The 144,179-nt window shown below is 39.0% G+C and overlaps 2 protein-coding genes, 4 long non-coding RNA genes and 1 pseudogene across 7 annotated transcripts; 5 read left to right on the top strand and 2 right to left on the bottom strand.

Moving 5' to 3' along the window:
* Nucleotides 1-9,631: 9,631 nt before the first annotated feature.
* LOC149115800 (uncharacterized) lies at nt 9,632-12,354 on the bottom strand. Its single transcript, XM_089283853.1, has 3 exons — nt 12,164-12,354; nt 11,547-11,662; nt 9,632-9,908 (listed from the first exon to the last, which is right to left on the bottom strand). Exons 1-3 carry the CDS (start codon nt 12,288-12,290, stop codon nt 9,705-9,707), a joined length of 447 nt encoding a protein of 148 aa, XP_089139979.1. The 5' UTR covers nt 12,291-12,354; the 3' UTR covers nt 9,632-9,704.
* A 28,423-nt stretch (nt 12,355-40,777) lies between these two features.
* LOC149115799 (uncharacterized) lies at nt 40,778-45,791 on the top strand. Its single transcript, XR_016206136.1, has 2 exons — nt 40,778-41,337; nt 41,937-45,791. It is a non-coding gene; the product is annotated as an uncharacterized LOC149115799 (long non-coding RNA).
* Nucleotides 45,792-47,141: 1,350 nt separating this feature from the next.
* LOC149115798 (uncharacterized) lies at nt 47,142-51,576 on the top strand (annotated as a pseudogene). Its single transcript, XR_016206135.1, has 2 exons — nt 47,142-49,725; nt 51,444-51,576. The product of XR_016206135.1 is annotated as an uncharacterized LOC149115798 (transcript).
* Nucleotides 49,649-52,775, top strand: LOC149115797 (uncharacterized). The gene is made up of 2 exons (XM_089285209.1): nt 49,649-49,725; nt 51,444-52,775. Exons 1-2 carry the CDS (start codon nt 49,702-49,704, stop codon nt 52,620-52,622), a joined length of 1,203 nt encoding a protein of 400 aa, XP_089141335.1. The 5' UTR covers nt 49,649-49,701; the 3' UTR covers nt 52,623-52,775.
* Nucleotides 52,776-94,427: 41,652 nt separating this feature from the next.
* LOC149115796 (uncharacterized) lies at nt 94,428-97,035 on the bottom strand. The gene is made up of 2 exons (XR_016206134.1): nt 96,827-97,035; nt 94,428-94,915 (listed from the first exon to the last, which is right to left on the bottom strand). It is a non-coding gene; the product is annotated as an uncharacterized LOC149115796 (long non-coding RNA).
* Nucleotides 97,036-99,351: 2,316 nt separating this feature from the next.
* Nucleotides 99,352-110,819, top strand: LOC149115795 (uncharacterized). The gene is made up of 2 exons (XR_016205815.1): nt 99,352-99,604; nt 110,600-110,819. It is a non-coding gene; the product is annotated as an uncharacterized LOC149115795 (long non-coding RNA).
* Nucleotides 110,820-113,135: 2,316 nt separating this feature from the next.
* Nucleotides 113,136-113,970, top strand: LOC149115794 (uncharacterized). Its single transcript, XR_016205814.1, has 2 exons — nt 113,136-113,263; nt 113,325-113,970. It is a non-coding gene; the product is annotated as an uncharacterized LOC149115794 (long non-coding RNA).
* Nucleotides 113,971-144,179: the final 30,209 nt, after the last annotated feature.

The raw sequence follows: 144,179 nt of genomic DNA, 5'->3' as shown, positions 1-144,179 counted from the left end.
ATTGAGTAAGCTTGATAATCACTTAGCTAGGGTGTTGTGTTGAAGTGCCTATGAAGTAAAAAATAATTGCTACTTATTTGAAAGGCTTTTCAAAGTAAAGAAGATTGGCCTTTCCCTTTTTGGAATATCTTTTTTCATTCTAGAGATATTTACGTTTTTGTATTATGTAAATGAGGAAAGTGATGACGTCATAGGTGGTTCCATTTGAACAGTAAAACACTGAATCAAGAATATCTCTAGAAATATTGGAGCTGTGTTCTTCAAACTTGGCACCACAAATGTGCATCACAAAAGAAACAGAATGACACCTTCTGTGTTGTTGCCATGGGAACACTTTTGGCTCCAGTCTCTTTCTGTGAAAAACCAAATATGCCAATTTGCAACCCTTCGAAAAGGGACAGAGGGTCTTGCTCGGAACACACATGATTCCCATATTGTCTTAACTCTCCCCATTAGATTGTTGGGAGTGGATGATCCTTGTTTAAGATAAAATCTGGTAATGTTAGTTTTAATTAAAACAGGACCAGCGGCATAACTGTTGTCATGGTGACGGCACGACGGGTGTCATTTTGTTTCTTTTGTGATTTACATTTCTGGTGCCAAGTTTAAAGAACACTGCTTTAATATTTCTAGAGATATTCTTGATTGAGTGTTGAACTGTTTTAGTGGAACCACCTATGACGTCATCACTTATAACACAAAAACGTGAATATCTCTAAAATGAAAAAAAGATATTCCAAAAAGGAAAACGCCATTCTTCTGTACTTTGAAACGCCTGTCAAATCAGCAGCAACTATTTTTTACTTCATAGGCAATTTAACCTTCTGGTGTTAAACTTGGGTTATGCCTCAGAGAGGAGAGGTCAGAAAACTGCACGTTTAAGCGATGAAACGCTAATTCTTTCTATGCCATGTACGGAATATTGACAAATTAAATTTTGCCCTTTTATTTCATGTTCATCGTTTGTGACTCGTTATTTGTGTTTATGGAAGTTTCTGAATTCAGTAAGAGTTATTCAGTATTTTGGGGTAGACTGTCATTAATAGTTTTTTTTTTTTTTAATAGACAGTGACATGCAAGGGAGATTGTTGGTAAAAGAGACTATTTTGCAATTGCTGCTGGTTTTAAAGTTCTTTTCGTTTCCAATTTTTCGCATGGAATTATCAAGTGACTCGAAGAATAATTAGCATGTTTTTAATTCATAGTTACTGAGAGTGCGCAGAGTAATAGTAGGGAATCACAGTTAAGGGGCCACTTCATGATTCGAGCATCTTACCTGTATGTTCGAAGATGACTGAATCTATTTTTTTCCTCGATCTTTGACATCGTTCTTCCTATCTGGTTCATAGTAACATATTTGGATTTTTAACTTTGTTAGACTTTCAAATTTTTCTAAGATTTCACTGAAAAATTAAAGGCTATTCAGCTCCCTTTACGCCATGCTCGTTGCTTAAATGGTACAAATTTAAGAAGAAGGTGATATAGCAATTTGCAATAGAGTGTCGTTAAGCCAAAACCAAAGTGATCACTTTAGCCAACCAGAAAGGACACAGAAAATCTGATGAACAAATCCTTGAAGCAAATACACGTAGCTGACGTGAAGCACGGGAAAACCTGTGCGTGGGGTTTCACGAGTGGCTTTACTTCTGATTGGATTAAAAAGTATCGTGTAGTGTACTAATGCAAAACTGTAACAAATACTGATATCGTTCGACATTCAAGTTAAAACTTCCTTAACTAACGCAAGCTCAAGAAATTAACTCCCTTGATGCCAATTCTTAAAACATCGCGGAACACCAGAGAACGTGTCATTTGAGGAAGCTCTACATAAATGACTTGGCGTGGATAGGGAATGCTATTACTATCTTTACTTACTAGAAAATTGCGTGCCGAATTCATTTACTCCAGTCACCTTCTCACTCCAGTTATGTCTTCCTCGCCAATGACCGCGAACGTTCAGTTTCATAGCTAGGTGTTCCTTAGTAGCCCGCAAATGTCTGAATCCTTAAATTTCATTCCGGCTTGCGTTGGTGATCCACTTTCTTCGTATTTCGTTTATTTTCGCCTAATATGGAAGATCTATCACCTTCCGGATACGTGTTTCACATGGAAAAGAGCTCTCGAAAAAGATCTCTATCACATTTTTGACTTATCGTAAAGATAAAAACGCAGTAGCTCTACCTATGAAAGAGAAAGATAATTTTTGGAACTTCAAATCTTCCAATCACATAGAATAACGATGGCAAGGACACCTTAACGTTATTAGAATTTACAATATTTCGGAGAGAAAGCTACATCAGGCTTAGCTGGTTTTCGTTCAGGTCCTCTATTTTGGTGGAATTGGAATTTGGAGCTAGGTGTTGGTTTTTGTGGCGGGAGGAAAACCGGAGACCCGCGGAAAAACCCTCGGAGCAGGGCGAGAACCAACAACAAACTCAACCCACATATGGCCCCGGGCAGGAATCGATCCCTAGACGCATTGGTGGGAGCAAGTGCTCTCGCCACTGCGGCATCCCTGCTCCAAAACGCATGCGATGTTAGCCAATACGTCTTTCACATGTCGCATTCCGTCATAAATTTTAGCATATTCTGAAAATTACATAAAGTAGGTAGTATCGTTATTTTTTTGCAGGGTCTATTGGTTTTGCGATTGAGTGAAGCCTGATAACGGATGTTTTGAACATAATCCTTTTAGGTCTTTGTTTTGGTTTGGACAACGATATCCTCCTACAAAACATACCACTCTATCCCTCAGTGGTTAGTTATTTATCCGTTAAATACCATATGGCATCGTTTGATAAGCCAGGGCCAGTATTTTTTTTAAGGATTAAAGGCAGCTACTTTAAGGCATGCTTTGTGGTCTTCCAATATTTGGATCCCTTTTGAGCAAAAAAAATAGATTATCTCTTTGGAATAAGATAGTGGGTTCTCTACGTAGACATAAATTACAATACTGAATTTGCTCCACGATGCGTTTCCTCGAAGCTTTTAGAAAGCGATCGCCAAAACTGATCTAAAGAATTCAGTAGTTTGAATCAACAAGTCATGACAAAAGTAAAACAATCTCTTTAAAAAAGCAGTTAAGGTAAATCACACGTTTGTTGTAGCCATTACGACTTTGATTCTTTCATTCCACGAGCGTTCCAAATGCACTAGCACAGTTTTGGCCAAAACAGTATTAAAATTATGAGATTAGAATTAGGACTAAGTTCCTTTGCTTTACAACTCTAGGATACCGACCATGATAAATTAAGATATTACGTCAATTGTTCAATGAAGAAGTATATCTAGCGGTTTTTTCGCGGTAAAAAATGCGAAAAAGTCTGTCTTTGTGAACTATTTTTGATCTGACATCACCACCTCGTGAATGCGCAACTCGTTATAACAGATATTCCATAGTTGCTGTTATTTATCGATTTTAGTAATAGCACTAGATCAGCACTTTACGTTATGAACGGTGAACGAGTGTCTCTTGGGCTTAAGGTTACTTCCCACCTTCAGAGGCCAAAAAAATCGTTTTTTCTTTTATTTGACAAAATTTAAGTTCGTCATTTTATTTAGTGTTTCCAACAGAAAAACATTAAAAATCTCAAAAAGCGGCCGAGTTATTTAGAAAAAGCGTATATTCAAATAAAGTTAATAAACTAGGAAGGTGTCACAATCTTGTCAACGGGCGAGAACCCTGGGGAAATTTTCGCGGCAAACGCTCATCGCTCGTATTTCACGACATTTGCATATTTTTCTTTACATCACGCACTTGACAGAAATTCTCCCGTGGAAGCTCTTTACGCTAACTCCCATGGAAAAATCAAAAGCAGAAAAAAGTCCTTGGGTAAAGAAAACGAAACAAACCGGCGTAAAGAAGACAGAAAAAGCTCCATATTGTCAAGGAAGGAAAAAAAACCTTGCCGAAAGCGACAAAGGCTCTTGGTTTGGCCAAACACCTTCGGCAATCTCGGCATCTGCTGAAGATCCGGAGCGTTCGAATATCCTTGGATCAAGTAGCTTAAAAATCAAAGTCAACGTCAGTGCAGGCTGCGAACAAGATTCTTCGTCGGAATCTGGCGGAAGTGATGAAGAAAATGAAACCTACCCAAGGGAACTAATTTTAGCAGTAAGAGTATTTCTCAAGCTGTCCGTCGATTCCTTAACGTCTTGTTTTTCAGCGGTACATTTTCCGCCTTTAACTTTTTTGGCGCAGGTTTTGCCTTTGCCTTTGCCTTTGGCGTCTTTGCCCATATTACGTTGCCATCCTGAATTGAACTCCACTGTTGCAATGCGATGCTTTTCCCGGGAAATCTTGAGCTATTGTCATATACACTAGGAGGTCCTGTTGTCCCATTGGTTTGCAGTTTTATCAGGCGTGATAATCTCCGGACGTGGCGCGAGTTGTTTACGAACCTTAACAAGCTAAAATCTCGCATTTGATTTTTGGAGGAATACATCCACTTTGAGCGAATTTACAGGGTATGCAGATTTGACGGATTTTCCTGAAATTTCGCCAGAACATTCCAGAGATAATGACAAACCAAAGTGTGTCGGGAAATTTTGATATTTAACACATTTTTCCCGTGGCGTCCATTTACGCAACACGTCTCGCATATTTTTAGCTACTCCAACTTTAGAAGTGGATATCTAGACAACCAATCAGAATATCGAAAAAGCCCGACACACTTTTCTTGATTGATGCCTTGTGAATAAGACTCTACAGCCATTTTGCTCGTATTGAGGAATCCGATAACCGATAAATTCAATAGAAGAAGCCTGGGTCGTTTCACGCCTTACCGCCTCCTGACACTTCCTAAAAGAAAACATTGCTGAAATTGTATTTTTTTCGTAAAGTACATTTATTAAGCTTTCTTATGGTATATAGTTTGTTGAGGTTGTATTGAAACTGGCGCGCGTGCGATTTTTTTCCCGAAGGGCACCCGCGAAGGTGGGAAGTAACCTTAATGTACCGGCTTTGATTCATCAGGTCAACTTCAGAAGACTCTATCCAATTACGGAAACTTAAGCGGAACAAGCTCCCACTCAGAAAAAATAATAAGTAAATTAATAAAGAAAACAACTTTACTTCAGTGCTATATGTATTTATTTGTACAGAATGAGACAAGCTAATTGGAAACACTAATCTAAACTAAAGGAGAGAAAAGAAAGGAAATCTAAATGAGAGAAGTAAAGAAAAGCTGACACTAACTATATCAGTAAGACTGCCATTTAACAATAAATACCGTAGTGGATTTCCGTAGGTATCAGTTCTCACTGTGCTCACGAACCTTTCTAAAGTCTGACGTCCAGAAATGAGTTGAAGGAAGTGTTGAAGGAAAACGAGCTCGCGAATCAATGGAAGAGAAGAGTTCTGGAAATCAGCTCGCTGCCTCATTTTACCACTTATGCCAATCTGATTTTAACAAATTGTTGTACCTTTGGGTTAGGGTGTCATGATGCTTGTTTGGTTTGCGAGGGCGCATACGAATGAGGAGCTTAAGTTGACATGGCAAGAGTAGAATGTGACGCCTGTACTAAAGGTTACGTGACAGCGGTACATTTAAATCCCCGTGAACACGTAAAGTAAACAAGGCAGGAGTTGCCTGATGGCGGAAACTCCTTCACCCTTGAAAGCTTCCGTTTCAATTTGAGAGTTCAGTTAAGCAGCTTTGTCGTCTAGACTTTTCATGTTACGCAGTGCAATCGTGTTTACTAACTGACTGCAAATTAAACCACAGTCTACACAAACAAGTGAGGGGTAACCTAAGATCGGGCGTTCTTTTCCTTTCTCTTTTTTTGGCGCCAAAAAAGGAACAGCTGATCGCAGGTTAAGTGAAGAGCGCCGGATTTCTTAAGGTCTAAATCATTACAGATGTTGAAATAATGAATATTATCAGGAAGAAAGAAGAAGAAGAAGAAAAAAAATTGCGGTTACGTTGGACAATCGTTTGGAAACAAACAAAAATGTATAAATTTGATTGTGATCGATCAATAATCAACAAAACAAATGCTATTGTTTTTTAATGAATAAATAAATACAACACTGTAATGAAGTTGAGTTTGCGAAGAACACATCCTCAAGCCGTTTGATTTCAACATTTGCTCTCGAACAACTCCCCGAAGGTTATAATAAAGATGCTATCAGAGATGAAGGCGCTTCTTGGAAAACAACGTCGCCTTATTTGGTTAAAACGCATGCCGTAGTTTAGGATAACTTGGCAGCCAAAATACCCTTTATCGGGAGTATCACAGAAAAGAGATCTCAGATTAATTGATTAAGTAAAGCACCTTGTTTGGTTTAAAATCACTCTTTTAGCATAACGTTCTAATGTTGCTGCATTGCAGCGGAAATCCAGATTTCAGGCGTTTTGAAAATAAGCGGAAACTGAAGCGGAAACTGCTCTTAGTACACGAAACGAGATTTTTTCAACCTGAATAGACCTTTACTTCTACAGTCACGGATGCGTATCTCAATACGAGTAATGATAGAAATGTATAAAAAATGAAATCAGCTGTGTTGTGTGTTAGTTGTAGTTTTCAAATCATGCAACAAAATGCTTTGACCGCCAAAAGAACACCCACCATCCATGTCGAAGTACATGTAAATGAATAATATTCACTTTATTTTAGTGTCGGAGTGCTTAGCACTGGTTCACTAATTGGTGACCGAGCAAAGAAACATTCTAAATTGAACCGAAACTTGTTAAAAATACCAGCTAGTTACGGCTGACTATTTACCAAGCGTGGAGCAGTTGAATTTGGGAGCACCAATCCCCGGGCCGCTCCTGATTACAATTCCAGTACCTTAACCAGAAGTCCACGCCGCCTACACGAGCACTTACTATATACTGATTGTTCTCGAAGCAACTCAATATATTCCTGTTATAGCGTCAACGTTCTTTAACGTTTGCGCTTTCTTTGAAACGTAACAGTTCCTTTTCTTTTCACTTTTTCTGTCGTAGCGATTCGTATTCGGTATTCAATTCGATTCAATCGAGTAGAGCTTTCATAGTTTTTCACATTTCCTTGTGGAGCGCCAAGCCATGAGCGTATGAATGGCGCTATTTAAATAAACGTTAATAAGTTATAATTATTATATCTAAGAATCGAGATATTGTTCGAGTCAGTATATTGTATGAGGACGAAAGGGAATTAACAACTGAAGAGAAATATTACAACAAACAAATTTATCTTCTGATTCAAATCTATCCATTTATTGTGACAACTGAAGTGAAACATGTAACAAAGAATTCAAAGGTCAAGACTGAGTTACGATCTCGGCTAACCCGCGAAAAATTAATATACATGCGTATCTCAATCTCAGCGATAGATCACTTTAATTACTTTGGAAAAGGTTTCACTCTTTCTAATATAGATTAGTAGAATTCTACTGGCGTTTTAATACGAATGGCGTTCTCTTATTGAATACGTTATTCACAGCCTATTTCTGTTCTGTTGAGTAACGTAGCAATGAGCGCTTAATCCACCATAGGAAAAAAGATGGGGGCGGTACATTTTATCACGATGCCTTGCGAGCCTAGCACAGCCTATAAGGCACAAAGAAAGCCAAATTTTTACAATATTTGTTCCTGTACTAAGAACAGTGAGAAGCCCAGGTTTGAAGGTTTTATAACGTTTCTGTACGTTTTTTTAAAACGTTGTTAAGGTTTTCGTGCTCTAAGAACTATGGGTAAATGTACTAGTCGCCATCTTTTTTCCTACGGAGGATTGTTAACAAACTGGCGACCGCTTCTTTGCGTTTTCGAAGTGTCTGTGAAGAGTTTTTGGATAAAGTTTTGAACGACTGCTACAGTTATACTAAAACAAATAGATTTTTCGCTCTTGATTTCTATGCGTGAACGCGATAGAAATCCCGTGCTCATAATTTTTAAATAGCCTTAGACAGGAATTGATCTTTCTGAAATTTGTATAATAACAAAAAAAAAAAACAAAAACAAAAACAAAAAAACAAAACAAAACAAAACAAAAAAAAACAAAAAAAACAAAAATAATAATAATAATAATAATAATAATAATAATAATTAAAAGTTCTGTTGTTACGGGGGTGGGATTAGGTCTTAATGCCCCTTCCAACCCTGAAATGAATCAGTGGCAAGCGATTACATGAGATTTCAACCACGGTCTTTCTAGTTCAGTAATTTTGAAAATCAAACAATATCGTGGGTAATCGGGCGCAACCGCAAGCAACGATCCGTAATCTGTGTCAATTAAGGGTTGTATTTGTTTCAGTCGTGATTACAAAGCAGTTTCTAAACGTGGGCCATGTGCAGGCCTTTGTTTTTCTTCTTTTCTCGTGAAACAAGACTGAGACATGGTTATGTTAAATCGTGCTGTCGAAACTGCGTTCTTTGATTGCCAATTGTAACAGCTCAATAATGTGTCAATATATATCCACTCTATATTAATTGTTTATATTTGCGTCAAAACGCAACTTCCGGCGTTTTGCGTCACTGAAACAAAGCGATTTTAGGGTGAATACTAGGGATCGCTAGTTACCGTATTTACTTTTCCGTCAACCGAAGGCTCTGGCCTGTTCTTAAAAAACTACCGGATTAACTTGTTCACTTATCCTAATCAGCTTCGCCGAAAATCCATATCGCGTTGTCAACTTCTGGCTAAACTACCCACAAGTAACTGCGATAGAACACGTGCCGGACCGTGGCCTTCTTTATTGCGTGGGTTGAAGAATTGTCAAAATTAGTCCACTTATTTGATTAAAAATCAGAACTGAGGAACGAAGCTGTTGTCAAGCGTCAATTTGGCATGTGCTTGAGAATTTGACACCGTCGTAAGTTGTCCATGCTGCAGCCGCTGGAAAGAGTAAGCTACTCCTAGGAGAGAGCCAAAGCATTGGCAAAGCACTGTATGCTCCCCCGTGGGTGATAAAGGATAACCATGAAGATGTAAGTAAATGTAAAATATCGATCCCCATTTGGACTTACGTGACAGAATGCCCAACATCCCATAGTTGAAAGTAACCGGATTTATGTCTCCTAGATTGGTTACTCTTGCCTCACTTAGCAAAATGCTGTTTAATAAGATTATACAAACAATTTTCTCAGTTTTTATCTCGTTTCTTTAGAAAGGCGAATCTGGTTGGCTCTCCTGCTCATAGAAAAGTCGGACACGTTGTCTTACCGTCAATGGTGCACGTGCTGCTTATGAAATGCAAAATCGTTCTTCAATTCTGCCGTTAATAAAATATTGAAAATTGTAGGTTTTGAACTGCAGTCATTTGCAGTGCGTACTAAACCTTTTGCCTAATTGCCCTGACTTTCAACTCGGCTCTACCTCATCGACTTGGTTCGATTCTTCTACTAATGATTTTCTTTTAAGTCTCCAGATAAGACAATAATTCAATTAATTACATGACTAGAATACCAGTCAAACGCAAGAAAATATACGCAAAAATGTTCCGGGACGCTGTTTTGTACAACCACATTTATAATGAAGAATAAAGTCTCCAAAACTGGTCGGCGTCAAGTGGTGTGTTAATCAGAAGGAGTGGTTTAAAAAGGTTTAATAATGCAAATGGAAAGTCAGTAAGACAGTATCACCTAACTTTACATATGAATCATAACCATTTTATCACGTAGGGAGAATTCCACAAAAAATACAAATCTTAATCATAACTGCTGGTTTTTATTTTGTTTAAATGATTGCAAATACAAGAAAAAGAACTACCGTGTTGGTGTTCATCGTTTTTCAAAGTAACAACGCCTATCGCGACCGTTCTCTTTAGTTAAACTGATGAAATATAAGGTCGCATCATCACAGCCTTTCTTTACTCCTAGACACATAATGCTATTATCAATGCTGTATTTGTATACACGGTATTTTCCAATTTTTTCCTCCTCAAACTGGAACTCATTGCTAATGGTATCGTTACATCTTTGCTTCTGAAAATACAAAAGAGAACAAAACAGACACAAATCTAACAAATCTAATCTTCTAAATCAGGCCAAACCTTACAGTAAGTAGCGCTTTTAACCCAGGGTTCCGTAGGAAAGCCTGAGTCTAAAAATGCAAACCGTTCGTCGTCGTCGTCGTCGTCGTCGTCGTCGTACTTGGTCGCCCAATGGGGGGACATAGTCCCAGGCGTTCCTAGCGTAGTGCGAGGAAACTGGAGATGAGAATGTGACAGCTCTCGCTCTTCGTGAGAATGCTGTGATTTGTGACAAAAGGTTGGGGAAGACTCGAAGAAGATGTCGATCGTTTTCGGAACGGATTGGCCCACGAATTATATTGCTTGACATTTCCAAACAGAGATCGAGCATTCTCAGCAGGTTAGAATGGACATTTCGAACTTGCGGAAAGAATTTCTGACTGCCGGGTATATATAGCTTATTTATTTTCTTGAAAATCCGTGCCTGTAATTCACGCAAAGTTCATCGGACAACTTGCAAACTCAAATCATTGAATAACATGATCGCGTGGTGTTTATGACCAAAGATCAAAATATTCATATACTCTCGCGAGGTTTCAAATAATAACGATGATCTTCGCGGAAATTGATTATCTATGAATGTTTGACCACCGGGTAGCTAGTATTTTGAACAACCTTGCCCGTGAGTGAAGATTTTTGTAGTATGGCCGGGAGAATTCGTCCACTACTAAAACAAAACGTTATTTAGAGTTGCTTGGCATTTCTGACAAAACATTTTTTTCATTGAATTGTGGACAAAATGTCAAAAATCGAGATTTTATAGTATGTCCAAGCTCGAAAATTTCCTCAACTACAAAAATAATACCTGAAATCGCTTGGCATTTCTAAACAAAGTTCTGCTATTCTAAGTAATAAGTTATTTCGTGAAAATTCTATAATAATTTCAGACTGCCGGGTATCTAGTACTAGTTTTCTGAAAACCCCTCCCGGCTGCCGGGTGTCTAGACACAATGTAAAGTTTTTGTGTTGTTGCATATGCTTACTTGCGGTACGAAGCCTGAGCAAACGCTCTTAGAGCGTCTGGTATTATTAGTATTCTTTTTGTTTCAGTTTGTCACGTCTTTACTGACATGAACATACAACTCGATAAATCTCATGCAGTCACAAAGTGCCAACTCAGTCCTATAGGTACCCAAATTCTTGTCAGTTCAGCCTCGCGGGGAACCATTTTGGACAAACCATCCCGTATAATATAAAGATTTAGGCCAGCCTGAAAGCGTAGCTCCTGGGCCGGGTTGTTGAGAGCCCGGTTAAGCTAACCCAGGAAAAGGTAGAATTTTGATTTGAGTTTTGTAACTTTGCGGTGAGGTTTTCTGTATATTGTTTGGCCTTCTATTTTGAGTTTTAATAATCATCATATACCATTCTGGCCAATCACATAGGACTCAGACAATCCAGAGAACCAATCATAAATCCCGGGAAACGTAATCGAGTGAATCACAATTCCTTTTGATTTTACTACTGATTCTATGACAAAGTAGCGCGAGTATTTGAAGGCACTCGCTCAGCGTAGTAATTTCCCTAGTTTTGTGACACTCATTTGAAAACCACTTTAAACTGATTAGCTGAAACTAGTTTTTGTCACGCTCACCGCTATGAAAGTAACATTGTTGCTGTTGACGGCCGCCTTTAGTGCGTAAGTGTATTTATGACCACGAAACTCAATGCACTTCTTTCCTGTAGCACTGATAGTCTTGATCCTAAATTCTTATAAAAAATAATAAAAAATACATTATTAGCGAAAAGCTGACACAAATTTAATCTTGAAAGCTGACAAAATTTCTGTTGTATGCAAATATAATAAACGGAAATGGTTCTGAATTCCCTGTTAAATATTTCTGCCGTGAACTTATCTGCCCAAGGTCCTTGTCTGGTGATTTTAATAGAATATATTACCGACGCCCCCCTCAGTCCCTCTCTCATGATCAGTCCCTCCCTCTTCCTTCCTTCTCCAAAAGCAGAGATCGGATCGTTACTTTTTTTAAAGCAGGTAAATTTTAATTAATCTTGCTGTCGCGTATAACTCAAAGCAATCTCAAATCAGCGAAAACTAAATCTAATGATCCTTGCATCCATCCCAATTCGTTCAGTCTGGACTTAATTCAACTTGCTGTAATTTTCCTCTGCTATGTGACTATCTGATCAATCAGCGTTCGGCAATTTCGTAGCCTGTGTTAACGCGGACGGTAGCATTATAGCAACACTTACTTGCTTTACTTTCTAGTGTCGACGTCCCATCTAACTTTGCCTCACACTGTCCGTTGGTACATTTATTAGTGTGAATCTTAAGGAGATTTCCTCCGCTGCAAGTCATTCGTCTGTAAAATGATTGCATAGAGCGTGGTCTGTTTAGTTTCAACGTTGATCCGACTTCTACATGGGCCAACAAGAATACTACCACGGTCTACGGATATAAAAATACACCCCATATATTAACATGTACAGTAACCAAGGTAACCAATCAACTGATGCCAGTTTTGCTAGTTGATTTTGCATACAGTACACGTACAGTGGAAACAATGTCTGGATAAAATTGATTACTTTTCTTCAAGTAAGAGGTTGCAAATAAAATTAATTAGCATCAAAGTTAATTTTTTCACAATCTAGTAAATTAAGAAACAAAACTTTAATACCTCCTGGAAGAGCCTCAGAAAGCATTGTTATATATATTTAGTTTTGATGTGCTTGACAAGGACATTTGTAGTGCAAGGAAAATACTGTCGTAAGATTAGGAAGGCTAAAGCACATCCTTTTTTTAAAACGAGACAGCTATTGCAGACAGGGATGAAAAACAATGCTGGCAAAATCAGACGATACTTTCGTCGACTTCATACATAAAAAGAATCCCTAATCAAAGTATCAAAAGTTGCAACTAATGACTTAGTCACTGACGCTTATTTTACTTACTAGAAAGATGTGTTAAATCCATGTTGCCCTCTTTGTAATCAGCTTGTTCTTTTAGATCGAAGTTACGATGGTCTTAACGCTTAGAGCGTCTATTTATACGGTTAGGTTTTAATGTATGTACGATTTATTTTAACCGCTCTTGCACATGTAATTGATTAAAAATGAAAAGAATATCATCCTGCATGTAGCTGAAATAAAATAGATTACTAATGAAAAAAGTATCAGTCCTTGTTAAAGCCAAAGCGACGCGACGAAGAACTGACCCACCAGCCCCCGTATACATAGGTACGTAGGCGAAAATAATTAAGGGTCTAAAGAGTCCCTGTCCATAAAAATGGAAAATAACTCGGCAAGGGTCAAAAATTCGATTTCGCTCATATTTTCATGGTAGATAGGCTAGGGCATGACAAAAACTACTGGATAGTTTTTTTGGAAAAAATATCCTTTTATTTCAAAGAAATATGCAAATTACCTAATTCCGTTAAAATCGTCATTTAACGCACCATTTTATTACAGAAGTTTGAGAGCCTCATATGCAAAACCACATCATTCTTCCGTCTTTAAAACACTCAAATATTTTTGTGCAATGTTTAAATGTGTACTGGGTTGATTTTAGGGAATGTTGCGTTGTCTTTTTGGGTGTAAAATAATTAAATTTCGAAGACATGTATTTCATTCACTTAAAAGTACTTCGTGAATATAATTAATTTTCACTATGTGCGAAACCTTCAAATGGATCAAGCTTCTGGTGGTTGAATCGCAGAAGGATGGTCTACAGATTCCTGTAAAAATTTCTTTGGGCAAATTATTGTGAGCGACGCGAGAGCTTTTCAAAGTATGTCAAAAATGCAAATATTTGACCATCCGTCGTCAAATTTCAATTTACGGGTTAGACGTATATTTTAGCATGCGCCGCATGATTTGACCTATGTTAAATTGAAATAGACACAGAGCTGATAATTTCGAAATGTTCTAACCTCATTTCCTGTAAAAGGCAGGTGCAAAACGGATTTGACGTGTTTCTCTCACCATTCGTCGCACATAAAGCAGAAGTTTGCTTTTGTTTACATAACGTCCGATGTACATCGCCAACTGTCGACTTATTTAACGGTCGAATACCATGAATCTGTGACCTTCTTTCGACACATATGATCACCACTGCATCTAAGTCTGAAACGGCTGAGTCATTTGTAGATAGTTGCTTGCTTTGCACTACACCAAAATATTACGTTTGATCATCATGGTTTGATGGCTTGAATCCTTGCTTGCAGCGGTTCCTTGTTCGTCACGCAATGCTGTCATCCCATTTTAGGGGGTAGGGGTAGGACAATTTCTATCCTAATACGTAAGGCTCCGTAAGGCTTGGAATCACTGGGAGCACACAATCGTGTTGAGTAGGAAGAGATTGAATTAAGAAATGAAAAGAATGAATAGTTTACCATTGCCCCTGTTGTTATCTTTTACTCGACCACCGCTACCTACATGCCCTGCGTAATACTGTAACGCTAAACTCATACCTAGGTCTTTTCGCGCTATGCAATTATTTTTGGTTTACATGTAATACAGTGGGCTACCCTCGGGGAAATGGGTGGTGACCGCTTAATGGGGGTAGCCGCTGAAATAGAGGTTGGTGTACCTTGAATATTTAATTTTTCACTGTCGGGCTATAAATTTCTTGGTGAACATTCAAGACAATCATGATAGACGTGTGTTTGAATTATCACTCGTCATGCACCTTCAATTTCAGACTCTTATCTGCCATCGCCCTTTCCAAAACAAAGTTCTTAAATTTTGGGTGGCCGCTTAAAAGGGGTAAAGACAATAATGAAACCCTTATCGGAATGACCAAATGGTGGCCGCGGAGGTAACCGGTCAATAGGTGTTTTATTTATAATATTTTACTGACGATAATTTTGGACTGTATTGACAACAACATACCAATGCCTCGCCACTAAGCAAACAAAATACGCCAAATAAAATGGCATGGCCAGGGCTATTTACTCATGTAATTACTAATTAAATTTAGTCTGTGTTTCTCACGAATTAGACACGTTGTGATTTCGTATTTTTATTTCAGCTAGTTCTTACTTCATTGATCTATAATTTGCTTATGGCGATTTTCTTAAAATTCTAGTGAGTACAGGCACTAGCTTTATCAGCTGTTGTCTGAAACGTCAGAACGTACAACAAACGTGATGTGGACCGACGCCACGTACACCGTAGAACGCGATTATATAAATATACACATATTATTATATATATGAACAAACAGATGAACAATGATTAAATTGTTTCAGTTATCCCGAGAGTACTCTATACAAAACAGATCAAAATGTGCAGCATATGCCGTGACAGCATTGCGTGACGAACAAATAACGGCTGTAAGATCGTGCTGCGCCGACACGCTTATCAGCAATGGTCAACAATCGATCAAACGCAATATTTTGGCGAAGCGTAAAGCAAGCAGCTATCTACAAATGACTCAGCCGTTTTAGACTTAGATGCAGTGATGTTCATAAGCGCAGAAAGATGGTCACAGATTCATAGTATTCGACCAATAATAGGTTGACAGTAGGCGATGTACATCGGACGTTAACCTTGTGTAAACAAAAGCGAACTTCTGCTTTATGTGCGACGAATGGTGAGAGATCGACTAGAAACACGTCAAATCGGCTTTGGACCTGCCTTTTACAACAAATAAGGTTAGAACATTTCGAAATTATCAGCTCTGTGTCTATTTCAACTTATTATAGGTCAAGTCGTGTGGCACATGCTAAAATATACGTCTAACCCGTAAATTGAAATTTGACGACGGATGGTCAAATATTTGCATTTTTGACGTACTTTGAAAAGCTCTCGCGTCGCTCACAATAATTTGCCCAAAGAAATTTTTACAGGAATCTGTAGACGATCCTTCTGCAATTCAACCACCAGAAGCTTGATCCATTTGAAGGTTTCGCACATAGTGAAAATTAATTATATTCAAGAAGTACTTTTAAGTGAATGAAATACATGTCTTCGAAATTTAATTATTTTACACCCAAAAAGACAACGCAACATTCCCTAAAATCAACCCAGTACACATTTAAACATTGCACAAAAATATTTGAGTGTTTTAAAGACGAAAGAATGATGTGGTTTTGCATGCGAGGCTCTCAAACTTGCTTAATGAAATGGTGCGTCAAATGACGATTTTAACGGAATTTGGTAATTTGCATATTTCTTTGAAATTAAAGGATATTTTGCCAAAAAAACTATCCAGTAGTTTTTGTCATGCCCTAGCCTATCTACCATAGGAATATGAGCGAAATCGAATTTTCGACCCTTGCCGCGAAATTAAGAATTTTTCTGGTTTTTACAGGCAGGCACTCTTAAGAGTGCCTGCTCGTAAAAATCAGACAAATTCTTAATTTCGCGGCAAGGGTCGAAAATTCGATTTCGCTCATATTCCTATGGTAGATAGGCTAGGGCATGACAAAAACTACTGGATAGTTTTTTGGTAAAATATCCTTTTATTTCAAAGAAATATGCAAATTACCTAATTCCGTTAAAATCGTCATTTGACGCATCATTTTATTAAACAAGTTTGAGAGCCTCGCATGCAAAACCACATTATTCTTCCGTCTTTAAAACACTGAAATATTTTTGTGCAATGTTTAATTGTGTACTGGGTCGATTTTAGGGAATGTTGCGGTTTTTGTTGGGTGCAAAATAATTAAATTTCGAAGACATGTATTTCATTCACTTAAAAGTACTTCATTAAAAATAATTGATTTTCACCATGTGCGAAACCTTCAAACGGATTAAGCTTCTGGTGGTTGAATCGCAGAAGGATGGTCTACAGATTCCTGTAAAAATTTATTTGGGCAAATGATCGTGAGCGACGCGAGAGCTTTTCAAAGTACGTTAAAAATGCGGATATTTGACCATCCGTCGTCAAATTTCAATTTACGGTTAGACATATATTTTAGCACGCGCCACATGTCTTGAGCTATATTAAGTTGAAATAGACACAGAGCTGATAATTTCGAAATGTTCTAACCTTATTTGCTGTAAAAGGTAGGTCCAAAAGCCGATTTGACGTGTTTCTGTCACCATTCGTCGCACATAAAGCAGAAGTTTGCTTTTGTTTACATAACGTCCGATGTACATCGCCAACTGTCAGCTTATTTAATGGTCGAATACCATTAATCTATGACCCTCTTTCGACACATATGATCACCACTGCATCTAAGTCAAGAACGGCTAAGTGATTTGTAGATAGTTGCTTGCTTTGCACTACACCAAAATATTACGTTTGATCATCGTTTGATCTGAGAACCGGGTGTATCTATTGCTGTTTGAATCCTTGCTTCCAGCGGTTCCTTGTTTGTTGGTCACGCAATGCTGTCATCCCATTTTAGGGGGTAGGGGTAGGACAATTTCTATCCTAATACGTAAGGCTCCGTAAGGCTTGGAACCACAGGGGAGCACACAATCTTGTTTAGTAGGAAGAGATTAAATTAAGCAATGAAAAGAATGAATAGTTAACCATTACCCGTACACGCCCTGCGTAAATACTGTAACGCTAAACTCGTACCTAGGTCTTTTCGCGCTTTGGAATTATTTTTGGTTTCCATATAATACAGTGGGCTACTCTCGGGGAAATTGGAGGTGGCCGCTTAATGGAGGTTGGCCGCTTAATAGAGGTTGGTGTACCTTGAATATTTTTTCACCATCGGGTTATAAATTTCTTAGTGAACATGGAGTCGAGTCAGTTCAAGACAATCATTATAGGCGTTATCCTCGGAGATCAGGGGCAGTTATTGGAAGCGGGGAAAAGTCTAAACGTGTGAGAAAAAAGTTCGGGCGAAGACCCGTTTAGACTTTTTCTCCACCCCTAATAACTTCCCCTGGGTCTCCGAGAATGACGTCTACCATGATTGTCTTGAATTGACTCCATGCCTGTAAAAAAATTTAGCTAAATTTATAACCCGATAGTGAAAAAATATTCAAGGTACACCAACCTCTATTAAGCGGCCAACCTCTATTAAGCGGCCACCTCCAATCTCCCCCCGAGAGTAGCCCACTGTATTATATGTAAACCAAAAATAATTCCAAAGCGCGAAAAGACCTAGGTACGAGTTTAGCGTTACAGTATTTACGCAGGGCGTGTACGGGTAATGGTTAACTATTCATTCTTTTCATTGCTTAATTTAATCTCTTCCTACTAAACAAGATTGTGTGCTCCCCTGTGGTTCCAAGCCTTACGGAGCCTTACGTATTAGGATAGAAATTGTCCTACCCCTACCCCCTAAAATGGGATGACAGCATTGCGTGACCAACAAACAAGGAACCGCTGGAAGCAAGGATTCAAACAGCAATAGATACACCCGGTTCTCAGATCAAACGATGATCAAACGTAATATTTTGGTGTAGTGCAAAGCAAGCAACTATCTACAAATCACTTAGCCGTTCTTGACTTAGATGCAGTGGTGATCATATGTGTCGAAAGAGGGTCATAGATTAATGGTATTCGACCATTAAATAAGCTGACAGTTGGCGATGTACATCGGACGTTGTGTAAACAAAAGCAAACCTCTGCTTTATGTGCGACGAATGGTGACAGAAACACGTCAAATCGGCTTTTGGACCTACCTTTTACAGCAAATAAGGTTAGAACATTTCGAAATTATCAGCTCTGTGTCTATTTCAACTTAATATAGCTCAAGACATGTGGCGCGTGCTAAAATATATGTCTAACCGTAAATTGAAATTTGACGACGGATGGTCAAATATCCGCATTTTTAACGTACTTTGAAAAGCTCTCGCGTCGCTCACGATCATTTGCCCAAATAAATTTTTACAGGAATCTGTAGACCATCCTTCTGCGATTCAACCACCAGAAGCTTAATCCGTTTGAAGGTTTCGCACATGGTGAAAATCAATTATTTTTAATGAAGTACTTTTAAGTGAATGAAATACATGTCTTCGAAATTTAATTATTTTGCACCCAACAAAAACCGCAACATTCCCTAAAATCGACCCAGTACACAATTAAACATTGCACAAAAATATTTCAGTGTTTTAAAGACGGAAGAATAATGTGGTTTTGCATGCGAGGCTCTCAAACTTGTTTAATAAAATGATGCGTCAAATGACGATTTTAACGGAATTAGGTAATTTGCATATTTCTTTGAAATTAAAGGATATTTTGCCAAAAAAACTATCCAGTAGTTTTTGTCATGCCCTAGCCTATCTACCATAGGAATATGAGCGAAATCGAATTTTCGACCCTTGCCGAGTTATTTTCCATATTTATGGACAGGGACTCTTAATTACTTTTTATCTCACAGATCGTTCGACGAAGAGGGTGTATTTTTAAAATGAAGGTCAATAGAGAGGTTGCGCATAAAGCTAGCTAAACATCCAATACTGGGACTCGATCGTGGTCATAATGTAAACAAAATGGCAAAACAAACATATCTGGTCCATTTGGGTCACAATAATTTTACGGATTTCTCTGTTGATATCAAATTTCAAACGCCGTAGACAACAAATCACGTAGGATGGTATATCAATTTGTTCCTTTTTCATTGCTACACCCCCATAAAACCACACCTTAGACATGGCGTGAACATTCTTGCCGAGAACATTGACTGAATGATTCAATAGCCATGCAAAGTTTCCTACAGAATCAATCAATACAGAATAAATTGTTTTGAGTTTCTTTAAGTCAATCTCGTTTCTTACTTAGTTTGTGTATTGGATAACGTTGAAATTAGTTTTTCCAGCCCACTAATCCACTTCTTCCAAGGCCGTGAATCGAAAGTCACGAAACTTTACATAACTCACGCGAACCAGCGAAGTGACTCAGGTACAGATTATTTTCTTCCGAGGGATGTTTGTCTGTCGATTAGTCACGGATAAGTAAGATTGTATAATCAGTTTTCTATGCAAGCGGTGTTAAATAAAGGAGTCCTTGGCTTGCCAAATAACAACACTGTTGTCTCGGGCGGGGAGACGAGTGAGTGATAATATTTGTGAACCATAGAATAGGGCACGCGCATTGTTTATGCGCTACGGGTTGTCCATATTTGCCACACTCTTGTTTCCAAACCATACAATTTTCAGTATTTTAAAGACAAAATTGAAGAATATTTCTTTCTTTTAAGAGCAGCACGGGCACTATATCATATTGTCATTTAAGCACTAAGCGTGAGAGCCAGTCAGGTCTCGGGGAAAATCTATATAACACGCTGAGTGTACTGTGTGTACTGTGTGTCTGAGTGTACTGAGAAACGCCGCAAAGTAGCTTTCTATTTAGAGAGGTGTTACTATTTTGGAAGAATGCTGAAACCCTCCGGCTCTGAGAAGGCTTCTTTCTTTACTTTGCACACTTGGCAACATCTAATTGTAAATATTCAAACAGGGCACGAAACAATTTCTTTGCTCAGTACACTGGAATTGAACTGATTACTTTCTCTGTTTATTATCTCTCGTAGAGCTTCTATATCCCGAGGCCGTTGTCCTCTGTTACTTTAAGCTGCATTTACGTGGATTTCAATGTAACCAACTCTACCGCTTATCTTTTGTATTGCGTCGGCGGCAGGACAGTGGTTACGTAGAGAAAATATCGTATCATCTCCACGTTTCAGACGTTTCATTGATTTTCCTCTAATGGTTTAATTGACTTTCAAAGACAATACGAATATTTTAAACCTTGAGATTGTCGTGAACGTTCTCAGGTGATCAGGTACGTAGTCCACGAAACGTTGGCTCCTGTATTTTCCCTTATTTGCTAGGCGTACTTAAGACTGCTGCTCAAATTTAGCTTTGAAACAGTTCCTCACAGCAATTCACCCAGATCAGTGGAACGCCCAGGTGAATCTTGAGCAAACAGGGTTACTGGAAAAAATGGAGTTTCTTTGCCCCTTTGTTTTTTTGGAAAGGCTTGAGCCGAATACGGCGGAGCCTGTGTGTACGGTCGGCATATATTCTAGTTTTAGTTTCTGTCGGTAACTGAAGATACCTATGGAAATAAAAATGTAACTTATAGGGAACTACTGTGAATCTCAAGAATGAGGATTTAATAAAGTAAAACAAACATGCTGAACCTATGAGTGGAGTGGGCGGCCGGATGCTGAATGCAAATGAATATAGTTTTGTCCCTTTCTTGGCTGGTGTTGGACATTTTTTTAACCAAAAGTTTCCAAGAAATTACACATAACAGAGTTAGTTTGTTTGCTTGTTTGTTCAGTATTTTCTTTTTTCCGGTCTTTTCTTACATTGCCTACTATTTACTGTTATTTTAAGGCGAGATCATATATGCATAGGCGCACGAGCGGGGGAGGGGGGGGGGGGGTGGGGGGCAAGGGGGACTTCGGGCAAAACGCTAATGATTCGGGCAACGACAATTGAGAGAAAACATTAAAAAATAATGCTGTTTGCGTGATTTCCAAAACTCGTTAATAAAGTTTCTAGTTAGTTACCTTTTTTAGAATTTTTCTATTAACAAGTTGTAGATTTTACTCGGATTGAGACTGTTGACAGAGTATGATTGATTGATTGTGTAAGCTTTGAATTTAACTATTTTTAGTAGTTTCATTAGATGTGGGAATTGTGAACATTTTTTGTTTTCCATGTTATTTGGGTTGGTTTGCATCCCGATTTCAACACTTTTGCATTCGGGCATTGCGTAAATTTTTCGGGCAAGTAGGTCACAGCTCCCAAAGGTATCCGCACGCCTATGCATGTATGTAATCTCGGACCGGATGGTGGATAATATAATAATTACATGGAACCCTGTGCATCTCGCCCGAGATTAAGTCTCTAGAAGGGTAGAGTAGGTGGGCGGATATGAAAAGATCAACCTTTTGACTTATGACAAAACGTGCAAAAATTTCAACGTGCAGTATTTGCTAGGCCAGTCGAGCATCAGTCAGCTGGATGATCACGTTATCAGGACAACGTTCTGGGAAGGGAGGAGTGACCACACACCGTTCAAATGATTGGAATCACGAAGCCCTTAAACATCCTTTAAGTGACCGTAAATAGTGTTTACCTTGTTAAGATTTCAGAAATGTGACACATCCGTCAGTCTTTCTGGACCGTACCTAGTGGCAATCGATAAAATTGTGTTTACGCATTTCAAATATATGAAAATAGGCGAAGCTTCGATTCATACCTTCAGTGATGTGTGTTAATAACGTCCAATAAGATTTTGGCCTCAATTACTCCAGTTTTAAGCTGAAAGTAAAGAAACTCTTTTGTACACAGCAGTTACACGATAATTTAATAATTGTTACCAATGTAGTTTGCCGGCTCGTAACCGATTTGTCCCCGATTTCTTACAAATGTCTTACATATTTTCATTTCAAACTCCTAAAAACTCTGATGTCACGTTCTGTTGCATTTGATTGATGCCAAAATACACAATAATTATCAGTCCTGGCTAGAAATCGATTTGCCGACAAATCATCAGTTGCTGTAAGAAAAATAAAATAAAATAGAGATCTGCTTGATAAGCAAAGACAGAAGAGGCTTTACTTTGAAACTGAACGCGTTATAACTGCGTATAAACTCCGTTATAGACTAAAGTAAATGCACAGAAACATTGTAACTTTATTGCTTCAATAGAATGAACTTAATTTTACGTTCAAAGTTGAACTCGATAACAGTTTTGTAGTTAAGAAACTAGCGCTCGTGGGACTGCACGACCCAGTTTTATTAGAAATTGAATGTTGCATGTGAGGCGGCGTGAACATGGCGTCCAACGTGCTGGAAAATTAAGGTAATTACCAATTTAAGATTTAACAAACCTGACACTGACGTAATGTTATCTAAATAATATAATCGTTCTAATTCTACAAAAAGTAATGGGGTATTAAATCAAAATCCGCAGTCGTTACTGAGACAACACAGAAGACAAAGAGATTTCAAGACCCACTTTGTCTTTATTGTAGCAGATCGTAGCATAATGCATGTTTTATCACCGTGACCTTTGCGTGATTTCAGAACGTGGAGCCCCCAGTTGCATGTCTATGTTAATTTAAGCTAATTTAGCGTCGTTTGTTAAACCATCACGATGTCAACAACAATTAAACCCAATCATTCAATTCGAAGTAAACCGTTCATACGACGGACCACCTGGTGAAGCACAATGTTGTGTCGCTGTCTAATTTTAACCGTTGAGCCAAATTAAACTTAGTATACAAAATGAAAATGAGTGAAAAATTATACATTTGACAGCATAGTGTTTATTATTTAACTGGCCCTAGTAGACCGTGAAAAAATGTACAATGAATGTGCCCGGAATTCATTTCTCACTTAGCCTTTTAAAATAGGGACTCTTTCCCTGCTGTTTAGTGATTTATATTTACCTTTATTAATGTAAAGTGGTTTAGACGTTACTTGGTAAAGGTTTACGAAGTTGTCAAATAAGGGTACACATCGAGTTTGATAGTGGATGGGGTGAATTGAATGGGTTCCACTGAGATTGTGACAAGCAGATGAACAAATATTAGTCGTGAATGATTAACGTCTCTTCCCTTTACCCCGAGGGGGGCGCGGGGTGAAGGGAAGAGACGGCTGAAATTCAGACTATGATGTAAGATACCTTGAATTATTTTTGCCGTTCATGATGCACTGCTACTTTAGTCTGCCTTATCAACATTTAACTTCTCAAGGGAAGAGACGGCTGAAATTCTTCCTAATTATTATAAAACCCTTACCTTAAACATATTGTTTTGATCTTGTGACGTCTCACGTTCTTATAACGGTAAATCGGAGAACTGGTGGTGAATTTTAATTGTAATGATTAACAAATGAGCGTTTTCGATGTAAATTTAATTTATTTACCTTGCTACGTTTAGAGTGATCTTCCTTGATTTCGTTTTTAGAAGAAATAAATGATCAAAAGTAGATTTTGCTGAATAAAACTGACTTTGACCCAATAAATTTTTTCTGCTAAAAGAGGGATGATCACCCCAAACGTTAGACTGAGGAAGGAAATGATTGACCCGCATCTGAAACTGCAGGTTTTTGTTAAATCATATTACTAGAAACCACCCCCAATCAAAGAAGCATGACCTTGCGCCTTTTATCAGAGTTAAACGTAGAAAGGAAACATTGCTTTACGTTAAATTCCTCAATACTGACCGCCGGACGTATGTTGTCAGAACGTACAATCAATACATGCTGCAGAGGAATACAACCGATCCAAGATCTTATTAGGCTCGATTTCCGCCGCTTTCTCGAGTCAGGTCTACGTTCCTCTCCGAGTTCGGGGGAGGAGCGCGGGCTCCTTCCCGAACAGCGGCTGCTAATCGAGCCTAAGATCTTATCTGATGATCTCAAGTATGACTGCACACTGTTTGTTTAGTAGCACTCTCTCATGGCAACACTTCATGGATGCGAAAAACTTCAGTTGCATCCATCAGAGCTATCATCAGGATGTCAGACCTTCGGTCCTGCGATTGAAATTCAATTCTTATGAAAAACAAGCGACTTTGGCGATTTGCCGACAAAAGTAGCGATACAGGAACTGGTGGCTAAACAACCGGTAGATTTCGGTTTCCTCGAACATTCCACAACAATAAAACATCAATCAACCTCTTACCTTAGAACTTAAATCGCTATTTGGAACTTGAAGTTGTACTTCAACCAGAATTAATAAGTATATAGCGTTGTAATCCATTTTTAAAAAAAGGAAAGAAAGGAGACCGGCAATATGAGCAATCGGGAATGGAAATAAATAAACTGTAAGCTGTTCTAAACTGTAAACTGTTGGGTTTGTACCAGTTACGTCCCGTAAGCGAGACGTAGAAACAACCAGCTGGTTTAAAGCTACAAAGGAAAAGAAGACTCACGAAAATGGCTATGTTTAAAGTTCTGCTTATAATTTATTGTTATCTCTGTAATACCGGATCATCTTTAAGATGGTGGAAGTAAAGTGATGTTCAGTTAGTTGTGACTGGAACTCTTTTACAGTTACGTAATCGTAACTGAACGATGGCCGATTCCTACATACATATATTAAATATTAAATATCCTTCAAACTGTGGAGAAAAATATGAAGACATGATTGATCATCGCAGTTATATACACAGCTTAAGCAGCTCTGAAATTTAAGCCTGAAAAAAATTTAGGCTTGAACATGATACGAACTCACGACTTCTGCGATACCGCAACTGAGCTATAGCTGGTTTTCACATGACGTCACCAAAATTCGAACTACAAAACTATTGATCTTCCTGAGATTTTACTTAAATGATGTAAAGAGCAGCTTAAAACTAATATTCATACAAATTTTCGCTCCGAATGGGTTCTTGGTTTTGTGATACATTACGCTTGAATTTCTAAGCTTTTGCGTGACGCGGCATTTACATGACGGCCTAGAGAGCTGTCATGATGGTTAAAAAAGTGACTTATTTCGGGGAACTTGGCTATCTGAACAGGTCGTGTCTTAGAAAAAGTATTATTTTAATGTTTTAGAGTTCCTTGAGGGAAAAATTCACGCTTTTGTAGCAAAACTCAGTGACAGATGTTTCTGCTGGTTTCCAGCCGCCATGTTGGTGCCCATATGGATGTGCACCAGCATGGCGTCTCCATACAAATCTCTATAAATTTGGGTAAAAAATTCTCGGCATATCTCGCATAAGAAGAATTGCTGTGACCAGAATTTTGGCGAGAGTCTTTGCATATTTACCTTCTTTCATTTCCCAGATTCTGGACTTTATCTATTGACCGCTTTTGATTTTTATTTTGATCTATTTTGAATTCGTGACACTGAAAATCAGCAATCAAGCCAACTGGGAGCTGGTCACTTTGTGAGTTGAATATACCCGTAGATGGTGACACCTACATAGTTCACAAATTACAAACCTCCTGGTTCTTATTCACAGCTTTTGAAAGGAATGCGTAGGCCTTGATAAGAACACAAAAAAGTAACTCATCAAAAAGAAGTGAGAAGACACAAGGACGAAAAGTGAAATCAGTTAGACGTTGTTTACACTTTTCTTAATTAGCATACGACTTCCGTTAGAGAAGGTAGAATGCTCCAGATTGGGTTGGCTCGATCAAAAATAGAAACACTCATGATGCTAAAAAGGCAAATATAATTGGATAAGATGAGGCTTTAAATTACCTTCCCCACAAGTATGTGCAAAATATCACGCATGACTAACGCATTGTTTCGATGGTTCATCGCAATGTTCGAAATTTTACATTCCTTACATATCAGTCTTTTCAGTCATCCAAGATCAATTTGATTTTATGAGTTTAATAGTTTTATTTTCACATCATCGACTGGAAACTTCCTGCACTGTAAAATCATTCGGAAATGCGACTGCGATTTAAGAGCCATTGCCTGTAAATATGGAGAATCCGACGACAGGTAGGAAAATTCTGATTTTCTTTTATTGCGTCAAAACGACCCTTTTGGTGAACTATTTTCAGAAATATACCTCCAAAGTCCCAGCGAGTTCACATTTTTGTCAAATCTAGGAAAGTTCGAAATACCTCTCAATGAACCAAAATGGCCGATGGAATTTATGCAAAATTGCACATTTTCAACAGGCCAGTACAGAAAGAGGGGAATCGAACTTGGCTGGATTTCATATTCACACAGTTTGTAATCTACACTTTGATCATTCTTCTGAGCTAAAAGTTATAATTATCTTGAAGTAAAGACGTTTTGTCTACTTCTTGACCGTTTGAAAAATACAACTATCGCAACTTAATTTATATGTAAAATTTCAACTGATTTTTGAGGCTCATAACTCTTCTAGTATACGAATCTCTTGACAAATAAAAGATTCTAAAGAAAGAGCTATGTTATGGGTATATCATATCTAAATAGCTAGTTTGACCCGTGAAAATTAAGAGTGCTAGACGTAAAGCTATAAAGGGTATTTTGCCTTGAAAAGTTGATCAGAACACAGGCCATTTCATCGAGACAGTTTTGTTAATTTTTGAGCCAGCGAGCCACGTGAGCCATACGAACCAGGACCACTAACTGCAGTTAAAAAAAAATAGTAATAGTAAAAAAAAAAAAACGAATTATAAACCACAAGCTAACCAGGTAAATTATGCTAACCAAAGTGCTGTTAAGACTAAAAGAGTGCTAGAATGTACATGTAGGTTAACCGGTATGTCATTTAGGCCAACAAGAAAGCGAGCCATGCTTTAGATGTGGGGCTATAAAATCCCTACTGCTGATCGGCAATAACACAAAAAGATTATCGATATCAGATGCAGAACAAAATGAATTAGCAAAAGCAAACAAACAAACAAACAAACAAACAAGCGATATAAAAACAAGTTCAGTTTGATCCATGCGCGTTATTTGAGGTGCCTTGTTAGAATTTATCTGCGCTAAGTCTCGCAAAATCAGCAGGGACAGGTCTGAAAGACGGTCCTTCAGCTGCTTTCACTCTCGGATAAAAACGCACCATCTTAGAGGCAGCTTTTTGTATTTTTTCTAGCGAATGCACATCAATTGCGACGCTTTAGCCGATCGTTCTAAATAACTAAACTTTTCGGGCTGTGTTCAGGGGGGACTCTTTTTCTACTTGGTGTTAGTGGCACGGAACTTGCTGCTACCTTGGTGATTTTATTTCTGAAATTCTATGAGAACAGGGCTGTACTCCTCTAAGGCTGTGGGTGTAATTCGTAAAAACACTGAGTCGAGTTCTTATAAATAGTTTTGAAATTCTTCGTTCCAGTTCAAATTTATGTTGTTGGCGCATGGGTGGGCACTTTATATGTAGACCGTGATGTAAGTAGTCTGAATTTCAGCCGTCTCTTCCCTTGAGAAGTTAAATGTTGATAAGGCAGACTAAAGTAGCAGTGCATCATGAACGGCAAAAATAATTCAAGGTATCTTACATCATAGTCTGAATTCCAGCCGTCTCTTCCCTTCACCCCGTGCCCCCCTCGGGGTAAAGGGAAGAGGCGTTAATCATTCATGACTAATATTTGTTCATCTGCTTGTCACAATCTCAGTGGAACCCATTCAATTCACCCCATCCACTATCAAACTCGATGTGTACCCTTATTTGACAACTTCATAAACCTTTACCAAGTAAAGTCTAAACCACTTTACATTAATAAAGATAAATATAAATCACTAAACAGCAGGGAAAGAGCCCGTATTTTAAAAGGCTAAGTGAGAAATGAATTCCGGGCACATTCATTGTGAAATTTTCCACGGTCTACTAAGGCCAGTTAAATAATAAACACTATGCTGTCAAATGTATAATTTTTCACTCATTTTCGTTTTCTGTACTAAGTTTAATTTGGCTCGACGGTTAAAATTAGACAGCGACACAACATTGTGCTTCACCAAGTGGTCCGTCGTATGAACCGTTTACGTCGAATTGAATGATTGGGTTTAATTGTTGTTGACATCGTGATGGTTTAACAAACGACGCTAAATTAGCTTAAATTAACATAGACATGCAACTGGGGGCTCTACGTTCTGAAATCACGCAAAGGTCACGGTGATAAAACATGCATTATGCTAGGATCTGCTGCAATAAAGACAAAGTGGGTCTTGAAATCTCTTTGTCTTCTGTGTTGTCTCAGTAACGACTGCGGATTTTGATTTAATACCCCATTACTTTTTGTAGAATTAGAACGATTATATTATTTAGATAACAGTATGTATGAAGGTGTACTCGAACAGATACATTCGTAAACAAATTCTGCTCTTGTTGCTCAGACGTTCTTGAGTTTGTGCTGGGATTCTGCTTGGTTCACGATCACGTCTAAAAATACGATGACACTTCTGAAGATGCATTTTATCAAGTTGGAGAGTTGCTAGCCCCGGTTGATGGCTCCTTTAGTATAACATGATTCTTGATAAATTCACTCAAAATGATCGCTCGTAAATTGATCTGTCGTAAGGCTTGCAGCCCGACCCGTTCCGAAAACGCTTAACCTCCTTTAGTGATGGTCTACCTCGAACGATGTGTTCGTTTGTATGTGATTTCGTCGCCCTAAAAATCATGGAATCCGTGCTAACTTTTCACGACGAAAAATTCTGCAAATTCCATGTGCTTCACGAATGCACAGGTGACGCATGCGCTTTAGAGACCAGACGGCGATTTATGAATGAGCGTGGGAAAAAAAAAAAAAAAAGAAAAAAACGGAGCCGAAATTTAAACCCAGGCCTTACTGCTTGAGTAAAAATACTTGTGGGCAGCACGCAGCAGCAACTAATGATCTTGTACAACTGAGTTTATTAATCGACCGGTTTCGTCTGCTAGTGAGACTTCGTCAGGATTAAACTACAAGATACAAAGATGGAACTTGTTTCATACTAAATATTGGTAGTACAAAGTACGATCCTACTGCAGGGTGTAAAAAACAAAACACCCACAAGAAATACGTGCAGGATATGACTAAAATCCTGCGCTGGAAAATGTGCAATGTAATGTAAGCGGGGCTCACAGATTTAACGTTAAATCCATCCTCGTATGGGGACTGATTTATTTACTCATGAGTCGAAATGAGGCATATGGATATGAGAAAGTAATTTACTACGGTTTGAAGCGTTTATTCTATCATATTTTTAAAGGACTCTCGACTGAACAAGACGATGAAAACAGCCAGGAATGTGTGTGCCACTCAGTGTACATGTCTCATCTCAAATATAAACATTGTCGACCTTGTCGAATTTTATGGCGGTTTATGCTTGCTGTTTTACTGGAAATATTTTACAGAACAGCTCACAAGGATACTGAGAAGTTAAAATCGCCTCTAAAGTAGCAGAAGGAAGGCAAGTAACGGTGAGTCGTTGTTTCCTATTTTAAACCGTTGACTTCCAAAGAATAACCTTTTGATTTGCATAAAATTGAACTCGCTTACATGTCATAACATTTTATTTTACTGACGGGGAACATTTTAATTCCCAGAGCTGTAACTTTTCGGGTGAAAAAAACAATAACCAAGGTTTCTTAAAATGTAGATATTTTGACCAAATAACATATAGCAGAGGCCATTTATACTAGTCAAAGTTGGCCTTTTGTTCCTTGCCATTAGAGACACAAATGGCGGCTGTACAAATACCCTTCGTTAAAAAGCTACAAGCAAAACTTCAAGAAACTTGTTACACGATTTTAAAGTATAAGAATGAAATAATACTTGAGCCAAGTTTTGTTTTCATAGGATTGTTTTTACGCCCCCGCTATTTTCGTAAAGAAGCGTGAAATTCTGAACATTTTAAGCCGCGAAAACCGCCATTATATGCAAATTTCGAACTTTCTTCAATTTGGCCGTAAAATTAATCGTTGGGAACTTAAACTATTTTTTCCTTGAATAAGTTCACCCAAAGGTATGTTTTGGCGAAATAAAAGAAGCATCGATTTTCCGTGACTGTCTTCCGATTCTCCACACTCTCAGAAAATCACTCTTAAAACCAATAGTCAGTTTCTTTTCAACTTAACAATAAATTCAGAGGTTTCTTTCTTTCACCCGTTTATGACGTTTTTATTGGAGCTGCATGTCCTACTACAATTTCCTTTGTTAGATTTTCATTTTAGATTGAACCTTTTACCTTTACAAAGGTGCTCTTTCATAATTTTCTCGTTCGATATTTGTGTCGGGACTGAAGTTTGCAATTATTCCACATATGTTAAGTATTCAAAGGAACGTTTTACGTTTTACGAGTTCTTTTTTTAGCGCAAATCGCGGTTGTATAAGCAGAATTTTGAATTAGGCTTAGCAGTAAGTTAATTTGAAAAGAAGTTTCTCTTCTTTTCATGCGTGGTCATGAGTGCTTGTAATTTTTATGTAACAGATGATAACGTAAGGCAGGTTTGGCATTGAGACACCAACTGCATCGATCTAGACATTTCAGAAAAAAGAGTGCCCAACAATGGCCGCAATCAGTCCCACAGTTGATAAACAAAAAATGTCTTTATCTGGCGAAAAGCCTCTGGGAACTTCCTTCCATCGGTCAAGGACAATTGTCAGAAATTCTGAAGACAGGTAACATCAAAGAATTATATGGTATAAAAAAGTAGGCTCGATCGATATTCTGGAACAACCGAATTTACTGCGTAATTAACTCTAATTTGAAACTGATGCAAAATATTTCTCTTTGCAGTTTTCATGCTCTCACAGAAAAATTACTATAAAAACACTCAGTGCGTTCCGCCCAAGGGTGAATTGAATTTGTCATGACAAATTATTTAGAAATATCCGTTCTCCAAATAAAGAGCTGGTATTCGAGTGGATTAATCGACAAAAGTTTTGTCTCGCGCAAAGTCTATGAACATAAAACAAAAGATGTGCAGAGTCGTTCCCTTTGTTAACTATGATAGTAAAAATACATATAACCTCTCAGTTCCAGTTTGTACTCATGCAATAAATGACCTTAAGAAAACTTTGCGATATATATCTTATATTGTTAACTTAATAACTCGCAATTATACTTACCAGAAGAATCCCCCTGTACTCCATTTAGTCGTCTATCTTTTCACCTTGCTTCTCCAGATCAATCGCTGTGAGTTAACTTTCTCCTCTAGAGGCATTTTATTTATACTGCTCACATGACAAAGATCTCTTTTTATATGCATATTATATAAGTAACAGCCAAACAATTCACCTTTTTGCCCCTTCCGAAAGTTCCTGAGCAGAAAACCGAATTAGTACGTGATTCTGAGCTAATCCTATTGTGTCCAATTAGGGAGTTGGCTACACATGCAGGCTGCAATACATGGAAAACTGTAGCAAGGAAGAAGTACTTGCACTGGATTGATCAATCAGAGAAGCCAGAAACGTAAGCGAAATACTGTATTTACTAAACGGGTTATTCTTCGTCTTGTTTAGTGACGCCCTCAAACAAAACACTCCCCAATAAAGTGTACTCGTGACCACATCTTTTCTGTGAAACTTGTTCCCTTGTAAGAGCCAGGAATTTGAGCGACAATTAAAAAAAAAAAAAAAAAAAACCATCGTACTGAAAGGGATATATTTTTATTCCTTCATGATACCTGAAATTTAAACTAGAGTACAGCCCTAAAATAATGCACGCGCGAGAAGTGACGCAAGAGGTTCTTGCGCCGCAAGAACACGCAAGCCGTCGCAAGAACGAAACTTGTCGTGTTTTCGCGGTTTACCCGCAAGAACTTTCGAAACACAAGAAGTAGAAATTCTAACCACAAGAGGCCGCTAGAGGTTATGAATCTTACCGCAAGCTGCAAGAAGGGGCAAGAAATTGCTGCAGGTCAAACTGTTTGTTCGTAGTGCCGTGTTGGTTGTCGAAATGCTCAGCGCTTGCTCGCAACGCTATCCATAAGATAACTCATTTGCAGTGGGAAGAGATCTAGAGACAATGGTTGTTTATCATTTACTCGGAAAAACCGGTCGCTCGATAGTTGTAATAAACGGGATGCGTTAAATCCCGAATGGAAATTTCCACGGGGATGCGCTCGTTCCATTTCCACCACTTCAGTTTCTCGGAAGATAGGATTAAAGGCGATCCAAACCAAAAGGCCTGGAACTAGTAAATGCTAGCGAATGGAACGCGCATTTTCCATTCGGAAATTCCGTTTTAGGAATTTTGGCCAACCTTTAAAGAAATCCTGTTTTCACAAAATTAATCTTCACGTACATTTCATCCGAAATTTCCTGATTTTAAACAATTATTAGATGAATTTTTTGTGATATGTCCGGAATAATCAAGGTCGAGGTAAGTGTCATCAGCTGACGCCGAAGACTGATGCTGATAACACTAACATAACACTACATTGTTTTAAAGAAAATAACGACAAACGTATTATCGCACCGAACACAGTTTATTTTCGGCAAGCCATGTTCTTACTTCGCTGTCCGTGAACTTGACATTGCTCTTGGAAATCAAACATTCCGCGCGCAACCTACGGATAGCAGATTAGTGAATAATCTGTAGGTTGCGCTGTTTCCCAGAATTAACTGTAGGCTTTTAGCCTATGAGAAGACAGATGGCGACTACAATGTATAATAATTTGGGTAAATGGTAAACAAACAATATCACCTTTAATTTTTGAACTTGGATTTATGTTTGCTGATACTGTAAAAATAATATTGAACCTACTCGCGTACGAACCATGAGCTAACCTCGAGCGTGTTCATGTCTTACGAAAAATAAACGGCATGCAATGCATGCAGAAGCGACGACGTGTACGTGCTATTTCTAAAATTGTTCCAAGAAAATTGGAACATAAACAGACAGGCTGATGGTTAAACTTAATTAAAAGTAAAAGTAAGATACAACCTGTGTGGGAAGTAGCTGTATTGTAAGTAGCTTTGTATAGTTGGGTTTTGAGAGTCCAAGCTTACTTGTTCTCTTTGTTCAATTGTTCCTCTTTGAACTTAATAATGCAATTCACCTTTTTCCCTTTTGTTTACTTTTCGGAATGGCCGGTAGTGAGACTTAAAAATTTTTATGAAATAAAAGAATGTAAAAGAATATTGTGATAGATGTCCCCAAGAGAAATCCAGTGGCGGATCCAGTCTTTCACCAATACAGTTTATTTCACGTTTCATAGATAAGTTCAGATATTTCAGTGCTCATACACCGCTCTGACAGTGCTCATTCAATTGAATTCACCTTAAGACAGCAAAAAGTCCGGGCTAAACAGCGCTCACCAATACGTAAATTTATTTTTGATCCTTGACCTATCGCGTGTGCAACTTGCTTGTAGATCTAAAGTTGAATGTATAGATGATGTGTTCGTATTATCAGTTTGCCGGTGAGCGCAAATTTATCCGATATTGCATAAAGCACAACTCACAATAAAAATCTTCTTTTAAACGCTGAAATTAGACACTACGCGGATCCTACAAACTGCAAAAGACAGCCGCAAAGGATAAGTTCCTAGTTCCCCGAAACCAAAGATGGCGAATAAACTCTTTCTGTAAAATATAAACAATAGTATAAACCAGAACTTCCCTCTCACATGACTTGAGTATTCTTTGGCTTTCACGTAAATGTTGTGTAACCCAACGGCTGCTCTGTTTTCCATTAAAGAGACCATTATCTAAGCTACATTAACCAATTCTGATCAAAGCAAAACCTTCAGCTAGCTGAACTTTTCGTTACACTATTCCCCATTGCTTCCTGCTATCTCAACTGGTTTCAAATATAAATGTTGTGTAACCCAACTGCCGCTCTGTTTCTACTTAAGACACCATAATCCAAGCTACATTAACCAATTCTGATCAAGAAAAAAACTTCAGCTAGCTCACCTTTTCGTTACCTACACTATTCTCCATTGCTTTCTGCTATCTCAACTGCTTTCACAGCGAACTTCTTCAATTCTTTTCTTCAATTCTAGTTAAATTTCACAAATATTTCAGCCCACAAATATGTTTAGTTCAGCCCTAAACAAAGCTCTCCAATACGTAAATTAAATGTACCACCCTTGACCAATCGCGTGTCCCAAACACACAATGCTCTTCTGGTACAATTTCACCACTATTTCAGCCCAGATATATTTACTTCAACCCTAAACAACGCTAACCAATACGTAAATTTAATGTAGAACCTTGACCTATCGCGTCTCCCACACACATAAGTTCAGTTCAGATATGCCGCTCTGTTTCTACTTAAGACACCATAATCCAAGCTACATTAACCAATTCTGATCAAGAAAAACACTTCCGCTAGCTCACTTTTTCGTTACGTACACTATTCTCCATTGCTTTCTGCTATCTCAACTGCTTTCACAGCAAACTTCTTCAATGCTTTTCTTCAATTCTAGTTAAATTTCACAAATATATCAACCCACAAACATGTTTAGTTCAGCCCTAAACAAAGCTCACCAATACGTAAATTTAATGTAGAACCTTGACCTATCGCGTTTCCCACACACATAAGTTCAGTTCAGATATTTCAGTGCTCATACAATGCTCACACAGTGCTTATTTGCTACCTCCCAGACTGTATTTCCGCCCCACAGAGCGGCGAGTCGTGCGCGACATAAGCGCAGTGCGACAAAAGCTCTACGCTGCCTATCCAAAAGAATGCGATGCGTGCCAACTTATAAGCTCTGACTACGTCATCGCTTAATAAGCCCTTTTGATAACGTTAACTTCATAGTCTGCTGGCAGATTACGCGACAATGACAAAACATCTGCAAATAATGAAGCTCGTGCACGAAGAAACAATCCACTGTGTAGAAAAATCGAACTACGGCGTAGTTAGCTGGGGTGCCACCGTTTTTTTTTTCTTCTTCTTGTGTGATCTGTGAGAGACTGGAGAGTTAGATAGCTTGCTTCATTAAGTAAAATCATTGCAGCCCCCGAGCGAATACAACTTTCTTTCAAATCTCACACTGAACCACAAAGACTGCGAGTGTAAAATGAGACGCCACGATGTTGTAAATTCCTTTTAGAACTTTTTCCAGAGTTATTACAACAGGCGAAAAGCTTTGGCAGAAAAAATATTTTGTGTTTCTAACTTGACAGTCGCCTATGGAAGCGAAAGGCTTTCGTAAATTCTTCCCTGTTTGCAATGCGGTGAAACATCACCGTCGTCTCGTAACGTACGCTTCCTCGGCGTGAAAAAACTCGAAAAAATTCAACTGTCGATCGGGAAGACACCTTTATGCCCTTGCAATGTTTAAAGTTCGACTTTACTAATATTTCAACGAAAAAGAGTCAAACAAACAAATAAATGGCATTTTTAAAGTTTTTAATCATTGTTGTTATGTTTCCCTTGCAAACTACTTAAACAAACAAATTAAATGCAGTGATTTAAATACCATGTGCGCATTGCGGACATGTGTGGCTCACGGGTTACTCTACTAGTACTTAATTGACTTCTGGCAATACTCGTCAATAGCAGTTTTTTTAAAGAAAAAATAAGGAGGACAACCAAATGAATCGCGCCTTATTTTCAGTTCGTTTGTATCTCAATCTGGAATGACTTTTGGTGCATACGACATGAGGTACAAGAAGAGCTGCACTACATGAACTGCATTGCTCCGATGGATTTACCCATTCTCGATTGAGCCACTCTACCTTGCCAAACATGTTTTGCTTGTCGCCTGAAGACGAAAGCTGTCTGCTTCACGCGACTCAGCGCCGCTAGGTCAAGTGCCCGGGTATTTGACAAATCACAATAGGCGGTGAATAAGGTCGAAGCGACTATGCTCGCAGTGTAGCTGCGAAAGATCTTCAGAGAAATCAAGGATTTTTTTTTTATGAATCACATACACACATCATGGAAGCCATCGTATACGATTCTATTATGCAAAACAGCAAGGTCGCGTAACATCAAAACGGTGTTCTTATTGGTTTCAAACCTAAAATAAGTACATGGATGTTCTTCACCGAGAAAAGGGGTAAAAGAAAAAAAAAGGACCACTGGTTTAAAAAAAAAAAAAAAAAAAAAAAAAAAACGAGAAAAAGCCGACGGATCCTAAAATCGAACTTTGGGATCCACTGGATTGGAACTCGAGTGCTAACCATATGTAACACTTAAGAAACCTTGCTCCAAGGGGAAAAATCATTACAAAGCTTCAGTCTTATCTGAAATTGGCTAGCAAATATGCGAAGTGGCTAACAAATTTCCCGTGACGAATCCTAAGAGCGTCTGCCTAGGAAGCTAAGTTCGCATATTTACGATCCTTCTTAGGAAGTATAAATACTGTCAAGTTCTAAATTAAAGTAGCTTACCTTAATTCCCACTTTTCAGTGTGCGCGTGAAACAAGAGCCGAAAACCGGATAGCTAAGGCATGTAACGGCGCATAAGTCAGCTTAAAAATTGAAGTTTGTGTTTTTAACTTGCGTGTTGCCATTTTTGGCTAGCAAAGGATTAAGGGTTTTAGAGAAAAAGGTGAATGAAACACAGGTATCAAAAACTGTGTTCGTTCACCTTATAGGATTGCATAATTATGTTGAAGCATCTCTGGAAGTGCACTTTCTTCGCTCCACTTCAGTAAGTCGAAAAAGGTCAACCGTCTGTCAGGATGACACGTTTATGTTCTTGCCAATTTAACATTTTAAAAAGGGCGACTTCACAAATATTTCAACGCAAATAAGTCAAAACAAACAGATAAATGGTATTTTATAAATGGATAAATGGTATTGTTGTTATTTTTAATTTGCAAACTACTAAGTAGTTTGCAAAATAAAAATACATCAATGTTTAAAAAAAACAAGTTAAATAGAATGATTAAAATACCATGTCGGCTGAGCCCTTCTGTATGAGGTTTTTTTTTGTTATTTTAATCGCCTTAAATTCAAATCCCTGACATTTACACTTTACGTCTACGTTCTATGGATACGTAATTATAAAGGTCTTTGAAAGTCATTATCAACTTAATCAACAAAGGAGAAAAAAGCTGAAATCAATCTGATAATCAACCCAACGTTGTAGAGCCACGATATGTTATTCTAGCATCAACACCCCGTCGTCTCTACTTTCTACGCGACGGCGTTTTAGCAGAAATTGTTAGAAAGCCTTTACGTAGAATTGAGAACATAGTCTGCCATTTAGAACCTATATTGTCAAACGACGACGAAAACTACTTGAAAAGGAAACTTTTGTGAGGCCTCCATATTCTCTAACTCAGAGTTATTTCACTCACGACTGACGTACGGTGATAGCTGCTCTAAGAAGCCAGTCAAATTGTCAATTTGGCTGAAACACGAAAAGGGTCACTAGGTTTGCTTGATAGCAAAAATTGTTAAAGTGGGTTCTGACTGGATAAGCGAAACTTAAAACAACTGTGAACTGCAAGGCACTGGAATACGATTAGCAACGGTAATTCGCGGACATCCTATCTCCAGTAGTCGACTTTTTGTCAGCGCGGAACAAGAATGCCGAAGTCGCAAAAAGTCGACCGTTCTCCACCTGACTGCAGTGACGGAAAACCCGGCTATGCTCGGGTGAATTCTACAAACATCACGCAATTGGACTGAAGAGGACACTCAACGAAGCAATTTAAATAGTAAATATCAAAGCGTAACTCTTGTGGTAAAATATCCTGATTCTTCTATTTGTTTTTACTGTGTTCAATAAGCTTGTAAAGTGCGATTTGATGTTGCAATACCGAGCCCGAGGAAAACGCTCTTAGGATCCTAATGACCTTTGTTTCCTTCACCGTGCACTGTGAGAACAAATAAAACATGTTTTAGCGCCCATGTTGTTGTCGCCATGTTATAAAAGACGGCGTTCAGACAAACACATATTATGTGATTCTTTCGATATACAGAACGGCAAATTGGTTCACGCTTTTAGCTGTGCGTATATCGAGATATTGATGCACTTGGGAAGTTTGAAAAGTACTCACGAAGCTAGAATTGCTCTCGGCTATCGCCTCGAACAACTCCGACGTAAGCTTCTTTCGTGCTCTCCAAACTTTCCGCGTTCATCAATAACTCGATATACCGCACGCTAAGCATGAACCAATTATTTAACATGCCGGAATAGTGACAAATGCTTAAGCTATGTATATTGAACAGAGGTCTTAAAGCGTAAACTACTTCCCTTTTCAGCACTGAAACAAGAGTGGAAATAGCCGCAAGTCTGATCTGACAGAAGACGACGAGATTTCAAATTATAATGATAGCTATTTTTGCCCGACTTAGGCTGTCCTCAAGCGGATATATGCTCTTAGAACAAATTGCGAGGAAAAAGTCGCGATAGGAGAGCAACTAACCGTAAAGAGCTCCTTTACTGTACACATGCAGGCAAACTGTGGCTACATGATAATAACCTGCGTTGAGTAAAGGTTATCTATAGACTTATTTAACTTTTTTTTTTTTTTTTTTTCATGTCTTTTTTTTAGTGTCCCCGCGTGTCTCGTGATGTTAGGGAGTGTACCGTGTTCCTGATTTTATCTACGCCCAACTCAAGTGCCATGGATTTTGATTTAGTGTGGAGCACGTGCTGCAGTTTTCACTGATCAAGATTTCTTAAAATGTACTCAGGTTTATCTTGTGTGGAAGACCAAAATTTAAAAAGTGATGATTTGTGAATGTTTTGATCTTGATGGGCAAGATCACTGACTCTCATAATGCATGACTGCAAGCAGAAAAATTATAAAAATAGTCATCATTTTGAGTTATTCATGCATAATAAGTTCCGTGAGAAATGTTACAAGTGACAACATAACCTGAACCATATCAAGCTGGATCTCTTTTAAAACTAGCTAGATCTAGCCGGTTTATTTAACTCCTTTTTAAATCGCTTTATTCTATAGTCTCCTGTCGTCTCTCAACGCTTCCTCGGCGAGGAGCGTTTCGTGCGACTTCAACGGAAGACTACCATAAAACAAGCCCCCAAGAACAAGTCTGACCTCTCACTCATATTTTATCAATTATCACGTTTCCTGACATTCTTTTCTGAACAGAGGTCAATAAGCGACCGTGGAATATATCCAATCCTATTTAAGAAATAGAAAACATGTACCATGTTTCTATCGAGTTATAGAAACACAAGTGGAAGTTTGCAATGTTCTTGCCAAATCCTAGGGAAAATCTGCATTGACGATAGTTTAGCCAGTTATTTCGCTAGTAGTTCAAATATATTTAGCAGTCTTGGCAATCGCCAATTCTTTTAGAAAACTGTGTCTGACTGCAAAAGAAAATCATGCTGCGTGACCTGAACTAGACGAGCATGAAACCAAAATAAATAGCAAAACAGAATGTCGCATCTTCCGTTATAAATGAGAGTCCTTTTTAAAAATACTCCTCCCTTGATTCAACAAAAATATGTAGCTTGAATATTTCTTCATAAACTGCGTTAAGGGTCGCAAATTCTTGGAAGTTATCCCCAAAATACACAACTTGAAAGTTTATGCAAATTATGTGCAATGCAATTTGAGCGTAGTCACAGGACTGTTGTTTTCGCGAAGGAATATATCATGATTCGTTTTGGCTCTCTCGAAAGGGATTATTCGCTATCCAAAGGAGATATGACTGTTGGAAAGGGTTTAAGATCGCAACACGGCAAAGATCTTCAGCTACACAATTTACTCGGATCGCCACGACCAGCAAACAAACTTCGTACAATATCTGCTGGCATGTAAAAAGTAATCACCGTAAGTTGTAAAAAGGCCTCGAAAATTCTATGCAAACAACTTCTCCATCAATGCGAAGGCAGGTGTGCTTCATTCTTGAACCAAAATGGTTTAAACTCACAACTTGCGATAGGATGAGGAGGATACTCAACGAAGCAACTTGAATAGTAGATATCTAAGCGGGACTCTTGTGCTAAAATATCCTGATTATTTAATTTGCTTTTATTGTGTCCAATACGCGTTTTCGTAAAGTACGATTTGATACTGTGGTACGAAGCCCGAGTAAATGCTCTTAGAGCGTCTAGTTATTATTTGTAATACCGTTAGTTTATTAGTTGTCTCTAGTCATTGTTATCAATTTTAGTCTCTTTAGTTCTCTTGTTGCCTTCAGTTGTATTTTAGTCGTACCTAGTTGTACATTAATAATTCGTGTAAACATGACCCGCCTAGATTAGCTCAGCTATCCGCGGGCATGTTATAATTGTAATTTTAACTTGAAAACAAAAATAAAAATGTGTGTATGTATGTGTGTATGTATGTATGTACTGAACAGCACTTTACTTTACCTATTTTAAAGATGATCCGGTATTACAGAGATGACGATAAATTATAAGCAGAACTTTAAACATAGCCATCTTCATGAGTCTTCTTTTCCTTTGTAGCTTTAAACCAGCTGGTTGTTTCTATGTCTCGCCTACGGGACGTAACTGGTACAAACCCAACAGTTTACAGTTTAGCCGAACAGTGTATTGTTTATTTATTTCCATTTCCGATTACTCAGATTGCCGGTCTCTTTTCTTTTCTAAGTTTTAAAATGAATTACAACGCTATATACTCATTAAGAGGCCCTGCGCCTAAGAAACGACCGATGATTTCCGGCTAAAAAATAAAATCGGTCGATTTTTATCAGGGGCGGGCAGGGGCGGGGCAGAAGACTTCTGAAATTTTCGTATAGGCATCATCCAACAAAAAATGACGTCACATCCGGTTTAAACTGCGCTTCGCGGTTCGTTTCACAAAGCGAGAAAATGGCGTTTCGATTACTCGCGATTTCCCTCTATTTGTAAACCATCAGTTTCGTTTCATTTTATATTGAGGATGGAAAGATATTGCAGACACATTACTTCGACTTTTTAAGCAAAAATTTCGGGAAAAGAGAAAAGTTTATTATTGTTTTGAAGCAAAATAACGGAGAGCCTTCCGTCATCTTCGGGCGAATTTTACACATTTGCAAAACTGGTGTTGTTCCGACTTTTGGTTGTTGTTGTTCGTGATTTAGTGATAGCAATAAGTGCAATAGCCTATAATGTTAACAACAACCTGGATGAAGTATTGCTGGCCATAGTTTGCACTGTGTACTACGGGAACATAATTAACAGAAGCCGCTTAGCTCCGAAAGTCGCTGTCACCAGAGCTTTTGTTGCTCTTGGCTCACGTGCATTGGTAGAAGAGACAAGCTGGATCGCATGCTGCAGGTCAGTACCCACATTCTTACATCTCTCGTTAAAGATTGTTGTTTTCAGTAAGATACAGTACATATATATTGGTACTTTGGGGTCATCAGTCTCTTTCTCTTTGGTGAGTGCATTTAAGACGCCCAGTAAAAACTTGATTCACGGCGTGGAAGCTTATGTCTCGCTGGATCGAAATTCGAGCAAGATTTTTAAGTTCTAGTCCTCTTTAAAAGTAATTAAATCAATTATTCAAATCCAAGCCATCAGAGGAAATCTGCCATTGAAGCTGCCCTAAGTTAAGGTTCTGTTTAAGGACCTTCCCCTTTGAAAATCGAAGGGGTGTTCTTTGAGGCAACGCAGATCCCATTTATGTGGTCTCGGGTACCCGGGATAACCCTCCCCCTGAGGCACCTTTATCAAGTGTTTGTATGTGAAAATGTAACCCCTGTAGGCCGAGTAAAAGTTGACCCTGCATGATTATTTGTAACTGTTATTGAATAATCAAATGTGCAACTACCCCTATTTGTTTAAGTTTCCCTCAGTCAATTAATCACAGTGGGTTTTGCTGAGTTACTTTTCTCTTCTTTGATACAAATTGCTGCTTTAAATCTTAAATCTAGGCATTGTGGGACACTCGCCATGTCGAGAGTTGTTCCAGTTAGGCGAGCCAAAGTGTTTATGTATACTCAAAGAAAAGTTGTTGGTTACTTTACCTGCCAAGGCGAGTCATCTTGCCCACCTGAATTGTCTCGCCCTCAAGTCTGGTTCGTGATCCTAATGTAAATAGTTGGTTGAATTTTGCAAAGAAATAAGTGAAAAGTTAGCTCCACCAGGGTAACTTGGGGAAAGGGTTGTCTCTGGCACACAAGAGCCATTCTATTTTATTTCAATTTTCCCTCTTCCTCTTCCAACTGATTATGCGAAATAAACTGTCCAAAATCTTTATGGGTACTGGTGTTAGAGAGTGTCATCTTTATCACTACTGTGGAATGTACTTTACCTGACACCCACCCCCGTTAACACAGCCACCTCATTATTATGGCCACTCTATTCTGGCTAAAACAAAACTAGTTCAGTCGGTCATTTTCTTATTTATTAATTATACAGTCAGATTTTTGTGGCCTGTTGGTGACCAGATTTACAGAATTCTGGTACATTGTATGAGTAATTTATGCAATTTACAGTAAGCAACAGGCATCATTTTGATAGTGAAGTCCCATGCATACATGTAACTCTTGATTATTTTGAGATTTTATCTTTATTATGTTATCAAGGCAGTAATATTTTGATTCCTGCTCCAGCGGGAGGTGGGGGGAACTCTCCTCTATATGCTATATATAGCTATGTGCAGCCCCAAAGGGTATGGTTATTCAGCCGTTTTGGTCATAAATACTCCAGGGTAAGGTTTTTGCCCTCTAGTCTTTAATTTTGTATGTTTTTTTAGAATAAGCTACCTCAATTTTCATCATTATCGATAAGACCATCAACAAAAGTCCTTCAAAACTTATGTTTAGGGCAACTGTAGCAGTCACAACAGTCCTAAATGGGGTAGGGAAAATCGCAGATTATGGTCATAAATAGGTTAAGGGTTTAACTTTTGTGAAGGTTAGGGCCGCACTGAACCCCACTCAGTTTTTCTGGGATGTACCAAACACATTTTCTTAGCAGTTACTACAGTATTGCTTTAGTAAATCAAAATAGTACTTGCTGCCAGGTACTTTATAAAGGTATAACCCCTCCAGAAGCCTTCACAAAGTACATGTAATATCAGGTGCTAACAATAATATTTTTTTGCGGCTGATTAAAATTTAGTATTAAATTGTACTGAACTGGTGCATATTTAATATACATTATATTTTGTCACACTTAGTTCACTTGTTTTAAGACTACTCAGCAGCAATTAGTACCTCTTGCATCACCATGCAGTAACCATTCCAAAAAAAAAAAAAAGACATATATATATTACTATCCTGCCTGGAAGAGTGTGTAGAGAGAGCACACAGTGCAGTGCCCTACTGTATGTCTTTTGTTAGGTATAATAGTCTTAAATTTAGAAGACTCGTATTGATCTTTTAGAATTCACAAAAAAGTTGATATCTTGACAACTCTCCTTTAGCTGTGTCTCTTCATAATAAATTAGCAGTTTGGTATTTTGTAGCATAGAACTTTAATTAATTAAGTTATTGTACCGGTATCACAGAGGTCATGGGTTGGAATCCAGTTCACACCTAATTTTTTTTTCAGGCTATAATTTCACCTTTGCTTAAGTTGTGTATAGTTGCAATGATCAATCATGTCTTTATAAGTTAATCAATGTATATATGTCCCACTGACTTATACTTTAACATTCTATCTTAAAGTTTGTCTATTTGTTTTATTGTGTGGTTCTAGAAAATGCCCATACCCACCCCAAGGAGATTATTGGAAATTCCAAGGATGGGGAGGGTCTCAAAAGTCAAACTTTTTAAAGAAAGGTATTAATCAAAATTGGAATTTCCGTAGTGATGGGATGGGGAGATCTCTGTTTAATAAATACATAAATGATATGTACAGACCCATTATCTGATGTGAAGACTGTGCAACATATCCTGGCCAACGAGTTGCTAAGGTGTAGCATCCTTGTTGTCAATTTCAAGTACCAAATTAAAGAGGATCAGCATGTTAGATGGGAGAGGTGAATTTTTCAAAATATCATAAACTAAACATATATATATATTTTCCAAACTCAATCATGTTAGTAGTGTTAGTGGCTATTTATTTATTTATTTATTTATTTATTTATTTATTTATTTATTGATGAATACCTGTGAAGAGATAGTCATACATTCTTGCAAATATTCTGGGAGTCTCCCACATACCATTTAGATCATCCAGTCCCCCAGGAAAGTTATGAAATTTATTGTCCAAGTAAACTACTGAACCATGGGCTCCAGAAGGGACAGTGCTATTACAATGCAATTTGTAGAGTGCTACATAATATGACCTTAACAGTTTTGTTACCATGGCAACAGACTGCATTTCAGACCTTCCCTGATATTCTAGGCTTTTCTGGCCACCTTTGGAGTTCCATTTTGATATTTGCCAATGGTGCTTCATCTGCATGATCCAGCAAGCCTATTGAATTGTAAGGTCGAAGGCATGGCCTTGATTAATGTTTTTCAAGCTGAAAATCACTGCATTATTGAAATTGGGTTAGAGGGGACTGGAAAAGATTGAGTTGCCAATTGGTAACATATTTTTTATAGCCATATTAGTGTGTTGCCTGTAGAACTATAAGGCTACCAAGTTTCAATGATCTCTGCTGTATATATGGTCTGCACTTGATGTAATATTGGGTTTGGTGTATGACATCATCAGTCTTCTCATTTGCATTTATTTTACACATTTTAAACTGAAATATCTCCAGAACTAATGCAGATATTTGTTAAGGTAAACAGCATTTGTAATCTATAGTGGAATTCTCTTTGATACTCCTAAAAATTCTGAATCAAGGGGTAAAAATTTGATGATAGTAGCATGCCAAATCATTGAGTTGAATTTATGCTGCTGACATTTACGTGTGCTGTAAGGTGTTGAAGAGAATTTTGGAGGGGAATTTGGTGTGTTTATTGAATTGCCAGAGGTTGGTTGGTTGGTTTTGTTATTGCTTTGTCATTATCTTCCATGTATTTTTTTTAAAAGCAGAGTGGTTGGTGGCAAAAGCAAAACTCAGGCAATATTCTCACTTACCTGTGTTTCTAAAGTCATGTTTTTAGGTTTTTGTGGTCAATCTATTAGTAGGTACACTGTCTTAAATTACAATAGAAAAGATGTGATATTAATTATGTAAGTTATACTTAGGTATCATTCATACCAAAATTATAGTAATTTTCTGGTTCAGTGTTTGCCTCTGCATTAATTTGATTAAACTACTGTTTATTTTTTAACCAAATTTAATTCTGTCAAAAGGGAGGTGGGAATCTGAGAGCAATAGAAAACCAACAAATATACAGAAATCTGCCACCATTGCTTTCATGGCTGAGTGGAGATGAATCTAAGTCAGACCAAAATTAGAAAAAAAATTACTGATTTAATGTGATTATGGAAATGTTGGAAGGTTGAAATGGGATCCTGGGTATGGGAGAGTAGGAATGGGGTCTCAGGGAGGTGGGTGGTGTGCTTGTGAATTTAAGAACCTCTCTGAAAGTGAAAACAAACTGTAGGTTTGAAAAGTTTAAAGTGGAGGTAAAAATTATACTTTAAATGAGCAAATACCCACTTACAGTGAGTCATTGAAACAATGACATAATTTATGTTTGTCTTTTCTTAGGTGGTTACCTCCTGGCATATACACCCCACACAGGCATACAATGCTATGATTTAGATGATGTAAACTGCTTTCCCATGTTTAACATACACATAAGAGTATCAGTGGACCAGTGTACAAGTGTGATTTCTCTACTGATAATGAGAATTATAATAAAGATACAAAGCCACTCCGGTGTGATTTATTTAATTATTCCTTAACAGTAAAGTGAACCAGTTAAACCAAAGGTTGCACTCTGTAAGATCAGGTGTACAAAACCTTTTTTCAGAATTTCCCTACAAAGATGACAAGGTGCAAGGGAAGGGGCAAAAACAGAACTTTAAGTGTTAAAACATATGTTTACATTATCAGTTTGGGCCTCTCTGTAAAGCTGCAAAGTATACTTGAGGATAATGTTATACCCATTTTAATTCAAAATACAAATGGAAACTTGCACTGACAATCACTTAATCTCTTGGCACTGTTTTGTTTTTTAATAATTGCCTTTTTTCACAAAACAATAATTTGAACATCTTTGTTACACAAGCTGGGGGGGGGGGGGAGGGGTATTCTACAAAGTTTTAAATGGAAAGGCCTTATCTCAAGGTCCAATACCCCTTACCCTTTTGTATACATTTGTACCGTTTTCATAGAAATGGCACCTCTTTTGTCGACCTTACATTGCAAAAGGGTAAATGTACCCCTTTAACAAATCTATTTAAGAATACTGCATCCCTTTTCTATTCCCTTGGAAAGAAGTTAATAAACAGTATTATAGAATCTCTTCATTCTGGCTGAGTAGAGTAAATGAGAACTTTTCACCAACATTTTAGAACCAGAAGAATGGAATCCCTAAATGACAGATTTTCCTACCCTTTCATACACCTCAACTTGTGAAATACCTATCATTTTATACCTGAAGCCTGAAAAAGGTACTCATCTTGAGCTGAGTCTCCCCATATAGGTCATTACAGAGAGCCTTCCCACATACACAAGTCAGGAACTCTTGACAAGTACTGTAAGTAGTGATGAAGCTGGCCTCTAGACTGGTCTGAGCCAGCTTCTTCAGTTTTTTAGCACAAACTTGTTACTCTCTGTAAATTTCTAGTAGGAAACCTTTTCTTTGCTGATCTGATCCAAGTTCACAGACACTAGCATCACCCTCACGACACTGACTCTATCAATGTCACTCACAGTCTGATTCTTCAGTTTCACTGCACCATGCTTCATCATCACTCATCATTGTTAGACATGAGTTCATTAGCTTGTAAAATTCACCAGCCTGGCAGTGTCACTGTTGCTATTGCCTGTTCCCAGACTTCCTTTTATGACTAGATGTAGGGGCATGAAATTTCACTACTGTTTACGAACAATTTGTTTAGATGGCATATTGAAAGAGTGATGAATTACTGAAAATTGTCAGTATTGCTAGTGTTCTCTCATTCCCTTAGGGATTGAAATATCTTGATGTAAGATTACATAGAGAAAGCACACTGAAATATAATGCACAATTTTTTAATAACCTTTCGAAATAGGGATTAATAAATAAGGAACTTGGTCTGCAAACAGGGCAAATGAGAGGGTTTGAAGAACTAAAAGGTGCATGCCGGACCTCAGTGGAGGGTGGGGGGGGGGGGGGTATTGGAACTTAGTGTTGCTGACGTTTAACACTGTTGAAACGGAAAAATAAATTTGATTATAAATGAGAAAAAACCACGACATGTCCAAATTACTTAATCGCCGGTAAAACTAATCCTCTTGCTTTTTTTAAGGGTTCACGGTCTGCCCGTAACGAAGCGTTTATTAATTAAGGGATTGCTTAGGGAAAACATATCTTGTTTAAGGTTCTTAACCAATCGTAACATATTTTATGGCATCAGTTTGAGTCATGAGCAAACACATGAGTTTGTGTTAGTGTTGATCGGCAAGAAAGTTCTGCAAAGCGCGTTATGTGTGTGGGTCTATTCTTGCAGTGATACGATTAACAGCACTCAAAATACTCTCGAGTGTTGGCAACAGTAAATTTTAAAAAATGCGCTTCTGTTAATAAGGTTCCCCCATGTCTAGAAACCTGTCATTGTGCATTTTTCTTAGTTAGATGCTTACGTAAGAGAATAGGATATTTGAATTGAGTGCAACTTACCTAGAATTCATTATTTCCGCACAAACGACGACTCCTGTGGAATTCAGCGAGGAAAAAATGGCGACATTTCGTAAAAAAACCGCCTTCAAAACAGCGTGTTTTTGAATAAATAATTACCCTGTCCTTCAAACAAACCGATATGACGAGAAAGAAGACAAAATTTTGTTTATCGTGGCCAAATAAAACGTTAAAAATATCCGGCCGATTGCAAAATATTGCCATTTTACTTACTGAGAGAACGATTATGCCATATTCAAATTTGATTTCGCCGCTCAGCGCTCTTTTTCACCGGATGTGACGTCATTTTTTGTTGGATGATTCAGATACACAAAAAGTGCCAGGCGTCGCAGAGTGTTCTCCCCCGCCCCTGATTTTTATCTCCCAAGCAGAGGTTACCGAATACTATTTAAAAATGAATTTCTTTTGTTTCAGTTTCGCTTTAAACCAAAAATATCGAGCCGCAAACTTTTTCCGTCTGATAGCAGCAAAATCAGGCCCAAAATAAGCCCCCGCAAAAAACTGTTCAGAAATTACTATCGCCACGTAAAATAACGAGAAAACTACACAGTGTTGAAGAAAAAGGCCTTTTAATGCAATATTATTCGATAAACATCAAAAAACTGCCGAAGCGATTAAAAAATAAAGTTTCAAATATTGCATACTAAATTAGATGGAGCGTTGGAGCTGATTCTACTTCGTCATTGGTCAATGTCGCTAAGGAGTCACGTGAGATATGCGCGCGAAACCAGAGCGGTCACTTGCAAGCGAACTTTAGAGTAGTTGCACGTAGAAATATTTATCATGGCGAAAACAAACCATCCAGAAGATCCCGACGAAATACCGAAGGAAAATCCCACTGAGGAAGTCGAAGACGACCTTCTAGAGGATCCTGCACTCGACAATAGCGACTCGCTATTGAGAGTACTCACTAATTTGGACCGAAACATGGATCACATGGCGGGTTCATTGTCCGCCATGGGCGAAGCTTTCGCTGCTTTGTCGAAGCAGCGCCCAGCGAAGCGAGACGCTCGCTCTGGGACTTTAGACCCTTTAAATGGGGAAACAAAGAAACCTAGAGTTGATGCCGGTGATGCTGTTGAAACTGGCGGTGAAAGCGATGATTCGGACGTTCAAAAGCTTCTTGCAACCAGCGCTGAGAACGACTCCGAAGGCGCCAAAACGTCGTCCGCCAAAACGCAGGACTCCTGCAACAATGAAGGCGAAGACGATCTTTTAAAGAAATTGGCCCTTGACTTCTCAAAAGATGACAAGGTGAGCAGCCCAACATCCAAGCAACTTGCAGATATTATCAATAAGAGATGGGCTTCGAAACTGAGTGAGAACAAGGTCAAAGAGACGGTCGAGAAATACGCTCGCCCTGAAAACTGCGAGAAGCTTGTTGCCCCCAAAGTGAACCCAGAGATTTGGGGAAAATTAACCCATCATGGGAAAAAGCAGGACCTCAGATTGTTCGCTATTCAGAACATGATAGTGAAGGTCGGAGCCATTATTGCTCAATCAACCCAGAAGCTCATGGATTTTCGAGGCCAGGGCACGCAAAGTGGCAAGCTCGACACGGGCGCCTTAGTCACAGCACAAATTGATGCCATTGCCCTGTTGGGTCACACCAATTACGAGCTCTCGCTTCGTAGACGGGAAGCTATCAAACCCAACCTTAACAAAGAATACGGCTCGCTGTGTTCTTCGCAAACGCCGGTTACCAACTGTTATTTGGCGACGAGCTTCAGTCGCAGCTTACTGCAATTCGAGCCTCAAACCGAATTAGTCACACGGCAGTGCACAATAGCACTAATAAATCTTTCACCAAACCTCCTTATCGCCAGAAACAGGACCAGCCTTTTTTAGGCAAGGGCCATTTCCAGTCCAGGTGGAAGCCCCAGAAAACCTGGAAGAAAAAGGAGGAAACCAGCAAGAAATAAATACTGCCGATGACATTATGTCCAAGCTCCACATGTTACAGGTAACCCAATTTGAAGGCTTTATTCCTACACTCATAGCTTACCTTGTTGCCCAAACAAGTTGCTTCAAAAGCGGTAGGCTGGCACAATTTGTCCATTGTTGGCAAAGAATCACCTCAGACACTGAGATTCTTCAAATGGTGTCAGGACAATACATTGAATTTGACACTAAGCCTTGCCAAACACGCCCCCCTGCAGTGAAATGTTTTAGTGTAGAAGAAAATGCTATTATTTCCAAAGAGGTTGCAAGCTTGCTTCAGAAGGCAGTTGTTGTTGAAACCAGTCATGAACCAGGGGAGTTTATCTCTTCTGTTTTTGTGCGACCCAAAAAAGATGGATCTCACCGAATGATCCTGAACCTTAAAAACCTGAATAAGCATGTGCAATACAACCACTTTAAAATGGATACCCTTCAAAGTGTAATAAGTCTTATTACCCCTAACTGCTATATGGCCTCTGTTGACCTCAAGGACGCATATTACTGCGTACCTATTGCGGTTTCAGACCAGAAGTACCTTAAGTTTGAATGGGGTGGCAAATTGTATCAGTTTACCTGTTTTCCTAATGGTTTAGCTTTCTGCCCAAGGAAGTTTACTAAACTAATGAAGCCAGCCTACTCTGTTTTGAGACAACTTGGGCATATAAACTCACCGTATATTGATGACTCGTACCTACAAGGTGGAAGTTATGAGGAATGCCTAGCTAATGTTCTAGACACTGTGAAAATGTTCCTCTCATTGGGTTTCATTATTCACCCTCAAAAGTCAGTTTTTATCCCTTCACAAAACTTATTATTTTTGGGGTTTGTCTTGGACTCAGTCCAGATGAAAATTTATTTGACCAATGAAAAAGTCAACAAGCTCAAATCAATTTGTACCAAGCTTATCAAGGCCAAAGAAACCACTATACGGGAGGTTTCAAGGGCCCTTGGGTATATGGTATCTAGTTTCCCAGGTGTCATGTATGGCCCGCTCTATTTCCGTCAGTTAGAGAGGGAGAAAACTCTTGCTTTAAGATATAGCAAGGGTGATTATGATGCTTGTATGGTAGTATCAGACAAAGCTGGTACAGAATTATTGTGGTGGAACACACACCTTGAAGCCAGTTACAATGTCATTAGTCATGGTGAGCCTACTGTTGTCATGTCAACTGATGCCTCATCCACTGGCTGGGGCTGCGCCCTAAACGATACCAGTACAGGTGGACAGTGGACTGCAGAGGAAGCCAGAAACCACATAAACTATTTAGAGCTCCTAGCCATATACTTGGCTCTTAAATCTTTTTCACCTATCATTAATGGGCAGCATGTGAAGGTCATGGTGGATAATATGACTGCCCTGTCTGATATTAACCATATGGGTACTAGTAGCTCTGAAAAAAGAAATGACCTAGCCAAAGAAATTTGGTTATGGTGTGCCCAAAGAAATATTTGGCTGACAGCTGTCCATATCCCTGGTGTAGAGAATGTGGAAGCTGATAGACAATCTAGACGGTCTCACTCGCAACTTGAGTGGACACTAGACAGAACTATTTTCAGGGACTGCATCAATGCAGCAAAGGTTGAGCCCAACATTGACTTATTTGCTTCCAGAATAAACCACCAGCTTCAGCCCTATGTATCCTGGCATCCTGATCCAGGGGCTGTGGCAATTGATGCATTTCATTTATCATGGAAGCAATATGTGCCTTACATGTTCCCTCGATTTTCTCTTATCTCCAGAGTATTGCAGAAGTTCCAACAGGAGAAAGTTCAAGGAATTATCATTGTGCCAAAATGGCCAACCCAAACGTGGTGGCCTGTCTTGATGAGAATGCTGATCGACAATCCAGTACTACTACCCAAAAGAAAGAAACTGCTGTTTCTTCCGAGCAGTCCAGAAAAGATTCACCCTCTGTATCCAAAACTGGAGCTGCTGATGTGCCACTTGTCTGGAGATCCCTTGAAAGCCAAGGAATTTCGACAGCAGCTTCCAGAATCATTATGCAGTCCTGGAGACCGGGCACCACAACCCAGTACCAAACTTACTACAAGAAGTGGGAATCATTCTGCTGTCGACGGAAAATTAATCCCCTTCAGGCCACTTTACAGGATGGCATAAATTTCCTTGGAGACCTCTTTGCTACTGGTGTGGGATACAGCTGTATTAACACTGCACGTAGTGCCCTGTCCTCTATTATTGTGCTTCCTGGGAGTGTTCATTTTGGCAGCCATCCGCTCGTTACCAGGTTTGTGAAAGGCGTTTTCGAAAGTAGGCCTTCCCTCCCACGATACAAAGAAATATGGGATGTAAACTCTGTCCTAAAGGTACTTGCCACTTGGACTCTTGGAGTGGATTTAAGTCTGAGAGATCTGTCCTGGAAGCTTACCATGTTGCTTGCCCTCTTGTCTGGCCAGAGAGTACAGACGCTGAAGGCGCTTAATCTGACCTCAATGAATTTAACTGCAAACACATGTGTATTTACCATTGAAACACCACTGAAGACCACTCGGCCGGGCAAGCACCTAGGTCGAATTGAGTTTTTGGCATACGAGGCTGACCGGAACCTGTGTGTTGTACAACATTTGCACGCCTATATCGATAGAACATCTCACTTACGAGGAGAAACTGACCAGTTGCTGATTGGCTATCAGAAGCCTCACAAGCCTGTGTCAACTGACACTATCGCTCGCTGGATCAAGAATGTCATGGCCAAAGCAGGAATTGACACTAGTGTATATAAAGCACATAGCACAAGAGCAGCCGCCACATCAGCTGCAAAAGGGAAACAGGTCCCTATTGACACTATCTTGTCTGCGGCAGGTTGGAGTAGTGTGAGCACCTTTGCTCGGTTTTATGATAAGCCTATCCAAGACACTGCCGCAAACTTCGGACATGAACTGCTGCATAGTCACCGTTAAATGCTTTTTACACAGCTGTTTCAACCAGAATTGTTTACCATATTGTTACTGTTACTGTAAGGTTACTTGAAGAGACATGACATTTTGATGTGGTGTGTACCTTGTTACAGCACCCTGTTGTCATCTATATTGCATTAAATAGATTGATGTTCATGGTTTTGCTCATGATCATGACGCTTTAAAGTCTCACGTGACTCCTTAGCGACATTGACCAATGACGAAGTAGAATTGTAAAATTAAACGAAACTTACCTAAGTTGAAGTTTGATTGAGATTCTACGAAGTCATTGGTCTGGAGCTAGGGAGTCAGGTGCCCTCCCATCTGGGCTACCCACCCTACTGATTTACAACAGTCCTGATCATTCGCCTTTAAAGTGTGACCGCTCTGGTTTCGCGCGCATATCTCACCTGACTCCCTAGCTCCAGACCAATGACTTCGTAGAATCTCAATCAAACTTCAACTTAGGTAAGTTTCGTTTAATTTTACAATTTTAAAATAATTATTTCTCAAAAGTTCAACGCTTTTGAAAGCAATCGCAGAGATGAATCAGACATTGGAGGGATATACACCACGTTTCTGGAAAAACATTTTTCGGCCAAAGTATATTGACCTTGTACAAAGCGTTCAAAGTTACCGTGTTTACCGTTGTCCTGCTACTTCGGCGAAACACTTCTCTTTTGCCAATACGGCCGTGGATAGCGTGTTAAACGCCACTTTAAACCTTGCTAGGCATTCAAAGACCATCCTAAGTAGAAGGACGTAGAATTAAAAGAGAAAGGAAGATGAAAAATACGCAGAAAAAGAAAATAACTCGAAATTACCATCTGCTAACGAAAGTTGAATCTGGAAAATGTCGTCGCGTGACAGCGGCCATTGACGTCATTTGTATAAATAGCGGCGGAATCCAAACGAATGTACAAATAGGAAAACAATTTTTCACGGCCAGAAAACGTTTAGTGGAACATTGTTATGTTATTTTTCACAAATGATGGTCACTCAAAAAGAAAACTTCCCCAACCGCCACACCGTTTTGGCCGCAGCGTGATCTGAGTTATGGGGTCATGACTGGATCCCCAGCCGCTGACCGCCCGAAGGACATTGCAGACTCGTTTTCCCACGCTCTTGCGACTTGACGTGACAAATGACGTCAATGGCCGCTGTCACGCGACGACATTTTCCAGATTCAACTTTCGTTAGCAGATGGTAATTTCGAATTATTCTCTTTTTCTGCGTATTTTTCATCTTCCTTTCTCTTTCAATTCTACATCCTTCTACTCAGGATGGTCTTTGAATGCCTAGCAAGGTTTAAAGTGGCGTTACCGTTTACCGTTGTCCTGCCGTATACCGTATGTTTACCGTTGTCCTGCTACTTCGCCGAAGTAGCAGGACAACGGTAAACACGGTAACTTTGAACGCTTTGTACAAGGTCAATATACTTTGGCCGAAAAATGTTTTTCCAGAAACGTGATGTATATCCCTCCAATGTCTAATTCATCACTGCGATTGCTTTCAAAAGCGTTGAACTTTTGAGAAATAATTATTTTAAAATCAGCTCCAACGCTCCATCTAATTTAGTATGCAATATTTGAAACTTTATTTTTTAATCGCTTCGGCAGTTTTTTGATGTTTATCGAATGATATTGCATTAAAAGGCCTTTTTCTTCAACACTGTGTAGTTTTCTCATTATTTTGCTTTGCGATAGTAATTTCTGAACAGTTTTTTGCGGGGGCTTATTTTCGGCCTGATTTTGCTGCTATCAGACGGAAAAAGTTTGCGGCTCAATGTTTTTGGTTTAAAGCGAAACTGAAACAAAAGAAATTCATTTTTAAATAGTATTCGGTAACCTCTACTTGGGAGATAAAAATCGGCCGATTTCATTTTTTAGCCGGAAATCATCGGTCGTTTCTTAGGCGCAGGGCATCTTAATTCTGGTTGAAGTACAACTCCATGTTCCATATAGCGATTTAAGTTCTAAGGGAAGAGGTTGATCGATGTTTTATTGTTGTGGAATGTTCAAGGAAACCGAAATCTCCCGGTTGTTGAGCCACCAGTTCCTGTTCCGCTACTTTTGTCGGCAAATCGCCAAAGTCACTTGTTTTTCTTAAGAACTGCATTTTAATCGCAGGACCAAAGGTCTGACATCGTGATGATAGCTCTGATGGATGCAATTGAAGTTTGTCGCCTCCACGAAGTGTTCCTATGACAGAGTGCTACTAAACAAACAGTGTTTCATACTTAAGATCATTATAAGATCGGTTATATTTCTCAGCAGGAGGTATTGATTGTGCCTTCTGGCGCTCAGTATTGAGGAATTTAGCATGAAATGTTTTCTTTCTACGTTTAGCTCTGATAAAAGGCGCAAGGTCATGCTTCTTTAATTTAGGTCAATCTATCATCACGTACAAACTATACTTAGAAACGAATTGAAAGTTAACAAAACTGTTGAATAATGCCATTCAAAACGGCGTCAAAACCCGATTTAGAACGCTCACAAATCCAATATCATGACTTTAGAAATTAAAAGTTCGATTTAGTTCGATTGTCCAATTATTTTTGTGTGATTTCGATTTGGTTCGATTGCCGAACTCAATGGAACTCAATCCATGGATTGAGTTCGATTTAGGTCGTTTGAGTTCGATTGAAATACAGTTCGATTGGATTCGATTGACTATGCCGGGTGTATTCACATGTATTCTTCACAATATCACCAGCACAGTTGGCTTGATAGCTCAGTTGGTAGAGCACTCCACCGGTATCGCAGAGGTGATGGGTTGGGATCCCGTTCAGGCCTGAAATAATGCGTTGATCGTGGGTGACATTTTGTACATGCGTATAATGGAGAATGTATAATTTCAAGCCTCAACAAACCCAATTATATTTGCTACATTAGCATCATGAGTGTTTCAGTTTTTCATCGAGCTAAAAGAATACCAGATTTGCAGTCAATTAATCCACCGGCGTCCCAAGCTCACGTCTCGAGAAAAGCTAAAAATAAATGAATTCTCAGACACGTACTGCGAGTTTATTCATGAAAGCGTTAAGTGTACGTTGTGTGAGTCCAGGGCGGTATGATGCTTAGTGATTCTGAACTGACGCAGCGTTACGTCACGCGAGGAGCCGTTGAAAATTTGAACAATTTATAAGGGAATGTATTGGGAACGAAATACGGTCAATTATGAACATTTTACACGTAAGATTAATAAAACTTACTCATTTCTTGTGTGTCCGTTGTGATTTTTTGTGATCTCTGCCGATTTGGGCTTTCTTTGCCATCACTGTATTCCGTTCATAAGACGATAACAGTGATGGCAAAGATAGCCCGAACGCTTTCTCGAGACGTGAACTTGGGACGGTTGTGATTAATCTGGAGCATTCTACCTTCGCTAACGAAAGTCGTATGCTGATTAAGAAAAATGTAAACAACGTCTAGCTGACTCAAACTTTCGTTCTTTTGTTTTCAGATACATTCACTTTTTCATGAGTTACCTTTTTGAGGGGGACATGGGGATTTGCGGTGTTGCGGTGTTGATGTTTTTTTAATGCGGTGATGCGGTGAATAAAAAATCTCAACTTGCGGTGTTGCGGTGATCTCAAACCCCATGGTGTGCGTTGTTTCTGTTTTTCACGCTGCGGTGTTCGGCGAAATGAAATAGTTTGCGGTGCTGTGGTGTTTTGATTTACCTTTCTCAAACCTAAATTTGACCAAACTTCGTTAATCCATGCTAATTTATGACAAACAAGTACCATTGAGGTTAATAATTTGTAACAAAATACAGACCATCACTTTCTAGTCAACCTTCAATATGCTTCGGCTGCCAATCCGGAGCTGTTTTCATTTACACGTAACTTGACAAGTAACTCGACTTCTGCCACCCAGAGCTCACTGTTCGGTAGACACGTGGAGGAGCGAGGACAGAAACAATCCTGGAAATTCTGGAAACGCCGAGGCCGAATATAATGTATTATTGACTGCCCAGCTTTTTCCTACGAAAAAAGGAAAAGACGGCCAAAACTACCGGCCACAAAATATATTCAGATGTCGTGTCGGCAGGGAAGAAAGAAGGCTTTCTAAGCTAAGGAAGCTTTGTAACTTACACACGTTTACTATTTTTTCTCCTTTTGCTATTCGACTTCGTCTAGAGGTCATTCTGATACCGGTCTATACCCGCTTCGCTTGACCTTCTAGCTATTTTTTTCAAACGATTATCGATATCGAACGCAAACGCAGCTAGCTCCGGAAAGCAACACTTTCAGTCCAGATAGGGGTTCAGTCCGTGAGTTTATACACCAAGAAAAGTGAGCGAAGTAAAAGAAGAGAGGGATCTGGGATAAAGGCCATCTCTCGAGGCTCCTCTCTCTTTTCTTCGTCCGCTTCCTAGCTTCGCGCAAGATTTCTTCACAAGAGCAAGAAAACTGATTTACAGGCATCAGCAGTATCGACATATGCGCAATGAAAAGGGTTGTGATGTGCTTATTTTGTGGAAAATTGTTGAGGTATAAAGTATTACGGTAAGTGTACACTCGAATCATGGCGCTAAAAATACGTGTTGCGGTGACGGTGTTTCGTTGACTTTTCTTGCGGTGATGCGGTGTTCGTTAATTTTTTTTTTTCGGTGTTGCGGTGTTCAGAAACCCCCCCCCCCCCCCCATGTCCCCCTCCTTTTTGCATTCTTCTCAAGGAATGCACTTTCCTATCAAAAGATGTGAAATTAAGAAATAGGCGGTGTGTAGTTTATGAACTATGTAAGAGTGAAGTAACGTTCAGTTACGATCACGTAACTGTCAAACGTGACAACTCCGGCACTGAACAACGCTTTACTTCAACTATCCTAGAGATGATCTGGTATGAAAGAGAGGATAATAAATTAGTAGCATAAGCATAGCATAGTATTCTTACATTCTTATATTTCTAATATACAGTACAATTTAATTAATGCTATAAATAGATATTTAATTAATTTTATATCTACAAGGCCCCTATGGATACCACCCTTGAAGCTGAATGGGCACCCTGTAGAAATAAAGATTTACATTAATTTTCTTTACTAGCAGAACTTTAAAGATGACGTCTAGCAAACTATACCCAACAAGCCTAACCAAGATTGTAGAAATTACGTACGCAATGTATCAGGGACTTTCGAAGAGACGATTGTACAAAGAATATGTCAGAAGAAAAGTCAACAACGCGCCGGGGGTTAATTTGCGCCGAAAGTTTTACATTTGCGAGTACTCCTTCCTTCTCCCCCAAAGAAATAACGTGACTTGAGCCCGTGATCCAATCTAACCAGTAACTGGTCAGCGGTCAACTTTAGAAAACACACAATCTCGACGAGCTCTAAACCTGAGCCCGTGATGTAGTCACATGATACTGGTCAGCGGATAGCTTGTTGTGACAGCTGTCAATTAACAATAGCGTGGACGCCCAAAATCAAAGATGTAGCTATGGTAATGGTGCTACTCTCTTAGTTTTCAAAGCATAGGCGTAAGGACGGACGGACGTACGTACGTACGCACGGACAGTCACGTGACCAAAGGTTACCAAATTTTCTAAGGTATGGGGCTCCGCTCGCGCGCCTTCGGCGCGCAGGAGCTCCGCTATAAACATTAAGGTGCCGAGACTGCGCAGTACGGATTGGAAATCATCTGTAAACATAGCCACCTTTTTTAGTGTTCTTTTCCTTCGTAGCTTCAAACTAACAAATTGTCTTTATGTCTCGCTTACAGGACTTAAGGACGTTAAACATTGCTTAGATTTACGGTCTCTTTCCTTTTCTATGTTTTTTCCTTTGCTACTGTAACGCTATATACTTGTTGGTTCTGAAAGAAATACAAGTCCATGTTCCGACGTCGTTACGTACCAACACAGCGGTCAAACTCGGGCATGCGCGAATGGATATATTTTTGGCCGCCGCGCGCCAATTTCCCACGCAAACATTTAAATGAAAACATGGGAAACAACTGGTGTCACGCAAAATTTACGAAAAAAAATTGAAAAGTTCATAGAAATCTGTAAAAGGAAAAGAAAGTAGGTAAAAGGAATACTTAAGACTTTTCAGCCACAAAGTTAATTAAGTTACCGGTTTTCTGTTAATTTACCATTTTGTTTTAAGCGTTACCAAAAACGTTTATAAGTCTTGAAAACCCGTGTCATGCTACGAGCCGACGGCGTAGTATATTTTTGTTTGTTTTTATTAATCATACGATGCGTGACGCCGGAAACGGACGACAAGCGGTGTGTAAAAGAAGAAAAAACTGGAGAAGAAAAAGACAATTGAAGTGATTCGGCTTCGCTCAGGCGAGCTGGAAAAATTTTGTGAAGGTCTAGGAGGATTCCGTCTGGATCCTGGATTTGTCGGAAGCACAGGAACGAGATGAATCGAACTACAAACGATGTTCCTGTCCATCGTCATGAGGCATAGCTGGCCAAAATACCAATCCCAAACCACCTGTACCAGGTCTTTGACCAGGTGGGAAAATCTTTTCCAAACTACAAACCCGGGGACAAACTGGTACACTAAATGCAAAGTCGAGGCGGGCAAACAATTCAAGAAGCGCGGAAAATACATACCGCGGAAAGGAAAGACCTGCAACAAGCAGAAGGTGGAACAATTTTTAACTCTTATTTCTGTTAGCTCTCGTTGTAAAAGCTAAAACACAAACAAATATATAAATAACGAGAACAATGTCATTTATAGGATGCCGATGACCCACGAAAAGAACAAGGTTATGAAAATGTTTTGGCCGCCTTTAGTTGCTCCATAGCTCGCACATGCGCAGACGTTTGACCGCTGTGTTTTACGCACCTATATAGCATTTTTAAGTTTTAAGGTAAGAGGTTGATCAATGTTTTATTGTTGTCCGCTGTACGTGGAAACCGAAACGTCCCGGTTGTTGAGCCACCTGTTCCTGCTCCACTACTTTTGTCGGCAAATCCTTAAAGTCGCTTAGTTTGTGACTAGAACTAACCTTTAATCGCAGGACCGAAGCGTGACGCGTCATCCTCATGACAGGTCCAGATGGACGATTGAAGTTCCTCGCCTCCACGATGTGGTGCGAAGAGGTTCCTACGAGAGAGTGAAACTAAACAAGCAGGCGTAGTCCTTGATCGATAAAAATCGATATCGGAAATCCATCGATTCAATCGATATCAATCGCCAATTGCTATCGCTCGATATTTCCAATCAATAACAATCGAACTCACCGAAAATGTTTCTACTCGGTTGCTATCGATTGACAAAAATAGGTCCGCAATGCATATTTGTGAGCTTATGCTTAGTTTGGTTCCATTCGGTTGGAGTGTTGTTTTTAAATGCCAGTATCTGGGAGTTAAATTGCGACGAGCGAGAAGGCAATCACTTGAACCTGATATAGGTGTGGAAATGAGTGAATTAAGGAACATAGATTTTTTTTTATTTCTGACATCAATTTAGTCAAGTCGTTGCAAATTGTAAGTGGGAAATTTGTTGCAGAATACTGTTTACTTAGTAACTTTATCCTCTAATAATAATTCTTTATTTAGCTCTTAGGCCTCATGAGACAACACAACAACAATCTCTCTTCATTTAGGTTTATTTTATGCAGTATGTTGTGCCTTGTCCCATGTGAGTTTAAAGTGCACCTAACCCATTTTTTTTTTTTTTTTTTTTTTTTCATTAAAACGAATCCACTTGTTATTCGAAGCATTTGGGCGAAAAAAGTTTTGAATTTGGTTAAATCCTCGATTTTATATGCCCTTTCAAAGTCGCGCTTGAATTCTTACGCGACCGCGTTTAGGGAGTCTGGGCGGTAGTTGCTGATGACGTCTACCCGGGGACCAAACACAATATCGCCTCAGTCAGCTCTCTGTATTTGTTCAACAAAATGGAAAAATTGCTGGTTGGCTTTAAGCGTAAAATTTTGAAAATAGCGTTTGGACGTCTGCGGAAGTAATTCCAGTGAGAGTTCTTCAATGGTTCTCACAGACTCACTCCGCTTGTTTCGGTTCGACAAAATCAACCCTTCGTTCACGTCTTTACGTCGTGTACCATGGACCGTTAGTCGCGAGTAAATTGTACAGTATATCTTTCGTTAAATCTGGGATATTATTGCAACAGCCGATAGCCCTTATGGAAGGCGTCTCTGAGCACTTTTCAAATATCTGTTGCACCATCCTGAAGGAAATAAGAGGACGTGAGATATTCAACCTTCCTGGGTAGACGTCGCAATAGCCACTGGACCCATTCTCCTCAAACTCGGTCGCGAAACAAAATGGCGGCGTTTTGGTTCAATTTTCGAGATTTCGTCGGGGCACAGAAAATCGAGGATTAAACCGAATCCAAAATTTTTTTCGCAAAAGTATTTCAAATAACAAGTAGATTTGTTTTAGCGAAAAAAAAAAAAATTGGAGCTAGGTGCACTTTAACTCTCTGAGCTCGGCACCGTTTACACATGTCAAGTGAACTTGTACTGTGTAGTGCTAAGATGGTTTACTGCAGTAATGACTGAGCCTGTCACATAATAACATCAACAACTGGTTAACTTTTACATAAAAGCCTCAAACTTTGAGTTGCAAAAGATTGCATTCTCGAAATCAGCGCCTGTGACGTCATCTAGCTGCAGATTATACAATAATCATGTCAAGGACACTTAAGGTCACGGGTAATCATGTCAAGTTCGCGCGCTTTGTGTTCACTTGCTTGGCGTCAGTGCAGAAGCAAACACGTGACTTCCATTTTTTTCGTTCATTGTATAATAAAACAATTATTAGATTCGGTTTTTGTGATATCCAGAATAATCAAGGTCTCGGTAAGGGTTATCAGCCTTAGCCTTCGGCTTCGGCTGATAACCCCTACCTCGACCTTGATTATTCTGGATATCACAAAAACCTCATCCAATAATTGTTTATAATTAATTTAAGATTAAAGATGTAATTAATGAGTTAATATTATTATCGTTTCTGTACTTTAAGACTACTAAAATAAAATCAGGGGAGAATAATGACAGAAGACATTGATTTAATTACTTAAGAGATGTCAGTTTATGAATAATCTTGTGTATCTGAAGAAAGGCATTTTTTTTTGTCCAGCATACTTAGTAAAAGTTCATTTTTAATTCTAGCTTTGACGTCAGTTTTTTATGCGTTTGTCCTCTTATTGATGATAAATTGCGTCATAACAACAGATAATAGAGCAGATGAACCATTTGGTTTTAATTGGCCAAAAGAACCTATCAACCCCTGGGGAGGGCAGCCATATATGGGCTATATAGGTATGTGCCGCTGTGAAGGGTATGGTTTTCAAGCAGTTTACTCTAGGATAGGGTATATAAATCAGAGTGTTTGGGTCTAGAATAGGGTATAATTTTTGACAAAACTGACTAGTTGGTTGAAGATTTTATCTAGACTAAGGAAACCAGGAATTGCCACTCAAAAATATAAAAAAATCAAATCGGCAAGTTTAAATTTACGCAAATCAGCCTCAACAGTGTCGATAGATGGGGAGATTTAGGGAGTTTACTCTAGTATAGGGTAGCAAAATTCAGCTGAACTAGCTCTGGTATAGGCTAAGGGTTCCAGGGTCCCAGCGGCACATCCCCACCCAGAAACTCCCAAAGTAACCCCCCGGGCTATCAACGTTCTTGGTGTCTTCTTTTCTTACATCCAAGCAAGTGCTATTAGGCTGAACTTCGGTGAAAAAATACTTAACCTCGAGAAAACGCTGAACACTTGGCAACGAAGAAGTCTAACTCTTTATGGAAAGAAAAACATAGTCATTACACTTGGGACATCTAAATTAATTTACTTAGCTGCTCCCTGTTCCAGATGACTACGTACAAGAAGTAAATAAGTTAGTTTTCAATTTTATTTGGGTAGGGAAGCCCCCTAAAATAAAATTAAAAAAACACTATAATTGGAGAAAAGAAAGATGGCAGATTGAAAAAGTGTGATATTAATATCATAGAAAGAGCGCTCAAAATAGCCTGGGTCAAAAGAATTCAAGACGAGTCACAAGCCTCCTGGAAAATAATCCCCAACCAGCTCTCGCACAAACATGGTAGTCTTGCCTTCCTAACAAAATGCAACTTTGCAACAAGTATACCAGACCTTGATGAAAAGCTTCCCACATTTTATAAAAAAAAATGTTATATTATTGGTGCGAGTTCAAAATCTCAGCGGGCATCGATTCCAAAACAAATCCTAAAAACCAAAGGTGTGGAATAACAGGAAAATTCTTGCAAGAAAAAACCTGTTTTTTGAACAAAATTGGTATGACGCCGGCAATACCGAGATAAGCGGCATATTAAACCAAAATCACAACTTTTTGAAATGGCATGAGTTTGTACTAAAGTTCAATTTGAATGTTCCTTTTGCCCTCGTCGCGAACGAGGGCAATTTGAAAAATGCGCTTTGTTGCATGTCGACTTTGTTTCGCGTTGGAATGAAATAAACGCGTTTAGATCAAACTCAGAAGCGATACGTTTCTGAAATTCCTTTTCAAAATTCGTTTGAAGCCGGAAAGCAACTTACTGCAGGCGCGTTCAGCCAATCAGCATCAAGTAATCATGATTCAGTTATCAAAATTGCCCAGAGTAAGCTCAGTAGTGTTTAACCTGAGTATTGCTTGATATTTTTTGTAATTAGCTTTGTGAGTAATGTTAGTGTGTGTTCGTGAAGCCTTGCAGCCGACTGGTTCAAGGCTGCCGGAGCTTATCCCGGTTTCTGTAGCATGAAGCGGCTAGGAGTATTTCTACTCCCCCTGGACGGGATGCTAGTTGATGCCTCCAGGAATCAGGCTTCTTCGCCAAAGTCGTTCTTCAGCTCCAACTGATGGTAGAGGACTTCTACAATCCTGACTTCACCGATTCTATATCGTTGACGATAAGACAGAGATGTCTCAAGACAAATGTCGTTTTATGCAAAACGCCGAAGAAACAGTGGAGTTAAAAAATGGACACTATCAAATCTCAGTTACCATTCAAAAATCGTCAGGCCTCAGTACCAAACAACATGTCTCAGGATATGCAGCGCGCAAACTGGTTGAAAAGAAACTGGAGAGAGAGCCGAGATTGTTGAAAGATAACAAAGCCTTCATGGAAGACCTACGCACGTAGGTCCACGTCAAATGCCGTACTTCACATGAGCTGAACCCAATTCAACCAATTAGGCTCATGTGAAGCTCGGCGCTCGACCCTGATTTTATTTGGAGCGGCTGAGGCGTTCTTTACGCCTGGCCAGCCGAGAATAACGCTTGAAGACCGACTTTGGGTCAAACCCCGATCTTCACATGAGTCGAACCAAACGCATAATCAAAGGTCTAAATGCGTCATTTTGACCTTACCTTGAAAAACCACTGAACAAGACCGCTTTTGTTATTTATTTGGTGTAGCAGATCGGTTCGACTGAATTAAATTCGACGTTTGACTCAAAGAGGCGTTCTTTTGATTATTTGAGTCGACCCAAACTGTCATTGGGTTCGGCTCATGTGAAGTACGGCGTTTGACCCAGGCCTAAGAGTTGTTTGTTGCGAGGCTACAAACTTCAACCGCGTAGTGCAGTTTCACATAGTCCGTGCTCTGTAGAGAAATGCAATGACTTGCTTATATGGAAACACTACATCAGAAAATTTTCAGTTAGATCCACCTGCTATTGAAAGCTACTTTGCATAAACATTTGTAATGAGTTTTAAGGCATTTAAGGCATTTTTTGTACAACCATTTGACAGTCAGTGAAGTGGATGTTTGAAATCCGTCAAACTAAATTTCATGTAATATACCATACAAGAGAGACTGTGTTTCATCGGGATATCCAAACACCGAGAAGAGAGTTGAAAATATGACGGGCAGCGGAGTATTATTGACGAAATTCGAGATGTTTGGATAGCCGATAAAACACAGTCTTGAGTGTTTGATATATCTTCTCAATCGAAACAAAAACTAAGGAGTGAAAGGAGAAGTAAAATCGTCAAAATCTATGCTAATTAAGACCTGGTATCCAAACCTCCTTCACGGTTGTGATTTTCTTTGTTTTTACTTGATGAATTATTAATGAGTTTGAGAAGTAATTAATCACGAAATCCTAATAGCCAGTTTTACCCAAAAAAAAAAAAAAAAAAAAAAAATGTAAATAAAGTAGAGGTTAAGTGTGCCAGTGGTTATTAGTGACTGGAGCCTATTGTATATTCAGTTGTGTGGGTAAAGCCCCTTATTTGAAATGATCACCAGCACATTATTTAATGCAAACATAAATTGTTTTAATAAAGTTCTCAACCAAGGGTGAAAATGCGTATCTGTCAAAAGATTTAACCCTCCTCTGCCCCTTCTTGTTCACCTCCTTAACATTAGCGCTACTCTTAATTTTTGATTAAGGTATATATCTAGTTCACATTTATGCAATTAGCGTTGTAGTTGTCCCCACCTTTGATGAATGGTGGCTATTGCTGTCATTACTCCATGAAGTGACAGGATAAGTGTTAACGCTACGTAAGAATAAAAGCCACAATCGTGGCAAATTAACCCCAGCAGGGTTGTTGTCTCCATTCATCAAACTGATGCATTCCTCCTCATTACCATCTGCAGCTGTGCCCTTTCCCCAAGATGTCATTACTCTGTTGCTAGTGGTCAATGCTTTAGGTCGTTCTCTCTGAAATTCCTTTGTCATTGGGGGCACATGGAGCGATGGCGTTGGAGGCAATGACTTCTTGAATTCCTTCCAGAATCAGGTCCTCTTCGCTTAAGTCATCAGGACTAATTCCACTCGCTTTCTCCTCCTTCTGCATTTTAGCATTGAAATCACTGAGAAGCTTATTGAACCCCTCTCTCACTGGTCTTTGATCCCTTGGCATTACAGCAAAGTCAGCATGGGTGTTTATTGCAGCTGCAATCTCTGACCACTTTTGGCCTGCTTCCTTGCTTCCAATCCTTTTTATACAAGACCCCTTTTGCCTTACTTCACCCAACAGAATTTTGTCTCTTTTCTCATCCCATCTAAATGCTCCACTAAAACAAAGAACGAACATAACCAAGGTGTCATTGTAGTTTCGGTTTTGAATTAAAAGCATTAGTTTCAATGACGTAGTTTTTTCTATAAGGTTTACAATATGTACCTTCACAGAGTGTCAACAAGAAATTAATTGTGAATAACTTCACCAAACCGTTAGGCCTGGGTCAAACGCCGTACTTCACATGAGCCGAACCTAATGACAGTTTGGGTCGACTCAAATAACTACAAGAACGCCTGTTTGAGTTAAACGTCGAACTTAATTCAGTCGAACAAAACTGCTACACCAAACAAATAACAAAAGCGGTCTTGTTGGTCAGTTGTTTTTCAAGGTAAAGTCAAAATGGTGCCTTTAGACCTTCGATTATGCGTTTGGTTCGGCTCATGTGAAGATCGGCGTTTGACCCAAAGTCGGTCTTCAGGCGTTGTTCACGGCTGGCCAGGCGTGAAGAACGCCTCAGCCGCTCCAAATAAAATCAGTCGAACTTAATGGGGTCAAACGCAGAACTTCACATGAGCCCAATTGGTTGAATTGGGTTCGGCTAATGCGTTTGACCCGGGCCTTATTTTATGCTCTCGCGATGTTTGTAAACACGTTTCTCTATTTTAAGAGTTTCACTGAGATCTCTGATAAAACCCAGAGCCACATAACAACCAAAACAGGTTTAATTTAACCTGGTCAGGGAACAGAAGGGTCAAACACAGAACACTTTTATTTCTCAAATAAATCTTTAAATAAATTAAATAAGCACTTAAGTTGGACTTGATTGCTGTTCGACGAAAACACTGCTTAAATAAGTAAACAAACATCTCGCAAACATGATATGACTCGGCTAAGAGTGGCCGGTATTTTTTTTTCCTTGAAGTGACAGAGTCTGATCTTGACTTAAGTATTAAGTCATGAGGGGGAATGGGAATTTAAGGTGTTGCGGTGTTGATGTTTTTTATTTATTGCGGTGATACGGTGAATAAAATCTCAACTTGCGGTGTTGCGGTGATCTCAAACCCTACGGTGTCCAATGTTTGTGTTTTTCACGCTGCGGTGTTCGGTGAAATGAAATTGTTTGCGGTGCTGGGTTTTTTTGATTTACCTCTCTCAAACCTAAATTTGACCTAAATTTAGCATGTAAACTTCGTTTTCGATGCTAATTTATGCAAACACGTATCATTGAGGTTAATGCATCAGTCAATTCCAGCAGTGTCCACCCCCCCCCCCCCGGGGGCTAACCCCCGGGCATTAGCATTTTTTTTTTAAAAAATGGGAAAATTTTCCGGGGTGGGGACACATAAGCTGTCTAAATGCCCCGGGGTGGGGACGAATAATGAGGGCAAATGCCCTGCCCCGGGATCGTCGCCTTCCAACACCTCTGGAGTTTTTTTTTGTTAATCAGTGAATAAAACGTTCAACTGCTCAGTATGTTAATGCAGTGGTAAGACTTCTAGGACAACAGTACGTGTTAGTTGATTCTGATTATATTTATTTCTTTATATTTTGATTTTAACATTAAATATTTTGTTACATAAAAACCATTTGTTTTGAATATTTCGACTAGAATAACGACAATCCCGTTAACAATGTTTACAATAAAACAAGTATCATTGTTTTAGAAATCTCACAACTTTAATATTTTATTTCAATACTTGATTATAAACAGTTCGTTGAATCAATAACCAAAAAATTTAAACCTAGATTATTTTGTTCAACAGTGTCAAAAGCACGTAACAAAGCTGGACCCTTCCATCCACAAAAATGGCATAAACATACCTTTAAAAACATCGACAACTTTCTCTAGACCCTGACGGACAAGCCATTGCTCCACAAACGCCTCGGCTTTTCCGCTGAACTCATCCATGGCACTTTCGAAAACACGTGCGTCATATGTCCGGCGATCGCCTAGGGGTACGCAAATGCCCAGCCCCCGGGCCGCGATAAAATTGCGAATGCCCCACCCCCGGGACTGACAACGTGAGCAAATGCCCCGCGGTTCCCCGGGGGTGGGGGGGGGGGATGCGCACTGCTAGAATTGACTGATGCATAATAATTTGTAACAAAATACAGACCAATTTCCAGTCAATCTTCAATATGCCTCGGCTGCCAATCCAAAGCCGTTTTCATTTATACGTAACTTGACAAGTAACTCGACCTCTGCCACCCGGAGCTCAGTGTTCGGTAGACACGTGGAGGAGCGAGGACAGAAACAATCCTGGAAATTCTGGAAACGCCAAGGCCGAATATAATGTATTACTGACTGCGCAGCTTTTTTCTTCGAAGAAAGGAAAAGGTGGCAAAAACTACCGGCCACAAAATATATTCAGACGTCGCGTCGGCAGGGAAGAAAGAAGGCTTTCTAAGCTATTAAAGAAAACTTTGTAAATTACACACGTCTACTATTTTTTTCCTTTTGCTATTCGGCTTCGTCTCCAGGTCATTCTGATACCAGTCTTTACCCGCTCCAAGGTCCTGCGACTTTCTACACCTCCTATTTTTTCAATTATTTTTTCGATTATCAATATCGAACGCAAACGTAGCAAGCTCCGGAAAGCAATACTTTCAGTGAAGATAGGGCTTCAGTCAGCGGGTTTATACACCAAGAAAAGTGAGCGAAGTAAAAGAAGAGAGGGATCTGGGGTAAAGGCCATCTTTCAAGGGTCCTCTCTTTTTTCTTCGTCCGCTTCCTAGCTTCGCGCAAGGTTTCTTCACAAGAGCAAGAAAACTGATTTACAGGCATCAGTAGTATCAACATATGCACAATGAAAAGCGTTGTGATGAGTTTATTTTGTGGAAAATTGTTGAGGTATAAAAGTATTATTTTAAGTGTAGATGAACGAATCATAGCGCTAAAAATAGGTGTTGCGGTGACGGTGTTTCGTTCACTTTTCTTGCGGTGTTGCGGTGTTCAGAACCCCCCCCCCCCCCCCCCCCATGTCCCCCTCAGTCATGTACTTGTCAAACTGAACGCCTATTCCTGCGACTATACACAGAACAGTTATAAAATAAAAATAAAAAAATAAAACATTAAGCTTGTTTTGGGTTGTATCGAGTTCATCACACATTGATGCGTGATGAGGAGAATTCTCAACCTTATTAAAGTCTTGCAAACCTCTTTATTTCTAACACCTCCGAGGTCCTTTACTCTCAATCCATGAGTTTAGAGGTAAATTTCGCTTCTCTTTCAATTTACAATTCAATTTACTTTTGTTCAGAACCTAAACCAAGATCATAACTAACTCTCAGACTAGTTACTTTCTTTTCTATAAACAATCTTTTGCATAAGAGTCTCTTGAAAAGGAAATTTTTGCATAGATATGACTATGAAATCTTTTGTCTTGGGCGACTCGAATCACCTATTTTATGCGCAACAAAGATGAGCTAAACTTTTCAAGATGCACAAACCTTGACTGACTCAGAAAATATGATCATTTTCTGTGTCAATATCGGGCGTAAGTGTTTCGACTTCCCCGCCAACGTACATGTCATTTTCATGAATGAACAACGACGTTTCCGCTGCGCCTGTTTTTAAATTTTGCTGTCTTCCGACAAAGATGTGCGTTATAGTTTACTCGTCATTCATGTTCTGTGTAGTTACATTGTTTTCATTATATCTTTCTTTTAATTTCTTCACTTTTCTGTCGGAGGCTCAATTTTTTAAATAAATTTCTTCGTTCTAAGTGATTGTTTTTAAACAATTAATTGTTTTCCTACTTGAGATCATTAGGGTCAAGTTAAAGCGGAACCGCTAGCTGTCAGGACGACTATTGACGAATGCATCAAATTAACTACTTCCTATTCTAAAATGAATTGAATCACATACAATGTTTAACCTCTCTTTTCCGCTAATACTGTAATTAATATGTCAGTATATAAATAATTTAATACCGTAGCATAAGAATTACCCCTAATAGCCATTACAAGTCAAGTTAGGTGGGTTGTAATGCATATTTTGTATATTTGATCAGCAAAGAAAAGTCAAGACAAAAAATGTATTAATAGTTTTCAGTGGTAGAGCAGTGTCGGATTTGGGGGGTTAAATAGCAGGCTACTTCCCTTCTTTTCAACTCCACATCCCCGGGAAGAAGCCGATTACGCAAAGTTAAGCGTCAAGTACAAATGTTATAGGCTTAAGGATTTGGAGTCGCTATGTATGATAAACAGAGGTATCTTAGCGCTTTAAATACGTCCCTTTTCAGCAAACCGGTGTTGAACTAGCCCCAAGTTTAGTCGACAGAACAGGGGCACCCAACGACCGTTTTCTCTCGTATGCTTTTAAACGCTGTTTTAGGCTACGTAGAGTACTTTTAAAGCTCTGTAGGTTAATTTTAGGTTGCGCTAAAAAAAATTTATCTGTTCGGTTATTCTAGGGGAACTTGAGTATTGTCGAATTTATTAGGGCTTTTTTGTCCATTCCCCGAAACCCTTAGGTCTTATCGCCTTTCCGAAAATGATAGCTTACCTTTTTAGCGTACCCAAAACGACATTTTTAACAATCCGAAAACAACAGACATTAAATTTCTCATATCATGAAAGTTCGAGGTGACAATTCTCTTGAGAAAATCAAAGGGGATTAAAGACCTTCCGAACAGATAATTTACCGAAACGATCCGTTGGGTGCCCCTGACAGAAGACGACACGATCGAAAATTAAAACAATAATTTGTGAACGACATAAGCTTTCTTGACTGCGGATGTCATGCTCTTAGAGAAAATACTGTTTCTATAAACGTCGCGACAGGAGAGGAACCAGCCAAAAAGAGTTCCTTTAGCTAAAAAAGTATACATGCAGGAACCTGTGGTCACTAGATAATAACCTGTATTGAGTAGATTGCTTAATTAATTAATTAACTTCTATTTTCATATTTATTCAGTGGTCCGCGGTATTGTGTGATGACCACAAACGGGAAGACGAGCCCCGCTGCTCAATAAATAAAGGAAGCCCAAATAAACGAGCCTTATCTCTCACTCGTATTTTATCAAGACTTATTGTATAAGGAAAACATATAGCACTTAACGAAATAAGTCACAGAGGAAGTTTCCGTGCGATACAAATAAAAATGATTTCACTTAAATACTTAAAAGGACTCTCAACCATGAACATTTATCTATCAATGCACAGCGGCCTAGGTCAGACTGAATGTCACGGCAACAAGCTGTGTCATAAAAAGAAACGAGGTGGGACTGCTTCCGCTCTTAATCTGTTCTTAGTTTTTGCCTGCAAAAAAGTGCAAAAGAACAATAGCACAAAACTTTCAGCAGCTACCAGGGATATTTCTCAGACTTCAAGCCGAGACACTTTTTTTCGAATGTTTCTGAGAACAAGGCGAAACCGGTTGAAAGCATACATGTATTAGACATATTAAAACATTTTTTGCTCGCGTGGGATAAGCTCTTCATGACGTCAGTACGGTGTTCTTTTAGTTGGGCTGTTTTCGCCAACAAGCTCTTCAAAATCATGATCATCGGCAATAGTGTAAGGTGCTTTTATTTGCTGCCAGGGTTTTCACCTCTCCTATCCACGTCACATACATGTAGCAGGCCAATTTTTAAGCAGTGTCGTAGTGCCTGCTTGTTGCGAGAGGTGAAAAATGATACTTTGTAATAGTTGGCGTAGGTTCGTTCGCGTTTAAATTTATTTTCTTTGCATTCCTTTAACGTAACGACATCTACTACCGCTCAAGGATTCGCGTTACCCTTCTTTTTACACATCCTTGACTACTTTAATTTTGTGCGTTAAACGTTTTTATGTTCATCTCATTTAGTTGAAGTCACTGGCAATCATCGTTCAACTATTTGGAAATACGTAAAAGTTTGAGACCAAATAGCTTAAATATTTGTCAGTGTCCCGGACCTATTTCTGGATGTTCCACTTCAATGACTGCCTCTAAAGTTAAGCAGGGTATCAACTTGAAGCTGGTAAAAGTTGAAAAAAAAAAAAAAAAAAAAACATTGATCGACGAAGAGCTAAAGCTTCAAAAGTCAGCTTCATAAGCTCGCTACATCGGTTTAATCGTCAACCTTATCATATAGGCGCGTTACTGTTATCGTGTACACAGACCGAGAACGTCGTTTAAAATCAGTTTGAAGCCAAGCCGTTAAAGCTGCAAAACTTCCGTCCAACACACCCACACGTAGCCTCAGTTCCAGAAAACTTAAAAGCACACTTTTTCAAATTGGGTTTTCCGTTTCGACAGTCGTCGGATATGTCTCTTTCAAAAGCAGGACTTTCATTTTGAATGAATAAGTGCGTTATCACTAAACTGTTTCAAAACTGCTCCAGGCGCTTCGGAAGAGCCCCAAAAAGAAGCGCTTCGGAAGAGCCCCAATGGGAAGCGAATTCTTGGGCAGTTACATGCATCCCACATATATGTATACCTGTATTGTGAAAATGGTATAAAAGGGAGCTTAGCCATGAAAATTTCAACATTGGAATCTGAGCTGACCGAAAAGAGAGAGCATCAAATGGCGTTGAAGGGGATTTTTGTAGTAAGTAACTTTAGAGAAACTTAAGACTTTGATACTGCTATTAAGATGTTTTCCCTAAGAGAATAGTTTGAAATTTTTTTTCTGCAATATCCTTTGACCGTAACTTTAAACATTAATTCCAACGCAAAGAGAACCTTTATAAGCATTAAATGCCCTAGACGTTTCATGAAATGTTCTCTCTAAAAAAAGTTGTTAAACTCCTTTTCACTATATTTCTGTGACTGGATTCTGATATATCTACGTTGAAAACAGCTGCTCGTACGTTTATCGTGTTTAATATGTTAGCAGAATCTGTTTTGGTGATTTAGAAGTGTTTATTTGTCTTGTTAATCTTTACCTATAGATTGCTGTCCTGTGCTTACTGGCTCGCATGGAAGTTGTATCAAGTCTACATTGCCTGAGCTCGGTTTGGAAACTGAGTCAGAGATCATGCGGTGGAGGCAATCTTATGAAGATTAACAATACCCCTAACTGTCCTACAGTTGCTGGCAGCAAGCAATGTGGAGTAAGAGTTACTGGCGCAGCTACCCAAGATACCAGCACACGTAAGTTATTGAAGAAACGAGCCATTTTTTTTAAACTCAGTCGACTTCATAAGATTCGAAGTGAAGTTTATCGTCATGATAGTCGTACAAACACCATTGATTCCTATTATAATAAGAGAAATTTGTTGTTCACACCAATCAAACACGTTGCAGGCCTAATTTCAATAATAAATAAGCAAAGTTACAGATTTTTGCTGATGGCCGGAGTGAAATAAGCCAATCACCAACAGTAGTCTCTCAGTCGAAATTATACAGTCAACCCCCGATAGCTCGAACCTGTAATTAAGGGAAATTGAACAAGGTTCAAGTTGAAGGTAGTTTGAGTTATCTGGAGTTGGGAACAAATGACCAGAATGAGGGGAAAACGGTATTTATTGTGCTTCTATTCATACAGTCTACATTTTATTGAAATTTAATTGTAGAGACGTCGATCGAGTACATTTACATCAGTACATTTCTAACTTACCTTATAAATCAGAACGTACCGTAGAAACGTAGTGGAAAAAAAAGAGAAAAGCAAAGCAGCAGGAGAAGTCAAGGTACTGAGAACTTTGCAGGGTTGAAGGGAAACTGAAAATTTCTTCGAGTTAGCGGAAGGTTCGAGTTGTAGACGGCTCGAGTTAACGAGGTTAAAATTGCAGTAAATGGTTCGAGTGAGCGAGTGTGTGAGTCATCGGGAGTCGACTGTATACGATATTTACATCATGACGTGGAAGACATAAACTTTCTAGTGCTTACTGCAGTGGCGCATCAACTCTCGTTTTATCTCGTTTCTTAAAGGATTTAAGATTGAAGAGCCGGACAAGAAGAACAAGCCCGGGTTGTACTGTATTCAGTTCACTGATATACACGATTCTAATAAGAAATACGCACTGAAGGCCATCAATGGGGTTAGTCTTGCTTTTGAGGTGAGTTCAAAAGAAATCTAAAACACAATGGGATGCGACTGCAGAGAATCATGGTAGTTGCATTTATCATCTTGGCCTGGATATTTGTTTGGATGAAACAACTGCCATGATTCCGTACCATGTCTCATAGCGAGAATTGGCCATTAAAAATAAAATAGTGTGATTAGATGCATTTACGCCGCTCTGGGTACCAATGGACTACGGCAAAACTAAACTGCTTTAAAATGCCAAATCATTTATTATGATTATCATTATCATCGTCATTGTCATCACTTTTATAATGAAGTATATATACCACACCCAACATTCGACCTATAAGTGGCTCAGATAATTTGTTTCATTTAAGGTCATTCCACTAAAATAGAACCTGTACTGAGACTTTTGTGGAACTTTGCCTATTGATTGTTTATGTTATAGGAACTTAAATTTTGAAATAAAAATGAGGGGTCCCCATGTTCGTTTACGTGCAACAGCTCTTGTTTATACCCATATAAATCCTTATAATGCCATCATGATTGTAGTCACGATTCCTTGCTAAATTCATCTTTCCGACGATTGCTTTTTGTTCTACACTGAGAATTGGTCCATATTTATTTTACACAGAGAAATTTATTACTCAATTCAAAACAACACAGAAAAAAATGATAGGTCACCATACCAGTTTGCGAGAAAATGACGGTTTACCACTATGGCGAGGTCCAGCTGTAAAGAAAAAGTCGTCATTTTTTAATGCGCGCGCTCTAATCACGCGTCAAATTATGCGCAGTAGGGATGCGCAATGCAATACTGGGGAATGACCTTAAGTATGATTTCAGACAGAGTTACCAATAAATCTAACCATAAACAATCGTGGAAGTATCTAGACGAAGCCAAGCTTGTTTACGATTTTACCATTTAGATGACAAAATTCTCGGGGGGAAAATAATTTCTGAAAAGTTTTGGAAACTGATAGAGAAGTGTTCATTCTCAAGAAAAAGCAAATAAAGCTCGCACGCCACGCAAATGTTGCTATTTGACACCTTGTTATTGGATAGCTAAGTTGCCCGTTCCAAAGAGAGCGTGCTGATAACCAATCAGATTCGAAGTATTTTGATATAATTATGACTAAGGCCTCGATCGACCTTTCAGAACACAACAATCATTGACGGTAGAAACACTTGTGTGTGTACCATTTAACGGTCAAGGTTAATCACATGACTGTCGTGAGTTTTGTTTTCCGTAAACAATTTCTCCGGATTAGTGTGCACGGTAGACCTATAAACCGTTGAAATAAAGCTGCGTTTTCAAATTTCTCCGGGATAGTGTGGGCTGGGCCTGATATGGAAAGTGCTCAAGTGTCGTTCTGTCGTAGCTCCAGTAGTCTGTTTAATTTTGCCACAGTGCATTAGCCGGAAATTATGAATGAATGTCGCGCACAGTCCAGTTTTTTTTGTATAGTTAATTAACTCTGTGATTTACTGACAGTTAGTGTTCTTCTTGATTGTAAATTATGTTTATATTGATTTGTCACTCTCTTTCAGTTGCATTCACAGGAAGGGGCCTGTCACGGTAATATAGGCAGTGATTTCCTGTTTGAAGAGCTGGCTACGACCAGTTACCCAACAAGATATACATACAGGCCGAGTAATTACGTGGCCAAGTGTCTAACAGGCCACTGCCATGGAGGACTATCTCTGATTAGCGTTAACGATATGAAGGATAGGAAATGTCTCTTCCGAAAAATACCTGCGTAAGTTTTGTTACCAAACAACACTTAGCCGGCATGGTATTTAATTCATTGTATTTAACTTGTTTGTCATTTAAGTAACTAAAAGTAGTTTGCAAAGTAAACATAACAGATGAATAAAAATTTTCAAACCACCATTTGTTAGCCTGTGTAGCTTGGCGGTTCAAGGAAGTTTTTAAGCAATTTGGCTCCTGGCGGCGTCGCCGGCTTTGGCGCTCGTTATCACGGTCTCGCCGCTCTCTTAACGCGCTCAAATTGCTGAAAAACCGCCAAGCTACGCAGGCTACCATTTGTTTAATAATATGTTTTGACGGAGTAATATTTTGGTTAAAATGTTATTGAATTTAAATCTAACTGCGATAACTGGCTTTATCTATGTAGTTACATGAACTAGACCAGCACAGAATTAATTGTTTTAATAAAGTACAGAGAATTATACGGGTTTTTTACGCTGTAGTCGTATATCTCTCCTGTGTTTTTTCCCCCTTCCTGTTATCGATATCCTTAAATCAACCTAACACAAAAAACGAAATTTGCTACTAGACCACCTTGCCGTATAAGAAATTGATGTACTCGTCTCGTTTACTCTCGTATAATTTACAATTATTCACCGAATTGAGGTGAATTGGGGAGACGATTTACCTTGATGCGAAGACACAGTTTGTTACCGTGACATTCAGTTTGACCTAGGCTGTGCATTGGTAGATTACTGTTCGTTGTCAGTAAGAGTCCTTGATGGTTCTTTTATTTGTTTCGCGTTTTCCATAGCTCCCGGGTGGAGGTACTCCCAGAAAAGTTGGGCGGGGTTGTGCGGCCCACTTCCCATAACCCTTACCCTATTTTTGACCAAAATCTGCGATTTTTCCTACCCTATTTATGACTTGGCTAAAAATTCGATACCCTATTTATGACAGTTGCGGCTGCCCCAGTTGCCTTAAAACTGAAGTTATGAAGGACTTTTGTTGACGTTCTTATTGATAACGATGAAAAAGTAGCTTCTTCTAAGAACTATAGCCAATTAATGACTAGAGTGCTAAAACCATACCGTATTTATAACCAAAAGGGCCAAAATCGATATCCTATTTATGACTAAAACGGCTGAAAAAGCCTACCCTTTGGGGCCGCACATACCTATATAGCCCATATAAGGGAGCATTCCTCTCGGGCCATGCTTCTTAAAGAAAAGTCAGCACGGTAACTTCCGCTGTGACTTACTGAGTACCTGTCTGTCCGTAATTAACTGTGTAGCTTTATAGTTTTCGTACTATATCGTCCAGCAAAATCATTCCATAAAGTTAGGTCAGTTTGGGATTCCAATAGCAAGAACATAAACGTGTCTTCCCGACCGCCGGTGGATTGTTTCCACCTTTTAAGACTTTTAAAGTGGAGCGAAGAAGGTGCACTTAGCGGGGTGCTTCAACGAGTTTCAACGTCATTATGCAATCCTATTAACTATTATAGAATCGGATATATTCCTCCGTCGCTTGTTGACCGTCGAGACACTCACAAAACAGGAAAAGGAAACGTGATAATTGAGAGATATTTCGTTAAGTGCTGTGTGTTTTCTTTATACGCTAAGTCTTGATAAATTATGAGTGAGAGGTCAGGCTTGTTTATTTTGGCCTTGTTTTATCTACTGAGCAGGGGTAGTCTTCCGTTGCGGTCACACGAAACGCTCCTCGCCGAGGAAGCGTTACGAGACGACAGGAGACTATAGAATAAAGCGACTTGAAACGGAGTTGCATTAACAGGCTAGATCTAGTTTTAAAAGAGATCCAGCTAGAGATGGTTCAGGTTCTGTTAGCACTTAACATCTCTTATAAGTCTTATTAAGCATGACTGACTCAAAATAATGCTAATTTTTATTATTTATGTTCCTGCGGTCATGTATTATTAGAATCAGTGATCTTTATTCAAGATCAAAACATGTACAGGGCATTTTGTCATCTTTGGAGACCTCACTTTTGAGCCATCGATCTTCCGCACAAGAGCACTGTGATTAAATCTCAAAAAAAATGGATCTGTGAGTTTCACGGCTCATTTTCCACGTCTAAAAGAAAATCCACGGCGCTTGAGCTGGGCATCGTTAAAATTGGGAGCACAGTCTTCGTGAAACACGCCGGAACAATTAAAAGTTGCATTACCTCTTTGAGTAATCTTTACTCGATGTAGGTTATTATCTTGTAACCGCAGTTTGCCCGCATGTATACCTTTTAGCTTAAGAAGCTCTTTGCGGTTAGCCTTTTTGATCGGACCCTTTGCGGTTAGTCTCTTTGATCTGAGCAGCGGTTAATCGTCAAACTGATAAATAGCTGGGCGTTATAGTTAAAGTGTACAAAGATCGGGCACATTGTTTAAAATCAGTTTGAAGCTGAAAAATAATAACTGTTGCTGGCAAAATATAACGACTTCCAAAGACCTTTATAATTACGTATCCATAGAACGTGGAATGTAAAGTGTAAATATAAAAAGAAGAAGTAGTGGCCCATCCAGAGTATAACTATTCGTACACTTTTAGCAGTTCAGTCCAACTGGGATTTCAGAGGAACATTTTGTACGATACTGTGGAAGGAGTAAACCCCTGATAAAATCACTCGGACCAAGGGAGGAAACCAACAACAAACTCAACCCAAATCAATTATGACGCTTTGTAAAGTACTCCAACCCACGAGGCACAGCTGGTAGCTCGAGCCCTCTCACTACTGCACTCCTGACGGTGGAATAAAACTTAATTTATGGCGTGTAACGAGCCAACTGTTTTGAGTGTACTATTTGCAAAAAGCTCTTTAAGAATCTTGGTAGAGAATATATTACTGATTGGTTTACTGACACAAAAGTAGAATCAGGAACATGAGGAGACGAAGGGAGGAGGCGGACCGGATGAATTCATGCAGGCCGTAAGCGAATCCCCTAAAACTTCCACTCTTGTTTCTATTACACGGGAAGTGCAATTAACAGTTGATTTTGTTGATTTTATGATTGAGTAAGTTTGATAATCACTTAGCTAGGGTGTTGTGTTAAAGCAACATAATTCGACATAACACAAATTAGATAAGTTTGTGTGTTCAGATTTAGTTGATAAAAACTTGGCTGGGAAATCAACTATCACAAACTCTCAGTTTTGGATCAAAAACGGTAATATACGGGCAAGTGTCAAACTGTGTCTAGCCTTGACAATGTGAAAAATAGGAAATGTTTCTTTAAATTCGAAAAATATATATCTGTATAAGTTTTGTTATCCAACAACAGTTAGGTATTTAAATCATTGTATTTGTTCTTTAAATTAACCGGAAGTAGTTTGTTAAGTAAATATAACAACGATGGTAAAAAAACTTTCAAAATACCATTTCTCTGTTTGTTCAATGATTTGTTTTGAGTGAGTGATATTTTTGTTGAAATGTTAGTGAAATCGAACATTAAACATATTTCAGGTAAACTGATAACTGGCTTTACCTATGTCGTCACAACAACTAAACCGGCAGAGACTGAATTGTTTTGTGTTTTGATAATTAAAATAGTAAACCTCTCTTTTAAGAATGATGTTCGTGGCATAAGATGCGTGAGGTTTTGTTTTTCCAATGTTACAGATGCTGATTAAAGTGCTGAAAAGATAAGTGGTGTGGGTTTTTATTTTACTAAGGCTGGCTATCTTAAGAAACCAGAATTTTCTGTTCTGAACTTAACAATTCCAGTTCCACTCTATAAGTTTCTATCTGAGACGAAAACTGTACAGTTTGAATTTCAAGCACGAGAAGATAAGACTGTAAGCCTTTCAGTATGAGGGGTTTTGTTAAATTTAACCTCCTTTAATTCAAATGCCTGGCCCGAGCGCGGTGACAAGGTTTCACAAAACGTGAAAGAAGTGGTCACGGATACACTTTATTAGGGATTTTGGCTTCTTCGTTTGTTCAATCCCGTGCCAAGTATTTCTTCCATGTATTGCATCCTGTCTAGCCAACCGTTTAACTGAACACAGTCGAGTTAGTTCAGAATCACGTACTATTTGTATTTACTGCACAGGAACTTTCGGAAGTGGTAAAAAGATGAATTCCTCGGTTGTTATATAAAGTGCATGAAACAAAACATCTTTATCGTGCGAACAGTATAAATAAGATGCCTCTAGGAGAGAAAATTAAATTAACCCACAACGATTGATCTGGATTGACAAGGTGAAAAAATAGGCGGCTATATGGAGTACAGAGGGATTCTTCTAGTAAGTTAACTTGTGAGTTGTTAACTCTATAAGAAGTTGAACAGTTGATATCTCAAAGTTTTATTTAAGTCATCTAATATATGGCTGGTGTTTGTAGCCGATCTAATGTGCACTCTGAGTAGCTAACTATGGGCAGCGGGCCGATTACAGGCCTCCAAAGACAGAGCAAAACGTCAAATAGTAAACAACTTATTAACCTGAAGCGTTTTGAGGTAGTGTTTTATAGTATTGACGCCAACACTTCCTGCTCTTGCACAAAACAATATTTGACTGTCAAATAAGCATATCGTGTAAGTTTCTGTTTTCTTCTGTGCAATGAAGCTAAGTTTTGACAGTTAACTCTTATTTTCAGTGCTTTTTACAGGCTTTATTTGGAAATAACCTTATTTTTTACCACACCCAGTGGACAAATCATCTCATGTCACGTGACAGACCTTAAAATGTTACGATTTTTTTGGCTGATAACATCACGACACTATTGGTCTTTGATGAGCCCAAGTTTCGGGAATTCTACTTAAAAACCTTGCAAAGTAGAAATGTTGGCGCGAAGTCAGTCGGTACAAAAGTAAACTTTTGAGAAAAATGCACTTTAAGTTTCTTACACGAAGTATTAAGCATTTAACGAGCCACAAATAGCGGGGGGGAGGGTGCAGATTCGATCTCGGGGGAGGGGATGCAATGGTTGTTCTATTTTGTAAAAAAGTTACCGCAGTTGTGGGAAATATTCCTATTCATGAGGGAAATGAATGAGCCTGTGATGGCAATTTGAGGCAAAGCTTTTCATAAATAATTATACCAATCGAGTTGTGCATGTCTTAAAAGCTTTTTTCCTTCATATAAGTTAAAATAAGCTATATTTTTGGTCACGTTCTTATAGTAAACAGTCGTTGCTATGGCCGTTGCTACGTGAAAAAACTTATACCACTGTGTACTTTCCTTAAATTTTACACTCATCTGGAAGGGAATTCGGCAAGATCGTTTCAAAATGTTTTTTGACAAGTCCTCAAGGGTCTTAAATCTTTTATTTCCAAGAAATTGAATTTTTCATGAACATCACCATATTTTAGGGTACCATACCCCCTTAAGTGGACATTTTGAGTGTTTGTAGGGTCTTTGGGTTTGCACTAGTCTATCACAGAACAAATGGCAAATGGCAAATGCCATGCCAAATTTACCATATATTATTTTAAGTAAAACAAAGCTCTCTCTTGTGATTTATGACTATCACGTGATTGCTACACTGCCCCCCACTGAGTTATTGCGTCGGCAGCCGTTCGTCTCGGGAGACGATGGTGTAGCGCTATGTCGATGCGGAGCATCGTCTCGTGTGGCTGTAGAGTCCCACTCTGGAGTGGCAGTCTCTGTTCCAAATAACGCAGACGAAGGAGGATGGTGCTACAATTGAGGCAGCCCTGGTCTTCCTTCTGGTTCTCTTCAAGGCCTGCTGGTCATTTCTGGTATTCTCAGCCCTCCCGACTCCTGAAGATACTGCATGTCGTCAGACCACTCTGAGTTATTGCGTAATGAATATAAAATTCCTCAATATTTCATAAAATGAAGGAAAATTCAGCCCTTTGTCTAGGAATATCATTGCTGGAGACGCTTAATGACCTTGTGAGGTAAATAAGGCACCCAATATGACCTGATTTACCATTGCAGGCTCATTCATTTCCCTGATGAAAAGGAACATTTCCTACAACTACGGAAGCTTTTTACAAAATAGATGAAAAAAATAGGGTCAGGTTTATAGGTACGGTTAGGGTAAGGGTTACCTCACTTAGGGTCAGGCTTCAGGTTATGGTTAGCTTTTAGGGTTAGGCTTAGGGTTAGGGGTAAAACGAGGGCTAGGGGTAGGGGTAGGGCGAGGGCTAGGGCTAGGGCTAGGGTTATCTTAGGGTCAGCATATCAGTTGAGAAATAGAAATATATATTTGTTTTAAAGGAAAAGTAATAGGAGTTGACGGTTTTTTTTTTTCGGTAAGTAGCAATAAAAAATGTTTGCTTTAGTTAAGAACTGGCAGCTAGAAGTTATTCACGTCATTTAAGGTAGTAAAACATAGGATTTTACACTTTGAGAACGAAACAGTACTATTTGTTTATAAATACGTTAGAAAAACTACAGGCATAAGATGCTGGGTGCGTGAACGCGATAACAAGTCTTCATTTCACTAATAAAGTGATATATATATGATCATTTAGCCTAAAAAGCTGCACCCCTAATAGTTTGACATTGTTAAGCAACACCCATAGAGTTACCGCTCCATTGCCTGGTTAGGTCACTAGTTATTATTTCAAAACTTTGTACCCTGTTTGAGCGGAAAAAGCAACTGATAGTGAGTAAGACTAGTAATTTCCTTTTCTTTACAAAGGCGTTTTTATAGCGTGTTTTAAATTTTGCCTATTTTGCATTAAATCCGTGCAATGTTAGGAAATAGGTCACGTGACAATATTAAAGTATTCATAGAATCTTTTAAAAACGGGTTAGTTAATGTTGTATCATATTATCAGCATTTCCTTTCCCTAAGCAACACGTCGACAGCAAATTGGCGTAAAAGTTCTTTTGCAAACTAGCTTATTTACAAAAATGTGTTTTGTGACGTCATGACCACAAAACGTGTCATCCGACACTGAACATCACTTTTATACCCTTGATATGATAAAATATAAGATTCCTTCCAAAACACCTAGCACAGTAGTTTTCTTTTTTGATAAAATGGGCGTTTCGAAACATTTATGTTCTCTGCTGGGGTGTGTTGGAAGAGCCTCAAACACCAGTGTCTGTACGTTTGTGCAAAATTATCTGCCAGAAAGATGGTTCAGAATAAGAATTTCACTCTGGAGCTGATTTTGGGTCACTGGTTAAGCACAATGAACTATAGAAACTCACATTTAAACATCGACAAGGTGAACTAAATGAGGCAGAAAAATTGATGATCCGGATTTCCAAGTCCAGTCCACATTCTCAAGTCTTAGATTTACTATAGTCCAGTAGCGTTAATTCTAATCATCAACCCGGCTACCTTGGTTTAAAATTTGTTCGTTATTTTGTCTTTTACTTGTTTTCCTCATGGGCAGAAAACCCTTCTTCGCCTATTTTCAACTTTGAGAAACCTACAGAATTTCCAAGTTCAGAATTTTGCTACGTCGAAAATCACCTCGCCAACGAGTTCGTGTAGGTCGCTATTTTGCATTGTTTGTGATAATTATCTCAATCCTGGGGAAAGCTTTTAGACAGAGCAATTCAAGGGGTCACTGTTTTCCTCAAATATGCTATAGTCTTGACTTTGCTTCTTCTGGTTCCTGGCTAACAGCAGCCTTTATTGTCACATACACCTTGCAATGCATTATGGGTAACTATGCTGTTGTGACACGGAATGCACCTTCCCGCCAAATCAAGACATTCACACTTTCATAGGCCCGGTACCTACTACTTGTCATGTAACTCGCCAAAATACCTTTTTTGTCCCCTTGAAGTGACCTGCTTTTAGACCTGCTCTGTTTTGGCCTGACACAGTCGCGAACCAAGTTTCCATGTGTTAGCGCTTAACAGCACTCTTGGAATCGCGAACTGCCGCAAACATTCAGTTCTTCGAATGCTGCATGTCAAGTTACCGATCGCCAGACTTAAATGATGTCCTTTGACCACCAAAACAGCTATTTGGAAGACATTATGTCACATACACGTTAATAAGCTTTCGATAAGTGGCAAATCGAACTTCTCCAATCGATATATCGACATTGAGGCTACTACGTCATGTGTGTCTATTTCTCAGACCCAGTCTGTTCAGGTGAGACCGGGGTGGGGGGACGCGGCGTGTCGTCGTAAAGTCAGTAAAAGTAAAGCAATGGTTCCAAGCAAAGGTCTACTTAAAGACTAGAGTGCTAAAACCATACCGTATTTATAACCAAAATCGCCAAAATCGATACCCTATCTATGACTAAAACGGCTGAAAAACCCTGCCCGTTGGGGCCGCACATACCTATATAGCCCATATAAGGGAGTACATTACTATTTTTTTTTTTCCTTTTGCTATTCGGCTTCGTCTACAGGTCATTCTGATACCGGTCTTTACCCGCTCCAAGGTCTTGCGACTTTCTACACCTCCTATTTAATTTTTTCAATTATTTTTTCGATTATGGATATCGAACGCAAACGTAGCAAGCTCCGGAAAGCAATACTTTCAGTGAAGATAGGGTTTCAGTCAGTGGGTTTATACATTAAGAAAAGTGAGCGAAGTAAAAGAAGAGAGGGATCTAGGGTAAAAGCAATCTCTCAAGAGTCCTCTCGTTTTTCTTCGTCCGCTTCCTAGCTTCACGCAAGGCTTCTTCACAAGAGCAAGAAAACTGATTTACAGGCATCAGCAGTATCAACATATGCGCAATGAAAAGCGTTGTGATGTGTTTATTTTGTGGAAACTTGTTGAGGTATAAAAGTATTATTTTAAGTGTAGATGAACGAATCATGGCGCTAAGAATACGTGTTGCGGTGACGGTGTTTCGTTGACTTTTCTTGCGGTGATCGTTAATTTTTTTTGCGGTGTTGCGTGTTCAGAACCCGCCCCCCCCCCCCCTCCCCCCATGTCCCCGTCAGTCATGTACTTGTCAAACTGAACGCCCATCCCTGCGACCATACACAGAACAGTCATAAAATCAAAAAAAAATAATAAAACATTAAGCTTGTTTTTGGTTGTATCGAGTTCACCACACATTGATGCGTGCTGAGGAGAATTCTCAATTTTATTAAAATTTTGCTGACCTCTTTATTTCTAACACCTCTGAGGCCCTTTACCCTCAATCCATGAGTTTAGAAGTAAATTTCGCTTCTCTTTCAATCTAAAACTCAATTTACTTTTGTTCAGAACCTACACCAAGATCATAACTAACTCTCACACTAGTTACTTTCTTTTCTATAAACAATCTTTTGCATAAGAGTCTCTTGAAAAAGGAAATTTTTGCATAGATATGATTATGAAATCTTTTGTTTTGGGCGACTCGAGTCACCTATTTTACGCGCAACAAAGATGATTGATTTAGTCTACTTTGCAAAACAAACGACAAACGAAAAAAATTTAGGCTAAATTAAACTTTCCAAGATGCGCAAACCTTGACTGACTCAGAAAATATAATCATTTTCTTTGTCAATATCGGGCGTAAGTGTTTCGACTTCCCCGCCAACGTACATGTCATTTTCATGAATGAACAACGAAGTTTCCGCTGCGTCTGTTTTTAAATTTTGCTGTCTTCGACAAAGATGTGCGTTATAGTTTACTCGTCATTCATGTTCTGTGTAGTTACATTGTTTTCATTATATCTTTCTTTTAATTTCTTCACTTTTCTGTCGGAGGTTCAATTTTTTTTTAGAAATTTCTTCGTTCAAAGTGATTGTTTTTAAACAATTAATTGTTTTCCTACTTGAGATCATTAGGGTCAAGTTAAAGCGGAACCGCTAGCTGTCGTGACGACTATTCACGAATGCATCAAATTAACTACTTCCTACTCTAGAATGAATTGAATCACATACAATGTTTAACCTCTCTTTTCCGCTGATACTGTAATTAATATGTCAGTATATAAATAATTTAATACCGTAGCATAAGAATTACCACTAATAGCCATTACAAGTCAAGTTATGTGGGTTGTAATGCATATTTTGTATATTTGATCAGCAAAGAAAAGTCAAGACAAAAAATGTATTAATAGTTTTCAGTGGTAGAGCAGTGTCGGATTTGGGGGGTTAAATAGCAGGCTACTTCCCTTCTTTTCAACTCCACATCCCCGGGAAGAAGCCGATTACGCAAAGTTAAGCGTCAAGTACAAATGATATAGGCTTATGGATTTGGAGTCGCTATGTATAATAAACAGAGGTATCTTAGGGACCGTTCATTTTTTATGAGGGAGGGGGGGGGGGCTGGTGGGATTTGGGAAGCACCATTTAAAAATCGCATGACCCCCCCTCAGCTTACCAATTTTTTCACATCGCCCCCCCCCCTTATAGCGGACATTTTTTGGGATGACCCCCCCCAAAAAAAAATTGAACAAACAATATTTAGATTTCAACTTTTTTTAATATTTCTCTTTTATCCCCCTACTTCACGTTATTGTGCTCACTATGAAGACAATATTTACAATCTCTATACGACAGAGAGCTGTTGTTTAAAAAACAAATCAAAAGAAAGAGAAGTCAATTTCGGATCTCCTAGTTATGGCTCGCCCTGAGCGTGTGGCATTTGGCCTCTAATTGGCATCTTCCTCATCTGAATTGATGAAAACAAGAGTGACGTCACTTGAGTCATCTTCTCCCCCAGAGTCAATGGCATCACTGTCATACTCATCATTGTCACTTTCATCCGTTTCGCTGCTGTCAGCACTTGCCCTGTTGTCATTTTGTGTCAATGTCCTGGCATTTCTCAGTGTTGGTTGGCCAGCTCTGGGAGGACTCTTCTGCCGCAAGCATGAATGTCTTACAATTGCCTTTACTTTCTCACTCTTGCTGCTTTTCAAATGCTGCTTCAGCCCGTGGTGGTTTGAGTACTTGTTTAGTTCTGGAACACGTAGCTTTTTAAGCTTGGTTAGATCTTCGCACAACTCAGTCCAAGGATAATCCTCCTCCCTACTTAACTTTGCCTTTTTTTGTGCTCTCTTTTTCCTTTTAAATTCCAGCACTTCAAGATGCTGAAGATAATCCACCACAAACTTCGATTTGACAATAAACTTATCTGCAAATAGAGCAACGCTCTCTGGGTCAGATAAAACCAGCCTGCCACTTCCATGCTCGTTCTTCTTTATATTGTTAATCCAACCGGGGAAAAAGCGCATTACTACATGAGCATCATGAAAGAGGCTCATTCCAAAATGCGCAATAATGGCGAAAGCGACGAGTCGTTTAAGAAAAGGTTTACAGCTGAACGATCCAGGCAGTTTGACATCTTACAAGCAAAAGAAGCAATTTTTCTAGGTGCGGATGGCTGTTCAGAAAGGGCGAGTAAGTTTTCCATGCAAGGGTACCAGTTGAAGCCCAGTGATGGAAGAAAACTGAACTTCTCCATCAAAGAACACAGAGCAGTGGTGGAAAAGTTGAATGTCATATTGAAAGATGTAAAGGAACACGATTCCACACTCTTTCAGTCCAATGGGCTTGCTTTAAAGCGGGGCGAAGAATTTGCCCACAGTTTTAATGTAGAACAGATCAAATGTACAGAAGCTAAGTTGACGAAGGTCACGCAGGACATGGAAGCACTAGAAAATAAGAAGAGCAATTATAACAGCATATTCAAAGGCATACTCAAACAGCACATCAACAAAAGGAGAAGGAAAAAAGAAAACCGCAGAAAGTCAAATGAAAGAAAGAGGAAGCGGACTGAAAACAACGTCCAACGAGTTTATGGAATCTGTGTTGGAAAACCGCTAGGAAATGATCTTCCACAATGCCTTGTGTACCCTCCTAGAACGGCCGTCCCGGTAGAGTGTCTTAAAGTTGAGGATGTTGCCACGTCGATATTTAGAAGAGATGGGCCATACATCGCACAGCTCTTGGAAGGGAATTATTTCACCAATGCTGCAAGAAGCAGAATCATCACCAACCTTGAGCGGGAAGTCAGAGATTATGTTTACACCTTCATGTACCCTGAAGAGTACACTCCGACGGAAAGCAGTGCTGCTTCTTGCAGCATTGATGAAAGAGACTCCCATAGCAGCACAAGCGGCGACGAAGAACTCGACGACAGCGGAGATGAAGATGAGTGCCAGTGAAAGTTGCATTCGAAAATAACAGTGTTAAATACTTCTTTTCAGTAGCTACAAATGCTTTTTGTCGCTAAACGTTTTTTTAAAGCAGAAGGAAAGTTTGTAATAAATTTGTATCCTGCCTTCTATGTTTATTCTATAGCAATTTTTTTGATATTCAAACATTATGCCATTTTAAAGTTTTACTAAAATATTTCACGTGATCCCCCCCCCCTTTTTCCCTTACTTTTTTGGGATGGCCCCCCCTCGAAAGCCATTTTTTTTCGCATGGCCCCCCCCCCCCAAATCCCACCAGCCCCCCCTACCTTATAAAAAATGAACGGTCCCTTAGCGCTTTAAATACTTCCCTTTTCAGCAAACAGGTGTTGAACTAGCCCCAAGTTTAGTCGACAGAAGACGACAAGATCGAAAATTAAAACAATAATTTGTGAACGACATAAGCTTTCTTGACTGCGGATGTCATGCTCTTAGAGAGAATACTGTTTATATAAAAGTCGCGACAGGAGAGAACCAACCAAAAAGAGTTCCTTTAGCTAAAAAGTATACATGCAGGCAACCTGTGGTCACTAGATAATAACCTGTATTGAGTAGAATGCTTATACACTTAATTAACTTCTATTTTCATGTTTATTCAGTGGTCCCCGGTATTGTGTCATGACCACAAACGGGAAGACGACCCCCGCCGCTCAATAAATAAAGGAAGCCCAAATAAACAAGCCTGATCTCTCACTCGTATTTTATCAAGACTTATTGTTATTGTATAAGGAAAATATATAGCACTTAGCGAAATAAGCACAGAGGAAGTTTCCGTGCGGTACAAATAAAAATGATTTCACTTAAGTACTTAAAAGGACTCTCAACCATGAACATTTATCTATCAATGCACAGCGGCCTAGGTCAGACTGAATGTCACGGCAACAAGCTGTGTTATAAAAAAGAAACGAGGTAGGACTGCTTCCGCTCTTAAGCTGGTCTTATTTTTTGCCTGCAAAAAACTGCAAAAGAACAATAGCACAAAACTTTCAGCAGCTACCAGAGATGTTTCTCAGACTTCAAGCCGAGACATTTTTTTTCGAATGTTTCTGAGAACAAGGCGAAACCGGTTGAAAGCATACATGTATAAGACATATTAAAACATTTTCTGCTCGCGTGGGATAAGCTCTTCATGACGTCAGTACGGTGTTCTTTTAGTTGGGCTGTTTTCGCCAACAAGCTCTTCAAAATCATGATCATCGGCAATAGTGTAAGGTGCTTTTATTTGCTGCCAGGGTTTTCACCTCTCCTATCCACGTCACATACATGTAGCAGGCCAATTTTTAAGCAGTGTCGTAGTGCCTGCTTGTTGCGAGAGGTGAAAAATGATACTTTGTAATAGTTGGCGTAGGTTCGTTCGCGTTTAAATTTATTTTCTTTGCATTCCTTTAACGTTATGACATCTACTACCGCTCAAGGATTCGCGTTACCCTTTTTTTACACATCCTTGACTAGTTTAATTTTATGCGTTTGACGCTTTTATGTTCATCTCATTTAGTTCAAGTAATTGGCAATCATCGTTCAACTATTTGGAAATACGTAAAAGTTTGAGACCAAATAGCTTAAATATTTGTCAGTGTCCCGGACCTGTTTCTGGATGTTCCACTGCAATGACTGCCTCTAAAGTTAAGCAGGGTATCAACTTGAAGTTGGTAAAAGTTAAAAAAAAAAAAAAAAAAAACATTCATCGACGAAGAGCTAAAGCTTGAAAAGTGAGCTTCATAAGCTCGCTACATCGGTTTAGTCGTCAACCTTGTCAATAGACCCGTTACTGTTATCGTGTACACAGACTGAGAACGTCGTTTAAAATCAGTTTGAAGCCAAGCCGTTAAAGCTGCAAAACTTCCGTCGAACACACCCACACGTAGCCTCAGTTCCAGAAAACTTAGAACCACACTTTTTCAAATTGGGTTTTCCGTTTCGGCAGTCGTCGGATATGTCTCTTTCAAAAGCCGGACTTTCATTTTGAATTAATAAGTGCATTATCACCAAACTGTTTCAAAACTGCTCCAGGCGCTTCGGAAGAGCCCCAAAAAGAAGCGCTTCGGAAGAGCCCCAAAGAGAGGCGAATTCTTGGGCAGTTACATGCATCCCACATATATGTATACCTGTATTGTGAAAATGGTATAAAAGGAAGCTTAGCCATGAAAATTTCAACATTGGAATCTGAGCTGACCGAAAAGAGAGAGCATCAAATGGCGTTGAAGGGGATTTTTGTAGTAAGTAACTTTAGAGAAACTTAAAACTTTGATACTGCTATTAAGATGTTTTCCCCAAGAGAGTAGTTTGAAATTCTTTCTGCAATGTCCTTTGGCCTTAGCTTTAAACATTAATTCCAACGCAAAGAGAAACTTTATGTGCATTAAATGCCCTAGGCTTTTCATGAAATGTTCTCACTAAAAAAAGTTGTTAAACTCCTTTTCACTATATTTCTGTAACTGGATTCTGATATGCCTACGTTGAAAACAGCTGCTCGTACGTTTATCGTGTTTAATATGTTAGCAGAATCTGTTTTGGTGACTTAGAAGCGTTTATTTGTCTTGTTAATCTTTACCTATAGATTGCTGTCGCGTGCTTGCTGGCTCGCATGGAAGTTGTATCAAGTCTACATTGCCTGAGCTCGGTTTGGAAACTGAGTCAGAGATCATGCGGTGGAGGCAATCTTATGAAGATTAACAATACCACTAACTGTCCTACAGTTGCTGGCAGCAAGCAATGTGGAGTAACAGTTACTGGACAGCTACCCAAGATACCAGCACACGTAAGTTATTGAAGAAAAGAGCCATTTTTTTTTAACTCAGTCGACTTCATAAGATTGGAAGTGAAGTTTCTCGTCATGATAGTCGTACAAACGCCATTGATTCCTATTATAATTAGGGAAATTTGTTGTTCACACCAATCAAACACGTTGCAGGTCTAATTTCAATAATAAATAAGTAAAGTTACAGATTTTTGCTGATGGCCGGAGTGAAATAAGCCAATCACCAACAGTAGTCTCTCAGTCGACATAATACAGTCAACCCCCGATAGCTCGAACCTGTAATTAAGGGAAATTGAACAAGGTTCAAGTTGAAGGTAGTTTGAGTTATCTGGAGTTGGGAACAAATGACCAGAATGAGGGGAAAACGGTATTTATTGTGCTTGTATTCATACAGTCTACATTTTATCGAAATTTAATTGTAGAGACGTCGATCGAGTACATTTACATCAGTACATTTCTAACTTACCTTATAAATCAGAACGTACTAGTTACGTAGTGGAAAAAAAGTGAAAAGCAAAGCAGCAGGAGAAGTCAAGGTACTGAGAACTGTGCAGGGTTAAAGGGAAACTGAAAATTGCTTCGAGTTAGCGGAAGGTTCGAGTTATAGATGGCTCGAGTTACCGAGGTTAAAATTGTAGTAAATGGTTCAGTTGAGCGAGTGTGCGAGTCATCGGGAGTCGCCTGTATACGATATTTACATCATGACGTGGAAGACATAAACTTTCTAGTGCTTACTGCAGTGGCGCATCAGCTCTCGTTTTATTTCGTTTCTAAAAGGATTTAAGATTGAAGAGCCGGACAAGAAGAACAAGCCCGGGTTGTACTGTATTCAGTTCACTGATAAACACGATTCTAATAAGAAATACGCACTAAAGGCCATCAATGGGGTTAGCCTTGCTTTTGAGGTGAGTTCAAAAGAAATCTAAAACACAATGGGATGCGACTGCAGAGAATCATGGTAGTTGCATTTATCATCTTGGCCTGGATACTTGTTTGGATGAAACAACTGCCATGATTCCGTACGATGTCTCATAGCGAGAATTGGCCATTAAAAATAAAATAGTGTGATTAGATGAATTTACGCCGCTCTGGGTACCAATGGACTACAGCAAAACTAAACTGCTTTAAAATGCCAAATCATTTATTATGATTATCATCATCATCGTCATCGTCATCACTTTTATAATGAAGTATATATACCACACCCAACATTCGGCCTATAAGTGGCTAAGATAATGTTTCATTTAAGGTCATTCCACTAAAATAGAACCTGTACTGAGACTTTTGTGAAACTTTGCCTATTGACTGTTTATATTATAGGAACTTAAATTTTGAAATAAAAATGAGGGGTCCCCATTTTCGTTTAGGAGCAACAGCACCTTGTTTATACCCATATAAATCCTTATAATACCATCATGATTGTAGTCACGATTCCTTGCTAAATTCATCTTTCCGACGATTGCTTTTTGTTCTACACTGAGAATTGGTCCATATTTATTTTACACAGAGAAATTTATTACTCAATTCAAAACAACAGAGAAAAAATGATAGGTCACCATACCAGTTTGCGAGAAAATGACGGTTTACCGCTATGGCGAGGTCCAGCTGTAAAGAAAAAGTCGCCATGTTTTAATGCGCGCGCTCTAATCACGCTTGAAATTATGCGCAGTAGGGATGCGCAATGCAATACTGGTGAATGACCTTAAGTATGATTTCAGACAGAGTTACCAATAAATCTAACCATAAACAATCGTGGAAGTATCTAGACGAAGCCAAGCTTGTTTACGATTTTACCATTTAGATGACAAAGTTCTCGGGGGAAAAATAATTTCTGAAAAGTTTTGGAAACTGATAGAGAAGTGTTCATTCTCAAGAAAAGGCAAATAAAACTCGCACGCCGCGCAAATGTTGCTATTTGACACCTTGTTATTGGATAGCTAAGTTGCCCGTTCCAAAGAGAACGTGCTGATAACCAATCAGATTCGAAGTATTTTGATATGATTATGACTAAGGCCCCGATCGGCCTTTGAGAACACAACAATCATTGACGGCAGAAACACTTGTGTGTGTACCATTTAACGGTCAGGGTTAATCACATGACTGTCGTGAGTTTTGTTTTCCGTAAACAGTTTCTCCGGATTAGTGTGCACGTTAGACCTATAAACCGTTGAAATAAAGCTGCGTTTTCAAATTTCTCCGGGATAGCGTGGGCTGGGCCCGATATGGAAAGTGCTCAAGCGTCGTTCTGCGGTAGCTCCAGTAGTCTGTTTAATTTTGCCACAGTGCATTAGCCGGAAATTATGAATGAATGTCGCGCACAGTCGAGTTTTTTTTTTTTTTTTTTTGTTTAGTTAAATTAACTCTGTAATTTACTGACAGTTAGTGTTCTTCTTGATTGTAAATTATGTTTATATTGATTTGTCATTCTCTTTCAATTACATTCACAGGAAGGGGCCTGTCACGGTAATATAGGCCGAGTAATAACGTGGCCAAGTGTCTAACAGGCCACTGCCATGGAGGACTATCTCTGATTAGCGTTAACAATATGAAGGTTAGGAAATGTCTCTTCCGAAAAATACCTGTGTAAGTTTTGTTACCAAACAACACTTAGCCGGCATGGTATTTAATTCATTGTATTTAACTTGTTTGTCATGTAAGTAACTAGAAGTAATTTGCAAAGTAAACATAACAGATGAATAAAATTTTCAAACTACCATATTTGTTAGCCCGTGTAGCTTGGCGGTTCAAGGAAGTTTTTAAGCAATTTGGCTCCTCGTAGCTTCGCAGGCTTTGGCGCTCGTTATCACGGCCTCGCCGCTTTCTTAACGCGCTCAAATTGCTTAAAAACCGCCAAGCTACGCAGGCTACCATTTGTTTAATAATATGTTTTGACGGAGTAATATTTTCGTTAAAATGTTATTGAATTTAAATCTAGCTGCGATAACTGGCTTTACCTATGTAGTCACATGAACTAGACCAGCACGGAATTAATTGTTTTAATAAAGTACAGAGAATTATACGGGTTTTTTACGCTGTAGTCGTATATCTCTCCTGTGTTTTTTCCCCCCTTCCTGTTATCGATATCCTTAAATCTGTTGAAATATTTATGATAATGTATGCGTTACAATAGAAGCTGATTGGTTGATTCTCTTTAATGCACGCTTCAAGTTCCCGCCATGTTGTTGTTGTTTGACTAGGTTTTTGATCCTACATGACGATGTACACGAGTAATGTGTTCAGTTTAGATTAAAAGTCCTGGATAGTTGTGGCTCGGTTGGTTTATTTTAACAAAATCAGCATAACACAAAAAACAAAATTTGCTATTAGACTACCTTGCCCTATAAGAAATTGATGTACTCGTCTCGTTTACTCTTGTATAATTTACAGTTATTCACCGAATTGAGGTGAATTGGGGAGACGATTTACCTTGCTGCGAAGACACAGTTTGTTACCGTGACATTTAGTTTGACCTAGGCTGTGAATTGATAGATTACTGTTCGTTATCAATAAGAGTCCGTGATGTTTCTTTCATTTGTTTCGCGTTTTCCATGGCTCCCGGGGGGAGGTACTCCCAGAAAAGTTGGGTGGGGTTGTGCGGCCCACTTCCCATAACCCTTACCCTATTTTTGACCAAAATCTGCGATTTTTCCTACCCTATTTATGACCTGGCCAAAAATTCGATACCCTATTTATGACAGTTGCAGCTCGCGTAGTTGCCTTAAAACTGAAGTTATGAAGGACTTTTGTTGTCGTTCTTATCGGATAGCAATGAAAAAGTAGCTTCTGCTAAGAAATATACCCAATTAATGACTAGAGTGCTAAAACCATACCGTATTTATAACCAAAATTGCCAAAATCGATACCCTATTTATGACTAAAACGGCTGTAAACCCCTAACCTTTGGGGCCGCACATACCTATATAGCCCATATAAGGGAGTATTCCCCCCGGGCCATGCCTCTTAAAGAAAAGTCAGCACGGTAACTTCCGCTGTGACTTACTGAGTACCTGTCTGCCCGTAATTAACTGTGTAGCTCTATAGTTTTCGTACAATGATATCGTCCACCAAAATCATTCCATAAAGTTAAGTCAGTTTGGGATTCCAATAGCAAGAACATAAACGTGTCTTCCCGACCGCCGGTGAATTGTTTCCACCTTTTAAGACTTTTAAAGTGGAGCGAAGAAGGTGCACTTAGCGGGATGCTTCAACGAGTTTCAACGTCATCATCCAATCCTATTAACCATTATAGAATCGGATATATTCCTCCGTCGCTTGTTGACCGTCGAGACACTCACAAAACAGGAAAAGGAAACGTGATAATTGAGAGATATTCCGTTAAGTGCTGTGTGTTTTCTTTATACGCTAAGTCTTGATAATTTATGAGTGTAAGGTCAGGCTTGTTTATTTGCCCTTGTTTTATCTACTAAGCAGGGGTAGTCTTCCGTTGGGGTCACACGAAACGCTCCTCGCGGAGGAAGTGTTACGAGACGACAGGAGACTATAGAATAAAGCGACTTGAAACGGAGTTGTATTAACAGGCTAGATCTAGTTTTAAAAGAGATCCAGCTAGAGATGGTTCAGGTTCTGTTAGCACTTAACATCTCTTATAAGTCTTATTATGCATCACTGACTTAAAATAATGCTTATTTTTATTATTTATGTTCCTGCGGTCATGTATTATTAGAATCAGTGATCTTTATTCAAGATCAAAACATGTACAGGGCGTTTCGTTATCTTTGGAGACCTCACTTTTGAGCCATCGATCTTCCGCACAAGAGCACTGTGATTAAATCTCAAAAAAAATGGATCTGTGAGTTTCACGGCTCATTTTCCACGTCTAAAAGAAAATCCATGGCGCTTGAGCTGGGCATCGATAAAATTGGAAGCACAGTCTTCGTGAAACACGCCGGAACACTGAAAACAGTAAAATTAAAAGTTGCATTACCTCTTTGAGTAATCTTTACTCGATGCAGGTTATTATCTTGTAACCGCAGTTTGCCCGCATGTATACCTTTTAGCTTAAGAAGCTCTTTGCGGTTAGCCTTTTTGATCTGACCCTTTGCGGTTAGTCTCTTTGATCTGAGCAGCGGTTAATCGTCAAACTGATAAATAGCTGGGCGTTATAGTTAAAGTGTACAAAGATCGGGCACATTGTTTAAAATCAGTTTGAAGCTAAAAAATAATAACTGTTGCTGGCAAAATATAACGACTTCCAAAGACCTTTATAATTACGTATCCATAGAACGTGGAATGTAAAGTGTAAATATAAAAAAGAAGTAGTGGCCCATCCAGAGTATAACTATTCGTACGCTTTTAGCAGTTCAGTCCAATTGGGATTTCAGTGGAACATTTTGTACGATTCTGTGGAAGGAGTAAACCCCTGATAAAATCACTCGGACCAAGGGAGGAAACCAACAACAAACTCAACCCAAATCAATTATGACGCTTTGTAAAGTACTCCAACCCACGAGGCACAGCTGGTAGCTCGAGCCCTCTCACTACTGCACTCCTGACGGTGGAATAAAACTTAATTTATGGCGTGTAACGAGCCAACTGTTTTGAGTGTACTATTTGCAAAAAGCTCTTTAAGAATGGCTGACTGTTAGGATCCAGAACCGCCGGTCAACGACCCATTTGGCAAATCGCTCATATTTTGCCCAAAGATACCCTTAGGTGAGCTAATTCTAAAAATCATATTTCAAGGTTCCAGCGAATTTTTATTTTTCAGAAATTCGCGAAAATTTGAAAGCGCGGTCAAAGTGCGGTTTTTCGTGTAATAAAATGACCGAAATAAGGTGCGAGGACGAAGCGCTGGTAAAGTCTTAAAATAAATTCAATTGACTTCAAACTTCACACAAATGTGGAACAACCACTCTAATTTATTCCTCGTTTTAAACTAATCTCAGAGATGTTGATATAGTGGTTTTCCGAACAATTTTAAAAACACCTATGAAGCGTGTGAAAAATAACGGAAAAATATAGATCATGTTTAACAGCTTAAAAATGCATCTGGTACCTCACTTTCCGATTATTTTACTTTACAGCCTAGAAATATCATTATTAAACATATATCATGCCAAGTTTCATGCTCGAACTCGCAGTATTTCCCTTTGAGAAAAATGAAAATCTATGTCAATGTGTTGGGCGCAAATAACACAATAATTATACACGAACAAGAGACAAATCAGTTTCAACGGCGAAAGTAAAAGGCCATCATTCATTAAAATCCCGTCAATTCACTGCTATCAGTAGAAACATAATGTCCACTACATAGAAACTGTTTTTAGACGTTTTCGAAACATTGCGCGTTAACTTTGTTTAATTTCCTGTCCGCCGTCATGTCTAGTCTGTCATCCCGTGTATTTCCTTAATGTAAACAACGCTGTGAATGGTTTTCACGACAAACGCAAGAGATTTCCTGTAACCTTAATGTTTTCGGTTCACCAAAACGCTTTAAGTTCGTTAAGACACAATAATGGGGCAACTTGGAATGCTGTTTAGCATTAAGGACGTTAAAGGACTGTAAATTAATCGAGTTGAAATATCTTGAAGCAAATCAAAATCGCGCCCTTATTCTAATTTGGCAAACAGCCGACCTCCGTTCAAGCTCAAGAAGTCGAGAGGTTAATTCGGCAATGTATTACCGGTACAACAACAAAATCAAACCGCGGTCATCAAAAGTGTAAGTTTAAAAGTGTATTGGCAAGTCCCAAATAAATTTCGCCTATATAAAATGGAAACAAGAAGTGAAACGCTCTGACCCGAAACAAATAAACAAAATATTAATACGACTAATTTAATCCGAAAATGGTACAGAAAACATACCTAAAAGCCGTTGATTCCCCTCAATACCACTCCACATTGCCTTAAAGAGCCCAAGCTTTCTGCTGTAAGAATCAGGGGCCCCAGGAATCTGTTTTTATCATATCGGCAACCATGCTGCGTGGCTGATATTCGAGACTCAGTAAAAGTTGTCACACAACCGTACGAGCAGCCCAGTCACGCTTTCACTGCTCTTGCGCAAATGTTCAACATTTCGCAATTTACATAAACCGATTACAAGTTTAAAGTAGTGACAGTAGATTGAAATGCGCTTCTTAAAGCTGACCTATCCAGGAGCAATTATTTCTTGTTCTTGAATGGCTCTTAGTTGTAGCTACAGTCGGGAAGGGGGGGGGGGGGGAGGGGGTACTCCTGGAAATTTCGGATATCTGTATGCCGTGGAAGATTAAGTGGTCTCCAGCTCTTAACGCCAACACTGACACACCAGATGATTCTCGAAGTATCACAGGGATCACTAAGCTAAATAATTTTGAGTTTAGCTCCGCTGAGTCAATTACCTGTTGGCGCGCATATTGCATTGACCGTGGACAGGTGGAAAAACAGTTAAACCGGAAAAGCCTGGTGTACATTGTAATTTAGCGTTGTCCAACACGCAATCGGTCAGGTTGTAATGCTAATCGTATTTGACAGAATCTCAAGTTTTCTTTCGACACATACTGGGGTGACATACTCCTAGATGGGCGTGGCCGGGAGCCATGAGTCAAGTCAGTCAACTCGCAAAGCTTAACAGAAGAGTGATAGTGAACCACTGGTGGAAGGACTGCAGATTGTCCCTACGCTTTACCCTGATAGGCCTCTGTTTTATTCTAATGAACGGATGCTGTGACAATGATGCCATTTAGCTTTATGAACATGCTAATGGTCAAGGGTTTCTTTTGCAGTATAAAAAAATCATAAATAAGTAGTTCTTTGTGAAAAACTATTTTCAGGAAAGTAAGCTGTTTGGGAGATCTATGTTTTCAGATCTTCTAGAGTGATTAGTTTGTTAAGGCACTGTTGCGCTGCGTCTACGCGCAGTGTCGGAAACAAAATGCATTAGATCATCTAATTTTAAGCCGATAAAGGTAAATTAATCGTTGCAGCGAATTTGGAAAGGGTGACTCAAATCAAAAGGGTGATTCAAACCTCGTTCCTAGAGTCTCTCATCTTACCGCCCGACTGGAGTACGCTCCAGGGTGCGGTAAGATGAAAGACCCTGGGAACGAGGTTGAGACGATTCGGCCATGAGTTTTTCCTCTAAAGGTCTTTCTCCTCTACTCCCTCTCCCTCTCTACAAAAATTTAACGATCCTCCCCGCCCCGAAAAACTAGCACCTGAAAAAGACGAATATTATAAGGATCCTGGGCTCTGCGCATTTCCCGCGCCACCATTTCGGCGTCAAGCTTTCGGCCTGTCGTTTGACCAGTGCGGAATTTTACCATAAGATACGAGTGCTGCTTGTCACTGACTGCCCTGAGAGCCCAACCCTCTTTTGAAACAACAAGGGCTTCTTGGTGACCTATTGTGGCTTTGAGTAACGCGCCAACGCTTGCTCCAAGCAGGGTTTGTAGCACATTTTGGCTAAGTCCATAAGGGAATGTCTCTCCAGTGACTGAGTATATTTCTCCAGAGACAAGTGCCTCTCTAAAGTGGACAGACTATGAAAGACACGAATGCAGCTGCCTTGAAGACATCAATACACCCCTGCCATGCATGGTTACTATCCATGGAAGCATCACCAGACGCTTTCTCGCTCACACCTGTTGATAATGGCACCGATGCTGGAGTCGCAGTGTTCGTGCCTTTTTAGAAAATGACCTGAAGTCTCCTTTAGAGAACGATGTTTCCAGCAGAAATAAAGAAAGAGCGATGTCTGACTAAATTACAAAAGAAACCCTTGACAATTAGCATGTTCGTAAAGCTACATGGCATCATTGTCACAGCATCAGTTCATTAGAATAAAACAGAGGCCTATCTGGGTAAAGCGTAGGGACAATCTGCAGTCCTTCCACCAGTGGTTCACTATCACTCTTCTGTTAAGCTTTGCGAGTTGACTGACTTGACTCATGGCTCCCGGTCATGCCCATCTAGGAGTATGTCACCCCAGTATGTGTCGAAAGAAAACTTGAGATTCTGTCAAATACGATTAGCATTACAACCTGACCGATTGCGTGTTGGACAACGCTAAATTACAATGTACACCAGGCTTTTCCGGTTTAACTGTTTTTCCACCTGTCCACGGTCAATGCAATATGCGCGCCAACAGGTAATTGACTCAGCGGAGCTAAACTCAAAATTATTTAGCTTAGTGATCCCTGTGATACTTCGAGAATCATCTGGTGTGTCAGTGTTGGCGTTAAGAGCTGGAGACCACTTAATCTTCCACGGCATACAGATATCCGAAATTTCCAGGAGTACCCCCTTCCCCACCCCCCCTTTCCCGACTGTAGCTACAACTAAGAGCCATTCAAGAACAAGAAATAATTGCTCCTGGATAGGTCAGCTTTAAGAAGCGCATTTCAATCTACTGTCACTACTTTAAACTTGTAATCGGTTTATGTAAATTGCGAAATGTTGAACATTTGCGCAAGAGCAGTGAAAGCGTGACTGGGCTGCTCGTACGGTTGTGTGACAACTTTTACTGAGTCTCGAATATCAGCCACGCAGCATGGTTGCCGATATGATAAAAACAGATTCCTGGGGCCCCTGATTCTTACAGCAGAAAGCTTGGGCTCTTTAAGGCAATGTGGAGTGGTATTGAGGGGAATCGACGGCTTTTAGGTATGTTTTCTGTACCATTTTCGGATTAAATTAGTCGTATTAATATTTTGTTTATTTGTTTCGGGTCAGAGCGTTTCACTTCTTGTTTCCATTTTATATAGGCGAAATTTATTTGGGACTTGCCAATACACTTTTAAACTTACACTTTTGTGACCTCGGTATGATTCTGTTGTTGTACCGGTAATACATTGCCGAATTAACCTCTCGACTTCTTGAGCTTGAACGGAGGTCGGCTGTTTGCCAAATTAGAATAAGGGCGCGATTTTGATTTGCTTCAAGATATTTCAACTCGATTAATTTACAGTCCTTTAACGTCCTTAATGCTAAACAGCATTCCAAGTTGCCCCATTATTGTGTCTTAACGAACTTAAAGCGTTTTGGTGAGCCGAAAACATTAAGGTTACAGGAAATCTCTTGCGTTTGTCGTGAAAACCATTCACAGTGTTGTTTACATTAAGGAAATACACGCGATGACAGACTAGACATGACGGCGGACAGGAAATTAAACAAAGTTAACGCGCAATGTTTCGAAAACGTCTAAAAACAGTTTCTATGTAGTGGACATTATGTTTCTACTGATAGCAGTGAATTGACGGGATTTTAATGAATGATGGCCTTTTACTTTCGCCGTTGAAACTGATTTGTCTCTTGTTCGTGTATAATTATTGTGTTATTTGCGCCCAACACATTGACATAGATTTTCATTTTTCTCAAAGGGAAATACTGCGAGTTCGAGCATGAAACTTGGCATGATATATGTTTAATAATGATATTTCTAGGCTGTAAAGTAAAATAATCGGAAAGTGAGGTACCAGATGCATTTTTAAGCTGTTAAACATGATCTATATTTTTCCGTTATTTTTCACACGCTTCATAGGTGTGTTTAAAATTGTTCGGAAAGCCACTATATCAACATCTCTGAGATTAGTTTAAAACGAGGAATAAATTAGAGTGGTTGTTCCACATTTGTGTGAAGTTTGAAGTCAACTGAATTTATTTTAAGACTTTACCAGCGTTTCGGCCTCGCACCTTATTTCGGTCATTTTATTACACGAAAAACCGCACTTTGACCGCGCTTTCAAATTTTCGCGAATTTCTGAAAAATAAAAATTCGCTGGAACCTTGAAATATGATTTTTAGAATTAGCTCACCTAAGGGTATCTTTGGGCAAAATATGAGCGATTTGCCAAATGGGTCGTTGACCGGCGGTTCTGGATCCTAACAGTCAGCCATTCTTAAGAATCTTGGTAGAGAATATATGACTGATCGGTTTACTGACACAAAAGTAGAATCACGAACATGAGGAGACGAAGGGAGGGGGCGGACCGGATGAATTCATGCAGGCCGTAAGCGAATCCCCTAAAACTTCCACTCTTGTTTCTATTACACGGGAAGTGTTGATTTTATGATTGAGTAAGTTTGATAATCACTTAGCTAGGGTGTTGTGTTAAAGCAACATAATTCGACATAACACAAATTAGATAAGTTTGTGTGTTCAGGTTTAGTTGATAAAAACTTGGCTGGGAAATCAACTACCACAAACTCTCAGTTTTGGATCAAAAACGTCAATATACGGGCAAGTGTCAAACCGTGTCTAGCCTTGACAATGTAAAAAATAGGAAATGTTTCTTTCGAGAAATATATATCTGTATAAGTTTTGTTATCCAACAACAGTTAGGTATTTAAATCATTGTATTTGTTCTTTAAATTAACAGGAAGTAGTTTGTTAAGTAAATATAACAACGATGGTAAAAAAAAACTTTCAAAATACCATTTCTCTGTTTGTTCAATGATTTGTTTTGACTGAGTGATATTTTTGTTGAAATGTTAGTGAAATCGAACATTAAACATTTTTCAGGTAAACAGATAACTGGCTTTACCTATGTCGTCACAACAACTAAACCGGCAGAGACTGAATTGTTTTGTGTTTTGATAATTAAAGTAGGAAACCTCTCTTTTAAGAATGGTGCTCGTGGCATAAGATGCGTGAGGTTTTGTTTTTCCAATGTTACAGATGCTGATTAAAGTGCTGAAAAGATAAGTGATGTGGGTTTTGATTTTACTGAGGCTGGCTATCGTAAGAAACGGAAATTTCCTGTTCTGAACTTAACAATTCTAGTTCCACTCTATAAGTTTCTATCTGAGACGAAAACTGTACAGTTTGAATTTCAAGCACGAGAAGATAAAACTGTAAGCCTTTCAGTATGAGGGGTTTTTGTTAAATTTAACCTCCTTTAATTCAAATGCCTGGCCCGAACGCGGGACAAGGTTTCACAAAATGTGAAAGAAGTGGTCACGGATACACTTTATTAGGGAATTTTTTTAAATTTTTTTTTCGTTTTTTTTTTTTTTATCAGGGCGTCACTACACAAGACGAAGAAGAATTCGTTTATTTAATACAGTATTTCGCCTACGTTTCTGGCTTCTTCGTTTGTTCAATCCCGTGCCAAGTATTTCTTCCATGTATTGCATCCTGTCTAGCCAACCGTCTAACTGAACACAGTCGAGTTGGTTCAGAATCACGTACTATTTGTATTTTCTGCACAGGAACTTTCGGAAGTGGTAAAAAGATGAATTCCTCGGCTGTTTTATAAAGTGCATGAAACAAAACATCTTTATCGTGCGAACAGTATAAATAAGATGCCTCTAGGAGAGAAAATTAAATTAACCCACAACGATTGATCTGGATTGACAAGGTGAGAAAATAGGCGGCTATATGGAGTACAGAGGGATTCTTCTAGTAAGTTAAATTGTGAGTTGTTAACTCTATAAGAAGTTGAACAGTTGATATCTCAAAGTTTTATTTAAGTCATCTAATATATGGCTGGTGTTTGTAGCCGATCTAATGTGCACTCTGAGTAGCTAACTATGGGCAGCGGGCCGATTACAGGCCTCCAAAGACAGAGCAAAACGTCAAATAGTAAACAACTTACTAACCTGAAGCGTTTTGAGGTAGTGTTTTATAGTATTGACGTCAACACTTCCTGCTCTTGTACAAAACAATATTTGACTGTCAAATAAGCATATCGTGTAAGTTTCTGTTTTCTTCTGTGCAATGAAGCTAAGTTTTGACAGTTAACTCTTATTTTCAGTGCTTTTTACAGGCTTTATTTGGAAATAACCTTATTTTTTACCACACCCAGTGGACAAATCATCTCATGTCACGTGACAGACCTTAAAATGTTACGATTTTTTTGGCTGATAACATCACGACACTATTGGTCTTTGATGAGCCCAAGTTTCGGGAATTCTACTTAAAAACCTTGCAAAGTAGAAATTTTGGCGCGAAGTCAGTCGGTACAAAAGTAAACTTTTGAGAAAAATGCACTTTAAGTTTCTTACACGAGGTATTAAGCATTTAACGAGCCACAAATAGCGGGGGGGAGGGTGCAGATTGGATCTCGGGGGAGGGGATGCAATGGTTGTTCTATTTTGTAAAAAAGTTACCACAGTTGTGGGAAATATTCCTATTCATAAGGGAAATGAATGAGCCTGTGATGGCAATTTGAGGCAAAGCTTTTCATAAATAATTATACCAATCGAGTTGTGCATGTCTTAAAAGCTTTTTTCCTTCATATAAGTTAAAATAAGCTATATTTTTGGTCACGTTCTTATAGTAAACAGTCGTTGCTATGGCCGTTGCTACGTGAAAAAACTTATACCACTGTGTACTTTCCTTAAATTTTACACTCATCTGGAAGGGAATTCGGCAAGATCGTTTCAAAGTGTTTTTGACAAGTCCTCAAGGGTCTTAAATCTTTTATTTCCAAGAAATTGAATTTTTCATGAACATCACCATATTTTAGGGTACCATACCCCCTTAAGTGGACATTTTGAGTGTTTGTAGGGTCTTTGGGTTTGCACTAGTCTATCACAGAACAAATGGCAAATGGCAAATGCCATGCCAAATTTACCATATATTATTTTAAGTAAAACAAAGCTCTCTCTTGTGATTTATGACTATCACGTGATTGCTACACTGCCCCCCACTGAGTTATTGCGTCGGCAGCCGTTCGTCTCGGGAGACGATGGTGTAGCGCTATGTCGATGCGGAGCATCGTCTCGTGTGGCTGTAGAGTCCCACTCTGGAGTGGCAGTCTCTGTTCCAAATAACGCAGACGAAGGAGGATGGTGCTACAATTGAGGCAGCCCTGGTCTTCCTTCTGGTTCTCTTCAAGGCCTGCTGGTCATTTCTGGTATTCTCAGCCCTCCCGACTCCTGAAGATACTGCATGTCGTCAGACCACTCTGAGTTATTGCGTAATGAATATAAAATTCCTCAATATTTCATAAAATGAAGGAAAATTCAGCCCTTTGTCTAGGAATATCATTGCTGGAGACGCTTAATGACCTTGTGAGGTAAATAAGGCACCCAATATGACCTGATTTACCATTGCAGGCTCATTCATTTCCCTGATGAAAAGGAACATTTCCTACAACTACGGAAGCTTTTTACAAAATAGATGAAAAAAATAGGGTCAGGTTTACAGGTACGGTTAGGGTAAGGGTTACGTCACTTAGGGTCAGGCTTCAGGTTATGGTTAGCTTTTAGGGTTAGGCTTAGGGTTAGGGCTAGGACGAGGGCTAGGGCTAGGGGTAGGGCGAGGGCTAGGGCTAGGGCTAGGGTTACCTTAGGGTCAGCATATCAGTTGAGAAATAGAAATATATATTTGTTTTAAAGGAAAAGTAATAGGAGTTGACGTTTGTTTTTTTTCGGTAAGTAGCAATAAAAAATGTTTGCTTTAGTTAAGAACTAGCAGCTAGAAGTTATTCACGTCATTTAAGGTAGTCAAACATAGGATTTTACACTTTGAGAACGAAACAGTACTATTTGTTTATAAATACGTTAGAAAAACTACAGGCATAAGATGCTGGGTGCTTGAACGCGATAACAAGTCTTCATTTCACTAATAAAGTGATATATATATGATCATTTAGCCTAAAAAGCTGCACCCGTAATAGTTTGACATTGTTAAGCAACACCCATAGAGTTACCGCTCCATTGCCTGGTTAGGTCACTAGTTATTATTTCAAAACTTTGTACCCTGTTTGAGCGGAAAAAGCAACTGATAGTGAGTAAGACTAGTAATTTCCTTTTCTTTACAAAGGCGTTTTTATAGCGTGTTTTAAATTTTGCCTATTTTGCATTAAATCCGTGCAATGTTAGGAAATAGGTCACGTGACAATATTAAAGTATTCATAAAATCTTTTAAAAACGGGTTAGTTAATGTTGTATCATATTATCAGCATTTCCTTTCCCTAAGCAACACGTCGACAGCAAATTGGCGTAAAAGTTCTCTTGCAAAACTAGCTTATTTACAAAAATGTGTTTTGTGACGTCACGACCACAAAACGTGTCATCCGACACTGAAGATCACTTTTATACCCTTGATATGATAAAATATAAGTTATTCCTTCCAAAACACCTAGCACAGTAGTTTTCTTTTTTGATAAAATGGGCGTTTCGAAACATTTATGTTCTCTGCTGGGGTGTGTTGGAAGAGCCTCAAACACCAGTGTCTGTACGTTTGTGCAAAATTATCTGCCAGAAAGATGGTTCAGAATAAGAATTTCACTCTGGAGCTGATTTTGGGTCACTGGTTAAGCACAATGAACTATAGAAACTCACATTTAAACATCGACAAGGTGAACCAAATGAGGCAGAAAAATTGATGATCCGGATTTCCAAGTCCAGTCCACATTCTCAAGTCTTAGATTTACTATAGTCCAGTAGCGTTAATTCTAATCATCAACCCGGCTACCTTGGTTTAAAATTTGTTCGTTATTTTGTCTTTTACTTGTTTTCTTCATGGGCAGAAAACCCTTCTTCGCCTATTTTCAACTTTGAGAAACCTACAGAATTTCCAAGTTCAGAATTTTGCTACGTCGAAAATCACCTCGCCAACGAGTTCGTGTAGGTCGCTATTTTGCATTGTTTGTGATAATTATCTCAATCCTGGGGAAAGCTTTTAGACAGAGCAATTCAAGGGGTCACTGTTTTCCTCAAATATGCTATAGTCTTGACTTTGCTTCTTCTGGTTCCTGGCTAACAGCAGCCTTTATTGTCACATACACCTTGCAATGCATTATGGGTAACTATACTGTTGTGACACGGAATGCACCTTCCCGCCAAATCAAGACATTCACACTTTCATAGGCCCGGTACCTACTACTTGTCATGTAATTCGCCAAAATACCTTTCTTGTCCCCTTGAAGTGACCTGCTTTTAGACCTGCTCTGTTTTGGCCTGACACAGTCGCGAACCAAGTTTCCATGTGTTAGCGCTTAACAACACTCTTGGAATCGCGAACTGCCGCAAACATTCAGTTCTTCGAATGCTGCATGTCAAGTTACCGATCGCCAGACTTAAATGATGTCCTTTGACCACCAAAACAGCTATTTGGAAGACATTCTGTCACATACACGTTAATAAGCTTTCGATAAGTAGCATAATCGAACTTCTCCAATCGATATATCGACATTGAGGCTACTACGTCATGTGTGTCTATTTCTCAGACCCAGTCTGCTCAGGTGAGACCGGGGGGGAACGCGGCTCATCGTCGTAAAGTCAGTAAAGGTAAAGCAATGGTTCCAAGCAAAGGTCCACTTAAAGACTAGAGTGCTAAAACCATACCGTATTTATAACCAAAATGGCCAAAATCGATACCCCGGCTATCTATGAGTAAACCTAACCATTGGGGCCGCACATACCTATATAGCCCATATAAGGGAGTACATTACTATTTTTTTTTTTTCCTTTTGCTATTCGGCTTCGTCTACAGGTCATTCTGATACCGGTCTTTACCCGCTCCAAAGTCTTGCGACTTTCTACACCTCCTATTTAATTTTTTCAATTATTTTTTCGATTATGGATATCGAACGCAAACGTAGCAAGCTCCGGAAAGCAATACTTTCAGTGAAGAAAGGGCTTCAGTCAGTGGGTTTATACACCAAGAAAAGTGAGCGAAGTAAAAGAAGAGAGGGATCTGGGGTAAAGGCCATCTCTCAAGGGTCCTCACGTTTTTCTTCGTCCGCTTCCTAGCTTCACGCAAGGTTTCTTCACAAGAGCAACAAAACTGATTTACAGGCATCAGCAGTATCAACATATGCGCAATGAAAAGTGTTGTGATGTGTTTATTTTGTGGAAAATTGTTGAGGTATAAAAGTATTATTTTAAGTGTAGATGAACGAATCATGGCGCTAAGAATACGTGTTGCGGTGACGGTGTTTCGTTGACTTTTCTTGCGGTGATGCGGTGGTCGTTAATTTTTTTTGCGGTGTTGCGTGTTCAGAAGCCGCCCCCCCCCCCCCCCCCGCCATGTCCCCGTCAGTCATGTACTTGTCAAACTGAACGCCCATCCCTGCGACTATACACAGAACAGTCACAAAATAAAAAAAAATAATAAAACATTAAGCTTGTTTTTGGTTGTATCGAGTTCACCACACATTGATGCGTGCTGAGGAGAATTCTCAATTTTATTAAAATTTTGCTGACCTCTTTATTTCTAACACCTCTGAGGCCCTTTACCCTCAATCCATGAGTTTAGAAGTAAATTTCGCTTCTCTTTCAATCTAAAACTCAATTTACTTTTGTTCAGAACCTACACCAAGATCATAACTAACTCCCAGACTAGTTACTTTCTTTTCTATAAACAATCTTTTGCATAAGAGTCTCTTGAAAAGGAAATTTTTGCATAGATATGATTATGAAATCTTTTGTTTTGGGCGACTCGAGTCACCTATTTTACGCGCAACAAAGATGATTGATTTAGTTAGTTTTAGTGAATTAGATTTTCTGACGTAAATATGAGTGCATGCGCAACTTATGCCAATTTAAATTGAAAAAACGTCGTAAGCCTGACGAATGATACTCAATAAATTCTATGCTGTCGAGGCATGAAATCTACTTTGCAAAACAAACGACCAAGGAAAAAAAATTAGGCTAAATTAAACTTTCCAAGATGCGCAAACCTTGACTGACTCAGAAAATATAATCATTTTCTTTGTCAATATCGGGCGTAAGTGTTTCGACTTCCCCGCCAACGTACATGTCATTTTCATGAATGAACAACGAAGTTTCCGCTGCGCCTGTTTTTAAATTTTGCTGTCACAAAGATGTGCGTTATAGTTTACTCGTCATTCATGTTCTGTGTAGCTACATTGTTTTCATTATAGCTTTCTTTTAATTTTTTCACTTTTCTGTCGGAGGTTCAATTTTTTTTTAGAAATTTCTTCGTTCAAAGTGATTGTTTTTAAACAATTAATTGTTTTCCTACTTGAGATCATTAGGGTCAAGTTAAAGCGGAACCGCTAGCTGTCATGACGACTATTTACGAATGCATCAAATTAACTACTTCCTAATCTAGAATGAATTGAATCACATACAATGTTTAACCTCTCTTTTCCGCTGATACTGTAATTAATATGTCAGTATATAAATAATTTAATACCGTAGCATAAGAATTACCACTAATAGCCATTACAAGTCAAGTTATGTGGATTGTAATGCATATTTTGTATATTTGATCAGCAAAGAAAAGTCAAGACAAAAAATGTATTAATAGTTTTCAGTGGTAGAGCAGTGTCGGATTTGGGGGGTTAAATAGCAGGCTACTTCCCTTCTTTTCAACTCCACATCCCCGGGAAGAAGCCGATTACGCAAAGTTAAGCGTCAAGTACAAGTGATATAGGCTTATGGATTTGGAGTCGCTATGTATAATAAACAGAGGTATCTTAGCGCTCTAAATACTTCCCTTTTCAGCAAACAGGTGTTGAACTAGCTCCAAGTTTAGTCGACAGAAGACGACAAGATCGAAAATTAAAACAATAATTTGTGAACGACATAAGCTTTCTTGACTGCGGATGTCATGCTCTTAGAGAGAATACTGTTTATATAAAAGTCGCGACAGGAGAGAACCAACCAAAAAGAGTTCCTTTAGCTAAAAAGTATACATGCAGGCAACCTGTGGTCACTAGATAATAACCTGTATTGAGTAGAATGCTTATACACTTAATTAACTTCTATTTTCATGTTTATTCAGTGGTCCCCGGTGTTTTCTGATGACCACAAACGGGAAGACGACCCCCGCCGCTCAATAAATAAAGGAAGCCCAAATAAACAAGCCTGATCTCTCACTCGTATTTTATCAAGACTTATTGTTATTGTATAAGGAAAACATATAGCACTTAACGAAATAAGCACAGAGGAAGTTTCCGTGCGGTACAAATAAAAATGATTTCACTTAAATACTTAAAAAACTCTCAACCATGAACATTTATCTATCAATGCACAGCGGCCTAGGTCAAACTGAATGTCACGGCAACAAGCTGTGTCATAAAAACGAAACGAGGTAGGACTGCTTCCGCTCTTAAGCTGGTCTTACTTTTTGCCTGCAAAAAACTGCAAAAGAACAATAGCACAAAACTTTCAGCAGCTACCAGAGATGTTTCTCAGACTTCAAGCCGAGACATTTTTTTTCGAATGTTTCTGAGAACAAGGCGAAACCGGTTGAAAGCATACATGTATAAGACATATTAAAACATTTTCTGCTCGCGTGGGATAAGCTCTTCATGACGTCAGTACGGTGTTCTTTTAGTTGGGCTGTTTTCGCCAACAAGCTCTTCAAAATCATGATCATCGGCAATAGTGTAAGGTGCTTTTATTTGCTGCCAGGGTTTTCACCTCTCCTATCCACGTCACATACATGTAGCAGGCCAATTTTTAAGCAGTGTCGTAGTGCCTGCTTGTTGCGAGAGGTGAAAAATGATACTTTGTAACAGTTGGCGTAGGTTCGTTCGCGTTTAAATTTATTTTCTTTGCATTCCTTTAACGTTATGACATCTACTACCGCTCAAGGATTCGCGTTACCTTTTTTTTTACACATCCTTGACTAGTTTAATTTTATGCGTTTGACGCTTTTATTTTCATCTCATTTAGTTCAAGTAATTGGCAATCATCGTTCAACTATTTGGAAATACGTAAAAGTTTGAGACCAAATAGCTTAAATATTTGTCAGTGTCCCGGACCTGTTTCTGGATGTTCCACTTCAATGACTGCCTCTAAAGTTAAGCAGGGTATCAACTTGAAGTTGGTAAAAGTTAAAAAAAAAAAAAAAAACATTGATCGACGAAGAGCTAAAGCTTGAAAAGTGAGCTTCATAAGCTCGCTACATCGGTTTAGTCGTCAACCTTGTCAATAGACCCGTTACTGTTATCGTGTACACAGACTGAGAACGTCGTTTAAAATCAGTTTGAAGCCAAGCCGTTAAAGCTGCAAAACTTCCGTCGAACACACCCACACGTAGCCTCAGTTCCAGAAAACTTAGAACCACACTTTTTCAAATTGGGTTTTCCGTTTCGGCAGTCGTCGGATATGTCTCTTTCAAAAGCAGGACTTTCATTTTGAATGAATAAGTGCATTATCACCAAACTGTTTCAAAACTGCTCCAGGCGCTTCGGAAGAGCCCCAAAAAGAAGCGCTTCGAAAGAGCCCCAAAGAGAGGCGAATTCTTGGGCAGTTACATGTATCCCACATATATGTATACCTGTATTGTGAAAATGGTATAAAAGGAAGCTTAGCCATGAAAATTTCAACATTGGAATCTGAGCTGACCGAAAAGAGAGAGCATCAAATGGCGTTGAAGGGGATTTTTGTAGTAAGTAACTTTAGAGAAACTTAAAACTTTGATACTGCTATTAAGATGTTTTCCCTAAGAGAATAGTTTGAAATTCTTTCTGCAATGTCCTTTGGCCTTAGCTTTAAACCTTAATTCCAACGCAAAGAGAAACTTTATGTGCATTAAATGCCCTAGGCTTTTCATGAAATGTTCTCACTAAAAAAAGTTGTTAAACTCCTTTTCACTATATTTCTGTAACTGGATTCTGATATGCCTACGTTGAAAACAGCTGCTCGTACGTTTATCGTGTTTAATATGTTAGCAGAATCTGTTTTGGTGACTTAGAAGCGTTTATTTGTCTTGTTAATCTTTACCTATAGATTGCTGTCGCGTGCTTGCTGGCTCGCATGGAAGTTGTATCAAGTCTACATTGCCTGAGCTCGGTTTGGAAACTGAGTCAGAGATCATGCGGTGGAGGCAATCTTATGAAGATTAACAATACCACTAACTGTCCTACAGTTGCTGGCAGCAAGCAATGTGGAGTAACAGTTACTGGCACAGCTACCCAAGATACCAGCACACGTAAGTTATTGAAGAAAAGAGCCATTTTTTTTTAAACTCAGTCGACTTCATAAGATTCGAGGTGAAGTTTATCGTCATGATAGTCGTACAAACGCCATTGATTCCTATTATAATTAGAGAAATTTGTTGTCCACACCAATCAAACACGTTGCAGGTCTAATTTCAACAATAAATAAGTAAAGTTACAGATTTTTGCTGATGGCCGGAGTGAAATAAGCCAATCACCAACAGTAGACTCTCAGTCGACATAATACAGTCAACCCCCGATAGCTCGAACCTGTAATTAAGGGAAATTGAACAAGGTTCAAGTTGAAGGTAGTTTGAGTTATTTGGAGTAGGGAACAAATGACCACAATGAGGGGAAAACGGTATTTATTGTGCTTGTATTCATACAGTCTACATTTTATCGAAATTTAATTGTAGAGACGTCGATCGAGTACATTTACATCAGTACATTTCTAACTTACCTTATAAATCAGAACGTACTAGTTACGTAGTGGAAAAAAAGAGAAAAGCAAAGCAGCAGGAGAAGTCAAGGTACTAAGAACTGTGCAGGGTTGAAGGGAAACTGAAAATTGCTTCGAGTTAGCGGAAGGTTCGAGTTGTAGATGGCTCGAGTTACCGAGGTTAAAATTGTAGTAAATGGTTCAGTTGAGCGAGTGTGCGAGTCATCGGGAGTCGCCTGTATACGATATTTACATCATGACGTGGAAGACATAAACTTTCTAGTGCTTACTGCAGTGACGCATCAGCTCTCGTTTTATTTCGTTTCTTAAAGGATTTAAGATTGAAGAGCCGGACAAGAAGAACAAGCCCGGGTTGTACTGTATTCAGTTCACTGATATACACGATTCTAATAAGAAATACGCACTAAAGGCCATCAATGGGGTTAGTCTTGCTTTTGAGGTGAGTTCAAAAGAAATCTAAAACACAATGGGATGCGAATGCAGAGAATCATGGTAGTTGCATTTATCATCTTGGCCTGGATACTTGTTTGGATGAAACAACTGCCATGATTCCGTACGATGTCTCATCGCGAGAATTGGCCTTTAAAAATAAAATACTGTGATTAGATGCATTTACGCCGCTCTGGGTACAAATGGACTACAGCAAAACTAAACTGCTTTAAAATGCCAAATCATTTATTATGATTATCATCATCATCGTCATCGTCATCACTTTTATAATGAAGTATATATACCACACCCAACATTCGACCTATAAGTGGCTAAGATAGTGTTTCATTTAAGGTCATTCCACTAAAGTAGAACCTGCACTGAGACTTTTGTGAAACTTTGCCTATTGACTGTTTATATTATAGGAACTTAAATTTTGAAATAAAAATGAGGGGTCCCCATGTTCGTTTAGGTGCAACAGCACCTTGTTTATACCCATAAAAATCCTTATAATAGAAACATGATTGGAGTCACGATTGCTTGCTAAATTCACCTTTTTTGACGATTGCTTTTTGTTCTACACTGAGAATTGGTCCATATTTATTTTACACAGAGAAATTTATTACTCAATTCAAAACAACACAGAAAAAAATGATAGGTCACCATACCAGTTTGCGAGAAAATGACGATTTACCAGTATGGCGAGGTCCAGCTGAAAAGAAAAAGCCGCCATTTTTTAATGCGCGCGCTCTAATCACGCTTGAAATTATGCGCAGTAGGGATGCGCAATGCAATACTGGGGAATGACCTTAAGTGTGATTTAAGACAGGGTTACCAATAAATCTAACCATTAACAATCGTGGAAGTGTTTAGACGAAGCCAAGCTTGTTTACGATTTTACCATTTAGATGACAAAATTCTCGAGGGAAAAATAATTTCTGAAAAGTTTTGGAAACTGATAGCGAAGTGTTCATTCTCAAGAAAAAGCAAATAAAGCTTGCACGCCGCGCAAATGTTGCTATTTGACACCTTGTTATTGGATAGCTAAGTTGCCCATTACAAAGAGAGCGTGCTGATAACCAATCAGATTCGAAGTATTTTGATATAATTATGACTAAGGCCCCGATCGACCTTTGAGAATACAACAATCATTGGCGGCAGAAACGCTTGTGTGTGTACCATTTAACGGTCAGGGTTAATCACATGACTATCGTGGGTTTTGTTTTCCGTAAGCAATTTTTCCGGATTAGTGTGCACCGTAGACCTGTAAACCGTTGAAATAAAGCTGCGTTTTCAAATTTCTCCGGGGTAGTGTGGGCTGGACCTAATATGGAAAGTGCGCAAGGTTCGTTCTGCTGTAGCTCCAGTAGTCTGTTTAATTTTGCCACAGTGCATTAGCCGGAAATTATGAATGAATGTCGCGCACAGTCCATTTTTTTTGTATAGTTAATTAACTCTGTGATTTACTGACAGTTAGTGTTCTTCTTGATTGTAAATTATGTATATATTGATTTGTCACTCTCTTTCAATTGCATTCACAGGAAGGGGCTTGTCACGGTAATATAGGTAGTGATTCTCTGTTTGAAGAGCTGGCTACGACCAGTTACCCAACAAGATATACATACAGGCCGAGTAATTACGTGGCCAAGTGTCTAACAGGCCACTGCCATGGAGGACTATCTCTGATTAGCGTTAACGATATGATGGATAGGAAATGTCTCTTCCGAAAAATACCTGTGTAAGTTTTGTTACAAACAACACTTAGCCGGCATGGTATTTAATTCATTCCATTTAACTTCTTTGTCATTTAAGTAACTAGAAGTGGTAAACAAAGCAAAGTAAACATAACAGATAAATAAAAATTTTCAAACTACCATTTGTTAGCCTGTGTAGCTTGGCGGTTGAAGGAAGTTTTTAAGCAATTTCGCTCCTCGCGGCTTCGCCGGCTTTGGCGCTCGTTATCACGGCCTCGCCGCTTTCTGCGAAACGCGCTCAAATTGCTTAAAAACCGCCAAGCTACGCAGGCTACCATTTGTTTAATAATATGTTTTGACGGAGTAATATTTTCGTTAAAATGTTATTGAATTTAAATCTAACTGCGATAACTGGCTTTATCTATGTAGTCACATGAACTAGACCAGCACAGAATTAATTGTTTTAATAAAGTACAGAGAATTATACGGGGTTTTTACGCTGTAGTCCTAAATCTCTCCTGTGTTTCCCCCCTTCCTGTTATCGATATCCTTAAATCAACCAAAAAAAAAAAAAAGAAATTTGCTACTAGACTACCTTGCCGTATAAGAAATTGATGTACTCGTCTCGTTTACTCTCGTATAATTAACAATTATTCACCAAATTCACCGAATTGAGGTGACTTGGGGAGACGATTTACCTTGCTGCGCAGACACAATTTCGTTCCGTGACATTTAGTTTGACCTAGGCTGTAAGAGTCTAAGACATCTAGTTTGACCTGTCAATAAGAGTCCGTGATGGTTCTATTATTTGTTTCGCGTTTTCCATGGCTCCTGGGGGGAGGTACTCCCAGAAAAGTTGGGTGAGGGTGTGCGGCCCACTTCCCATAACCCTTGCTCTATTTATGACCAAAATCTGCGATTTTTCCTAGCCTATTTTCCTACCCTATTGATTAATTCACCTTCACATTTCATTACCGAGCTTAAAATTCACCATCTTTATTAACTTATCACCACTCACGATGACTTCGATAGCGTTGATCCTAGCAGGATGCAGGACACCTTTCATATATGAACTCAGTAAATGACCTTACCCTCCATGAGTTCTCGTAGCTCAGTGAATAGAGCGCCCACCCGGCGTTCGGGAGGTCATGGGTTCGATTCCTGTCGGGGATTCAGAATTTTTCTTTGTCCCATGCTAGTGTCGTGTTGATTAATTCACCTTCACTATTTATGACCTGACCAAAAATTCGATACCCTATTTCTGACCGTTGCGGCTGGCGCAGTTGCCTTAAAACTGAAGTTATGAAGGACTTTTGTTGACGTTCTTATTGATAACGATGAAAAAGTAGCTTCTTCTAAGAAATATACCCAATTAATGACTAGAGTGCTAAAACCATACCGTATTTATAACCAAAATGGCCAAAATCGATATCCTATTTATGACTAAAACGGCTGAAAAAGCCTACCCTTTGGGACCGCACATACCTATATAGCCCATATAAGGGAGCATTTCCCCCGGGCCATGCCTCTTAAAGAAAAGTCAGCACGGTAACTTCCGCTGTGACTTACTGAGTACCTGTCTGTCCGTAATTAACTGTGTAGCTTTATAGTTTTCGTACTATATCGTCCAGCAAAATCATTCCATAAAGTTAGGTCAGTTTGGGATTCCAATAGCAAGAACATAAACGTGTCTTCCCGACCGCCGGTGGATTGTTTCCACCTTTTAAGACTTTTTAAGTGGAGCGAAGAAGGTGCACTTAGCGGGGTGCTTCAGCGAGTTTCAACGTCATTATGCAATCCTATTAACCATTATAGAATCGGATATATTTCTCCGTCGCTTGTTGACCGTCGAGATACTCACAAAACAGGAAAAGGAAACGTGATAATTGAGAGATATTCCGTTAAGTGCTGTGTGTTTTCTTTATACGCTAAGTCTTGATAAATTATGAGTGAGAGGTCAGGCTTGTTTATTTGGCTTTGTTTTATCTACTGAGAAGGGGTAGTCTTCCGTTGGGGTCACACGAAACGCTCCTCGCCGAGGAAGCGTTATGCGACGACGGGAGACTATAGAATAAAGCGACTTGAAACGGAGTTGTATTAACAGGCTAGATCTAGTTTTAAAAGAGATCCAGCTAGAGATGGTTCAGGTTCTGTTAGCACTTAACATCTCTTATAAGTCTTATTAAGCATGACTGACTCAAAATAATGCTTATTTTTATTATTTATGTTCCTGCGGTCATGTATTATTAGAATCAGTGATCTTTATTCAAGATCAAAACATGTACAGGGCATTTTGTCATCTTTGGAGACCTCACTTTTGAGCCATCGATCTTCCGCACAAGAGCACTGTGATTAAATCTCATTTTCCACGTCTAAAAGAAAATCCATGGCGCTTGAGCTGGGCATCGATCAAATTGCGAGCACAGTCTTCGTGAAACACGCCGGAACACTGAAAACAGTAAAATTAAAAGTTGCATTACCTCTTTGAGTAATCTTTACTCGATGCAGGTTATTATCTTGTAACCGCAGTTTGCCCGCATGTATACCTTTTAGCTTAAGAAGTTCTTTGCGGTTAGCCTTTTTGATCTGACCCTTTGCGGTTAGTCTCTTTGATCTGAGCAGCGGTTAATCGTCAAACTGATAAATAGCTGGGCGTTATAATTAAAGTGTACAAAGATCGGGAACATTGTTTAAAATCAGTTTGAAGCTAAAAAAATAATAACTGTTGCTAGCAAAATATAACGACTTCCAAAGACCTTTATAATTACGTATCCATAGAACGTGGAATGTAAAGTGTAAATATAAAAAAGAAGAAGTCGTGGCCCATCCAGAGTATAACTATTCGTACACTTTTAGCAGTTCAGTCCAATTGGGATTTCAGTGGAACATTTTGTACGATTCTGTGGAAGGAGTAAACCCCTGATAAAATCACTCGGACCAAGGGAGGAAACCAACAACAAACTCAACCCAAATCAATTATGACGCTTTGTAAAGTACTCCAACCCACGAGGCACAGCTGGTAGCTCGAGCCCTCTCACTACTGTACTCCTGACGGTGGAATAAAACTTAATTTATGGCGTGTAACGAGCCAACTGTATTGAGTGTACTATTTGCAAAAAGCTTTTTAAGAATCTTGGTAGAGAATATATTACTGATTGGTTTACTGACACAAAAGTAGAATCAGGAACATGAGGAGACGAAGGGAGGGGGCGGACCGGATGAATTCATGCAGGCCGTAAGCGAATCCCCTAAAACTTCCACTCTTGTTTCTATTACACGGGAAGTGTTGATTTTATGATTGAGTAAGTTTGATAATCACTTAGCTAGGGTGTTGTGATGGTAAAAAAAAACTTTCAAAATACCATTTCTCTGTTTGTTCAATGATTTGTTTTGAGTGAGTGATATTTTTGTTGAAATGTTAGTGAAATCGAACATTAAACATTTTTCAGGTAAACAGATAACTAGCTTTACCTATGTCGTCACAACAACTAAACCGGCAGAGACTGAATTGTTTTGTGTTTTGATAATTAAAGTAGTAAACGTCTCTTTTAAGAATGATGTTCGTGGCATAAGATGCGTGAGGTTTTGTTTTTCCAATGTTACAGATGCTGATTAAAGTGCTGAAAAGATAAGCGGTGTGGGTTTTTATTTTACTAAGGCTGGCTATCTTAAGAAACCGGAATTTTCTGTTCTGAACTTAACAATTCTAGTTCCACTCTATAAGTTTCTATCTGAGACGAAAACTGTACAGTTTGAATTTCAAGCACGAGAAGATAAAACTGTAAGCCTTTCAGTATGAGGGGTTTTTGTTAAATTTAACCTCCTTTAATTCAAATGCCTGGCCCGAGCGCGGGACAAGGTTTCACAAAACGTGAAAGAAGTGGTCACGGATACACTTTATTAGAGAATTTTTTTTTTATTTTTTTTTTTTTTCATTTTTTTTTTATCAGGGCGTCACTACACACAACGAAAAAGAATCCGTTTAGTAAATACAGTATTTCGCCTACGTTTCTGGCTTCTTCGTTTGTTCAATCCCGTGCCAAGTATTTCTTCCATGTATTGCATCCTGTCTAGCCAACCGTTTAACTGAACACAGTCGAGTTAGTTCAGAATCACGTACTATTTGTATTTACTGCACAGGAACTTTCGGAAGTGGTAAAAAGATGAATTCCTCGGTTGTTATATAAAGTGCATGAAACAAAACATCTTTATCGTGCGAACAGTATAAATAAGATGCCTCTAGGAGAGAAAATTAAATTAACCCACAACGATTGATCTGGATTGACAAGGTGAAAAAATAGGCGGCTATATGGAGTACAGAGGGATTCTTCTAGTAAGTTAAATTGTGAGTTGTTAACTCTATAAGAAGTTGAACAGTTGATATCTTAAAGTTTTATTTAAAGTGCCACTGAAACGAAATTTTCGTACTCTCTTTTTTTAGCCCAATTTATAGTTTCAAACGTGCTTAAAATAATGGTGAACTTTATTTCTGTCAAATCCTAACGGAAAGTGCTCTTTTTAGCTGCTGAAATCGACTTTTTGGAGCAAAACTGTGTCCGGGCTCTGGAACCGAGTTTAAGGACCTTGTGACGTCACTGGTTGTATTCACGCAAGAAGCGCTTAAGATTCTCTCTTGTTTTCACTTGATTCATTTAAGTTTATTCTTCATTTTGTCGATACCTACTAGTTTCCTACCTTGTAATTTCAGTCCAGCCTTGACAGGAAATACACATCATAAACGTTGGAGGGCGCCAAAGAATGTAGATTCACCAAAATGAATGCTACAGATTAGAACAGCTCAGTATACTTTTCGAACATCTTGAGTACTCGATTGGAGATTTCGAAGACGAGTGTGGCAACTTTTGTATCACGTCCTGAAGCCTAAACACGATATTTCGTCGTCTGTTTTCAGCCTGGTTCTGAAATTTGGATTCTCACGTTTATCTAAGGTCTATTAACAAGGTTCGAATATATCCTCGGCAACTTTGCTGCATTAAAAGCCGTAAGCGCATCAGCCATCCGCACAATCATGAAGTTATTAACGGTCCACAAGCTTTGAGTCGAGTACTTCTTTGCACACAGAGAGCATATTTTTATGATACTAATAAGTGAGAGTTCTTGTGGTAGACAAAATGTATCTTTGAAAATTGTGATCCGCAGCAGGGTTTGCTTTATCGCCGCATACGTATCAGTGTAAACAAAGCGGGAATTTCGCTTCTCTTTTACACGTATCTCCCAATTGTAATATTTCACGGCCGATGGATAACTAGGAGTTCTTTAGCACATACTTATGTCTATGATCTTCATTTAATAGTATTCAAGTTCAAAGCAATTCGTTAAACGTCACTAGTTTATTATTTAGTCGAAGGTTTATTAAACAGAATTTGAACTAATTTGCATATATGACCTTTCGCCGCCGACATTGTCACGCTTTCTCTCGTTTCCTGAAAACATATAATTGTAGGGTTATGGCAGCTAAGTTTACCTTTATAGTTTAAATTCGCTCCCTCATATAAAAGAAGAGGGTTTCTTAAATTGTTGCTGTTGTGATAACTTGTAGGATGTAGCAGATACAACTAGACTAAAGGTCACTGTGGCACAATCTCGTCCGCGGTGAAACTCACAAAGCGTCCGGTTTCCTCGAAGCGAAGCGACTCGAAAACTCGAAACGTTGTTTCTACGATTCGTGCAGCAGCACTCCGGATAATATTTTCAAAAGCCGCTTTCTCTTGTTTTCATGTCTTTTAACTTTATGAGTGTAGATATTGTTTAATTGAGTGCTGGCCATTTCACTAAGAGTCCCGATCATTTTGCGATCTAAGAACTCCCACTCGTTTGCTTGCTTACATAAAATATCCAATTAAATAGACTGAAAAGCCCCAGGATCGACTCTCCACCTTTTCATGTCTAAGGCTACTGTTATTATCTGCTTTACAGCCCTGAGATGTCCTTAAGATGTTTTTTGGGGGGCTTCGAACAGTATTCTCTTCTCCCATAATCACTCTAAATTTTCAGCGCGGCATGAGAGCAATACAACCAGTGACGTCACTAGGCTGTTTTGGCCGCGCCAAGATGGCCGCCAATTTTGGGCTTAACCAGCCAATTTCGAACGGCTGAAAAAGCAGTTTTCACTTACCGTATGCGAAAAAAAAGTCTGCAGTGTTTCCAAGTAAGGTTGAAACTTTATTACTAAACAAAAATCTCACATACGAAAATTTCGTTTCAGTGGCACTTTAAGTCATCTATTAAATGGCTGGTGTTTGTAGCCGATCTAATGTGCGCTCTGAGTAGCTAACTATGGGCAGCGGGCCGATTACAGGCCTGAAAAGACAGAGCAAAACGCCAAATAGTAAACAACTTATTAACCTGGAGCGTTTTGAGGTAGTGTTTTATAGTATTGACGCCAACACTTCCTGCTCTTTTACAAAACAATATTTGACTGTCAAATAAGCATATCGTGTAAGTTTCTGTTTTCTTCTGTGCAATGAAGCTAAGTTTTGACAGTTAACTCTTATATTCAGTGCTTTTTATAGGCTTTATTTGGAAATAACCCTATTTTTTACCACACCCAGTGGACAAATCATCTCATGTCACGTGACAGACTTTAAAATGTTACGATTTTTTTGGTTGATAGCATCACGAAACTATTGGTCTTTGATGAGCCCAAGTTTCGGGAATTCTACTTAAAAACCTTGCAAAGTAGAAATGTTCGCGCGAAGTCAGTCGGTACAAAAGTAAACTTTTGAGAAAAATGCACTTTAAGTTTCTTACACGAAGTATTAAGCATTTAACGAGCCACAAATAGCGGGGGGGGGTGCAGATTGGATCTCGGGGGAGGGGGTGCAATGGTTGTTCTATTCTGTAAGAAGTTACCGCAGTTGTGGGAAATATTCCTTTTCATAAGGGAAATGAATGAGCCTGTGATGGCAATTTGAGGCAAAGCTTTTCACAACTAATTATACCAATCGAGTTGTGCATGTCTTAAAAGCTTTTTTCTAAGTAGTTTCGTTCATATAAGTTAAAAATAATCTATATTTTTGGTCACGTTCTTATAGTAAACAGTCGTTGCTATGGCCGTTGCTATGTGAAAAAACTTATACCACTGTGTACTTTCCTTAAATTTCACACTCATCTGGAAGGAAATTCGGCAAGATCGTTTCAAAATGTTTTTGACAAGTCCTCAAGGGTCTTAAATCTTTTATTTCCAAGAAATTGAATTTTTCATGAACATCGCCATATTTTAGGGTACTATACCCCCTTAAGTGGACATTTTGAGTGTTTGTAGGTTCTTTGGATTTGCACTGGTCTATCACAGAACAAATGGCAAATGGCAAATGCCATGCCAAATTTACCATATATTATTTTAAGTAAAACAAAGCTCTCTTGTGATTTATGACTATCACGTGATTGCTACACTGCCCCCCACTGAGTTATTGCGTCGGTAGCCGTTCGTCTCGGGAGACGATGGTGTAGCGCTATGTCGATGCGGAGCATCGTCTCGAGTGGCTGTAGAGTCCCACTCTGGAGTGGAAGTCTCTGTTGCAAATAACGCAGACGAAGGAGGATGGTGCTACAATTGAGGCAGCCCTGGTCTTCCTTCTGGTTCTCTTCAAGGCCTGCTGGTCATTTCTGGTATTCTCAGCCCTCCCGACCCCTGAAGATACTGCATGTCGCCAGGCCACTCTGAGTTATTGCGTAATGAATATAAAATTCCTCAATATTTCATAAAATGAAGGGAAATTTAGCCCCTTGTCTAGGAATATCATTGCTGAGTTATTGCGTAATGAATATAAAATTCCTCAATATTTCATAAAATGAAGGAAAATTTAGCCCCTTGTCTAGGAATATCATTGCTGGAGACGCTTAATAACCTTGTGAGGTAAATAAGGCACCCAATATGACCTGATTTACGATTACAGAGTCATTCATTTCCCTTATGAAAAGGAACATTTCCTACAACTACGGAAGCTTTTTACAAAATAGATGAAAAAATAGGGTCAGGTTTAGGGGTACGGTTAGGGTAAGGGTTATCTCACTTAGGGTCAGGCTTAGGGTTAGGGTTAGCTTTTAGGGTTAGGCTTAGGGTTAGGGCTAGGGCGAGGGCTAGGGCTAGGGTTATCTTAGGGTCAGCATATCATTTGAGAAATAGAAATATATATTTGTTTTAAAGGAAAAATAATAGCACTTGACGTTTGTTTTTTTTCGGTAAGTAGCAATAAAAAATGTTCGCTTTAGTTAAGAACTGGATGCTAGAAGTTATTCACGTCATTTAAACATAGGATTTTACACTTTGAGGACGAAACAGTACTATTTGTTTATAAATACGTTAGAAGAACTACATGCATAAGATGCTGGATGCTTGAACGCGATAACAAGTCTTCATTTCACTAATAAAGTGATAAATATATGATCATTTAGCCTAAAAAGCTGCACCCGTAATAGTTTGACATTGTTAAGCAACACCCATAGAGTTACCGCTCCATTGCCTGGTCAGGTGACTAATTATTATTTCAAAACTTTGTACCCTGTTTGAGCGGAAAAAGCAACTGATAGTGAGTAAGACTAGTAATTTCCTTTTCTTTACAAAGGCGTTTTTATAGCGTGTTTTAAATTTTGCCTGTTTTGCATTAAATCCGTGCAATGTTAGGAAACAGGTCACGTGACAATATTAAAGTATTCATAAAATCTTTTAAAAACGGGTTAGTTAATGTTGTATCATATTATCAGCATTTCCTTTTCCTAAGCAACACGTCGACAGCAAATTGGCGTAAAAGTTCTTTTGCAAACTAGCTTATTTACAAAAATGTGTTTTGTGACGTCATGACCACAAAACGTGTCATCCGACACTGAAGATCACTTTTATACCCTTGATATGATAAAATATAAGATTCCTTCCAAAACACCTAGCAGAGTAGTTTTCTTTTTTGATAAAATGGGCGTTTCGAAACATTTATGTTCTCTGCTGGGGTGTGTTGGAAGAGCCTCAAACACCAGTTTCTGTACGTTTGTGCAAAATTATCTGCCAGAAAGATGGTTCAGAATAAGAATTTCACTCTGGAGCTGATTTTGGGTCACTGGTTAAGCACAATGAACTATAGAAACTCACATTTAAACATCGACAAGGTGAACCAAATGAGGCAGAAAAATTGATGATCCGGATTTCCAAGTCCAGTCCACATTCTCAAGTCTTAGATTTACTATAGTCCAGTAGCGTTAATTCTAATCATCAACCCGGCTACCTTGGTTTAAAATTTGTTCGTTATTTTGTCTTTTACTTGTTTTCTTCATGGGCAGAAAACCCGTCTTCGCCTATTTTCAACTCTGAGAAACCTACAGAATTTCCAAGTTCAGAATTTTGCTACGTCGAAAATCACCTCGCCAACGAGTTCGTGTAGGTCGCTATTTTGCATTGTTTGTGATAATTATCTCAATCCTGGGGAAAGCTTTTAGACAGAGCAATTCAAGGGGTCACTGTTTTCCTCAAATATGCTATAGTCTTGACTTTGCTTCTTCTGGTTCCTGGCTAACAGCAGCCTTTATTGTCACATACACCTTGCAATGCATTATGGGTAACTATACTGTTGTGACACGGAATGCACCTTCCCGCCAAATCAAGACATTCACACTTCATAGGCCCGGTACCTACTACTTGTCATGTAACTCGCCAAAATACCTTTTTTGTCCCCTTGAAGTGACCTGCTTTTAGACCTGCTCTGTTTTGGCCTGACACAGTCGCGAACCAAGTTTCCATGTGTTAGCGCTTAACAGCACTCTTGGAATCGCGAACTGCCGCAAACATTCAGTTCTTCGAATGCTGCATGTCACGTTACCGATCGCCAGACTTAAATGATGTCCTTTGACCACCAAAACAGCTATTTGGAAGACATTCTGTCACATACACGTTAATAAGCTTTCGATAAGTGGCATAATCGAACTTCTCCAATCGATATATCGACATTGAGGCTACTACGTCATGTGTGTCTATTTCTCAGACCCAGTCTGCTCAGGTGAGACCGGGGGGGGGGGGGGGGACGCGGCTCGTCGTCGTAAAGTCAGTAAAAGTAAAGCAATGGTTCCAAGCAAAGGTCCACTTAAAGACTAGAGTGCTAAAACCATACCGTATTTATAACCAAAATGGCCAAAATCGATACCCTATCTATGACTAAAACGGCTGAAAAACCCTACCCGTTGGGGCCGCACATACCTATATAGCCCATATAAGGGAGTACATTACTATTTTTTTTTTCCTTTTGCTATTCGGCTTCGTCTACAGGTCATTCTGATACCGGTCTTTACCCGCTCCAAGGTCTTGCGACTTTCTACACCTCCTATTTAATTTTTTCAATTATTTTTGCGATTATCAATATCGAACGCAAACGTAGCAAGCTCCGGAAAGCAATACTTTCAGTGAAGATAGGGCTTCAGTCAGTGGGTTTATACACCAAGAAAAGTGAGCGAAGTAAAAGAAGGGAGGGATCTGAGGTTAAGGCCATCTCTTAAGGGTCCTCTCATTATTCTTCGTCCGCTTCCTAACTTCACGCAAGGTTTCTTCACAAGAGCAACAAAACTGATTTACAGGCATCAGCAGTATCAACATATGCGCAATGAAAAGTGTTGTGATGTGTTTATTTTGTGGAAAATTGTTGAGGTATAAAAGTATTATTTTAAGTGTAGATGAACGAATCATGGCGCTAAGAATACGTGTTGCGGTGACGGTGTTTCGTTGACTTTTCTTGCGGTGATGCGGTGGTCGTTAATTTTTTTTGCGGTGTTGCGTGTTCAGAACCCGCCCCCCCCCCCCCCCCATGTCCCCGTCAGTCATGTACTTGTCAAACTGAACGCCCATCCCTGCGACCATACACAGAACAGTCATAAAATCAAAAAAAAATAATAAAACATTAAGCTTGTTTTTGGTTGTATCGAGTTCACCACACATTGATGCGTGCTGAGGAGAATTCTCAATTTTATTAAAATTTTGCTGACCTCTTTATTTCTAACACCTCTGAGGCCCTTTACCCTCAATCCATGAGTTTAGAAGTAAATTTCGCTTCTCTTTCAATCTAAAACTCAATTTACTTTTGTTCAGAACCTACACCAAGATCATAACTAACTCTCACACTAGTTACTTTCTTTTCTATAAACAATCTTTTGCATAAGAGTCTCTTGAAAAAGGAAATTTTTGCATAGATATGATTATGAAATCTTTTGTTTTGGGCGACTCGAGTCACCTATTTTACGCGCAACAAAGATGATTGATTTAGTCTACTTTGCAAAACAAACGACAAACGAAAAAAATTTAGGCTAAATTAAACTTTCCAAGATGCGCAAACCTTGACTGACTCAGAAAATATAATCATTTTCTTTGTCAATATCGGGCGTAAGTGTTTCGACTTCCCCGCCAACGTACATGTCATTTTCATGAATGAACAACGAAGTTTCCGCTGCGCCTGTTTTTAAATTTTGCTGTCTTCGACAAAGATGTGCGTTATAGTTTACTCGTCATTCATGTTCTGTGTAGTTACATTGTTTTCATTATAGCTTTCTTTTAATTTCTTCACTTTTCTGTCGGAGGTTCAATTTTTTTTTAGAAATTTCTTCGTTCAAAGTGATTGTTTTTAAACAATTAATTGTTTTCCTACTTGAGATCATTAGGGTCAAGTTAAAGCGGAACCGCTAGCTGTCGTGACGACTATTTACGAATGCATCAAATTAACTACTTCCTAATTTAGAATGAATTGAATCACATACAATGTTTAACCTCTCTTTTCCGCTGATACTGTAATTAATATGTCAGTATATAAATAATTTAATACCGTAGCGTAAGAATTACCACTAATAGCCATTACAAGTCAAGTTATGTGGATTGTAATGCATATTTTGTATATTTGATCAGCAAAGAAAAGTCAAGACAAAAAATGTATTAATAGTTTTCAGTGGTAGAGCAGTGTCGGATTTGGGGGGTTAAATAGCAGGCTACTTCCCTTCTTTTCAACTCCACATCCCCGGGAAGAAGCCGATTACGCAAAGTTAAGCGTCAAGTACAAGTGATATAGGCTTATGGATTTGGAGTCGCTATGTATAATAAACAGAGGTATCTTAGCGCTTTAAATACTTCCCTTTTCAGCAAACAGGTGTTGAACTAGCCCCAAGTTTAGTCGACAGAAGACGACAAGATCGAAAATTAAAACAATAATTTGTGAACGACATAAGCTTTCTTGACTGCGGATGTCATGCTCTTAGAGAGAATACTGTTTATATAAAAGTCGCGACAGGAGAGAACCAACCAAAAAGAGTTCCTTTAGCTAAAAAGTATACATGCAGGCAACCTGTGGTCACTAGATAATAACCTGTATTGAGTAGAATGCTTATACACTTAATTAACTTCTATTTTCATGTTTATTCAGTGGTCCCCGGTATTGTGTCATGACCACAAACGGGAAGACGACCCCCGCCGCTCAATAAATAAAGGAAGCCCAAATAAACAAGCCTGATCTCTCACTCGTATTTTATCAAGACTTATTGTTATTGTATAAGGAAAACATATAGCACTTGACGAAATAAGCACAGAGGAAGTTTCCGTGCGGTACAAATAAAAATGATTTCACTTAAATACTTAAAAAACTCTCAACCATGAACATTTATCTATCAATGCACAGCGGCCTAGGTCAAACTGAATGTCACGGCAACAAGCTGTGTCATAAAAACGAAACGAGGTAGGACTGCTTCCGCTCTTAAGCTGGTCTTATTTTTTGCCTGCAAAAAACTGCAAAAGAACAATAGCACAAAACTTTCAGCAGCTACCAGAGATGTTTCTCAGACTTCAAGCCGAGACATTTTTTTTCGAATGTTTCTGAGAACAAGGCGAAACCGGTTGAAAGCATACATGTATTAGACATATTAAAACATTTTTTGCTCGCGTGGGATAAGCTCTTCATGACGTCAGTACGGTGTTCTTTTAGTTGGGCTGTTTTCGCCAACAAGCTCTTCAAAATCATGATCATCGGCAATAGTGTAAGGTGCTTTTATTTGCTGCCAGGGTTTTCACCTCTCCTATCCACGTCACATACATGTAGCAGGCCAATTTTTAAGCAGTGTCGTAGTGCCTGCTTGTTGCGAGAGGTGAAAAATGATACTTTGTAACAGTTGGCGTAGGTTCATTCGCGTTTAAATTTATTTTCTTTGCATTCCTTTAACGTTATGACATCTACTACCGCTCAAGGATTCGCGTTACCCTTTGTTTTACACATCCTTGACTAGTTTAATTTTATGCGTTTGACGCTTTTATGTTCATCTCATTTAGTTCAAGTAATTGGCAATCATCGTTCAACTATTTGGAAATACGTAAAAGTTTGAGACCAAATAGCTTAAATATTTGTCAGTGTCCCGGACCTGTTTCTGGATGTTCCACTTCATTGACTGCCTCTAAAGTTAAGCAGGGTATCAACTTGAAGTTGGTAAAAGTTAAAAAAAAAAAAAAAAAAAAAAAAACATTGATCGACGAAGAGCTAAAGCTTGAAAAGTGAGCTTCATAAGCTCGCTACATCGGTTTAGTCGTCAACCTTGTCAATAGACCCGTTACTGTTATCATGTACACAGACTGAGAACGTCGTTTAAAATCAGTTTGAAGCCAAGCCGTTAAAGCTGCAAAACTTCCGTCGAACACACCCACACGTAGCCTCAGTTCCAGAAAACTTAGAACCACACTTTTTCAAATTGGGTTTTCCGTTTCGGCAGTCGTCGGATATGTCTCTTTCAAAAGCCGGACTTTCATTTTGAATGAATAAGTGCATTATCACTAAACTGTTTCAAAACTGCTCCAGGAGCTTCGGAAGAGCCCCAAAAAGAAGCGCTTCGGAACAGCCCCAAAGAGAAGCGAATTCTTGGGCAGTTACATGCATCCCACATATATGTATACCTGTATTGTGAAAATGGTATAAAAGGAAGCTTAGCCATGAAAATTTCAACATTGGAATCTGAGCTGACCGAAAAGAGAGAGCATCAAATGGCGTTGAAGGGGATTTTTGTAGTAAGTAACTTTAGAGAAACTTAAAACTTTGATACTGCTATTAAGATGTTTTCCCTAAGAGAATAGTTTGAAATTCTTTCTGCAATGTCCTTTGGCCTTAGCTTTAAACCTTAATTCCAACGCAAAGAGAAACTTTATGTGCATTAAATGCCCTAGGCTTTTCATGAAATGTTCTCACTAAAAAAAGTTGTTAAACTCCTTTTCACTATATTTCTGTAACTGGATTCTGATATGCCTACGTTGAAAACAGCTGCTCGTACGTTTATCGTGTTTAATATGTTAGCAGAATCTGTTTTGGTGACTTAGAAGCGTTTATTTGTCTTGTTAATCTTTACCTATAGATTGCTGTCGCGTGCTTGCTGGCTCGCATGGAAGTTGTATCAAGTCTACATTGCCTGAGCTCGGTTTGGAAACTGAGTCAGAGATCATGCGGTGGAGGCAATCTTATGAAGATTAACAATACCACTAACTGTCCTACAGTTGCTGGCAGCAAGCAATGTGGAGTAACAGTTACTGGCACAGCTACCCAAGATACCAGCACACGTAAGTTATTGAAGAAAAGAGCCATTTTTTTTTAAACTCAGTCGACTTCATAAGATTCGAGGTGAAGTTTATCGTCATGATAGTCGTACAAACGCCATTGATTCCTATTATAATTAGAGAAATTTGTTGTCCACACCAATCAAACACGTTGCAGGTCTAATTTCAACAATAAATAAGTAAAGTTACAGATTTTTGCTGATGGCCGGAGTGAAATAAGCCAATCACCAACAGTAGACTCTCAGTCGACATAATACAGTCAACCCCCGATAGCTCGAACCTGTAATTAAGGGAAATTGAACAAGGTTCAAGTTGAAGGTAGTTTGAGTTATTTGGAGTAGGGAACAAATGACCACAATGAGGGGAAAACGGTATTTATTGTGCTTGTATTCATACAGTCTACATTTTATCGAAATTTAATTGTAGAGACGTCGATCGAGTACATTTACATCAGTACATTTCTAACTTACCTTATAAATCAGAACGTACTAGAAACGTAGTGGAAAAAAAGAGAAAAGCAAAGCAGCAGGAGAAGTCAAGGTACTAAGAACTGTGCAGGGTTGAAGGGAAACTGAAAATTGCTTCGAGTTAGCGGAAGGTTCGAGTTGTAGATGGCTCGAGTTACCGAGGTTAAAATTGTAGTAAATGGTTCAGCTGAGCGAGTGTGCGAGTCATCGGGAGTCGCCTGTATACGATATTTACATCATGACGTGGAAGACATAAACTTTCTAGTGCTTACTGCAGTGGCGCATCAGCTCTCGTTTTATTTCGTTTCTTATAGGATTTAAGATTGAAGAGCCGGACAAGAAGAACAAGCCCGGGTTGTACTGTATTCAGTTCACTGATATACACGATTCTAATAAGAAATACGCACTAAAGGCCATCAATGGGGTTAGTCTTGCTTTTGAGGTGAGTTCAAAAGAAATCTAAAACACAATGGGATGCGACTGCAGAGAATCATGGTAGTTGCATTTATCATCTTGGCCTGGATATTTGTTTGGATGAAACAACTGCCATGATTCCGTACGATGTCTCATCGCGAGAATTGGCCTTTAAAAATAAAATACTGTGATTAGATGCATTTACGCCGCTCTGGGTACAAATGGACTACAGCAAAACTAAACTGCTTTAAAATGCCAAATCATTCATTATGATTATCATCATCATCGTCATCGTCATCACTTTTATAATGAAGTATATATACCACACCCAACATTCGACCTATAAGTGGCTCAGATAATGTTTCATTTAAGGTCATTCCACTAAAATAGAACCTGTACTGAGACTTTTGTGAAACTTTGCCTATTGACTGTTTATATTATAGGAACTTAAATTTTGAAATAAAAATGAGGGGTCCCCATGTTCGTTTACGTGCAACAGCACCTTGTTTATACCCGTAAAAATCCTTATAATAGAAACATGATTGGAGTCACGATTGCTTGCTAAATTCACCTTTTTTGACGATTGCTTTTTGTTCTACACTGAGAATTGGTCCATATTTATTTTACACAGAGAAATTTATTACTCAATTCAAAACAACACAGAAAAAAATGATAGGTCACCATACCAGTTTGCGAGAAAATGACGATTTACCACTATGGCGAGGTCCAGCTGTAAAGAAAAAGCCGCAATTTTTAATGCGCGCGCTCTAATCACGCTTGAAATTATGCGCAGTAGGGATGCGCAATGCAATACTGGGGAATGACCTTAAGTGTGATTTAAGACAGGGTTACCAATAAATCCAACCATTAACAATCGTGGAAGTATTTAGACGAAGCCAAGCTTGTTTACGATTTTACCATTTAGATGACAAAATTCTCGGGGGAAAAATAATTTCTGAAAAGTTTTGGAAACTGATAGCGAAGTGTTCATTCTCAAGAAAAAGCAAATAAAGCTTGCACGCCGCGCAAATGTTGCTATTTGACACCTTGTTATTGGATAGCTAAGTTGCCCATTACAAAGAGAGCGTGCTGATAACCAATCAGATTCGAAGTATTTTGATATAATTATGACTAAGGCCCCGATCGACCTTTGAGAATACAACAATCATTGGCGGCAGAAACGCTTGTGTGTGTACCATTTAACGGTCAGGGTTAATCACATGACTATCGTGGGTTTTGTTTTCCGTAACCAATTTCTCCGGATTAGTGTGCACGGTAGACCTGTAAACCGTTGAAATAAAGCTGCGTTTTCAAATTTCTCCGGGGTAGTGTGGGCTGGACCTAATATGGAAAGTGCGCAAGGTTCGTTCTGCTGTAGCTCCAGTAGTCTGTTTAATTTTGCCACAATGCATTAGCCGGAAATTATGAATGAATGTCGCGCACAGTCCATTTTTTTTGTATAGTTAATTAACTCTGTGATTTACTGACAGTTAGTGTTCTTCTTGATTGTAAATTATGTATATATTGATTTGTCACTCTCTTTCAATTGCATTCACAGGAAGGGGCTTGTCACGGTAATATAGGTAGTGATTCTCTGTTTGAAGAGCTGGCTACGGCCAGTTACCCAACAAGATATACATACAGGCCGAGTAATTACGCGGGCACGTGTCTAACAGGCCACTGCCATGGAGGACTATCTCTGATTAGCGTTAACGATATGATGGATAGGAAATGTCTCTTCCGAAAAATACCTGTGTAAGTTTTGTTACAAACAACACTTAGCCGGCATGGTATTTAATTCATTCCATTTAACTTCTTTGTCATTTAAGTAACTAGAAGTAGTAAACAAAGCAAAGTAAACATAACAGATAAATAAAAATTTTCAAACTACCATTTGTTAGCCTGTGTAGCTTGGCGGTTGAAGGAAGTTTTTAAGCAATTTGGCTCCTGGCGGCTTCGCCGGCTTTGGCGCTCGTTATCACGGCCTCGCCGCTTTCTGCGAAACGCGCTCAAATTGCTTAAAAACCGCCAAGCTACGCAGGCTACCATTTGTTTAATAATATGTTTTGACGGAGTAATATTTTCGTTAAAATGTTATTGAATTTAAATCTAACTGCGATAACTGGCTTTATCTATGTAGTCACATGAACTAGACCAGCACAGAATTAATTGTTTTAATAAAGTACAAAGAATTATACGGGTTTTTTACGCTGTAGTCCTAAATCTCTCCTGTGTTTCCCCCCTTCCTGTTATCGATATCCTTAAGTCAACCAAAAAAAAAAAAAGAAATTTGCTACTAGACTACCTTGCCGTATAAGAAATTGATGTACTCGTCTCGTTTACTCTCGTATAATTAACAATTATTCACCGAATTCACCGAATTGAGGTGACTTGGCGAGACGATTTACCTTGCTGCGAAGACACAATTTCGTTCCGTGACATTTAGTTTGACCTAGGCTGTAAGAGTCTAAGACATCTAGTTTGACCTGTCAATAAGAGTCCGTGATGGTTCTATTATTTGTTTCGCGTTTTCCATGGCTCCTGGGGGGAGGTACTCCCAGAAAAGTTGGATGGGGGTGTGCGGCCCACTTCCCATAACCCTTACTCTACTTATGACCAAAATCTGCGATTTTTCCTACCCTGTTTTCCTACCCTATTGATTAACTGGTCTTCACAGTTCATTACCGAGCTTAAAATTCACCATCTTTATTAACTTATCACCACTCACGATGACTTCGATAGCGTTGATCCTAGCAGGATGCAGGACACCTTTCATATATGAACTCAGTAAATGACCTTACCCTCCATGAATTCTCGTAGCTCAGTGAATGGAGCGCCCGCCCGGCGTTCGGGAGGTCATGGGTTCGATTCCTGTCGGGGATTCAGAATTTTTCTTTGTCCCATGCTAGTGTCGTGTTGATTAATTCACCTTCACTATTTATGACCTGACCAAAAATTCGATACCCTATTTATGACAGTTGCGGCTGCCCCAGTTGCCTTAAAACTGAAGTTATGAAGGACTTTTGTTGACGCTCTTATTGATAACGATGAAAAAGTAGCTTCTTCTAAGAAATATACCCAATTAATGACTAGAGTGCTAAAACCATACCGTATTTATAACCAAAATGGCCAAAATCGATATCCTATTTATGACTAAAACGGCTGAAAAAGCCTACCCTTTGGGACCGCACATACCTATATAGCCCATATAAGGGAGCATTCCCCCCGGGCCATGCCTCTTAAAGAAAAGTCAGCACGGTAACTTCCGCTGTGACTTACTGAGTACCTGTCTGCCCGTAATTAACTGTGTGGCTTTATAGTTTTCGTACTATATCGTCCAGCAAAATCATTCCATAAAGTTAGGTCAGTTTTGGATTCCAATAGCAAGAACATAAACGTGTCTTCCCGACCGCCGGTGGATTGTTTCCACCTTTTAAGACTTTTTAAGTGGAGCGAAGAAGGTGCACTTAGCGGGGTGCTTCAGCGAGTTTCAACGTCATTATGCAATCCTATTAACCATTATAGAATCGGATATATTTCTCCGTCGCTTGTTGACCGTCGAGACACTCACAAAACAGGAAAAGGAAACGTGATACCTGAGAGATATTTCGTTAAGTGCTGTGTGTTTTCTTTATACGCTAAGTCTTGATAAATTATGAGTGAGAGGTCAGGCTTGTTTATTCGGCTTTGTTTTATCTACTGAGAAGGGGTAGTCTTCCGTTGGGGTCACACGAAACGCTCCTCGCCAAGGAAGCGTTACGCGACGACGGGAGACTATAGAATAAAGCGACTTGAAACGGAGTTGTATTAACAGGCTAGATCTAGTTTTAAAAGAGATCCAGCTAGAGATGGTTCAGGTTCTGTTAGCACTTAACATCTCTTATAAGTCTTATTAAGCATGACTGACTCAAAATAATGCTTATTTTTATTATTTATGTTCCTGCGGTCATGTATTATTAGAATCAGTGATCTTTATTCAAGATCAAAACATGTACAGGGCATTTTGTCATCTTTGGAGACCTCACTTTTGAGCCATCGATCTTCCGCACAAGAGCACTGTGATTAAATCTCAAAAAAAATGGATCTGTGAGTTTCACGGCTCATTTTCCACGTCTAAAAGAAAATCCACGGCGCTTGAGCTGGGCATCGTTAAAATTGGGAGCACAGTCTTCGTGAAACACGCCGGAACAATTAAAAGTTGCATTACCTCTTTGAGTAATCTTTACTCGATGTAGGTTATTATCTTGTAACCGCAGTTTGCCCGCATGTATACCTTTTAGCTTAAGAAGCTCTTTGCGGTTAGCCTTTTTGATCTGACCCTTTGCGGTTAGTCTCTTTGATCTGAGCAGCGGTTAATCGTCAAACTGATAAATAGCTGGGCGTTATAATTAAAGCGTACAAAGATCGGGCACATTGTTTAAAATCAGTTTGAAGCTAAAAAATAATAACTGTTGCTGGCAAAATATAACGACTTCCAAAGACCTTTATAATTACGTATCCATAGAACGTGGAATGTAAAGTGTAAATATAAAAAAGAAGAAGTAGTGGCCCATCCAGAGTATAACTATTCGTACACTTTTAGCAGTTCAGTCCAACTGGGATTTCAGTGGAACATTTTGTACGATTCTGTGGAAGGAGTAAACCCCTGATAAAATCACTCGGACCAACGGAGGAAACCAACAACAAACTCAACCCAAATCAATTATGACGCTTTGTAAAGTACTCCAACCCACGAGGCACAGCTGGTAGCTCGAGCCTTCTCGCTACTGCACTCCTGACGGTGGAATAAAACTTAATTTATGGCGTGTAACGAGCCAACTGTTTTGAGTGTACTATTTGCAAAAAGCTCTTTAAGAATCTTGGTAGAGAATATATTACTGATTGGTTTACTGACACAAAGGTAGAATCAGGAACATGAGGAGACGAAGGGAGGGGGCGGACCGGATGAATTCATGCAGGCCGTAAGCGAATCCCCTAAAACTTCCACTCTTGTTTCTATTACACGGGAAGTGCAATTAACAGTTGATTTTGTTGATTTTGTGATTGAGTAAGTTTGATAATCACTTAGCTAGGGTGTTGTGTTAAAGCAACATAATTCGACATAACACAAATTAGATAAGTTTGTGTGTTCAGGTTTAGTTGATAAAAACTTGGCTGGGAAATCAACTACCACAAACTCTCAGTTTTGGATCAAAAACGTCAATATACGGGCAAGTGTCAAACCGTGTCTAGCCTTGACAATGTAAAAAATAGGAAATGTTTCTTTCGAGAAATATATATCTGTATAAGTTTTGTTATCCAACAACAGTTAGGTATTTAAATCATTGTATTTGTTCTTTAAATTAACAGGAAGTAGTTTGTTAAGTAAATATAACAACGATGGTAAAAAAACTTTCAAAATACCATTTCTCTGTTTGTTCAATGATTTGTTTTGACTGAGTGATATTTTTGTTGAAATGTTAGTGAAATCGATCGTTAAACATTTTTCAGGTAAACAGATAACTAGCTTTACCTATGTCGTCACAACAACTAAACCGGCAGAGATTGAATTGTTTTGTGTTTTGATAATTAAAGTAGGAAACCTCTCTTTCCAGAATGAAGCTCGTGGCATAAGATACGTGAGGTTTTGTTTTTCCAATGTTACAGATGCTGATTAAAGTGCTGAAAAGATAAGTGATGTGGGTTTTGATTTTACTGAGGCTGGCTATCGTAAGAAACCGAAATTTCCTGTTCTGAACTTAACAATTCTAGTTCCACTCTATAAGTTTCTATCTGAGACGAAAACTGTACAGTTTGAATTTCAAGCACGAGAAGATAAAACTGTAAGCCTTTCAGTATGAGGGGTTTTTGTTAAATTTAACCTCCTTTAATTCAAATGCCTGGCGCGAACGCGGGACAAGGTTTCACAAAACGTGAAAGAAGTGGTCACGGATACACTTTATTAGGGAATTTTTTTTTTTTTTTTTTTTTTTCATTTTTTTTTTTTTTTTTTTATCAGGGCGTCACTACACAAGACGAAGAAGAATCCGTTTAGTTAATACAGTATTTCGCCTACGTTTCTGGCTTCTTCGTTTGTTCAATCCCGTGCCAAGTATTTCTTCCATGTATTGCATCCTGTCTAGCCAACCGTCTAACTGAACACAGTCGAGTTGGTTCAGAATCACGTACTATTTGTATTTTCTGCACAGGAACTTTCGGAAGTGGTAAAAAGATGAATTCCTCGGCTGTTTTATAAAGTGCATGAAACAAAACATCTTTATCGTGCGAACAGTATAAATAAGATGCCTCTAGGAGAGAAAATTAAATTAACCCACAACGATTGATCTGGATTGACAAGGTGAAAAAATAGGCGGCTATATGGAGTACAGAGGGATTCTTCTAGTAAGTTAACTTGTGAGTTGTTAACTCTATAAGAAGTTGAACAGTTGATATCTCAAAGTTTTATTTAAGTCATCTAATATATGGCTGGTGTTTGTAGCCGATCTAATGTGCACTCTGAGTAGCTAACTATGGGCAGCGGGCCGATTACAAAGACAGAGCAAAACGCCAAATAGTAAACAACTTACTAACCTGGAGCGTTTTGAGGTAGTGTTTTATAGTATTGATGCCAACACTTCCTGCTCTTGTACAAAACAATATTTGACTGTCAAATAAGCATATCGTGTAAGTTTCTGTTTTCTTCTGTGCAATGAAGCTAAGTTTTGACAGTTAACTCATATTCAGTGCTTTTTACAGGCTTTATTTGGAAATAACCTTATTTTTTACCACACCCAGTGGACAAATCATCTCATGTCACGTGACAGACCTTAAAATGTTACGATTTTTTTGGTTGATAACATCACGACACTATTGGTCTTTGATGAGCCCAAGTTTCGGGAATTCTACTTAAAAACCTTGCAAAGTAGAAATGTTGGCGCGAAGTCAGTCGGTACAAAAGTAAACTTTTGAGAAAAATGCACTTTAAGTTTCTTACACGAAGTATTAAGCATTTAACGAGCCACAAATAGCGGGGGTTGCAGATTGGATCTCGGGGGAGGGGGTGCAGTGGTTGTTCTATTTTGTAAAAAGTTACCGCAGGTGTGGGAAATATTCCTATTCGTAAGGGAAATGAATGAGCCTGTGATGGCAATTTGAGGCAAAGCTTTTCACAAATAATTATACCAATCGAGTTGTGCATGTCTTAAAAGCTTTTTTCTAAGTAGTTTCGTTCATATAAGTTAAAAATAATCTATATTTTTGGTCATGTTCTTATAGTAAACAGTCGTTGCTATGGCCGTTGCTATGTGAAAAAACTTATACCACTGTGTACTTTCCTTAAATTTCACACTCATCTGGAAGGAAATTCGGCAAGATCGTTTCAAAATGTTTTTGACAAGTCCTCAAGGGTCTTAAATCTTTTATTTCTAAGAAATTGAATTTTTCATGAACATCACCATATTTTAGGGTACCATACCCCCTTAAGTGGGCATTTTGAGTGTTTGTAGGGTCTTTGGGTTTGCACTAGTCTATCACAGAACAAATGGCAAATGGCAAATGCCATGCCAAATTTACCATATATTATTTTAAGTAAAACAAAGCTCTCTTGTGATTTATGACTATCACGTGATTGCTACACTGCCCCCCACTGAGTTATTGCGTCGGCAGCCGTTCGTCTCGGGTGACGATGGTGTAGCGCTATGTCGATGCGGAGCATCGTCTCGTGTGGCTGTAGAGTCCCACTCTGGAGTGGCAGTCTCTGTTGCAAATAACGCAGGAGGATGGTGCTACAATTGAGGCAGCCCTGGTCTTCCTTCTGGTTCTCTTCAAGGCCTGCTGGTCATTTCTGGTATTCTCAGCCCTCCCGACCCCTCAAGATACTGCATGTCGCCAGGCCACTCTGAGTTATTGCGTAATGAATATAAAATTCCTCAATATTTCATAAAATGAAGGGAAATTTAGCCCTTTGTCTAGGAATATCATTGCTGGAGACGCTTAATGACCTTGTGAGGTAAATAAGGCACCCAATATGACCTGATTTACCATTGCAGGCTCATTCATTTCCCTTATGAAATGAGGGAATAAGATGCTGGGTGCTTGAACGCGATAACAAGTCTTCATTTCACTAATAAAGTGATATATATATATATGACCATTTAGCCTAAAAAGCTGCACCCGTAATAGTTTGACATTGTTAAGCAACACCCATAGAGTTACCGCTCCATTGCCTGGTTAGGTCACTAGTTATTATTTCAAAACTTTGTACCCTGTTTGAGCGGAAAAAGCAACTGATAGTGAGTAAGACTAGTAATTTCCTTTTCTTTACAAAGGCGTTTTATAGCGTGTTTTAAATTTTGCCTATTTTGCATTAAATCCGTGCAATGTTAGGAAATAGGTCACGTGACAATATTAAAGTATTCATAAAATCTTTTAAAAACGGGTTAGTTAATGTTGTATCATATTATCAGCATTTCCTTTCCCTAAGCAACACGTCGACAGCAAATTGGCGTAAAAGTTCTTTTGCAAACTAGCTTATTTACAAAAATGTGTTTTGTGACGTCATGACCACAAAACTTGTCATCCGACACTGAACATCACTTTTATACCCTTGATATGATAAGATATAAGTTATTCCTTCCAAAACACCTAGCACAGTAGTTTTCTTTTTTGATAAAATGGGCGTTTCGAAACATTTATGTTCTCTGCTGGAGGTGTTGGAAGAGCCTCAAACGCCAGTTTCTGTACGTTTGTGCAAAATTATCTGCCAGAAAGATGGTTCAGAATAAGAATTTCACTCTGGAGCTGATTTTGGGTCACTGGTTAAGCACAATGAACTATAGAAACTCACATTTAAACATCAGCAAGGTGAACCAAATGAGGCAGAAAAATTGATGATCCGGATTTCCAAGTCCAGTCCACATTCTCAAGTCTTAGATTTACTATAGTCCAGTAGCGTTAATTCTAATCATCAACCCGGCTACCTTGGTTTAAAATTGTTCGTTATTTTGTCTTTTACTTGTTTTCTTCATGGGCAGGAAACCCTTCTTCGCCTATTTTCAACTCTGAGAAACCTACAGAATTTCCAAGTTCAGAATTTTGCTACGTCGAAAATCACCTCGCCAACGAGTTCGTGTAGGTCGCTATTTTGCATTGTTTGTGATAATTATCTCAATCCTGGGGAAAGCTTTTAGACAGAGCAATTCAAGGGGTCACTGTTTTCCTCAAATATGCTATAGTCTTGACTTTGCTTCTTCTGGTTCCTGGCTAACAGCAGCCTTTATTGTCACATACACCTTGCAATGCATTATGGGTAACTATACTGTTGTGACACGGAATGCACCTTCCCGCCAAATCAAGACATTCACACTTTCATAGGCCCGGTACCTACTACTTGTCATGCAACTCGCCAAAATACCTTTTTTGTCCCCTTGAAGTGACCTGCTTTTAGACCTGCTCTGTTTTGGTCTGACACAGTCGCGAACCAAGTTTCCATGTGTTAGCGCTTAACAGCACTCTTGGAATCGTGAACTGCCGCAAACATTCAGTTCTTCGCATGCTGCATGTCAAGTTACCGATCGCCAGACTTAAATGATGTCCTTTGACCACCAAAACAGCTATTTGGAAGACATTCTGTCACATACACGTTAATAAGCTTTCGATAAGTGGCATAATCGAACTTCTCCAATCGATATATCGACATTGAGGCTACTACGTCATGTGTGTCTATTTCTCAGACCCAGTCTGCTCAGGTGAGACCGGGGGGGAACGCGGCTCGTCGTCGTAAAGTCAGTAAAAGTAAAGCAATGGTTCCAAGCAAAGGTCCACTTAAAGACTAGAGTGCTAAAGCCATACCGTATTTATAACCAAAATCGCCAAAATCGATACCCTGTCTATAACTAAAACGGCTGAAAAACCCTAACCGTTGGGGCCGCACATACCTATATAGCCCATATAAGGGAGCACATTACTATTTTTTTTTCCTTTTGCTATTCGGCTTCGTCTACAGGTCATTCTGATACCGGTCTTTACCCGCTCCAAGGTCTTGCGACTTTCTACACCTCCTATTTAATTTTTTCAATTATTTTTTCGATTATCAATATTGAACGCAAACGTAGCAAGCTCCGGAAAGCAATACTTTCAGTGAAGATAGGGCTTCAGTCAGCGGGTTTACACATCAAGAAAAGTGAGCGAAAGAAGAGAGGGATCTGGGGTAAAGGCCATCTCTCAAGGGTCCTCACGTTTTTCTTCGTCCGCTTCCTAGCTTCGCGCAAGGTTTCTTCACAAGAGCAACAAAACTGATTTACAGGCATCAGCAGTATCAACATATGCGCAATGAAAAGCGTTGTGATGTGTTTATTTTGTGGAAAATTGTTGAGGTATAAAAGTATTATTTTAAGTGTAGATGAACGAATCATGGCGCTAAGAATACGTGTTGCGGTGACGGTGTTTCGTTGACTTTTCTTGCGGTGATGCGGTGGTCGTTAATTTTTTTTGCGGTGTTGCGTGTTCAGAACCCGCCCCCCCCCCCCCCATGTCCCCCTCAGTCATGTACTTGTCAAACTGAACGCCCATCCCTTCGACTATACACAGAACAGTCATAAAATAAAAAAAAATAATAAAACATTAAGCTTGTTTTTGGTTGTATCGAGTTCACCACACATTGATGCGTGCTGAGGAGAATTCTCAATTTTATTAAAATTTCGCTGACCTCTTTATTTCTAACACCTCTGAGGCCCTTTACCCTCAATCCATGAGTTTAGAAGTAAATTTCGCTTCTCTTTCAATCTAAAACTCAATTTACTTTTGTTCAGAACCTACACCAAGATCATAACTAACTCTCAGACTAGTTACTTTCTTTTCTATAAACAATCTTTTGCATAAGAGTCTCTTGAAAAGGAAATTTTTGCATAGATATGATTATGAAATCTTTTGTTTTGGGCGACTCGAGTCACCTATTTTACGCGCAAAAAGATGATTGATTTAGTTAGTTTTAGTGAATTAGATTTTCTGACGTAAATATGAGTGCATGCGCAACTTATGCCAATTTAAATTGAAAAAACGTCGTAAGCCTGACGAATGATACTCAATAAATTCTATGCTGTCGAGGCATGAAATCTACTTTGCAAAACAAACGACAAACGAAAAAAATTTAGGCTAAATTAAACTTTCCAAGATGCGCAAACCTTGACTGACTCAGAAAATATAATCATTTTCTTTGTCAATATCGGGCGTAAGTGTTTCGACTTCCCCGCCAACGTACATGTCATTTTCATGAATGAACAACGAAGTTTCCGCTGCGCCTGTTTTTAAATTTTGCTGTCTTCGACAAAGATGTGCGTTATAGTTTACTCGTCATTCATGTTCTGTGTAGTTACATTGTTTTCATTATAGCTTTCTTTTAATTTCTTCACTTTTCTGTCGGAGGTTCAATTTTTTTTTAGAAATTTCTTCGTTCAAAGTGATTGTTTTTAAACAATTAATTGTTTTCCTACTTGAGATCATTAGGGTCAAGTTAAAGCGGAACCGCTAGCTGTCGTGACGACTATTCACGAATGCATCAAATTAACTACTTCCTAATCTAGAATGAATTGAATCACATACAATGTTTAACCTCTCTTTTCCGCTGATACTGTAATTAATATGTCAGTATATAAATAATTTAATACCGTAGCGTAAGAATTACCACTAATAGCCATTACAAGTCAAGTTATGTGGATTGTAATACATATTTTGTATATTTGATCAGCAAAGAAAAGTCAAGACAAAAAATGTATTAATAGTTTTCAGTGGTAGAGCAGTGTCGGATTTGGGGGGTTAAATAGCAGGCTACTTCCCTTCTTTTCAACTCCACATCCCCGGGAAGAAGCCGATTACGCAAAGTTAAGCGTCAAGTACAAATGATATAGGCTTATGGATTTGGAGTCGCTATGTCTAATAAACAGAGGTATCTTAGCGCTTTAAATACTTCCCTTTTCAGCAAACAGGTGTTGAACTAGCCCCAAGTTTAGTCGACAGAAGACGACAAGATCGAAAATTAAAACAATAATTTGTGAACGACATAAGCTTTCTTGACTGCGGATGTCAGGCTCTTAGAGAGAATACTGTTTATATAAAAGTCGCGACAGGAGAGAACCAACCAAAAAGAGTTCCTTTAGCTAAAAAGTATACATGCAGGCAACCTGTGGTCACTAGATAATAACCTGTATTGAGTAGAATGCTTATACACTTAATTAACTTCTATTTTCATGTTTATTCAGTGGTCCCCGGTATTGTGTGATTACCACAAACGGGAAGACGACCCTCGCCGCTCAATAAATAAAGGAAGCCCAAATAAACAAGCCTGATCTCTCACTCGTATTTTATCAAGACTTATTGTTATTGTATAAGGAAAACATATAGCACTTAACGAAATAAGCACAGAGGAAGTTTCCGTGCGGTACAAATAAAAATGATTTCACTTAAGTACTTAAAAGGACTCTCAACCATGAACATTTATCTATCAATGCACAGCGGCCTAGGTCAAACTGAATGTCACGGCAACAAGCTGTGTCATAAAAAAGAAACGAGGTAGGACTGCTTCCGCTCTTAAGCTGGTCTTATTTTTTGCCTGCAAAAAACTGCAAAAGAACAATAGCACAAAACTTTCAGCAGCTACCAGAGATGTTTCTCAGACTTCAAGCCGAGACATTTTTTTTCGAATGTTTCTGAGAACAAGGCGAAACCGGTTGAAAGCATACATGTATAAGACATATTAAAACATTTTTTGCTCGCGTGGGATAAGCTCTTCATGACGTCAGTACGGTGTTCTTTTAGTTGGGCTGTTTTCGCCAACAAGCTCTTCAAAATCATGATCATCGGCAATAGTGTAAGGTGCTTTTATTTGCTGCCAGGGTTTTCACCTCTCCTATCCACGTCACATACATGTAGCAGGCCAATTCTTAAGCAGTGTCGTAGTGCCTACTTGTTGCGAGAGGTGAAAAATGATACTTTGTAACAGTTGGCGTAGGTTCGTTCGCGTTTAAATTTATTTTCTTTGCATTCCTTTAACGTTATGACATCTACTACCGCTCAAGGATTCGCATTACCCTTTTTTTTTACACATCCTTGACTAGTTTAATTTTATGCGTTAAACGTTTTTATGTTCATCTCATTTAGTTGAAGTAACTGGCAATCATCGTTCAACTATTTGGAAATACGTAAAAGTTTGAGACCAAATAGCTTAAATATTTGTCAGTGTCCCGGACCTGTTTCTGGATGTTCCACTTCATTGACTGCCTCTAAAGTTAAGCAGGGTATCAACTTGAAGTGGGCAAAAGTTAAAAAAAAAACATTGATCGACGAAGAGCTAAAGCTTGAAAAGTCAGCTTCATAAGCTTCCTACATCGGTTTAGTCGTCAACCTTATCAATAGACGCGTTACTGTTATCGTGTACACAGACTGAGAACGTCGTTTAAAATCAGTTTGAAGCCAAGCCGTTAATGCTGCAAAACTTCCGTCGAACACACCCACACGTAGCCTCAGTTCCAGAAAACTTAGAAGCACACTTTTTCAAATTGGGTTTTCCGTTTCGGTAGTCGTCGGATATGTCTCTTTCAAAAGCAGGGCTTTCATTTTGAACGAATAAGTGCATTATCACTAAACTGTTTCAAAACTGCTCCAGGCGCTTCGCAAGAGCCCCAAAAAGAAGCGCTTCGGAACAGCCCCAAAGAGAAGCGAATTCTTGGGCAGTTACATGCATCCCACATATATGTATACCTGTATTGTGAAAATGGTATAAAAGGGAGCTTAGCCATGAAAATTTCAACATTGGAATCTGAGCGGACCGAAAAGAGAGAGCATCAAATGGCGTTGAAGGGGATTTTTGTAGTACGTATTTTTAAAGAAACTTAAAACTTTGATACTGCTATTAAGATGTTTTCCCCAAGAGAATAGTTTGAATTTTTTTTCTGCAATGTCCTTTGTCCTTAGCTTTAAACATTAATTCCAACGCAAAGAGAAACTTTTTGTGCATTAAATGCCCTAGACTTTTCATGAAATGTTCTCACTAAAAAAAGTTGTTAAACTCCTTTTCACTATATTTCTGTAACTGGATTCTGATATGTCTACGTTGAAAACAGCTGCTCGCACGTTTATCGTGTTTAATATATTAGCAGAATCTTTTTTGGTGATTTAGAAGTGTTTATTTGTCTTGTTAATCTTTACCTATAGATTGCTGTCGCGTGCTTGCTGGCTCGCATGGAAGTTGTGTCAAGTCTACATTGCCTGAGCTCGGTTTGGAAACTGAGTCAGAGATCATGCGGTGGAGGCAATCTTATGAAGATTAACAATACCTCTAACTGTCCTACAGTTGCTGGCAGCAAGCAATGTGGAGTAACAGTTACTGGCGCAGCTACCCAAGATACCAGCACACGTAAGTTATTGAAGAAAAAAGCCATTTTTTTTTAAACTCAGTCGACTTCATAAGATTCGAAGTGAAGTTTATCGTCATGATAGTCGTACAAACGCCATTGATTCCTATTATAACTGATTAGAGAAATTTTTTGTCCACACCAATCAAACACGTTGCAGGTCTAATTTCAATAATAAATAAGTAAAGTTACAGATTTTTGCTGATGGCCGGAGTGAAATAAGCCAATCACCAACAGTAGTCTCTCAGTCGACATAATACAGTCAACCCCCGATAGCTCGAACCTGTAATTAAGGGAAATTGAACAAGGTTCAGGTTGAAGGTAGTTTGAGTTATCTGGAGTAGGGAACAAATGACTAGAATGAGGGGAAAACGGTATTTATTGTGCTTCTATTCATACAGTCTACATTTTATCGAAATTTAATTGTAGAGACGTCGATCGAGTTCATTTACATCAGTACATTTCTAACTTACCTTATAAATCAGAACGTACTAGAAACGTAGTGGGAAAAAAGAGAAAAGCAAAGCAGCAGGAGAATTCAAGGTACTGAGAACTATGCAGGGTTCAAGGGAAACTGGAAATTGCTTCGAGTTAGCGGAAGGTTCGAGTTATAGAGGGCTCGAGTTACCGAGGTTAAAATTGTAGTAAATGGTTCCAGTGACTGAGTGTGCGAGTCATCGGGAGTCGACTGTATAAGATATTTACATCATGACGTGGAAGACATAAACTTTCTAGTGCTTACTGCAGGGGCGCAACAACTCTCGTTTTATTTCGTTTCTTAAAGGATTTAAGATTGAAGAGCCGGACAAGAAGAACAAGCCCGGGTTGTACTGTATTCAGTTCACTGATAAACACGATTCTAATAAGAAATACGCACTGAAGGCCATCAATGGGGTTAGTCTTGCTTTTGAGGTGAGTTCAAAAGAAATCTAAAACACAATGGGATGCGACTGCAGA

Source organism: Orbicella faveolata, unplaced genomic scaffold (assembly GCF_042242905.1).
Source record: "Orbicella faveolata isolate gen_17 unplaced genomic scaffold, um_ofav_v1 contig_13, whole genome shotgun sequence".
In the NCBI taxonomy this organism is placed as follows: Eukaryota; Metazoa; Cnidaria; class Anthozoa; order Scleractinia; family Merulinidae; genus Orbicella; species Orbicella faveolata.
Note: the sequence above shows the minus strand (reverse complement) of the source record. Positions and strands in the feature narration are given on the sequence as shown.

What these genes read in the sequence shown, in the direction of transcription:
- LOC149115800 (XM_089283853.1), bottom strand. Translation starts at nt 12,290, where the DNA reads ATGCAATCATTTTACAGACGAATGACTTGCAGCGGAGGAAATCTCCTT. An exon ending in GACACTAGAAAGTAAAGCAA is followed by an intron (nt 11,663 to 12,163) that starts GTAAGTGTTGCT and finishes ATTTTTTATAAG; the next exon opens with AATTTAGGATCAAGACTATC. An exon ending in ACAATGTTACTTTCATAGCG is followed by an intron (nt 9,909 to 11,546) that starts GTGAGCGTGACA and finishes TTGTATTTTCAG; the next exon opens with AAGCAAAGATGTAACGATAC.
- LOC149115797 (XM_089285209.1), top strand. Translation starts at nt 49,702, where the DNA reads ATGTCCAAGCTCCACATGTTACAG. An exon ending in CCAAGCTCCACATGTTACAG is followed by an intron (nt 49,726 to 51,443) that starts GTAACCCAATTT and finishes TCTTATCTCCAG; the next exon opens with AGTATTGCAGAAGTTCCAAC.